The sequence below is a fragment of the Sorex fumeus genome, unplaced genomic scaffold, assembly GCF_029834395.1.
Source record: "Sorex fumeus unplaced genomic scaffold, SorFum_2.1 ptg000041l, whole genome shotgun sequence".
Classification (NCBI taxonomy): Eukaryota; Metazoa; Chordata; class Mammalia; order Eulipotyphla; family Soricidae; genus Sorex; species Sorex fumeus.
Window position 1 is genome coordinate 9,539,365 of NW_026606098.1, and position 119,192 is coordinate 9,658,556.

General features: G+C 58.9%; 6 protein-coding genes across 8 annotated transcripts; 4 read left to right on the forward strand and 2 right to left on the reverse strand.

Annotated features, from left to right (window-relative positions):
* The first annotated feature begins 9,659 nt into the window (after positions 1 to 9,659).
* On the forward strand, positions 9,660 to 51,482 carry DOCK6 (dedicator of cytokinesis 6). 3 transcript variants are annotated; one of them, XM_056119431.1, is made up of 50 exons: positions 9,660 to 9,768; positions 15,521 to 15,608; positions 16,550 to 16,725; positions 16,911 to 16,979; positions 17,065 to 17,194; positions 18,697 to 18,909; positions 19,249 to 19,334; positions 21,277 to 21,343; positions 21,453 to 21,602; positions 22,898 to 22,978; positions 23,068 to 23,221; positions 23,708 to 23,835; positions 23,924 to 24,017; positions 24,534 to 24,696; positions 28,260 to 28,377; positions 28,455 to 28,525; positions 28,611 to 28,749; positions 28,819 to 28,920; positions 29,638 to 29,724; positions 30,137 to 30,368; positions 30,595 to 30,756; positions 31,707 to 31,870; positions 32,363 to 32,467; positions 34,644 to 34,733; positions 34,979 to 35,074; positions 35,897 to 36,037; positions 38,517 to 38,630; positions 38,740 to 38,910; positions 39,450 to 39,589; positions 39,680 to 39,849; positions 40,819 to 40,979; positions 41,080 to 41,262; positions 42,296 to 42,422; positions 42,622 to 42,706; positions 42,804 to 42,900; positions 44,128 to 44,262; positions 44,482 to 44,634; positions 45,028 to 45,186; positions 45,285 to 45,385; positions 45,522 to 45,714; positions 45,805 to 45,948; positions 47,539 to 47,670; positions 47,783 to 47,797; positions 48,870 to 48,995; positions 49,114 to 49,203; positions 49,631 to 49,867; positions 50,104 to 50,247; positions 50,333 to 50,439; positions 50,809 to 50,970; positions 51,245 to 51,482. In XM_056119431.1, the coding sequence occupies exons 1-50, from the start codon at positions 9,725 to 9,727 to the stop codon at positions 51,285 to 51,287; spliced, it is 6,339 nt and encodes a 2,112-aa protein (XP_055975406.1). In that variant the 5' UTR covers positions 9,660 to 9,724; the 3' UTR covers positions 51,288 to 51,482. The 3 variants fall into 3 exon arrangements, with proteins under 3 accessions (XP_055975406.1, XP_055975407.1, XP_055975408.1); XM_056119432.1 differs by lacking the exon at positions 34,644 to 34,733 and having other exon boundaries at positions 17,065 to 17,209; XM_056119433.1 differs by lacking the exon at positions 34,644 to 34,733.
* ANGPTL8 (angiopoietin like 8) lies at positions 24,802 to 27,002 on the reverse strand. Its single transcript, XM_056119434.1, has 4 exons — positions 26,706 to 27,002; positions 26,372 to 26,533; positions 25,159 to 25,268; positions 24,802 to 25,073 (listed from the first exon to the last, which is right to left on the reverse strand). The coding sequence occupies exons 1-4, from the start codon at positions 26,994 to 26,996 to the stop codon at positions 25,046 to 25,048; spliced, it is 591 nt and encodes a 196-aa protein (XP_055975409.1). The 5' UTR covers positions 26,997 to 27,002; the 3' UTR covers positions 24,802 to 25,045.
* Positions 51,483 to 54,106: 2,624 nt separating the features above from the next.
* KANK2 (KN motif and ankyrin repeat domains 2) lies at positions 54,107 to 73,780 on the forward strand. The gene is made up of 12 exons (XM_056119378.1): positions 54,107 to 54,281; positions 55,226 to 55,339; positions 55,766 to 56,971; positions 64,092 to 64,211; positions 64,296 to 64,401; positions 65,398 to 65,625; positions 66,760 to 66,847; positions 66,928 to 67,147; positions 67,977 to 68,119; positions 70,322 to 70,522; positions 70,606 to 70,695; positions 72,070 to 73,780. Exons 2-12 carry the CDS (start codon positions 55,303 to 55,305, stop codon positions 72,127 to 72,129), a joined length of 2,499 nt encoding a protein of 832 aa, XP_055975353.1. The 5' UTR covers positions 54,107 to 54,281; positions 55,226 to 55,302; the 3' UTR covers positions 72,130 to 73,780.
* A 6,690-nt stretch (positions 73,781 to 80,470) lies between these two features.
* Positions 80,471 to 82,674, forward strand: SPC24 (SPC24 component of NDC80 kinetochore complex). The gene is made up of 5 exons (XM_056119590.1): positions 80,471 to 80,631; positions 81,260 to 81,404; positions 81,492 to 81,596; positions 81,684 to 81,760; positions 82,308 to 82,674. Exons 1-5 carry the CDS (start codon positions 80,472 to 80,474, stop codon positions 82,412 to 82,414), a joined length of 594 nt encoding a protein of 197 aa, XP_055975565.1. The 5' UTR covers position 80,471; the 3' UTR covers positions 82,415 to 82,674.
* LOC130028855 (low-density lipoprotein receptor-like) lies at positions 82,501 to 88,941 on the forward strand. Its single transcript, XM_056119697.1, has 4 exons — positions 82,501 to 82,507; positions 84,789 to 85,070; positions 87,673 to 87,830; positions 88,822 to 88,941. The coding sequence occupies exons 1-4, from the start codon at positions 82,501 to 82,503 to the stop codon at positions 88,855 to 88,857; spliced, it is 483 nt and encodes a 160-aa protein (XP_055975672.1). The 3' UTR covers positions 88,858 to 88,941.
* A 2,849-nt stretch (positions 88,942 to 91,790) lies between these two features.
* On the reverse strand, positions 91,791 to 118,482 carry LOC130028730 (low-density lipoprotein receptor-like). The gene is made up of 18 exons (XM_056119560.1): positions 118,304 to 118,482; positions 114,182 to 114,304; positions 112,680 to 112,802; positions 110,608 to 110,994; positions 108,499 to 108,621; positions 108,057 to 108,179; positions 107,424 to 107,543; positions 106,606 to 106,731; positions 104,696 to 104,867; positions 104,372 to 104,599; positions 101,713 to 101,831; positions 100,888 to 101,027; positions 99,250 to 99,391; positions 98,955 to 99,107; positions 97,160 to 97,288; positions 94,409 to 94,486; positions 93,877 to 94,034; positions 91,791 to 92,770 (listed from the first exon to the last, which is right to left on the reverse strand). The coding sequence occupies exons 1-18, from the start codon at positions 118,368 to 118,370 to the stop codon at positions 92,735 to 92,737; spliced, it is 2,547 nt and encodes an 848-aa protein (XP_055975535.1). The 5' UTR covers positions 118,371 to 118,482; the 3' UTR covers positions 91,791 to 92,734.
* Between the last annotated feature and the right edge of the window lie 710 nt (positions 118,483 to 119,192).

Consider the following 119,192-nt stretch of genomic DNA (forward strand, 5'->3'; position numbering starts at 1 on the left):
ACGACGGGTGACAGCGGCTTCTTGAGGGGAGAAGGTGGAGCGCGCCGGTCAGCCATGGCCGCGAGCAGGGGGCGCCCCGAGCGCTTATGTCAACATCTTCCAAACCTCTGGGCTCTTTTGCCCAGATGGTCAAGGTCACGTGCTCGGCCCCTCTGTCCCAACACCTGATTTTCTGCAGGGGAGGGGGCTGAGGGGCTGCCCCCCTGTCATAAGCTTTTGTCACATCACAATCTGGAGGCTGCAGCCAGGCGCAGTAAGTGAGGAGACTGACTGCGTGTTAGTTAGGGGAACCCAAACTGCCCCCTGCACCTCCAGTGAGGTCGCTCCACCCATCCGTAATACTCCCTTGTGCCACTAGGCGGCGCTCTAAGAAGCCTCCAAGGGGCTGGTTCTTTCATACTTTGGTTTCCTGCTGTGTTTCCAAAGCCCAGTAACGCAGTAGATGCTCAAGAAACCCGTGCGCAATGAATGAATTCCACAAAGCAGGTGTCCTGCTCTCGGAGCATCTGTTTCTCCCCCTTTAGATCATTTGGTTCTTCCCCTTGGAAGACTCAAAGAGGTCAAGGGAACTATCTGAGGTCACACAGCAAAGGGGGTCCAGGCTGAGTTTCGAAGCCCCAAGAGGGATGAGAGGGAACCAGGTGTCTCTTTCCAGCCCCCAGCCCCACCCCTAAAGAATTAGTCCTTTCAAGAGAGAGAACGAAAGGGAATGCCCTGCCACAGAGGCAGGGTGGGGTGGGGGGGATGGGGGGTGGGAGGGATACTGGGATCCGTGGTGGTGGGAAATGGGCACTGGTGGAGGGATGGGTATCATTGTATAATTGAAACCCAAGCACAAAAATTTGTAAGTCTACAACTGTACCTCATGGTGTCTCACTAATAAAAATAAAATTTAAAAAAAAGTGAAAACAACAACAACAAAAGAATTGGTCCTTTCAGACCCGAGCAATAGTACAGTGGGGAGGGCGTGTTTGCCTTGCACACAGCTGACCCGGGTTCCATCCCTGACATCCCTTAGGGCTGCCTGAGCACCACCAGGAGTAATTCCTGAATGAAGAGCCAGGAGTAACCCCTGAGCACCGTTGGGTGAGACCCAAAAAGAAAAAAAAAAGAACTAGTCCTTTCAAAGCTCTTGAGGCAATTTCACTTGGTGGGGGACACACCCCAAAACCAAAGATAAGTAAGTGTGTAAGTGGGCCCTGCAGAACGCCAGCAGTCATCACATTTATCTGTGCTCAGAGGCTAGTCCTGACTCAGTGTTCAGGGGTCATTCTTGACAGTGCTCAGAGGACCACGCGGTGTCAGATCAGACCTCATGCACTCAAGCCCTTTGACCCAGCTCCCTGGGTCCCACTTTTGAGGGAAGAAGTTTTGATTTATTTGACTTTTGGGAGGGTGAGTGGGAGGCCACACCCGCGATGCTCAGGGGTCACTCCTGGCTCTGCACTCAGGAATTTCTCCTGGCAGTGCTTAGGGGACCCTGTGGGATGCCAGCAAATGAACCTGGGTCAGCCGCATGCAAGGCAAATGCCCTACCCACTGAACTATTGCTCCAATTCTGATTTTTTATAGGAAATAAATACATTTATTCATTTGAAATCTGTCACTGTCACTGTCCTCACAGTATTCATCGATTTGCTCGAGCAGGCCCAGTAATGTCTCACAATGGTGAGACTTGTTACTGTGTCTGGCATATCGAATACACCACAGGGAGCTTGCCAGGCTTTGCTGTGCCAGTGAGATACTCTCGGTAGCTTGCTGGGCTCTCCGAGAGGGGTGGAGGAATCAAACTCGAGTCGGCCAGGCTGGCTGCATGCAAGGCAAATGCCCTACCGCTGTGCTATCGCTCCAGCCCTCTGATTTTTTAATATGAAATAAATACATTTATTTGAAATATCTCACTGTCACTGTCCTCCCGTGTTCATCGATTTGCTCAAGCGGGCCCAGTAACGTTTCCACTGTGACACTTGTTACTGTGTTTGGCATATCGAATACGTCATGCGGAGCTTGCCAGGCTTTGCCGTGCCAGCAAGATACTCTTGGTAGCTTGTGGGCTCTCCAAGAGGGGCGGAGAAATTGAACTCAGATCGGCCATGTTGGCCGCTTGCAAGGCAAAGGCCCTACCTGCTGTGCTATCGCTCCAGCGATATAAATAAACAATTTGAAATAAATGTATTTATTTGAAATAAATAGATATATTTATTTTAAATCAATTTATTTTAAATCAATACATTTATTTATTTGAAATATATGTATTTATCGCAAATAAATACATTTATTTGAAACACAGAAATTTATTTGAAATAAAGAAATTTATTTATTAAAGAGACAGCTGCCTGCTGTCTCTTCCAATACGCAGAAAGAACCCAGAGTCAGTTGCTTTCCTAAGGTAGTAAGCAGGCAGGGTGCTGGCCTTGTATGTGGCCGGCCCGGATTCAGTTCCTGGCGCCCTATAGCGTCCCCCAGTCCGGCTCACAGTCATCCTTGAGCATCGCTGCCGGGTGGCCTTCCCCATAGACAGTGAAAAGCCTCCAGGGGGCGCCTGAGAGCAGCAGCCGCGGGCCTTGGGACCGCCAGGATGTCTTCTTGGTTTCCTTGGGTTCTCCCTGCGGAGCACGGCCCGCGGGGAGCACCGGACGAGGAGTCCGGACGAGCGGTTCCGCCCCCAACCGTCCCAACCTCCTCGAAGGGAGGCGACTAGACGCCTGAGCTCTCTGACCAGCGGGGTTTGCGCCGAGGCCGGGCCAGCCGCCCCGCTGGGGATCAACTTTCCTCTGCGCCCGCCAGGAAACGGGCTTGCCTGGGGCTGAAGCCGCAAGGGGGGCCGCGGTGGTGGGCGCTCCCCGCCCACATCCTCCACACCTGACAACGTGTGTCTGGCTGGGTGCCCCCACTGCGACCGCGGCTTCTACCGCACCGAGGTCCATCTGCTGCGTCTTCCCTCTGATTCGTTCCTGGTAGCCTGAGGGTGGAGGTCCCTGAGCACCCCGGAAGGTGCTCGGGGAACCCTGTGGAGCTAGGGCTGAAGCCCAAGCGAAGTCTGCACCCAGGGCTCAGGAGCGAGCCTGAGCACCTGATCCGTGACTGCATTCCTGGATCTTTCTGCCTCTTGGCGTTGACTGGCTGGCCCTTTGTTCTCTGTGTGCCCATGGTCCCAGGTTGCCTCTGTCATCCGAGGACCCGAGAATTCCAGCCCATGCTATGAGCCAGAACCGGACCCTATGCTATTCTCCTGGACTCCACAACACCTATGTCAGGTGTCTGGGAAACCCCCAGGAAATGCGGAAATGGAGGAGTGGAGGGGCGGGCAGAAGGATGGAGTGATGGAGGGGGGGAGGAAGGGCGGGAAGGAAGAATGGAGGGATAGATGACCGGCAGGAAGGAGGAGTGGAGGGGGGAAGGAGGGGGGTGGGTGGGCTGCTCTCAGGTTAAGGGGCCTCCGGCCTCCCCAGGGCTTTGGGGGGCGATGTGGGAAAACCCCTTTTCTTTACAGGGCCACTTTTGGTTGCTGGGACCGAGAGGGAACGTGTGAATCTGGGGGCCGTGGGTAGCACAGCCGGGAGGGCGCTGGCCTCGCACGCAGCTGACCCAGGTTCCATCCCCAGCATCTCAGAGGGTCCCACCTGCACGGCCTGGGTAATCCCTGAGCACTGCCGGGTATGGCCCAAAAAAACAGAAAGAAGTTTGTATAGTGGCCAGTGGCCCCCGGCGCAGAGGCTGCTCACGGGCGCCTTGTCATCAGGACCCTGGGCAACCGCGGTTCCTCCTCTTTCTTCCTGGGGGCGTTTGGGGGCCACACCTGGTAGTGTCAGCACTTGCCCGCCAGCACCAGCCCCTCCCGCGTGCCCCCCCACCCCGCGCGTCCTATGGTCAGGTTGGAGCCTGAGTCCCTGAATCCTGCCCCCGGCGCCCCTGAGTCTGGGCCTCCAGGCCAAGATCACGCGAGTCCCTGGGTGTGGGCTGCCTCCATGGCTGTGCCATCCAGAGGGACTCCAGGGATGTCCAGGAACGGGGCAGAGCCCAAAGACAGCCGCATCCCCGGGCCGGCTGCTCAGAGGCCAACAGGAAAGCTGCACCAGCCTGGGGGTCAACGCCCCTGGCCTGTCGCGGCCACTCCTGGACGCTCGACGCTGCCTGCTGCTGCCACAGGTGGCCAAGCTGGAGCTGAACCCCATGCCCTGTCAGGTCTCCTGACCTCCTGGGCCCCCTGCCAGGCCCCCCAAAGTCCCAGCTCCTCACCTTCTGTTGGGATCGGGAGTTCCCTAGCCCTGGGAGGCGCGGAGAGACCAGATAGACACAATTCCTGCAGGAGTAAAAACGGGGTTTATTTAGACCAGCATGCTGGGGCTCCGCAGCATACCCCAAAATGGGCAGTGGCTGAGAGCCCCGAACTTCCTCAAAGGGGATCTTATATAGGCCTTCACTGGCCATTACAGCAAGGCCCGCACATTATACTTTCTTAACCAATCCATTTAAAAGTACCTCACTCCTTAGCCTATAGATTCAAAGATCAGCATTTACGTACATCGATTGTCAGCACAAGCAAGGTTATAGCCGGAATCATTAAGCCTTAGGTAATCTCCCTTGACCATCCACATTTTGAGTTACCCAAGTCTGCAGGGTGCTTTAGTGAGACAATACACTCCAGGAAAGGGCAATTTCCCCCAACCACCGGCATCCTGAGTTATCCTTTACCCAAATCTGCAGAGTGCTTTACTGAAACAATACTGAGCAAATACATTTCAGGAACAGTAAATACACCTGAATCCTGTCACACTTGGTTTAGAAAGAAGTTATGCCCTGTTCACTTTCCAAGTCCCCTCTCCCCCAGGTGCAAAGCAGCCAAGCAGTTTTACAGAAAGCAATGTTGCAAGTTAGCTGAAGTATACAAAAATTTGATGCCCTAATATGGATTCTTTCACTTCCAGCATGAGTTGAGGGGGAAACTGAGGCCTAGCATGACCTCCCGAACTTGGGGACCCTGTGTGGTGCCAGGGATTCACAGGCAGAGCGAGCACCTGGCTCTAGTGCTAGGTCTTCAGCCGATGCAACCGTTATTACATATTTATGGGTTGTTTGTTTGGGCTGGAGCGATAGCACAGCGGGTAGGGTGTTTGCCTTGCAAGTGGCCAACATGGCCAACCCGAGTTGGATTCCTCCGCCCCTCTCAGAGAGCCCGGCAAGCTACCGGGAGTATCTCACCTACACGACAAAGCCTGGCAAGCGCCCCGTGACGTATTCGATATGCCAATATCACAAACACAGTAACAAGTGTCACAATGGAGACATTACTGGGCCCGCTCAAGCAAATCGATGAACAACGGGAGGACAGTGACATGTGTTGTTTGGGGGGGGGTGCACACCCAGCAGTGCTCAGGGCTGACTCCTGGCTCCGGGCTCAGGGGTTGCTCCTGGAAGGGCTCAGGACACTCTGTGGGGTGTCAGGATGGAACCCGGGTCAGCCACGTGCAAGGCCGTCGTCCTCCCCGCTGGCCCATCTCTTGACCCTTCTGATTCACTCATTCATTCACTCATCATGTCACCCAGATAAGTGGCCAAGAGGCAGCAGAAGAGCCGAAGGGAAGGGCCAGAGGTGGGGTGTGAGAGCTGTGGGGACGGCCTCCCAGTAGCTGCTACCTGAGCTAGAATGTGCCCCTGCACCCCTGCACCCCTGCATGCCTGCGCTCAGGACTCCCTGGCCCTGAGCAGGTCGGTGGAGTTGGTGCAGTTCCCATGTCAGACACTAGGGGGCGGTGGGCACCAGCGTTCCCGCTGCCTGGTCAGCGCCACCGCCACCAGCACCGCTGCTTGGGGAGGAAGTGGCCTCCCCAGGCCCACGACTGTTGCTTCCTCTCTCCACGGGGATGGGGAGACGGTGGGCAGCCAGGCACAGGGTCCCGCGGGTCTGGGACCCCCAGGTCCCAGGCACTCAGACCGGCAGCCTCAAGGATCCCAGACACAGCAGTGGGGGGCACAGACACTCCTGGGGGGTCCAGCAGGAGCGGGGAGAGGGCGCCAGGGCCTGCATGGGGGCTAGAGGCAGGGAGATGCTCAGTCCAGATGCACCCAAGGGGCACAAGATCTGGGGAATGAACAGACATTGGCATGGGGTGGGCAGGAAACGGGGTCCCAGACACTGCAAGGGCCAGAGGAAGCTGTGTAGCCCCCAGATGCTCCACAGCCACATTCTGTTGGGCCTGGAGAAAGCGTGCACTGAGGTCTAGAGAAGTGGCCTTGGAAGCATCTGGTCAAGAGTCCAAGCCCCCAGGGTCTCACATGTGCCCTGATTCCCAGGGCTTTCCCTGGATTTTTACTCGGGGTTTAGGGGATCCCGTGAGTGCTAGAGGTCCATCCTGGGTCACTTGTGTGCAAGGTAAGCACTTTCCTCTCTGTACTATCTCTCTAGCGCAGTGGGGACTTTTTGAAAGAACAAACAAGATGGGGCTGGAGCGATAGTACAGCGGGGAGGGTGCTGGCCTTGCACGCTACTGACCCAGGTTTGGTCCCTGGCACCCTACGCAGTTCCCCAAGCCACCAGGAATGACTGCTGAGTGCAGAGGAAGGAGTAACCCAGAGCATCACGGGGTGTGGCCCCAAAAATAAACAAAGGAAGAATAAAGAAGATAGACAAACTTTGACTCCTGCAGGGGGAAGAAAGAGAGAGACACCCCCAAAGAAATCAGAGTGACTGGGCCGGAGTTTGCCTTGCAATCGTCTGACCCGGGTTCGATCCCCAGCATCCCATATGTCTCCAGAGCTAGGAGTAATTCCTGAGTATCACTAGGTGTGACCCAAAAAGCAAAAATAAAGAAATAAAACTGCCACTGTCACTCTCTCCTCCCGTTGTTCATCGATTTGCTCGAGCGGGCCCAGTAACGTCTCCATTGGAGACTTTGTTGTTACTGTGTTTGGCATATCGAATACGTCACGGGGAGCTTGCCAGGCCCTGCCGCGCGGGCGAGATACTCTCAGTAGCTAAAGAAATAAAACATAAAAAAAAAAAGAAATCAGAGTGGAGATGAGAGGGGAGAGAATACAGCCAGTACTTCACGCATAAAAGACCCTAAGGAAAACAAACAAACAAACAAACAAACACACCAACCCTAAGAGATCACTAGGAGCAATTCTGTCCCTCACCCAGATGCTCAGCTCATCCGCCCCGCCCTGCCCCATTCCCTGCCCCAGTTTCCCCTTCAACTTTTCCCACCACCTCTCTCGTCCTTGGTTCCATCCATCTCACCCTGCAGCCATCTCTAGCCAGCAGAAGAGACCAAAGTCCCACCAAGCTCAACCTTGTTTGAGCAGCTGTGGTGTTGGGGGGGGGGGGTTCCCCTCACACAGCTCCACCTTGCTGAGTCACGCCTCACCCATCAGGTCTGGCAAACCAGGCAGGCAGGATGGGCGGCCTCTGCAGCCAGCTGGGCCACGGTTACTCCTTGGAGGGAACCTGGAAGCAGCCCGGATTCATGGGCAGAGGTATGGGCAATCAGAGAGGTCAAGAGCTTTTCCCTGGGCCGCACAGCACATGGGATTTAACTGGTATGCAGAGACACCCACGTGAAGGTGGGGCGGGTCTTGTAATCCTTGGGGCAGTCTACCGGCACAGAGGTGCTGATGGACTGTGTGAAGAGGGGTGTCCCCACCTCTCTGGGCATCAGAAAAAGGGTGATGGGGCGGAAAGAGCTCAGTGCTTCGCATGCTGGGGATAAAAGCTTGCAGTTTGGGGGTGTTGGGTCACGCTCAGTGCTGGCCCTGTGCTTCGGGGTGCTCCTGGTGGTGCTCTGAGCACATGCCAGGCAAGTACCTCCGCCCTGTACTACCTCTCTGGCCCAAAGAGTTTGATCCCTGGAACCCCAAGGTCCCCCAAACACCACCTGGACTGACACCTGAGCACTGTCCCTGCGCACTGCCAGGCGTGGCCCCCAAAACAAACCTTTAAAAAAAAACGAGTGATAATACAGCGGGTAGGGCAATTCGCCTTGCTCACGGCTGACCTGGTTTCCACCCCAGCACCCCATATGGTCCCCTGAGCCTGCCATGAGTGATCCCTGAGTGCAGAGCCAAGAGCAACCCCCCAGCACTGCCAGTGGTGGCTCAAAAACAAACAAACAAAAAAACTAAAAAAAGGAGGATGGGGCCTGGAGGGCGTCTGCCTTGCACACGGCCAACCCGGGCTCAATCCCCGGCCCGCCAGAGGGTCCCCCAAGCCCCCTCAGGAATGATGACGGAGTGCAGAGTCCGGGGTGAGCCCTGAGCACTGCGGGGGTGGCCCCAAAACAAGCAGGAAAAAAGAGAGCAAGAAAGGGCCGGTCATGGAGGAGGTGCGGAGGCGGCTGAGCCGAGGGAGGGCGCGCGGCGCGAGGAGGGAACACGGGCACCAGGGCCAGCTGGGTGCGGTCAGGACTGGCTCTGCCGGGGTGGCCACCGGGAGGGCCGCAGAGGCCTCTGGGCCCTGAGCCCCTTTTCCGGCCCCGCCCGGATCCCCAGCGGCGGAGAAGCCAGGCAGGGACTTTAGCCCAGAAAGCTGCAGGTTGGGGTGCGGGCCAGCTGGGGTGGGGCACGCAGGAAGGGCAGGGCGGGGCCCCACCTGGCGTCTGCGGGGACCCAAGTGGCTGGACCACTCGGGCAGATGCGTGGGCGGCGGCCACACGTGCCCGGATCATATGCCCAGATCCCAGCCGCTCGCTGGCCCGGGAAGGGAAGGGGGCACAGAGAGCCAGTCCAGCGGCCCTGCCGCCCCAAGACTCCTAGAACCAGCTCTGACATTTATTTGCGCCTGCGCCCACCGCACTAGCTCCCGCTGTCTCCCCCATGAGCAAGGGATAAGGGTGGCCGGAGGTCGAGCGCGGCTTGGGGGTGTCCCTGAGGCTGTCGGTGAGGCTTGGGGAGCAAACGGGCGCTGACTGGGCCCCCAAACGGACCAGGATGCCCCACCCCCGCTCTGGACCCTCTCCCGCGGCCCGGGTCTGTCTCCTGGTGCGCGTGCGCATCGCGATCCCCAGGACCTCATGTCCCCCTGCTACCTGGACGCGGGGCGTGTCTTGCAGAGGCTTCAGACCCCCATGATGAGTCGGGCCCAGCGAACCCCCATGCGCGTCTGCTCCGTTTCCCGATCTAAACGCCACGCTCCGGACGCAGCCAATCTGGGGGCGAGGGGTCACCCCGACAGTGCTCAGGAATTGCTCCTACCTCGGGCTCAGGAGTGACCCCTGGCAAGGGCCGCAGACGTAGGCCAGCAGGGGCGGCATGCAGGCGCGGCCACGCCGGCTCGATCCCCCCGCGCCCCAAAGGGTCCCCCGAGCCCCGCCAGGACGGATCCCCGAGCACAGAGCCTGGAGTCAGCCCTGAGCACCGAGGCCCCAGATGAAATAAACAAAACCCCCACACGGACGGGGCCGGGCGCGGGGTCAGCCCCTGAGCTCCTAGACTCCAGTGGCCAGCGGCAGACCTGGGGGCGGGCAGGGGGCGTCGAAGGGGCAGCCCCCCGCGCCTCTGCGCCCCGGCCGCGAGGCACAGCCTCAGTTTCCCCCCAGCCCGACGGTCGCGGGACCCCGCGCCCGGCCGGCCTGCAGGGGCAGCACGGAGCGGCCCGGGCCACCCGGAAGGGCCCCGCCCCCGGCCCCGCCCCGGCCCGGCAGGGCTGCCCAGGGCGGGCGGCGGCGGCGGCGGCGGGGACGGCGCGCGCGGGGCCGGGGCGCGCGGGGACCGCACCGGGCGCGGGGCCATGGCGGCCGCCGAGCGTCGCGCCTTCGCGCACAAGATCAACAGGTAGCGCCGGGCGCGGGCCCCGCCTCCTGCGCGGGACCCCCGGGCCAGCCTCCCGCGCGGGGCGCCCCCAGACCCGCGGAGTCGCGCAGGGGCGCGGGAGGAGGCGGGCGGAGAGGCCGCGGGGGCCCCGGGCGCGGTGGCGTCGGACGCGTGGGGGCGTGCCGGGGGCCTGCCTGGAGGCGGCGGCGCGGGGGCGCGGGGGCCGGACGCCCTGCGGGTCCCCGAGCCTGAGGGTGGCCGAAGGGCCTGTGCGTCCTCCCCGCTGCGCCCGCCGTGGCGCGGGGATGGACGCTCCGGGTGTGCCAATTCGGGACCGGATGAATCCGCCCCAGAAGTTTCCTGAGCTCTTCCCTCCCGGTCCCCGCGCCGGGGTTCCCTGTCCAGCTGTCTGGCGGCGGGTGTGTGTGGCAGGGGACAGCTGTGGATGTCCAGCTTCAGGCTCTCCCAGCACCGGCTGGTCGCGGCTGAATGGACGCGGTGGGGGCTGGGGCCCAGCCAGCTGGTGGGCAGACAGGGAGGGGACAGGCGCCAGGCGCGGGGGACCCGTGTGCGCCGCCGCCGGGGGACAGGCTGAGAGCTTGTTGGGGTCAGCCTGGGCTCGGGGTTCAGGATCTGCTCAGGGCGCCCGTCCTGCCCACGCTGGGTGGCAGCGTGGGACAGTGACCACAGGGACAGCGCGGGACAGTGACCAGGGGGCAGCGTGGAACAGTGTGGGACAGTGACCACAGGGACAGCGCGGGGCAGTAGCCACAGGGGCAGCATGGGACAGTGGCCTCTGGGGCAGCGTGGGAAATAGTGACCACAGGGACAGCACGGGACAGTTACCAAGGGGCAGCTTGGAACAGTGTGGGACAGTGACCACAGGAGCAGCATGGGATGGTGGCCACAGGGGCAGCGTGGGGCGGTGGCCGCCCGCAAGGCAGTGCGGGACGGTGATGGCAGGGGCAGCAGCACAAACCCAGACAGCAGCTGGGCAGATTACAGGTTGGCTGCAGACACAGGCGGGCTGGCGGTGGGGGAAGGTGACACTTAGAGGTGGAGGGAGTGAGGGAGGGGTCCAGGGCCTCTGGGGCGAGGGGGCTGAGCCGGAGCAAGGCCCCAAGGCTGGGGCATCTGAATGCCCCCCCACACACACTCGGGAGGGCTGAAGCCCTGGACGTCTGAACAGAAGACGCTTGTCCTGGGTGTGTAGACGCTTGACTGAGATTGTCACGGCTCGGGCTCTGCAGGGACGTTCAGCAGCCCGGACCTTTGGTCTCCTGCAGCCTGGGGGCATTGTTGCCATTGCTTCCTGCTGTTCAGTTCCCCTCCCGGCCCTGCCCTCCCCACCCCTCCCCGCCCTCCTCTCCTCTCCCTTCTCTCCCCTTTCCTCCTCTCCCCTGCTTTCCTCTCTTCCCCTCCCTTTTCCAGCTTTCCTTTCAGTTTTGGGTCAGGCCCAGCGACACTCAGGGATCACTCCTGGCAGTGCTTAGGGGACCCTGTGCGGTCCCCGGAGTCGAGTCCCGGTCGGCCGGTGTGTGAAGCCGCGTCTCACCCGCTGTTCCATCACTCACTGTTGCTCCAAAGGTGCAGGCTGAGCCCCCTGGGGGGTGACCCTTGTCCCCGTGTCCCCGTGGCTGGGTGAAAGAGCTGTATCTAGGTTCCTGGTGGGAAGAAGCCGGTGCCCACCCCCCGCACACCCCCAGTCTCGGAAACAGTGCCTCTTCCTCCCCCGTCCACTGTTTGTTTGTTCCTCCCGGGGTCTGCCACTCAGCCCAGCCCACGCGGGGCTGTCTCCCAGCGCCCGAGTGCCCTGCTAAATAGTGGGGTCCAGAGAAAGTTCAGGATGTTCACCTTGAGGGTGCTCAGGGATCACTCCGGGCAGCGCTCTGGGGGACCCTATGTGGTGCTGGGGATCCAACCCCATTGGCTACAAGCAAGGTAAGTCCCTATCACCCCAGTCTATCTCCAACCACCAAAAGGTGCCGCACCTAAAGACCCCCACCCTGCTTGGCTTCAGGGTAGAGGCTGGTTCTGAGAAATATGTGCTCCAGCCATTTGGTCTTGTACGAGCATCCTTGAGAATGAGATAGGCATATGGGAGTCTTAGAGGGAACCCAGGATCCTATGGGCTGGGATGCCACGGATCCAGCCTTGTCCCCCAGCACAGTATCAGCATGGGGCATCTCTGTGGCCTCCTGTTCCTTTTTATTGCTGCATAGTACTCCCCTGCCATGTGCATTCTCCATTTCCCTACTGCCAGAAGTATTTCTCTTCAGGGCTGTCTTTGTCTCAACGTCCCGAAATAACTGTGTCCTGCCTGGCTGTTTCCTAAGTTCAGCCTCAGTGTGCAAGGACTGCTGGGTATAGCTGCTTGCTCTTTGCTTGAGAATCACTGAGGATTTTTCCAAAACTCTCTCCCAGGAGCCTGGGTGCAGGCTCCACACCCTACCTGGAAAATATTTTTCTTTTCTACGCTCTCCGGTCCTTGGGGAGCAGGGCTAGGGTGTGTGTACGGATTGGGGGGAGTGAAGGGGGAAGGGTTAGATTCGTCCTTTTCTCCTTCTGTTTTTGCAGCGGCAGGGATGGGCCCAGGGCATCACACAGGCAGGGCAAGTATGCCACTGATGAACCACCTCACCCCTGGATTTGGTGGGGGTTGTAGTTTTGGGACCATGCCCAGTGGGGCTTGGGAGACGCCTAGTACCAGAGACTGAATTCGGGCATTCTTTGTGCAGAGCAATCAGATTGTCCTTTTTTTATTATTATAATTTTTTGCTTTTTGGGTCATACCCAGCGATGCACAAGGGTTACTCCAGGCTTTGAACTCAGGAATTACCCCTGGTGGTGCTCGGGGTACCATATGGGATGCTGGGGATAGAACCAGGTCGACTGCGTGCAAGGCAAATGCCCTCCCCCCTGTACTCTGGTCCCAGATTATCTCTTGGGCTCTGAATTTGTGGTTTTTATGGACATTCATTTTCTAACCTCATTTTTTGGGGGGAAAGGGGAGCTACATCTAGTGGTGCTCAGGGCTCACTTCTGGCCCCGTGCTCAGAGATCACTCTGGGTGGTGTTGCGAGGACCATAACGTGGTGTTGGGTGGGATGGAAGTCGCCGCGTGCAAAGCGGAAAACTGACCCCCAGCACGTTCTCTCTGGCCCCAAAACTAGAATGAGTAAAAGTCATGATTCAGGGCTTGGAGTCAGCACAGTGCGGAGGGCTCTGCCTTGCATGCGACTGGCCCACTTTGATCCCCGGACCCCATAAGGTCCCCTGGGCCCTCCAGGAGTGATCCCTGGGTGCAGAACCAGGATTAAGGGGAGGCAGAGAGAATTCCGGGGGGTGCAGTGGCAACCCCAGAACCCCTCCAGGAGTGACCCCTGAGCATAGAGCCAAGGATAAGCCTTACACGCCCAACCCTCCCTTGACATCCCTCCAAAAAATCCCACAGAGTGGAAAGGGTTTGCTATGAACCAGGCTGTCAGTGTACAGCTCCCGGGGACACTAACCCCTCTTCCAGCTCCCGTAACTCCCTCATTGTCTCATGTGTGCGGGGAACCCCCCTTTCCTCACTCTTGGGAGGCTCCAAGGCCAGAGTCCTGCCTCCCCACCCCCAGGCGGCAGCTGTTGAACAGCTGGAGCTGAGCCCAAACAGGCCTCCACCGTCCTCCTCCAGACCCCCTCCAGACCGGGTGCACCCCAGCCATCCAGAGGAGGTGGGCCTAGTTTTTTTTCTCTTTTTGGGTCACATCTCGCTATGCTCAGGGGACCCTCTGGCACGCCGGGAATCGAACCTGGGTCGGCTGCGTGCAAGGCGGATGATAGTTGTGCTATTGCTCCAGCCGGAAACAGACCCAGTGTTGATGCCATTTGGGGACAATCCTTCATGTTGAGCGCTAGACTTCAGGCCCCGCGTGCCCCATATTTCCAGAAATAGCAAACAGGTGAGCCGGGGGCGGGGCTCCCTAGGCCAGATCAGGTCAGATCAGGTCAGAGTGTGTGTCCCCGGCTGTGTGGGGCTAGGGGCTGGGGTTGTGGCTCTGTGCAGAGGGTCAACTCACTGGGGCTCCCTCCAAAAGCAAAGGAAAAATACGAGTGTTCCCCAGGGGTGCCTGGCTGGGGACTCCACCACCCGCTTCTTTGCTGGCCACGGCATATGCAGGCTGAGGCCTATGGGGCCAGGATTCGTGCCTTTCTTTCTTTCCTTCTTTCTTTCCTTCTTTCTTTCTTTCTTTCTTTCTTTCTTTCTTTCTTTCTTTCTTTCTTTCTTTCTTTCCCTTCCTTCCTTCCTTCCTTCCTTCCTTCCTTCCCTCCCTCCCTCCCTCTCTCTCTCTCTCTCTCTCTCTCTCTCTTTCTTTCTTTGTCACACCCAGAGATGCTTAGTGGTCACTCCTGGCTCTGCACTCAGGAATCACTCCTGGTGGTGAGTGGGGGACCCTATGGGATGCCAGGGATTGAACCTGATTCGCCTGTGTGCAAGGCAAAACACCCTCCCCAATGTGCTATCGATCCGGCCCAGCTTATCTATTTTGTTCATTTCCAAGCATCAAGGGTGAGGGCTCACAGGCGGCCGACCCCCCGCACCATAGAGGGTCCCCGTGCAGAGTGGGGAGCGAGTCCTGAGCACTGAGCTCGGAGTAGCCCTCTGAGCATCTCCAGGTGGAGCTCTTTACCTCTCCCTAAAACAATATTCCAAACACATGGAAGAAAGGGGAGCACAGGGGGTGAGGCCTGAACCCCCAAACAGGTGCCGCCTTCTCTTGGAGGGCAGAGGTCTCTGACAAAGGCCCAGCGAAGGTGTAGCTCCGAGCCCGGCCGCCAGCCTGGGCGCCCCCACCTCGCTCTGGACTGGGCTGCCTTGTTGGAACGGGGTGGGGAGCGGTTGGGTTTTCTGAAGGGTTTCACCCATTCAGTCAAAAACGCCCCAGGGGTGGGAGGGGCTGGAGCCTTCGTACAGCGTAGGGCGTTTGCCTTGCACATAGCTGACCTAGGTTCGATCTCCAGCATCCCATATGGTCCCCCGAGCACCGCCAGGAGGAATTCCCGAGTGCATGAGCCAGGAGGAACCTCTGAGCATCGCGAGTGTGACCCAAAAAGAAAAGAAAAATACAAAAAACAAAAACAAAACAAAATCCCAACCTGGGGCCGAGAGCGACAGGACCGGGGCCAGTGAACTTGCCTTGCCTGCGGCCGGCATGGGTTCAGTCCCTGGAACCCCCCCCATGGGCCCTCGAGCCCACCAGGATTTTTCCCTGAGCGCAGAGCCTGAGCAGTGCTGGGTGTAGCCTCGCCCAAAAAATAAAGACAGATTTCATGGGCTGCTGAGGATCACACTGGGGGGTGGCAGGATAAAAGGCAACACACACACACACACACACTCTCTCTCTCTCTCTCTCTCTCTCTTCTCCCTCCCGGGCCCCAGACAGAAATGTAAGTGACTCAGGGATGGAGAAAGGGGGGTGGGGGCACAGAGAAGGGGAGGGGGCCCATCTCCCCGCTGTCCTACCACTCCGGCCCCAAGTGGGCCCAGTGCTGATGTCACTGGGGACAATCTGAATTCAGCTCTGTACTCCAGGCTCTGGGTGCACTTTATTTCCAGAAAGAAACAGAAAACTGGTGAGCTGTGACTCTATGGGCCTGCCCTGGCACCCGGAGTCACCTCCCCCGCGTCCCCGAAGCTCTTTTCCCCTTCTGAGAATTCACGGAGGCGCCCAGTGCCTGAGTTTTCTGGGGAGCGGGGACCCTTGCGATGTCGCCCCTGTCCCCGCAGGACCGTGGCTGCCGAGGTGCGGAAGCAAGTGTCCCGGGAACGCAGTGGCTCCCCACACTCCAGCCGGCGCAGTAGTGGCTCCCTGGGGGTGAGTGCGTTTGGGGGGGGCCGCACCCCCGGGGGCAGAGATGGGGGGTCTCTCCAGGCCTCTGCCCCTCTGCCACTCTGTGGGAAATCTGAGTCCACTTGAGCCCAAGGGACCTAGCAGCGGGGGATTAGGGGGTGCTGGCGCTGTCTTGGCAGCTGCTTCCTGAGGATGGGGGTGGGGGGTGTCCTGTGCATTGTCCAGGCTGTGATCGGACCCAGCCATCCTGCCTGCTGTCCCCGCCTTCGACCACCCAGAAGGGGACTCAGGGTGGGGGTGGGGAGCCTCCTGGTGGGGGCGGGGCCTTGGGAATCAGCCGGGCTGTTTCCTCCCAGCCTGAGTCTACAGGCCGGAGCAGGGCGTGATTTCCTGCCTGCTGGGGGGGGGGGGGGTTGCGCATCCTGGCTCCTGCACCCTCCCAAGCTCCGGGCGCCGCCTTCAGCCTCAGGTCCAAAGCCTGGGCGGGCTCCGGAGCTGGGACTGGCTGGGCCCGGCCTGGCTGGGCCTGCTTGCCCCGTTCCTGCAGACCCTATTCATGTCCTGGGCACTTAGGTGCTGGGAAATGTGCACTGGTGAAGGGACCGGTATTGGGGCATTGTATGACTGAAACCAATCATGAGCAACTTCGTGACTGTGTTTCTCAATTAAAAAATAAAATAAAATAAAATAGGGGGTGGAGGCGACAGGACAGTGGGGAGAGCGCTTGGCTTGCAGCGACCACCTGGCATCAAGGCATCCCATAGGGTCCCCCGAGCTCTGCTAGGAGTGCAGAGCCAGGAGTAAACACTGAGCATTGTCAGGTGTGACGCAGAGAACAAAAATAAAATAATAAAATAGAAATATATTGGCTGCATCGCTAGGGGGAGGCCCTGAGCACAGTGCCCAGAGCCGCCCATGAGCATCAGGGGATGTGGTCTCAGCCCATCTGCTCACCCCCACTGCAGGTCCCGCTCACTGAGGTCATCGAGCCCTTGGACTTCGAGGATGTGATTCTGAGCCGCCCCCCAGACGCCGAGCCGGGGCCGCTGCGTGACCTCGTAGAGTTCCCAGCAGATGACCTGGAACTGCTGTTGCAACCCCGAGAGTGTCGGACCACCGAACCAGGCATCCCGGAGGATGGGTGGGTTCTCTCCCTGCGTCCCCATGCACACAGCAGAATCCCAGCAGCTTCCTGGTAGGGATGTGTGACGCAGGACTAGGCGCTCTCCCTCTCTGGGCCGGGGACGTGTGTTGGCCGCCTTTTACACCGCCAGCGGGTGAGCCCCGACACCGGCCTCAGTTTACCTGGATTGTCTTTTGGCGCAGGAAGCTGGACGCCCAGGTGAGGGCAGCTGTGGAGGAGTATACCGAGCACTGGGTGATCGCCCACCGCAGGTGGGTCTGTGCGCCCCTGGACGTGCCCACCATGCCTGCCGGGGAGTCGTAGAACCACTGCCCACTGCGCTGCCCTTTTTCCTAGGTACCAGTGTCTGAGCGCTGCCTACAGCCCTGTCACCCCAGACAAGCAGCGGGAGCGGCAGAAGGGGCTCTCGCGCCAGGTCTACGAGCAGGACGCTTCTGGGGATGAGAGGTCCGGTCCTGAGGACTCGGTGAGGCACCCAGGGGTGCGTGTGTGCAAGCGCGCCCACAAGCCCCTGGGAAGGGAAGCTAACCAAAGCCCCAAATGGGATTACTCGGCTTCCCCAAGAATGAAGAAGATGGAGCGTTAGTACAGTGAGTGAGTAGGGTAATGGCTTTGCACGCAGCCTACCCAGATTCCACCCCAGGCACCGCTTATGAGCCCCCGAACCCGCCAGGAATGATCCTAGAGCTCAGAATCAGACCTAAGTCCTGAGCACCTCTGGGTAAATCCCAAATACCCACCACCACCAAAAAAAAAAAAAAAATCCAAGGGAGCGATAGTAGGGCAGGTAGAACGCGTTTGCCTTGCTCACGGCAGACCCAGTTTTAATCTTTGGCACCACATATGGATGGTCCTTGGGGCCTCTCCACGAGTGGTCTCTGACCGCAGTAAACCCTAAGCACGGTCAGGTGTACCCCCCAAAACACACACACACATATACAACTAGCACTGTAGCAGTGTAGCACTGTCCTTCCATTGTTCATCAACTTGCTCGAGCGGGCACCAGTAACATCTCACAACAAATCGTGAGACTTGGGGGCTGGAGCGATAGCACAGCGGGTAGGGTGTTTGCCTTGCACACAGCCAACATGACCGACACAGGTTCGATTCCCAGCACCTCATGTGGTCCCCTGAGTACCGCCAGGAGCAATTCCTGAGTGCATGAGCCAGGAGTAACCCCTGAGCATCGCCGGGTGTGACCCATAAAGAAAAAAAAAATTGTGAGACTTGTTGTTACTGTTTTTGGTATATTGAATATGTCACGGGGAGCTTGCCAGGCTTTGCTGTGCAGGCAAGATACTCTTGGTAGCTTGCCGGGGCTCTCCGAGAGGGGCGGAGGAATTGAACCAGGGTTGGCCATGTCAGACGCTTGCAAGGCAAACACCTTACCCACTGTGCTGTCGCTATATATAACTAGATGAAACAAAAACCAACCAAGAAAAACCCCAAAAGATAGAGCAGGCATGTGTCCAACACTGCTCATACACCACACCCTGATTCAGTCCTTCAGCTCACGGCCAGAATAACCCCTGAACACTGCTGGGTGTGACCCACCTTCCTCTGTCTTCCACCCTCTCTGCAAAAAAGAGAAAAGTCAAGGACTGATAATTATAAACCTTTTTTAAGTGTACTAAGTGCTTTGAGTTCATTTCTGACCCCGGTGCTGCACAGCAACTACACCCATTTTCAGAGAAACTGAGGCACTGAAAGACTAACTCTGGTCCAGCTAAGTCTGGGACTTCGGTCACTGACAGCCCCATTGAGGAAAAAAAAAAATCCCTCTCCCCAGGGATCAGTGGATAAACTTCCAGGGAAGATTCTCATTGGCCCAGCCTAGCCACGTTCTAATCTTGCAGCCAATCGTGGCAAGCCAGTGAGGTGTGGCGAGTTCTGATTGGCCCCTCTAGGCTCAGCCAAGGAAAAGTGCGTCCACCCGGCGCTCAATGCTTGCATGTTCTCCCTGGGCAGGACGACCCCCGGCATAGCTCAGGCTCCCCAGAGGACACCCCGCGAAGCAGTGGTGCCTCTGGCATCTTTGACCTGAGGAACTTGGCCGCCGATTCGCTGCTGCCCTGCTTGCTGGAGCGAGTGGCCCCCGAGGAAGTGGACCGGAGGAACGAGACCTTGCGGCGGCAGCAGCGGCCCCGCGCACTGCTCACCCTCTACCCAGCCCCCGATGAGGTGGGTGGGAGCCACGGTGGGCACAGCCCGGATGGGGTGACGCCGCAATGGGGTGTTTCTACGTGTGCCTTGCGCGGTCGTCTGGGTCTGGGAGTTAACCGGTGGATGTACCTGTCCAGGCCTTGCGGGGTGGGGTGGGGTGGGTGGGAGGATGGGCGCTCTACTGTAGCCTGTGCAGGGAGCAGGCCTGGGGCAAGCCCTGTGCAAGGGAGAGGGGCATTGCAGACAGGGGCACTGCCTGTGTGGAGCTCGGAGCCACGGCTGCCCACGGACTCAGGCTGGGAGTGGGGCGAGCTGCCCCTGGAATCCTGCCACGTCTCCCCTATCTGCTCTCCATAGGAAGAGGCTGTGGAGCGTTGCAGCCGGCCGGAACCGCCTCGCGAGCACTTTGGACAGAGGATCCTGGTCAAGTGTCTGTCGCTTAAGTGAGTGTGCGGACCCACCTATTCAAGCCCCTCCCAGGCCTCCTCAGGCCCCCTCTCCAGCCTCTTCCTAGTCTCTCCCCCAGCTCCTCCCCAGCCACTCCTTCAGCCCATCTCAGCCCTGCCTCTGGCCCCAAGTCCCTCCCTCAGCCCCTCCCCTAGACACGCCCCCAAACATTAAGCCCCGCCTCAGCCCTTCCTTAGCTTCCCGCCCAACCCCTTCAGCCCTCCCCCCAGCCCTCCTCAGCCCCTTTCTAGCCTCCCCCAACTCTTCTCAGTCCCACCTCTAGCCCACAGCTCCTCCCCCAACACGCTCAGCCACTCTGCCCTTTCCTCACCCCCTCAAGCCCCTTCCCCTCTCAGCTCCGCCTCCAGCCCCTACTTAGCCCCGCCTCAGCCCCACCAACCCTCTTAGCTCCGCCTCCAGACACTACGTAGCCCCACCCAGTCATTTTAGCCCCGCCTCAGCCCCGCCCAGTCCTTTTATCCCCTCTCCAACCCTTTCCTAGCCTCACCCAACTCTCTTAGCCCCGCCTCCAGACACTACTTAGTCCCTCCCCAGCCCCTATCAGCCCCGCCCCAGGCCCTCAGCTCCGCCTCCAGCCCTTACAGCCCCTCCCCAACCATCTAGGCCCTGCCTCTGGTCCCCTCCCAGCCTGCAGAAAACTCCCTGGGTAGCCCGTGTAGAGTCAGGAGTAAGCCCAGGTGTGTGGCCCCCAAACCCAACAACCAAAAAAAAACAAAAGCAATTTAGGGCTGGAGAGAGAATCCAGACATTTTGGCCTTGCATGTGGCCAACCCTAGCTTGATCCTCAGGAGCCATATCGGGTCCCCTGAACTCTGCCATAAGTGTTCCCTGAGCTCAGAGACAGGGTTAAGCCCTGAGCAGGGCTGGGTGTGGCCCCCAAGAAACAACAAAACAAAGCAACATAAACTGTGCCCTGAGAACACAGTGGAACACAGGCTGCCCCCGGGCTTCACCCCCCTCCCCCCCCATCTCAGTCCCTGCACTAGGGCGTTCTTATCTCTCGGTGCTCCTGCATAGGCATCCTAGCTGGTGTCACAAATGCTGGAGGCGCTCAGTGAGTGTTTGGGCCAGGACCGCAGGCAGGCAGTTCTGGGGCAGGAGGTGTCCCGGCATCAGGCCAGACCCGGCCTCCCCTTCTTACCCGCTTCCAGGAAGGAACTCTGAGTGGGGGAGGGGCAGGGCCCGACTAGGGTCCAAGGCCACATCCTGTTCATCTGTTCCCACGCACTGCAGGCTGCTCCCAGTGGAGGGGCCCTGGGAGGGGGGGGACTGGAGTCTGGCCTGGGGCCACCAGCATTTCGCTCCGACGCAGGTCCCAGCAGCCACGTGCGTCCCGGTCTCAGGGGTCCTGTGACTTCACCGCTGGGTGCCTTGGTTTCCTCCGTGTGCCCACTTCATGAGGAGGGGCTTACACTGGGAGATCCCAGCGCTATATGGTCCAGAGAGAGTCTTGAGCACAGAGATCACTCCTGGCAGGGCTCGGGAAACCCCTAAGGGGTGCTTGGGATCGAAATCAGGTCGACCATGTGAAAGACAAGCACCCTCCCGGCCATGCTATCGCTCCAGCCCGTAGACAGGCCTTCTGAGCACTGATTGACAGCTGGAACGGCGTCCTGGGAGCCAGGTCCCCCTTTCCCAGCTAGGTCCAAGCCAGGCTGGGCCTCTGGAGGGAGTTGGTAGAGGCCAGGTTAGACTTCATGACTGAAGTCCATAGACTGAACCTCATTCACCTGCAGGTTTGTTTGTTTTTTTCCTTTTGGGGTCACACCCAATGATGCTCAGGAGTTATTCCTGGCTCTGCACTCTGGAATTACTCCTGGTGTTGCTTGGGGGACCCTATGGAATGCCAGGGATCGAACCCGGGTCTGCCACATGTAAGGCAAACGCCCTCCTATCGCTCTGGTCCCTCACTTGCAGGTTTGAGATTGAGATTGAGCCAATCTTCGGCATTTTAGCGCTGTATGATGTGCGGGAGAAAAAGAAGGTAGGAGCCCCTGCTCCCCTCAGGCCTGGCTTCCCTTCTTGCCCTCCTCTTCCTCCCCCTCCTCCTTCTCCTCCTCAAGGCTCCGCTCAGCTTCTTTTTGTACCCCCAGATCTCAGAGAACTTCTACTTCGATCTGAACTCAGACTCCACCAAGGGGCTGCTGAGGGCACACGGCACCCACCCCGCCATCTCCACCCTGGCCCGTTCCGCCATCTTCTCAGTGACCTACCCTTCTCCTGACATCTTCTTGGTCATCAAGGTGCCTTTGTGTGTCCCTGTGTGGGGGGAGAGGGTGTTGTTGGACAAGGGCCGATCATACTGACAAAGGTGTGGTGGTGCCTGCACTCAGGGAAGAAGTAGGCATGTTACCTAGGAGAGCAGTCACAGGAAAGCCTGAGACCCTTAGCCCTCCCTGGTGGGGAGAAATCTCTGAGGGCTTCCATGCAGAGGTGACCGTTGAGCTGAGTTCCATGAATGGGCAGCCTCGGGAGCAATGGCTATACAGATGAGCCTTTTTTTTTTTTCTTTTTGCATCATACCCGGCAATGCACAGGGGTTACTCCTGGCTCTGCACTCAGGAATTACTCTTGGCGGTGTTCAGGGGACCATATGGGATGCTGGAAATCGAACCCGGGTCGGCTGCATGCAAGGCAGACACCCTACCCACGTGCTATCACTCCAGCCCCAGATGAGCATTTTTTTAAAAGTTGTTTTTCTTGTTTGTTTGTGTCTGAGTGTTTCAGCCTGTCAGGGGAAGAAAAACTAATTGGCTAATTGGCTCGTTGCCATGGCATTCTCTGTTTCCAGGCACAAACTCAAATTTCCATGCTTCGAATATTCAGTTAGGCTCTAGTGACTACGTTTATTGGCCACATCGGTCCCAGAGAGTGTAGCGCTTAAGGCACAAGTCTTACAGGCGACTGATCTGGGTTTGAGCCAAGCAGGATTCGGGATCACTCCTGAGCACACAGCCAGAAATAGCTCCTAAACAGAGAAATTGTAGTCCCTAAACCAGGTGTGGCCCCCAAACAGTCAAAGGGTGGGGGGAAGAAAAGCCCACCCGATGACCAGGCATCTCAAGAATTCACTTTTATTTGTTTGGTTTTGGGTCACATATGGTGGTACTCCTGGCTCTGTGCTCAAGGATCACTCCTGGTGGGCTCAGGGGACCCTCTGGGATGCCGGAAATCCAACTCAGGTCTGCCACGTGCAAGGCCCTATCTGCTGTACTATCTCTTTGGCCCCGGCATTCATATTTTTATTCTCAGGCTGGCCACAGCTACCATAAGACATATGGGGAAACTGAGGCACAGAAGTGGTAAGGGACTTGCACTAGTGAGGGCTGGAGTCCAGGCCTGGTAACTCAGCCTCAGAAAAATGGAGGCAGAATGAGGAGTTTGGGGTTTGGGGTTGGAGAGTTGACCAGTGCTGGATTCTGAGAACATCGGGGTGAGGAAGGCACCCCCTGGGAGAGGGTGAATACTGGCCCTAAGGGGTTCAGGAGGGAAGTTGGGCCGGGACAGCCTTCGCTGGACCTGTGTCCCCACCCCCCAGTTGGAGAAGGTGCTGCAGCAGGGGGACATCAGCGAGTGCTGTGAACCGTACATGGTGATGAAGGAGGTGGACACAGCCAAGGTGAGGCTGTGCGGATGGCGAGGTGGGAGCGCCCAGCGCTTTTGTGGGCTGCTAGCTCTAAGGCATTTGGAGGGGGTGTCTCTTTCCAGAATAAAGAGAAGCTGGAGAAGCTGCGCCTGGCGGCCGAGCAGTTTTGTACCCGTCTGGGCCGCTACCGCATGCCCTTCGCATGGACGGCAGTGCACTTGGCCAACATCGTGAGCAGCGCGGGTCAGCCCGACCGGGACTCCGACTCGGAGGGCGGTGAGGAGGCGGGGTTGGAGTCAAGGGGCGGGGCTGTGAGAGGAGCGGGCCTGGATAAGAGGCGGGGCTAAATGCAGAACCGGTGTGTTCATAGGCCTGGGTGGCTGGAAGGGGCGGGGCTTATAGTAGGGGCGGGGTTTGCGCCAAGGGGCGGGGCTGGATAAGAGGAGGGGTTATAAGCAGAGCTGGTGTGTTCATAGGCTGGGGCGTGAGGAGGGGCGGGGTTAAATGCAGAGCAGGGGTTGTTCATACGTCGGTGGAGGAACTGAGGGAGGCGGGGATTGTGGTAGGGGCAGAGCCTGGCGTGTTCTCAGGCTGGGGCTGGACCGACTAAAGGGGCGGGGCTTGTGGCAAGGGCGGGGTTACCGAAGAGGAAAAGAGCAGTGCCCTCTGCCTGCTGGCCTCGGTACCATCTCTGCATTCCCATGTCACTGCTCCTTGCAACCCCTGTCTCTGTCCCTGGTCATTGTCACTGCCTCCCCTTAGAGCGCCGGCCCACGTGGACTGACCGCCGCCGTCGGGGCCCCCAGGACCGGACAAGTAGCGGGGACGACACGTGTAGCTTCTCTGGCTTCCGCCCAGCCACGCTGACAGTCACCAACTTCTTTAAGCAGGTGCAGTGCCCGTGGCGAACAAAGGGGACTGTGTGGGGGGAGGCAGGGCGCCCCTTCCCCAGCCCACCGGATCCTCCCGCGCCTCCAGGAGGCCGAGCGGCTGAGTGACGAGGACCTCTTCAAGTTCCTGGCCGACATGAGGAGGCCGTCCTCCCTGCTCCGGCGCCTGCGGCCAGTGACTGGTACGCAGTGCTCCCCCCCCCCCCCACCTCCCCGCGCCCCCTAACCAAGACTGCGGTCACTCTTCCCTCTGCTTTGTGTCACGCCCGGGAGACCCAGTGGCAACTGGGATAGATAAAAATCCTGACTTCAGAAGTTGAGGCTTCTCATGGGGGTCATTTTTAGGTTCTCAAAATATAAGACAGATCTCCGTGGGGTTGCCAGGAGAACTTAGATCCCAAGGATAGGGGGCAAGAGATGGGGGGGACGCTGTAGACACAGGACAGCGGGCAGGATGATGGCTTTGCAGGTGGCCTACCAGGGTTCAATCCCTGTCACCATATACAGTCCCCTGAGCCCGCTAGGGTGGCCCAAAGACTTAAAGAGAAAGAGAGACAGAGAGGAGTTAGGGGCCACTTCTGGCCTTGGCACTGGAAGGCCAGGACCATCACAGGGCGTGGGGGAGCCCAGAGTCCAGAGAAGGGGGCAGACCAGCCAAAGCCTCCTCTCCAAGTGCAACTCCCCACCTCCTTCCTCAGCTCAACTCAAGATCGACATCTCCCCGGCACCCGAGAACCCCCACTTCTGCCTCTCCCCGGAGCTGCTGCATGTTAAGCCCTACCCAGACCCCCGGGGTCGACCCACCAAGGAAATTCTGGAGTTCCCGGCCCGTGAGGTCTACGCCCCCCACACCAGCTACAGGTACTGCGGAAGTGCCCTTGCATGGGTTGGGGGGGCCGGTAGTGGTCCCCCTTCCTCCTCGCATTCTAACGCGCGCACACACACACACACCAGCCAGGCTGAAATGCCACTGCTCTGCTTTAATAGGGGGGGCACATCGGTAAATGAAGGGGTGCACATCCTTCCTCCACCCCTCGCTGCCGGGCCACGTCCCCGGCCTGCATCACTCCGCCTGCTCGCGTCTGGGCTCCGTGGCCAGAAGCAGAAGCGGCCTGCCCCACGCCTCTAAGCACAGGCGCCCTGCAGGGGCGGGGGCGAGTCCCCAGGCCTCGATGGTGCTCGACTGTATCCTCAGTTGGGTCCAGTGGGCTCAAGCCGGGAGCGCCGCCGTGTGCAGCCTGGGAGGGAGAGGGGCTTCAGTCCCGCCCATGCTCCCCGCAACCCGTGCTGCCCCGCTCCGGGCGCCATCCCTGCCCCACTCACCGCTCCTGGATCTGTCGCAGGCGCTGTTGCTGCGCCTCCATCTCTTGCTTCTGTCGCTGCACGTGGCCCGTGAGGGCCCAAATGATGTGACTCTGCTCGTTGGTGTGCGCCTGAAGAGGCCAGACAGAAACCTTAGCCGGGGTTTCACCCTCGCCCTCCCCTTCTGAGATCCACTGCCTAGCCCTCCCCTTTGCACTCCCCGGCTGCCTTGACCTCAACTTTCCCCCCACTCTCCTGTGAAATGGGGAGAAAATTGAGTTTGCTTTTGCAAGGGCTGTTGAGAGCAACATTTGGGTTATCAAAAGGCAGAAAACAGTACTGAACACTTCTTAGGCGCTGCAGACTGGAATAATAAGCATTTTTTTTGCTTTTTTTTGGGGGGGGTCACACCTGGCGATGCTCAGGGGTTATTCCTGGCTCTGCACTCACTCTGTGCTCGGGGGACCATATGGAATGCTGAGGATTGAACTCAGGTCAGCCACGCGAAAGGAAAACGCCCTACCTGCTGTGCTATTGCTCTGGCCCCTGAAATAATAAGCATTTATTGTGGGCAGGGTTTTTTTCTGGTTTTGCTTTTGGTCCACACCTGGTGGTGTGCAGGGATGACTCCTGGCTCTGCACTAAGGGATCATTCCTGATGGGGCTCAGGGGAGCACATGAGATGCTAGAGATCGAACCCAGGTTGGCAGGGGGCAACAGTTCCTGGCTGTTCTTCTGTCGCTCTGGCCTCAGGGCTTAGCATTTTATTTGTGCTGAATCCCTCACACCTTAGGTGTTTTTCTTATTTGAAAATGGAGAAACTGAGGCCCAGCCCCTGACATAGGCCTACCGTGGGGGGTCTCCAGGGCACAGTTTGTGCCTGAACTCTGCCAGGGAGGGAAGCCCCCCTTTTTTAGGAGGGGAGACTTGGGGCCACACCAAGCAATGCACAGGGGCTTTTCGGGGCTCTGTGTTCCAGAGTCGTTTCCAACAACTCCTGCCTTCACCCATTCTCTCAGGCAGAAGTTCTCTTACCTTTTTATTTTTTTATTTTTTTTGCTTTTTGGGTCACACCCGGCAATGCACAGGGGTTACTCCTGGCTCATGCACTCAGGAATGACTCCTGGCGGTGCTCGGGGGACCCTATGGGATGCTGGGAATCGAACCCGGGTCGGCCGCATGCAAGGCAAACGCCCTACCCTCTGTTCTATTGCTCCAGCCCCAGGTCTCTTACCTTTAAGGCTTCAAATTCTTGGTGCGCGGGGCCCAGCCAGGCGCCCCTCAGCTGAGCCTCCAGGCGCTGCATGCTCTCCCTCAGCACCCGCTGCCCCTGTGCCACTTCTCCCAGGGCCTGGGCCGTGGCCTCCGCCTGAAGCTTCAGAATGTCTTCTTCCACCTGATACAGACATGGAACATCAGTGTCCCGCCCAAGTCACCTTTGTTCTCCCGACACTGCTTCGATTTTAACCTGGGAACTCCCTGAGTCCCCGACACACCCAGGCTCCTCAGCCTGACCACCAAACTGCACACTCCTACCCGCCCCACAACACCCCAACCGCCGTGCCCACCTGCATCTCCAGTAGGTCTGTGCGGAGCTCCTGGGCCGCATCCCGGCCGTGGCTCACCTCCTGCCCCAGCAGCCCAAGCGTCTGGCCGTAGAGCCCCAGGCTGTGACTGGCCTCCTTCAGCCGTGACTCGGTGGCCCTGTACACACCATTGAGCGCCTGACCCAGCTGCAGGGCGCCGTGGAAGAGCAGCGTGAGCTCCTCCTCCTGTGCCGGCTCCGAGTTGCCCACGGGGGCAGCTGGGGCGAGCGAGACCAACAGGGCGCAGAGCAGGCACCAGCTGAGCCTGGCCATGGCTGACGATGGTCTGGGAATGCAGCGGTGGCGCTGCCCTGCCGCCTCTTATGCCCCGGCGCCGTCCTTAACCCCCGGTCAATCGTTAACCCGCCGCCCTGGGGTCCCGGGTTGTGCAAGGGGCTGGCACGGCCGTCACGGTTGCATCAGGCCCTGTCTGGCCCGGACCACGCTGGGATCATGCTGGTTTGGGCCGGGAGCCAGGTGTGGGCTGGGGGGACCGGGGAGAGGACAGGGCTGAGTTTTCTGCAATGAGCAGGGAGCAGGGCAATCCGGAGGCTTCTCCGGAGTCCTGGGCATTGGGGCTCATCTGTGCATGCCCACCCCCTAAGCCTGTGCTGAGACCCCTGTCGCCTGACCCAGGGACTCACAGATGTGCCACTTTCCTCCGTGGCCGGCCGAGCACCCTGAGCCCGCACGATGTTGAGCTGGGGTCGCTGCCTTTTTTTTTTGGTGCAGTCACTGTCATTCTTGCTGTTTGCTCTCATCATGATGGTTACAGGGTCTGGCTGAAGGGCCCGCTGCCCCCCATTAAAGCAAGGGGGACTGCGGCCCAGAGGGGGGAGTGAGGCCAGCCCTACCTCTACCGGTAGGCCCTGCCTCAGTTTCCACTCTTATTTGCTTTCATTTGGGGTTCACACCCGGCAGTGCTCAGGACTGACTCCCGGCTCTGTGTTTAGGGATCACTCCTAGCAAGGCTCTGGTACCCTCTGGGGTGCCGGGGATCAAACCCAGGTCAGCCGTGTGCAAGGCCAGAGCCTTCCCCACTGCTGTTCTATCGCTCCAGCTCTGGTTCCCACTCTCGAAAGTTTGGCCGTGTCAGGGCCCAAGCAATAGGACAGCAGGGAGGACATCTGCTTGCCCGCGGTCGTCCTGGGTGGGTTTGATCCCCGGCAACCCGGAGGGTTCCCTGAGCACTGCCAGGAGTAATTCTTGAGCACAGAGCACCACCGAGTGTGGCCCCCAAATTTAAAAAAATAAAGTTCTGGGTCAGGAGCGATAGCACAGCGGATAGGGTGTTTGCCTTACACGCGGCCGACCAGGGTTCGATCCCCGGCATCCCATATGGTCCCCCGAACACCGCCAGGAGTAATTCCTGAGTGAAAAGCCAGGAGTAACCCCTGAGCATTGCTGGGTGTGACCCCAAAAGCAAAAAGAATAAATAAAAAAAGATCAAGTTCCATCCTAGCACTGTGGGCACCTCTGGGGGCCAGGGGCCCCCTCGGAGCCCAACCCCCCTCCAACCCCCACGTCTCCCCGCAGGAACCTGCTCTTCGTCTACCCGCACAGCCTCAACTTCAGCAGCCGCCAGGGCTCTGTGCGCAACCTGGCCGTGCGCCTGCAGTACATGGCGGGCGAGGACCCCAGCCAGGCCCTGCCGGTCAGTGCTGCGCGCCGGCGCCGCGGGGCAGCGGGGACCCCCGGCCGGGCCCCTCACGCGCGCCCGCCTCCCCCCAGGTTATCTTCGGCAAGTCCAGCTGCAGTGAGTTCACCCGCGAGGCCTTCACGCCGGTGGTCTACCATAACAAGTAGGGGGGCGCAGGAAGGGGCGGCAGGCGGAAGGGAGGCGGGGAGGGGGGACCCCGGGCCCACCCCACGGCCGCCCCCCGCCAGGTCCCCCGAGTTCTACGAGGAGTTCAAGCTGCGCCTGCCTGCCTGTGTCACCGAGAACCACCACCTGCTCTTCACCTTTTACCACATCAGCTGCCAGCCCCGGCCGGGCACAGCCCTGGAGACCCCCGTGGGGTTCACGGTGAGCTCCGCCCCAAGCCCCCCGCGGCCCCCCGCAGCCCGGCCCTGACCCCGCCTCCGCTCTCCGCAGTGGGTCCCGCTCTTGCAGCACGGCCGCCTCCGGACTGGCCCCTTCTGCCTGCCGGTGTCCGTGGACCAGCCGCCCCCCAGCTACTCGGTGCTCACCCCCGACGTAAGTGCCGCTACCCCACCCTCTGAGCCGCTCACTTCCGGTGCTTTTCCTTTTGTGTTTGGATGTCACCCAGCAGTGCTCCGGGCTGACTGACTCCTGACTTTGTGTTTAGCGATCGAACCCGGGCAGGGTCCCACACCTGCCTCTTCACCCCATCGTTGTCCCACTGTCTCCATAGCCTCTTTTTTTTTGCTTTTTGGGTCACACCCGGCGATGCTCAGGGATTACTCCTGGCTCATCTCATGCATTCAGGAATGACTCCTGGCTGTGCTCGGGGGACCATATGGGATGCTGGGAATCGATTGAACCCGGGTCGGGCCACGTGCAAGGCAAACGCCCTGCCCGCTGTGCTATCGCTCCAGCCCCCTCCATAGCCTCTCTTAGCTGCCCACTCCCTCCCCTGCCCACAGCCCTGCCTGCCTCCAGGGTCCTTGGGAACCACACTACTGGGGTGCTTCATGCCCCCCACCACCCGTGAGGGCTGCCCCATACCCTCTGGAGTCTTGTCTGAACCCTCAGCCTTGCCCCCACCTTGGCATTCAGTTCCATTCATTTCTTCCATTCTTTGTGTTTGGATGGCATCTAGCAGTGACTGACTCCTGGCTTTGTGCTCTACCCTGAACCCCCTTCCCCCACAGCCTCCCCTCTTCCCGGGAGGGGCTGCCACAGGGTGGGTGGGGGCGGGGCCGTGCCCACCTGCACCCCTCGCTCCCGCAGGTGGCGCTGCCGGGCATGCGCTGGGTGGACGGCCACAAGGGCGTGTTCAGCGTGGAGCTCACGGCCGTGTCCTCTGCACACCCCCAGGTAGGGGGAGGGGGGAGGCCTGGGGGGGGACCAGGAGGCCGGAGGCGGCAGCATTGGGAAACATGGCCAGCGGCCAGCGAGCGGCCTGGCCGGCCTGGGATGCGAACGGGGACGTGACTTTGGTCATTTGGGCGGGTTCCCGGGGCAGCTGCTGACTCAGGTGGGGGCGGCTGCCTCCCTGCACGGGCTCGTGTCCCCCTTTTCATTTGAAGTGGGGGGGCTTGTGATGGGGCTCAGGGGAGCAGGCGGTGCTGAGCATCGAACCTGTGCGCCTCCCCGCCCACCTCGTCCTTCTTCCTTCCTCTGTCAAGTGTCTGCTGGGTCCGTCCCTAGCACCCCCCGTAGCATTGCCCCCTCTTCCCCAGCCCCACGTGGCTCACCCCTGGTGCCCTCCCCCGCCTGCCTCCACCAGGACCCCCACCTGGATAAGTTCTTCACCCTGGTGCACGTCTTGGAGGAGGGGGCCTTCCCGTTCCGCCTCAAGGACGCGGTACTGAGCGAGGCCACGGTAGAGCAGGAGCTGCGTGCCAGCATGGCCGCCCTGCACCTGGCCAGCCCCGAGCCCCTCGTGGCCTTCTCCCACCACGTCCTGGACAAGCTCGTGCGCCTGGTCGTGCGGCCCCCGATCATCTGCGGCCAGATCGGTGAGCGGGCTCCTGCCTCAGTTTCCCCTTCAGTCAGAGGAGCCCCCACCCCGGTGCCTGGGAGCTCACTGAGCCCTCTGGCCTCAGTTTCCCCATCGGAAAATGGCCCACGCCCTGTGTGCAGAGCAGGGACCCTCTGACGTCCTCCTGGGCCCTTGCGCCCTCCGCCTTCCTGGGGGAGATGGCCAGCCCAGGGCTGGGACTTGACCCGTGTCCTGCCTGGCAGTGAACCTGGGCCGAGGAGCCTTTGAAGCAATGGCTCATGTGGTCAGCATCGTCCACCGCAGCCTGGAGGCCGCCCAGGACAGCCGCGGTCACTGCCCACTGCTGGCTGCCTACGTCTACTATGCCTTCCGCCTGCCTGGCACGGAGCTCAGTCTGTCTGGTGGTGAGTGTTAGTGGAGCCCCTGCCCCGGGGTAGGTGGGCGCCAGGAACTATCTGGAAGGAAAGCATCCTGGGCAGGAGGAGCTGCAGGTGCCAAGGTCCGGAGGTCACTAGGCCTTTTTTGCAAAGGCACCTTTTGGCCCCGCCCCCAGGGATGGGTCTCTGGAGTGGCAGGCAATTTAGTCAGTCAGCAAGTATCCTGGCTTGCCTGTGGGGGTCTCCCAGTGGGCACTGGGTGAAGTTTGGATCCCAGCTCTGATGCCCTCAAGCTCTATGGTGCCGTCCCAGTGACTGCACTTGTCTGGGCCTGTTTCCTGTTTATATAAATGGCGATCAAGAGGCCATTCCCCCTCAACCCCCCCCCCGCAGTGATTTTCCATGCCAAATGCAACCAGCCCATTAAAGTGGGATTATTTTGTTTTTGTCATCTGCTAAGTGATTAATCAAAACCACTAACCCTCTGGGCACTGGCTGGGACTGGGCATTGCTCTCAGTATTTTGTTTTGTTGTTTTGGTGTTTTTTTTGACCACACCCACCCCTATTCATGGAGCCTCTGGGTTCGGGTACTTAGGGCTCGCTCAGGGGGACCCTCTCGTGCTGGGGGTCAGACCCGGGCCTCCCGCCTGCGTTGCCTGCACTCAGCCCATCGAGTTCTCTCTGTTTTTGTTTTGTTTTGTTTAGTTTTGGTTTTTAGTATTTTGGGTCACACTGGGCCATGTTTCGGGGCTACTCCTGGCTCTGGACTCAGGAATTACTCCTGGCATGCTTGGGGGATCCTATGGGATGCCGGGGATCAAACCCGGGTCGCCCCCATGCAAGGTAAGCAGCTTCCTCAATGTCCTATTGCTCCGGCTCCGAAATTCAATTTCTGGCTGAGGAAGTGGCTTTGCTGAGGGAGTAGGGGATCTTGGGCAGACAGGAACCAGGCCGACCACTTGCCCTCCATCCTCAGGGGCCCCCGCAGTCACTGTGCAGCCCGCCACGCTGTCCCGGGGCTCCAGCCGCCCCGCGAGCCTCTACTTGGCCCGATCAAAAAGCATCAGCAGCAGCAACCCCGACCTGGCAGTGGCCCTGGGCTCCGTGGATGACGAGGTCTCCCGCATCCTGGCCAGCAAGGTAGGGCGAGGGCCCAGGCACGTCGGCCTCAGTGACCCTGCCACCCAGTGTGTGGGTGAAGGATCTCACCACGGACAGAGGACCGGGGAACCCACCGCGCCGCCATGGCCAAGTGGGCAATAGGAACGGGAGAGGGGTTGGTGCCAGGCTTTGCACTGGGCATCGCCACCCAAGGCTCCCTGAGAGGTAGCGCCGCGGGGAGGACACTGGCCTTGCACACCGCTGACCCGGGTTCGATCCCCAGCGCCCCATAGGGTCCCCCCCCAGCTGGTGCCAGGAGTGATCCCTGAGCACAGAGCCAGGAGTAACCCCTGAGCTTTGGTGTGACCTCAAACAAACAGAACGAATAAAACGGGGTCAGCCGGGATCGGCTGCCGCGTTCGTGGGCGGGACGCTGGCAGGTAGGCTAGTCAGTGCGTCCGATTGTCCATCCTCCCGGGCGCACCGGATGCTGCGTGCCCGTGTCTCGCCTACTTACCTGTGTGTCTCTAGGGTGTGGACCGCTCGCACTCCTGGGTGAATTCTGCTTATGCTCCGGGAGGCAGCAAGGCGGTGCTGCGGCGGGCGCCACCCTATTGTGGGGTTGAGCCCAGACAGGTGCCCTCCCTTCCCGCCCTGTTGCACGTGTGTGTGCCCCCCCCCCCGCATGAACTCATGCCACTCTTCCTGGCGAGGGCTGACTAACCCGGGGGGACTGCCTGAAGGAGGCAGCCAGCCACTCCTGCCCCAGTGTGGGGCCCTGGAGCCGGTGTCAGAGGGTTAGACTTCACGGGATCACCTCCATCCCCTCCCCCTGCAGGGTCACAAGGGCACAGACAAATAACATGCAAATGATATGCAAGCCACACCCCAATCCAGCCGCTCTAATCTCACTGCCTGGCCTGGCCCCGCCCTCTCCCTTTTAGGGTCACCTATGGGGGCTCTGCCTGTGCCCTTGGCGTAGTAGCCTCAGTGGTGCCAGGGGAGCAGAATCGAAGCTCTCTGGGCTCCCCTGACCCCTTTCAGTCAGGGCTCCTCTGGGGTAGCTACCCTAGTGCTGGGACAGATCTGCCTTCAGACACGAGTTTGAATCCTGTCTCTGCTCTGGGCTCTACCCAGAGGTGCTGAGGCGGGAAAGACTCAAAACAAAGTGCTCAGCTCAGCAGACCGAGTTCTCAGGGCAGGGAAGGAGTGAGAGCATCACAGGTGGACTTTGAGTAGAAGGTCTGATCCTTGGCCTCACCTCCCCCCTGAGTTCCTGGCCTCCTGTCAAACCAGTGCATGAGTTTGGCCGACGTGAGCAGAAGCAGGCCACCGGGAGTACAGCTGGGAGGGCGCCTGCCTTGCATGCCGCTGAGCCGGGTTCCATCCTCGGCATCCCATAGGCTCCCCCGAGCACCGCCAGGAGTGATTCCTGAGTGCAGAGCCAGGAGTAACCCCTGAGCATCGCAAAAAAGTAAAGAAAAGAAACAGACCAGTTCCCATCGTCTCCGGGAGACGATGTTTTTTGCAGGGACCTGAGGGGTGAGAACAATAGCCAGGAAGTCCGAGCGTGGCAGGTTGTCAGGGAAAGTATGTGCGGAGGTGGGGACCAAGCTATGCACCCGCAAGGCACAGCGAGAGTCGGAATTGGGGGGGGGGGGGCACTTCCTTTTCTGCACCTGGTGGTACTGGCCCGTTCCAGCTTGGTGCCCACTGCCTCACATGGCAGGCCACGTGGTCAGCTGCATGATCAGGCTCGTTTTGCTCTTGCATTGCTGGGAATCGGGGCTTATGGGAGCTGGACCAGCTCCCCTGGAACTTTTAACTCTTACTTGCCCCAGCCTCCGCCCCTTGACTTCGAAATGAGGGTGTGGAGAGTGAGGCAGGTTGGGGCGCTGAGCCTGGGCTTGGCCATGTTGGTCCACATGGTGCCAAGAAGGAGCCAGGCGGGACTTGGGGGCTTGGGAGGGGGGGTCTAAAGGCAGGTCTCAGAGTGGGGCTGGTCTGACCCCATCCCTGGACCTCCTCTCCATGCCAGTTGTCTCAGTTCCTGCCTGTGGAGGAGGAAGGAAGGGAGAGTGGAACTTGAGCCTCCCTGGACCCATCTCACAGATGGGCACACTGAGGCCCCAAGCAAGGCTGGTGTCTCGGCTGCTCCTGTGACTTCCCATCGACATCCCTCTCCTCTGCCCTACTCTCTCGTCTTCTTTTTGTGCCTTTGGCCCCACCTCCCACACCTGGTGCCTTTCTCCTGCTGTGTGCTATCCCTCACCCCCAGATTCTCTCTCCTCCCTGATTCACACTCGCCCCCCTGTCACCCACTCCCCAGCTCTCTGCCCTCCTCCGCACCCCCCCCCCTTGCTCCAGTTGCCACTCCTCCCTCTTCCCTCTGTCCTCGCCACTTCCTGTTCCGCCACAAGCCAGCCTCTGTGTCTGGCCGCTGGGCGTCACCCCCCAACTCCTTCTTGGACTCATTCTCTTCTTGCTTTTCTCCTCACTGGCCTGAGGCTTCCTTTTGCGTCCCTGCCTGCCTTCATCTCCACGAACGCGCATCTCCATCCATCCACACATCGCTCCCTGTGCCTGCACTAACCGTCCTTCGTCATCTTCGCCATCCCATCCGTCATCCCATCTCCCCATGGCTCCATCCCACCATCCCATCATCATTGTCCCATCCGCCCTCCCGCTCCCCTCCCCATCATCCCAATCCTGAGTCCCATCCCGCCCTCCCATCGCATTATCCATCCCCTCCGGCCCTCCTGTCCTGGTCATCCCATCCTGCCATCCCATCCTCATCGTCCATCCATCCTAGGCCATCGACCGCAACCCTAACCGCACCTCCTCCTACCTTGAGGGCTCCTCAGCCCCGCCAGCCACCCAGCCGAGACCCACTGTGCCAAAGGTAGTGGGGGAGGCAGCGGGGGGTGGTGGGGTGACATCGCCCCTTCCACCCAGCCAGGGGATCCAGAGCAACCCCCACCCAGCCTGCCCGCAGAGCCCAGGGAGAGGGCACGGCTACTCCTGCTGCCCACTTCTGCTTGGCCTCCTGCTGTGCTAACCCTGCCATCCCGCTGCACCCTGAACCCTCCAGACCTGGGAACGGGGAGGGGGCGCCTTGGCCCGCTCTGACGCCTGCCCTGTCCGCAGCTGCTGCACGAGGAACTGGCCCTGCAGTGGGTGGTGAGCGGCAGTGCCGTGCGGGAGACCGTCCTGCAGCACGCCTGGTTCTTCTTCCAGCTAATGGTGAGAATCCTGGGGTGCCCCTCTCCCGAGATGGCATCTGACGACGCCCTGAGAGGCCCAGAGGCCCCGAAGCGGGGGAGGGTGGGGGAGAGAGAGAACTTTAGGCGAGGGGCGCTGAAACTTTTCTGAACCCTTGATGACGAGGAGAACCCTTGAACGATTCCTAAGCAGAAAAGAGACACTCCCCCAGGGCCCTAAGAGATCGCTAGAGAAAGGGAATCCTTTGTGATCCTAGAAAGAACCCCCACCACCGCATTGAGAGGGGCTTTGCGGAACCCCTCCAGCCTGGTGAGCCTGCTCTGGCCCCGCAGCAAACATCCCTCGGGCTGCAGTCCTCCTCTCGCAGCACTCTAGCCCGAGTTGGTGTGTGCCTCACCCTTAGCCCAATCAAGAACCGCCCAAAGCCAGGCCCCAGCCCACAGCCCAATCACCAGCTGCCCACGAGCCTCATCCGCAAACTTGCCCCGCCCACGACCCAATCAAGAGCTACCTGCAGTCAGGCCCCGCCCACAACACCTGCAGTCAGGCCCCGCCCCCTACTTGAACTCCTGGGCTCTAGCCCTCCAGACCTGGATGCCCCAATGGCCGGTGCCCACCCGGCCACTTTTAGCTAGGCTAAAACAATGTTTCTCAACTTTGATCAGGCCATGGTCCCCTTCCCACCTTGTTTCCTTCCTGTGGCCCCTTTGTCCTGTGAAGTGACCTCCATTTTTGTGATTCTTTTTTTCACCTGTGCCTCCTTGGAATACACGGGTGCCCCTTGCCCCCCTGTGACCCAAGGATGGGGAGCACTGCTAAAGCCCCGCTCTCTCCCCACCCCAGGTGAAAAGCATGGCGCTACATTTGCTACTGGGCCAGAAGCTCGACACGCCCCGCAAACTTCGCTTTCCTGGGCGCTTCCTGGATGACATTACCGCGCTGGCCAGCTCGCTGGGCCTGGAAGTCATCACCCGAGCCCATAAGGTGAGTGGTCAGCCACCAGCCCGCCCAGCCCTGCTCTGTGCTCCTGGTTGCAAGGTCCTTAGTCTTATTTATTAGAGGGTGTGCTCATTCTGCATCCTCCATCTTTCTTTTTGTTTAGTATGTTTGGAAGTGGGGGACATACTTGGCGGTGGTCAGGGCTTTCTCCTGGCTCTGCACTCCTGCTGGGGCTCGGGGGACCATATGCGGTCCAGGGATTAAATCAGATTGTGTACAAGGCAATCGCCCTCCCCACTGTACTGTCCACACTCCCAGAGAGGGATTTGAACCCTAACCCACCAGCTCCAGAAAACACCCCCTGGGGCTTCCAGGCGAGGACTCATTCACTGTGGCCAAGGATGCCTGGTTTGCAAAGATAAATGGGATTTCTGGATTTGATGGGAACGTTTCAGATCCTTTAAATACCGGTCAGGGCCACGCTGACCCTTTTTGCAATCCCCATGGGACTTTGGGACTGGTCTCAAAGGTCTCAACCCTGGTTCACTGGCACCTCCCCAAGCGGCTGATGTTCCCAGGGGCCAGTGGAGATAGTGAGGAAACCGTCCCCGAAGGGTAGTACATGGCCCTGACGAAGCAGCCGCGTCATGGCGGGACACTGGTCCCAGGCCCCGCGGCGTCATTCCTCCTCTTGCGTTAGGAACCATGAGTAGAAGGCTCCTTACACAAGGCACCGTTGGAGCTGGTCCCTGTGGACTCAGGGCCCGGGAGATTTTGTGTTTCCTTCCTTTGCTTGCACTCTGCTCTAGCACAGCGGGCTGGGGGCAGGGCCGCCCCCTCCCCCCCACTCTGTGCTTTGCACTTAACTCTTCCCTCTCCTTGAAGGGTCTTTTCTCCCCGTCACTCTTTTTTTTTTTTTTTTGGCATTTTGGGTCACACCCGGAGGTTCTCAGGGGTTACTCCTGACTCTGCATTCAGGAATTATTCCTGGCAGTGCTCAAGGGACCCTATGGGATGCTGGGGATCGAACCCGGGTCGCTCTCATACAAGGCAAGTGCTCTCCCGGCTGTACTATCGTTCCAGCACCTCCCTGTTAGTCTTTATCATGGCCTGGTTTTCTCTGCACAGAACACTCTGCCCTGTTGTGATTTTGGGGGCGCACACCCGGCAATGCTCAGGACTTACTCCTGGCTTTATGTTCGAGGATTACTCCAGATGGTGCTCACTGCACAATATAGAGTGCCGGTGGATCCAACCTAATTCTGCCTCATACGAGGCAAGCACCTTACCGCTCTCTGCTATTTCTCTGGACCCCATTTATTCTGTTGTCTCTATAATACACAGAACTCTCTGGAATCCTTTTTTAAAAATTGTTTCAATTTTTTTTTCCAAAACCTTCATTATAAGTTCTATTTTTTCTTTCAATTTTATTGAACCACCGTGAGATATACTTACAAAGTTTTCATGTTTGAGATTCAGCCATACAATGATTGAACACCCATCCTCCACCAGTGCTCATTTTCCACCACCAATGTCCCCAGTGTCCCCTCCCCCCCCAGCCCAATCTTCACCCTGCCTCTATGGCAGACAATTTCCTCAATACTCTCTCTCTACTTTTGGGCATTATGTTTTGCCCGAATTTTCCCACCACCATTCAGCCTGCCTACCAGGGGCAGACGCTAGATAATTTGTTTTCCATTTCTCATTTTGAATATCATGAGAGTTTGCACTGCCGCTTTGCAGCCACGAACTTCTGGGATCGTAGATTGTAGGGCACTAGTCCATTTTTGGGTTCAATTGGGAGTCTCTGGACCAGGGTTGTTGGTTTGCCAAGATGGCACCCGGCCGAAGCTTGTGGACATGACAGCTAGGCTGCCGAGCAGGTGGAGAGCCAGGGTGGGACCCCCAGTGCCTCTGCAGCCAGCAGCCTGGAGATTTAGTCCTGGTCCCTGAAAACCTGGGCCTTGCTTGTGGGAGCTCTTGGGTGCCGGGATTCCATCTGGAGTAGGCGTCTGGAATCCTTCTAAGTATGGTTTGCCACCACCCCACGTTCCCCAACACTGTAGGATGTGCATGCAGCAGGTATTCACAAGGTGTGGCACATAGCAGATACCTCCAGGGAAGATGTTAATTTGAATAAGCACAGCTGGGTTGTTTCCTAGTATATTGAGTTGCGAAGCGGGGTGGGGAGCCAGGGCTCCAGAGTGTGGACCTGGCCATAGAAGTTCATTATGGCACTGGACCACCTTAGCCTAGTTTGCAAGCAGTAGGCTGGGGAGGGCTCGCCACACCCCTTCCGTTTAAGTGACTCCTCCCCTTCAAATCATTGGCAGGATTTGGTCATATGACTAGACTCTGCTGCAAGGCATGCTGGGAAATGTAGTCTACAAAGCTCAGCTCCCAAACCGGCTATAAACCCAGAGAGAGGGTGATCTTGGTGGCAGCCAGTCTTATGCCCTTATGGGGAGACGGATGCTCGATGGGGGGATATGGACATGGGCTGACCAGGCCCCTGTGTCCCCAGGATGCGGAGCTGGCCGAGCGCCTCAATGCTAGCCTGGCCTTCTTCCTCAGCGACCTGCTGTCTCTGGTTGACCGCGGCTTCGTCTTCAGCCTGATCCGCGGCCACTATAAGCAGGTAGAGGTGGATGCTTGCTAGAGCGCGGCGGGCCGGTGGACGGCACGGTGGGCGGAGCGATGCCTGCCGCGTTCCGGGGGGGCCCGGACTCACCGCCCCCTACACGCAGGTGGCCACGAGGCTCCAGTCCGCCCCCAACCCGGCGGCGCTGCTCAACCTGCGCATGGACTTCACGCGCATCCTCTGCAGCCACGAGCACTACGTGACCCTCAACCTCCCCTGCTGCCCGCTGTCGCCGCCAGCCTCGCCCTCACCCTCCGTGTCGTCCACTACCTCTCAGGTGGGCGGGCCTCACTTCTGGCTCCTCCCCTGACCTCTGACCTCTAGCTGGCCCTGCATCCTCTGTGAGTGCCTCCTTGCTCTCCGGGTGCCATAGACATCACATCTGCCTAGAGAGACCCACCAAGATCTTGCCTTTGACCCTTCACCCTGGACGTAGGGGACCTGCTTCTCTCATTTTTCCTCCCTAAATCTAAATTCTTAGACCTTGGAAGGTTTTTTTTGGGGGGGGGTCGTGGCCATACCTGGCGATCCCTGGCGATGCTCAGGAGTGACTCCTGGCTCTGCATTCTGGCGGTGCTCTGGGTACCCTAGGGATGCCAGAGATCAAACCCTTGCCAGCTGCGTGCTAGACAAATGCCCTCCCCACTGCATTATCTCTCCAACCCCCTGACCTCTGACTTTTGACCCCTGTTATGCCACCCAGGATGAGCGGCCTCCAGTCTCACCTCTCCAACCTCCAGCCCCTGTGCCCAAGTCGGTTTAAGATGAGTTCCCCCTAGCCTCTCCCCTCTGACCTTTGACCTCCATCTGCTGCAGAGCTCCACCTTCTCCAGCCAGGCCCCTGACCCTAAGGTGGCCAGCATGTTCGAGTTGAGCGGGCCCTTTCGGCAGCAGCACTTCCTGGCCGGGCTCCTGCTGACCGAGCTGGCGCTGGCCCTGGAACCCGAAGCCGAGGGGTGAGTCCAGCCTCTGCCCGCGCACCCCACCCCCGTGATGGGGAGCCAGGTGGGCTCCGTCCTGAGCGCCTGACTCCTCCGGCCCCACAGGGCATCCCTGCTACACAAGAAGGCCATCAGCGGTGTGCATAGCCTGCTGTGTGGACATGACGTGGACCCCCGCTACACTGACCCCATTGTCAAGGCCCGCGTGGCCGAACTGTACCTGCCGCTGCTGCCACTTGCCCGGGACACACTGCCACGTCTGCACGACTTTGCTGGTCAGCGGACCGGGGCTATCCCACCATGGAGGGGCGTCGACGGGCATGGAGGGCTCAGGTCTCGGGGAACACAGTCAGGACCCCGGGTGGTACCCGCCCTGAGCCCAGCTTTGGTCTAAGGGCAGGCGGCCAGAGGCAGAGTACAGGGGTTCAAGCGTCCCGCCTTGTTTGGGGCTGATCCAGACTCCATCCCTGGCATTACAGGGTCCCCCAAGTACTGTTCAAGCCCCCCACAACCACAGAGCTGGCGTAGCCCCTGAGCACTGCTGGCTATGGCTCAGACTGCCCTCTCAAAATTGAGACCAGGGGTAGCAGCAACTGTTTCTGGGGGGTTATGTGAATGTTGGGGGTCTCTTAGGGGGGCTGCTGGCCAGGTGCCTGGGGAGTTATTTTATTTCATTTATTTTTGGCTTTTTGGGTCACACCAGTGATGCATGGGGGTTGCTCCTGGTTTTGCACTCAGGAATTACTCCTGGCAGTGCTTGGGGGACCCTATGGGATGCCGGGGATTGAACCCGGGTCAGCTGCATGCAAAGCACACGCCCTCCCCACTGTACCATCACCCTGGATCCAGGGGAGTTATTTTAAATTGCAGAAGAGGAGGGACTAGAGTGTTAGTCCAAGGGGGAGGGCATTTGCTTTGCACGCGGCTGACCGGGGTTCGATGCACAGCATCCCATAGGGTCACCCTGAGCAGTACCAGGAGAAATTCCTGAGTGCAGAGCCAGATGTGACCCAAAAGAGGAAGAAAAAAAAGAACAACAATAAATCTCCGAAGGGGAGACGTGGGAGTGCGGGTGTGTCCGTTCACGTTCACTGATCTGGGTGTGCCAGTGGGGGCAGTGGGCAGAGCACAGGCTGGGGACTAGAGGCTGATGCCTGGCCGCATTGGGGACTGTTCTAGTTCGCTGGTCCCTTCAGAGGTGGTGGTCTTCGGCACAACACAGCCCCACTGTTTCCTCTCCCCAGATGGCCCTGGCCAGCGGTCCAGACTCGCCTCCATACTGGACTCAGACACGGAAGGGGATGAGGACTTTGGAAGCACCATCAACCCCTCCGTGGCCATGGCCATTGCGGGGGGGCCCCTGTCACCTGGATCCCGGGGGAGCATTTCCCAGGGCCCAGGGACGGTGAGCAGGGAAGCGGGGGGTGCTTTTCCTGGACACCCACTGGCCCGTTCCCCACTGTCACTGGGAGAGAAGGTGACTATGGCCTCCCTCTCTGTCGCAGGCCACCCGCTCAGGCTGCCCGCTCTCCGCCGAGTCCAGCCGCACACTCCTGGTGTGTGTCCTCTGGGTCCTGAAGAACGCCGAGCCAGCCCTCCTGCAGCGCTGGGCCGCTGACCTGGCGCTGCCGCAGCTCGGCCGCCTCCTGGACCTGCTATATCTCTGCCTGGCTGCCTTCGAGTATAAGGTGTGGACGCCTTGGGGGTGGCCTGGGGCAGGCAGGCTGCAGGCCTCGGGGTGAGGGGCTGTGGGTGTGACTCTTGATATTCTGAAATGTTAAAGGGGTGGGTGTCTGGTAAGGGAGGTAGCACCCCGAGACACCTCTTTTTTCTTGGCAAGGGCTCACACCTGGTGATGCTCAGGGCTGACTCCTGGCTCTGCACTCAGGTATCACTCCTGGCAGTGCCCAGGGGACCCTATGGGATGCCGGGGATCAAACCCAGGTGAGTCATGTGCAAGGCAAGTACCTTACCTGCTGTAGGTACCCTACCAGGTCTGGAGAGAGTTCTTGCCTTGCATCAGTGAAGCCCAGGGTTCAATCCCCAGTGCCACCTGTAAGAATAGAGGGGGAGGGGCCAGAGCAATAGTACAGCAGGTAGGGCGTTTGCGGCTGACCAGGGTTCAATCCCCGGCATCCCATAGGGTCCCCCAAGCACCGCCAGGAGTAATTCCTCAGTGCAGAGCCAGGAGTAACCCCTGTGCATCGCTGGGTGTGACCCAGAGGGGGAAAAAAAAAAAGAATGGAGGGGGAATTCTTGCTAGTGTCTTATTAGGTGGGTGAGGAAAGTTTGAGCCACACCCAGCCGTGCTCAGGGACTATTCCCGGCACTGTGCTCAGGAGTGCCTCCTGGTGGTGCTTGGGGGACCCGAGGTGATGCCAAGATCAAAGCTTAGTCAGCGGCAGGTCAGCAAGGGCCCTCCTTTCTGGCCACCAGTTCCCTGCAGTCCTTCTTGCAGAGCTCAGGCCAGGGAGGTAAAGGCAACGTCGGTTCAATCCCCAACACCACAAGGTCCCCTGAGCTCCCTTCACCAGGAATGATCCCTGAGTAGAGAGTGAGCCCTGAGCCCCCCCACCCAGTGTGGCTCCAAACAGAAAAAAACATGCCAGGAAAAAAAAAATACATATCAGGAGAAAAAACAAAAAACAAAACATGGCAGGAGCGCTGCCAGGAGGAAGGGGAACGACGGGCTCCCCTGAAGCGGCTTCTCGGCCCTCCCAGGGGAAGAAGGCCTTCGAGCGGATCAACAGCCTCACCTTCAAGAAGTCGCTGGACATGAAGGCGCGGCTGGAGGAGGCCATCCTGGGCACCATCGGGGCGCGGCAGGAGATGGTGCGCCGGAGCCGCGGTGAGACCAGGCCCCTCTGCACCTGCGCCTGCGGGGACCTCCGTGGTGGGGTCCTGCCCTGCCTCTCCGTGGGGGTCCAGGCCCCGCCTCTGCCATGCAGCCCCTTTATGCCCACCTCCCGGCTCCCCCACTCGGGGCCTCTCGGTGTGGGTCTCACCGTGCCACTCTCCTTCCGTTCGGGCACATGTGTGGCCCCCAGAGAGGAACCCGTTCGGGCCCCAGGAGAATGTCCGCTGGCGGAAGAGCGTCACGCACTGGAGGCAAACCTCGGATCGCGTGGACAAGTGGGTGTGGGGGCCTGGCTGTTCCCTGGGGGTCAGGCCTGGTTTTGGAGAATCAGCTGGAGTCTGATGTCCCTCATGCCTCACCTGTGCTGTCCAGGACCAAGGAGGAAATGGAGCATGAGGCCTTGGTGGACGGGAACCTGGCGACCGAGGCCAGCCTGGTGGTTCTGGACACTCTCGAGATCATTGTGCAGGTAACGCTTCCTCCAGTTCCTTCCCTGATCCCTGACCCCCACCCCAGCACTTTTTTCTTTCTTTTTTTATTTTTTATTTTTTTTATTTTTTATTTTTTATTTTTGGCTTGGTCACACTCAGTGATGCTTAGGGGTTACTCCTGGCTCTGCACTCAGGAATTATTCCTGGCAGTGCTCGAGGGACCATATGGGATGCCAGGGATCAAACCAGGTTGCTCGTGTACAAGGCAAATGCCTTCCCACTGTACTATCGCTCCGGCCCCCCAGCACTTTTTTCTTTCTTCATTTTTTATTTATTTATTTATTTTGCTTTTTGGGTCACACCCATCCGATGCTCAGGGGTTACTCCTGGCTCTGCACTCAGGAATCACTCCTGGCAGTGCTTGGGGGACCATATGGGATGCTGGGAATCAAACCCGGGTCGGCCGTGTGCAAGGCAAACGCCCCACCCGCTGTGTTATTACTCCAGCCCCCCTTCATTTTTTTTTGAGGCTTGTTTTTTGGGGGGGTGTGGGGCCAAACCTAGAAATACTCAGGAGCTACTCACTGTGAGTGTCCATCGGTCACTCTGGTGATGCTCGGGGAACCATTTGGCCCTGGGGATCAAATCCTTCCATATGGAAAACTTGCCCTCAAGAGGCCGGAGTGATAACAACACAGCAGGTAGGGCACTTGCCTTGCACATGTCTGACCCAGGTTCAATCCCCAGCATGCCATGTGGTCCCCCAAGCAATGCCAGGAATAATTCCTGAGCACAGAGTCAGGAGTAACCCCTGAGCACCACCAGGTGTGGCCCCCAAATACAAAAATCAAAAAGAACCTGCCTGGCATCCAGTCCATGGAGCCATCTCCCCTCTCTCCAGCTCTTTTTTTGGTTTAAGATCCAGTTCGGTTTCTTTCTTTTTCTATTCTTTTGGCAGGGAGGGGGAATTCTTATTCTTTTTCTCACACTTGGCTGTGCTCAGGGCTTACTCTTGGCTCTGTGCTCAGGGATCACCCCTGGTGGACCATGTATGGTACCGGGGGTCAAACCTGGGTTAGCCCCATACTCAGGGGTGACTCCTGAGGACTATATGTGGTACCAGGTATCAGACCTGGGTTAGCCCGTTGCCAGACAAGGCTATACTATCACTGTAAGTGCCAGAGATTGAACCGGGGGTGGCCACATACAAGGCAAGCAGCTTAAGCACAGTGCTGGGTCTAACAGCAGTATCTCCCACCCCGCAGACGGTGATGTTGTCGGAGGCCCGGGAGAGCATTTTGGGGGCAGTCCTGAAGGTGGTGCTTTACAGCCTAGGCAGTGCTCAGAGCGCCCTCTTCCTGCAACACGGGCTGGCCACGCAACGAGCGCTGGTGTCCAAGGTGCGAACCATCCCCTGGGGTCTCCTCCGGGGCTCAGAGGTCAGTGTGGCAGCGCCACACAGCGGGGGCGTCAAAACGGGTCTGCAGATCCGTCTCCGTTCTGCTAAAGAGGGAGAATCCCAGACACAGACCCCCGCGCGCGTCCTGCCGGGACACGGAACCTGGTCCCACTGGGCATCCTCCTGACCACTATCTGTCTTGGCCTGGGGGGCGGGGCAGTTCCCGGAGCTGCTGTTCGAGGAAGACACGGAACTGTGCGCTGACCTCTGCCTGCGACTCCTGCGACACTGCGGTAGCCGCATCAGTGCCATCCGCACGCATGCCAGCGCCTCCCTCTACCTCCTCATGCGCCAGAATTTCGAGATCGGCAATGTAAGGGGGCCGGTGGGCCACTCAAGGCTGGGGGTGCTTCAAGGGCCATGCCTCCTGTGATGTTCCAAGGATGGGTGTGAACGTGAACGTAGCCTGGGGATGGTGGGTCCGTGTGGGCGTGGCCTGTGACGTCAGGGCGTGGTCCTAGATGTGGGCGTGGCCTTATAGTGCCCAAGTAAGGCCCTGGAGCATGAGTGGGCGTGGCCTGCGTGCCTTTGGGCGTGGTCTTGGCTTTCGGCTGGCTGGACATGGGTGGGCGTGGTCTTGTAGTGGGGTGGGGGTGTCTGTGGGTAGGCGTGGCCTGCGCATGTTGGGTGGACAAGTCAAGTCAGGCCCTGGGGTGAGCTGCCTGGACCTGGACACGAATCTCCTCTCCCGTCCCTGCACCCACAGAACTTCGCGCGTGTGAAGATGCAGGTGACCATGTCACTTTCGTCCCTTGTGGGGACCACCCAGAACTTCAGTGAAGACCATTTGCGGCGATCTCTGAAGACCATCCTCACATACGCGGAGGAGGACGTGGGCCTGCGGGACAGTGCCTTTGCCGAGCAGGTGTCCTGCCACCACCCCTCACCCACAGCCCGTGCTCCCCCTTGCGCGCTGCCCACCGTGTTCACACCCGACCCCGGCCCTCGCCCCTCCCGCTGCAGGTCCAGGACTTGATGTTCAACCTGCACATGATTCTGACAGACACGGTGAAGATGAAGGAGCATCAGGAGGACCCCGAGATGCTCATTGACCTCATGTACAGGTGAGGGGTGGGTGGAGATAAACGCGTGCACAAGAGCACTTGTGGGCATGTGCGGAGTCCACTGCACAGCCCTGCTGGTGGATGGGGCCGGTGGCTGGGATCCCCGCGCTCCTCACTGGCCCTTCCGTCGCCCCAGGATTGCTCGGGGCTACCAGGGCTCCCCAGACCTGCGGCTGACGTGGCTGCAGAACATGGCCAGCAAGCATGCGGAGCTGGGCAACCACGCCGAGGCCGCCCAGTGCATGGTGCACGCGGCCGCCCTGGTGGCCGAGTACCTGGCGCTGCTGGAGGACAGCCGCCACCTTCCCATAGGCTGCGTCTCCTTCCAGGTAAGTGGGCCAGACTGGGGGCGCATCAGAGCGGTGGGGGCCAGGCTGGGATCCCGACCGAGTCTGATGCCGCTGCCTCCCGCCCCGCAGAACATCTCGTCCAACGTGCTGGAGGAGTCAGCCATCTCCGATGACATCCTGTCGCCCGATGAGGAGGGCTTCTGTTCCGGGAAGCACTTCACGGAGCTGGGCTTGGTGGCACTGCTGGAGCAGGCGGCCGCCTACTTCACCCTGGTGAGCACTGAGCCCTCTGCAGCGCTGGGGCCCGTCGGCAGGGGGCAGTGGAGAGCAACGCCTCCTGCCCAGACCCGCGGGAGATGGCAAAGACACAGCACGGGATGGGGGGTGGACCTGCCTGCAGCCCACCTCAGACCAGGGCGATGGTGGAGGAGTTCATTCCAGACACGCCCCAAACCCTCTGCTCCAACCAGGCCATGGATGGGTGTTTGGTTGGGTTTTGAGCCACACCTGACAGTGCTCAGGACTTACTCCTGACAGTGCTCAGGGCTTACTCCTGGCAGGGCTGGGAGAAAGGGGCGGGGACATTTTCTATGCCATGCCGGGGTTCAAACGCTGTGTGCAAAGCAAGTAGCCCCCTTCCCTCCACCCTGCTGGACTATCTCAAATCCTGGTTTTGTGATTTTTGTTGGGTTGGTTTTTTTGTTTTTTTGGGGTTTTTTTTTTTAGCTATTTTTCCACTGGGTGCTAGCATAGGGGGGTACCCTGCAGTGCCTGGGTTTGGACCTAGGGATCATGCAGGGCAGAGCCCTCTCCCCAGCCCTATGAGCCTGCTCCTAAACCCTGCATTTTATTTATTTATTTGGCTTTTTGGGTGACACACAGCAGTGATTAGGCTCCTGACTCTGCATGCTCAGGAATTACTCCTGGTGGTGCTCGGGGGACCATATGGGATGCTGGGGATCAAACCCAGGTCAGCCACATGCAATCAAGCACCTTTCCTGTTGCGCTATCGCTCCAGTCCCTGACAAAGACCTTCTAACACCATCTAATCTCATCTGACCCACTTCACTGGAGATTTCCAATCCCTCTAATCCTGTTAACTGTGAGCTGCCCCTGTGAGCTCCCGGGTTATCTGCAGCAGGACTGCCAGAGCCAATCCAGGCTCCTTTGAAAGCCCACAACTGGCTGGGACAAATCACTTCAATCCATTCACATCAGAGGGAAAAAAGTCAGGCCTGGGAGGTACCTCGGATCCCAACAAGCTCTTCCAAGAGAGCCTGGCACCCCTTTCTGAAGAAACACCCAATTCTCAGGACGCAGGTTACCCCCCACCCCCCACGCGTCCTTCTGCCTTTGTCGGTCCCTCCACCCCAGCTTTTTCACAATAGGCTTTTTTGTGTGTTTCCTGCACCAGGCAGGGGAGGTGGGGGCAGGGGGATTTTATTTTCCGCTGTCCTGAAGGGCTTTCTCCTGGCACACATTCAGCGAGAATGTTTGTCCACATTCCGAGAGGCTTTGCTGGCCCTCACCAGGTTTTGACCTGCTGCTCATGTTTCTGGGGGCCAGAAGTTTCAGGGATCAGCTTCCCAGCAAGATTTCCTTTCCACGAGGGAGGCCAGGTCCTCTCCGTGTTGTTTCCATTATTGGCGATATCTATACCACACTCCGTGGTGAGGGGACAAAGCCAGCGGGCGCAGGAAGGCGGGGATCCCACACGGGGAGGGCATGGGGGAGGCCTCCTGGAAGAGGTGTCAGTGGCTGGCTCCTTTGGGGGGTGCATACCAGGGAGACAGGGTGCTTGCAAGCAAAAGACCAGGCAGGAGGGCTGTGGAATCCTGAACTCTCCCCTGCCTGCTCCATCAGGGTGGGCTCTACGAGGCGGTGAACGAGGTATACAAGAACCTCATTCCCATCCTGGAAGCCCACCGGGACTACAAGAAGCTGGCAGCCGTGCACGGCAAGCTACAGGAGGCTTTTACCAAGATAATGCACCAGGTGAGCCCAGGCCAGTCACCCCTGCCTCCGGCGCCTCCCCTCCCCTGGCATCTGCCCTGTGGTCCAGCGCCCGGGGCCTGATCGGATGTCCACCTTTCTCTGTCTCCCGCAGAGCTCCGGCTGGGAGGTGAGCTGGCCACCGCGGCCGCTAATGCTCAGAGACCACCAGGGGGCGCTGTGGGTGCACGGTGACCGTCGCCCCCTACACCTTTCCCCCCCTCTCCCCTGGAGCCTTCCTCCTCTCTCCCAGACCTCGAGGGCAACTTGTGACTCATGCAGCTGGGAACCGTCCAGGGACACCCCTCCCTCGGGCAGGGCCACCCGGTCACTGGCGGGGTGGCGGTGGGGCCTCTCATTCCCTCTGTCTTGTTTTCCTTTGTCTAGGCCGCTTCATGTCTCTTGAACTCTTTGCCCACATCTCTCCCATCTCTGTCTCTCTTCCCGTCTGGGTCGCACTCACTGTCTCTCAGCCTGCCTCGGCAGCCCCCCACCAGGGCCCCACCCAGGACCCCGGTTTCTGCTCCCCTTCACCCGCCTCCCCTCAGCCCAGTCTATTTTTAAGTGCCTCCTGGTTGGGGAGAATTTTCTAGCCAAAGATGGCAGGAGCCCAGAGCCCGGGCTGGGGAAGGTTGAGGGGCTGGGGTGGAGCAGGCACACCCCGCCCCCGTCTCTGAGCCCCCCAACTAAGGAAGGGCTCCCAGTGTGCAGCTTCACCAGAACCCATTAACCTTCCCCATGCCTTTCTCTTTGCTCCCCCTGCCCACCATCTCCGTGCCTGCCCACCTCACCGGAACTGCCTGAGTGAGTGAACCTGCTCCCCCACCCCGCCTTTCCAGTACCGGGTGTTGTGCAGGGGGGCGGGGGCTGGGGAGCGAGATACCCTAGAACCAGGGAGATAAGATTCCTCTGAGACTTTTGTCCCAGAGCAAAAGATGATCACGCCCTCTCTGGGCCACGTGAGACACTTCTTGGCCCTTTGCGGCAACTCCCTGGCCCTAGAGCAATTATTAAGCACCTGCTGTATGCGGAGCTGGCGCCTCCTTGAGGATCCCAGACCTGTTTTTATACGAATACGAGATCATCTGAGGACATGTCCAACACCCAAACACGAGCTGTGTTTAGTTGGGGGCGAGGGACTCCTCTTGGCAGAATTTGGCGATTTCAGGGTCCCTGACGGCCCCACCCTCCCCCAGCTTCAGCGTGTCTTCGGGACCTACTTCCGGGTGGGTTTCTACGGCTCCCGCTTCGGGGACCTGGACGAGCAGGAGTTTGTGTACAAGGAACCGTCCATCACCAAATTGGCTGAGATCTCACACCGGCTGGAGGCACGACAGGGAGTGATGGCGCAGGGACGGGTTGCGGGGGTAGGGAGGTGTCACTGAGCCGCCAGGGGTGCTGTGGGGAGCCTGCGCTGGGTGGCGCCATCAGCCCTCTGTCCCTTAGGAGTTCTACACGGAGAGGTTCGGGGAGGATGTGGTGGAGATCGTCAAGGATTCCAACCCGGTGGACAAGGGCAAGCTCGACCCCCGGAAGGTGTGCGCCCCAGATGTCCTGGAGGGGGACCCCCAAGATGCTATTCTGGGAGAGATGCCATGGGATTATCTCCTGATCGCCCTCAAATCCTTATCTCGGGGCAAGAGCGACAGTCCAGCAATCATAGCGCTTGCCTTGGGTGCCGCCGGCCCAGGTTCCTTCCCTGGCACCTCTGAACACCGCCAGAAGTGATCCCTGAGTGCAGAGCCAGTATGGCCAAACAAAACAAAACGAAAAACGTACCTCCCTTGGGGTTATAAAACACTATCCCACAGGGGATTCCCAAACATCTAGGTGGGGGGAGATCTGGGCCCCCTAGCTCTGGAGAAGCCCAAATCTCCTTTCATCAGAGTGGGGAACCCCTTGGCGGAAATGTCACGGGGAGGGGGGGCGGGGCCAGCCGACACGCCTGAATCCCTGGTCCCAGGCCTACATCCAGATCACCTATGTGGAGCCCCACTTTGACGCCTATGAGCTCAAAGACCGCGTGACCTACTTTGACCGCAACTACGGGCTGCGCACCTTCCTCTTCTGCACACCCTTCACGCCCGACGGCCGCGCGCACGGCGAGCTGCCGCAGCAGTACAAACGCAAGACCCTGCTCAGCACCGACCACGCCTTCCCGTACATCAAGACGCGCATCCGTGTGTGTCACCGGGAGGAGGTGAGTGGGGACCCCCGCGGCCTGCATCTGGGGAGCCCCAAAGACAGTGGAGCCGGGATCCCCCCAACCTGCGAGACCCAAACTAGGTGCAGATGGCAGGCCCTAAGCCCCGCCCTCAACTCGCCTCCTCCTCGGATACTGCCCCGCCCCTTAGATGCTGGCCCCGCCCCCTGACACTGGTCCCGCCCCTTCGATACTGGCCCCGCCCTATGCAATCTCTTCTCCCCTCCCGCCAGACGGTGCTGACCCCAGTGGAAGTGGCCATCGAGGACATGCAGAAGAAGACCCGTGAGCTGGCCTTCGCCACCGAGCAGGACCCGCCCGATGCTAAGATGTTACAGATGGTGTTGCAGGGCTCAGTGGGGCCCACAGTGAACCAGGCATGGCCGGCGGGGGAGCATTTGGCTGGAAGACCACCCTCCCCTGCCAGGCAGAAACCCTCAGGAGCCCCTGTCGCCCCCGCAGGGTCCCCTGGAGGTCGCTCAGGTGTTTCTGGCCGAGATCCCTGAAGACCCCAAGCTCTTCAGGCACCACAACAAGCTCCGACTCTGTTTCAAGGACTTCTGCAAGAAGTAGGTCCCCACCATAGTTCCCGAGCCCCCAAATCCTGGACAGCCTCTTGTGGGGGGATGGAGGGGCGGATTATAGGCCACTCCTGGCTGTGCTCGGGGGACCGAGGCAGGGATGGGGCTCAGGGCTCGCATCCGCAAAGCCTGCAGCCCAGCCCTGTCAGGCATCTCCCACCCCCAAGTCTGACCTCTACCCATCTCACCCCATTGTTCCAGCCTCTCTGGCTCTCTCCTCTCTGCTTCCCACTAAAAACCCCTTTACTTGGAGCTGACCACATCCCCAGGACCCCTTCAGTGCCCCTGAGCCCAGCTCACCTCCCCACCCCGCGGGGGTTAGGCCCTCCCGCTGAGTGACCTGCCCACCACCCTTAGGTGTGAGGATGCTCTGCGGAAGAACAAGGCACTGATCGGGCCGGACCAGAAGGAGTACCATCGTGAGCTGGAGCGGAACTACGCGCGCCTGCGCGAAGCCCTGCAGCCCCTACTCGCCCAGCGTCCGCCCCAGCTGTTAGCGCACCCCACCTCCAACCTCAGGTGCCCAGGCCAACGCACCCCCAACCACTCACCCAGCCCCAGCTTGGCACAAATGCAGGTGGTGGGCGGCCAGATCCATCCTCAGACCCACGGCATCATCTTTCTGAATTCTGGTGTCTACATCTGTGAAATGGGTGTGGTTCAGGGTGCTGGTGATGGATCCCAGGAGAGATCCCAGAGAAGGAAGCATCCTTGGTGGAGGAGGAGAGTTTGGAGCCCTTTGGAATTGGGGGTTGGTCTCAGTGTCAGTTTGACCCCCTTCTTCCTCTGGCAGGAACTCCATGAACAGAGCAAGTTTCCGGAAGGTGGACCTCTGAGCCTGCCCACCGCTGGGCTAAAGCCACGCCCCCAGGACACCCCCAGCACCCCCGCATACCTCCTAGGAGAATCGCTCCCAGAGTCCTCCTGGCTGTGGGCAACCTGTACACGGGGGTGCTGAGCCCTTGTTCTTATGTCCATCAGTTCCCTTCTCTGTACACTGAAGCTTATCTTTTTTTAATTAAAAATGTTTTTTCTAAGCAGCCAGTGTGGTGCAGTGACTGGGGGTGGGGTGGGATTGTGCCCCTCCACTCAGACCAGACAGGAGGAGGAGGAGACTGGGCGTCAGGGCCACTCCACAGGGCCAAGGATGCAGATTTCTGCTCTTCCAGGACTGACATTCTAGCAGGAAGGGTTGCGCACGTGCTCTGCTCCAGGAAGACAATCCCAAGAAGGCCCCCCCAGCCCCCCCCCCCCCCCCCCCCCCGGCCTTGGGGACTTCATGTTTGCCTCCTGATGACAAACAGTTCCTTTTTTATGAGGGTGGGGGGAGGTGGTGACCACACCCAGCAGTGCTCAGGGACTGCTTCTGTGCCCAGGAGTGACCGCTGGCAGTGGTGCGGGGTTGGCTGCGTGCAAGTCAAGCGCCTCCTGTCCTGAACTCGTTCTCCGCCCCTTACTTTTGCAGGGGCCACACCTGTTGGTGCTCAGGCACTATTTCCGGCTGCACGCTTGGGGTTTGCTCCTGGTGGTGCTCAGGGCCCTCACGCGAAGATCCTGCTTCAGCCTGCTGAGCAGCTATCTCGGCGGCCCTGTTTGACTGTTTTCTGTTGGGAGCTACTCGCAGCTCAGTACTGGGGTGATGAAGGAGAAACGAAGAAGTAGGGAATGAGCAGAGGGTGGAACCCCGGGCTACCGGGTGGGCGAAGCATGAGCTGCAGCCCCTTGGCTTATCTCGCTCCCCACAAGCAGTTTCCTTAAGCCTGATTTACACGGAGAAACGGAGGCAACCCTAGGAGACGGGCTGGGGCTGCAGCTGAGGCCCTGCCCCGCGTGACTGTCACCAACCAACGCCACAGGCACCATGGAGCACCAGGCGGGGGGAGGGGGGCTGGAGGGGGTGCAATTGCAGCCCTGGGCTGGCAGGGGGAGGGGTGACCTCCCGCGGTGGCCGCCGCCATGACTGCAGCCGCCACCGGGCCCGCCCTCCTCGCCCTCCCGGAGCTGGGCCCCGGCCAGACCCGCCCCGGCCGCCCCCCGCAGCGGCCCAGCTGCAGAGGGCTGGATTGAGGGGGACAACAGTGAGAGGGACCTCCTGTTGCGGGGACTAGAGGGGACGGGATGCGAGGCAGGACAATTCCGCGGGCCCGGGTGCACTCATGCACTCGGGGACACCTGCCGTCGAGGTGCGACCAGATGCCTGGGCCGCCTCTAGCTGGGTCCCCTCCAGCACTGCTGGAACGGCAGCGCGGGGGGCGGGGCCTTTAGGGGGCGGGGCCTCTGGTGGGCGGGGCCTCTCAGGGGCGGGGCTCCAGAGGGCCGGGCGGCCGGGCGGCGGCGCGCGGAGGACGCACGGGCGGCGGGACGCAGGGACGGCAGCGGCCGGAGCGCGCGAGGCGAGTGGGACCCTGGGGTTGGGTCGGGGTTCGAGCGCACTTCGGGGGACCGGCGTGGCCCCCACCCCCACCCCCGGGGCGTGACCTCCCCGGGGCTCTCCCAGCTGTTGCTGCCGCCAGCTCCAACATCTGTGCGCAAACTTTCCCGGCTGCACCAGGCACGGTCCCCGCCCGCGCCCGTCGCCGCCCGCCCGGCTCGGACACCCGGTCCGCATTCCTTGGCACCCCTCTGCCCCGCCACTGCCCCCTCTCGGCCCCTCTTCCCCATCTCGATCCCCCTCTCTGACTGTCCCCGCCCTCCGGCTGTCCCCCCATCTCCCCCGGGGCTCCTCTCCATGGCCAGGCGGAGCCAGGCCCGAGGCGGCGGGAAGGCGCCCCGGCGTCGTACGGGCTGGGCCTTAGCCTGCCGCTGGGCGGGCGTGGGGAGATGCAGCTGTTTGCTATTAGCCAGGGACCCCCCTACCCCCGCCCGCCCCGCGGCCCCGCCCCCTGCCCGGAGCGGGGTCCTCTCCGCCGTGGTCCTTGGGGGTGGGGGGCTGAAGAAAGCCGGGCTTAGGAATGAGAAGACCCCCAGATATTTGCAGGCGGGTCAGGGAAAAGGGCATTCCTGGCACCCCTTCCCTGAGTTCCCCATCTGCGCCCTCCTGGAGCCCCCCAGCTGTGGCTCTCACACCATCCGAACCCAGCCTGGCCCCCAACCTCCAGGGGCTCTCTGCAGAGTGGGGGCTGCTGCTCCCAGGACACCTCCTTTCCCACTGCTCCTGTCTTGATCTGGAGCCACCAGCTCGGTCGGACCCCCACTACACCCTCAGTGTTTCTCTCTGAGGAATGGGCAGAGTTTGTGTGAAAAGGGGGAATGCCCTGCCCTGGTTTTGCAGGAGGAGGAACACGAGGGGGGAGGACCTGTCTGACTCAGGTTCAAATCCAGACAGGCCACTTCCTCTAGAGACCCTCGGGATGAGAGGGGGGAGACCGGCCCCCCCGACTGACCCCTATGTCAAACTCAGGGATCACAACCCACCCGGTGGGGGTGGTCGGCAAGCACGTGATGCCCTGGCACGTTGGTTCCAGTTGTCCCCACCATGGCCCGCCCGCCCCGCCTCCTGCGTCACATTCCAAACCTGAGCCTGCCCTTCCAGGCCCCTCTAGAGCTGGGATGGGCGGTGGGCAGGGCCTGAGCAGCCCCGTGAACACACTGACCTACTGTGTGCTCTAGGCACCTCAAGAAGGACGGGACAGACACGTGCAGAGACAGAGAGAGACAAGTGCAGAGAGACCAGAGGCAGACGCGGACGGCAAGAGAGAGACAGAGAGATTCGTGGAGAGAGGCTCGGAGCACAGAACCCGGGACCAGGGACCCTGGGTCAGCGCGACCACGGCCAGGAGCCCTGCCCCGCCTTTATGCCTGTCAGGTGCCCGGCCTGGCCCATCCTCCAGGTACACTCGGCCCCGGCACCCCGGGGGCCGGAAAGGGGCGTTGGGCCCTGCCTTTGCGTCTGGGCAGCTGGAGGTCAGATGCAGTGAGAGTCCAGCCCCACCCCCCCGTGGTGCGCCTCCTGCATGGGGGGGCTGCTGAATGAGGGACCCTGATTGTGTCTCCCTTGGCAGCCTCCAGGCACCCCCTTCTTCCTTCCTCCCTTCCTCCCTGTCCCCATGACTTCCCGGGCCTCGCCCCAGCCTCCTCTCCTGCGCCCCAGAGCCGGACGCGTCCTGGGGAGATGGGGGGGGCAGGAAGTCCTCACTGAGCCTGAGCAGTGAAACTGTTTATTTTTAGAGAAAATTGTTTCCAAAAAGGGGAAAGGCTTTGCTCCTCACCGCCTCCCCTCACAACTTTCCCTAACTCCCGGGTCCCCTCCAGACCCACTGCTGCTTGGGGGGGGGGGGGCCAGCCCCCCACTGCTCTCTCGCTGTGCCCACATGTCTTCCTCCCTGGAGTCTGGTGGGCAGGCCACCCCCTGTCACGCGTGACCCCTGGTCCCCCCGCTCCTCCTGTGCCTAGTGGCTGCTTGGGCCAGGAGCAGCTGGAGCTTGTCTGGGGCCGACAGATGTGCTGGGGTGCTGGGTTCTGCTGCTTTGTCCCAGACTCGGGAGGGGGGTCCCCATATGCCCCCTTTTATTTTGCTTTTGGGGGGGGTCAAACCCGGCAATGCACAGGGGTTACTCCTGGCTCTGCACTCAGGAATCATCCTGGCGGTGCTTGGGTACCATATGGGATGCTAGGAATCGAACCCGGGTTGCCTCGTGCAAGGCAAACACTCTCCCTGCTGTGCTATCATTCCAGCCCCCCATACGCCCCTTTTTATCCAGGCGGGCTGGCTGATGCTCTGGAGAGGGTCTCACACGATGTCCCCCCTTCAATTGTTAACCCCTCTCGCGCCCAGGTGAGCTTCCAGCTGTGCCACCCAGTGTCTGAGTGACAGCCCCCCCAAGTTTGCCGAGGACAGCCACAGTGCTGAGGATGGCCCAGGTCCTGCACGTTCCGGCCCCCTTCCCAGGTCGGGATCTGGGGGGGCAGGGTAAGGGAGGGACACAGGCCTACAGGGAGGGGCCCGAGGGGGTATGGCCCAGGCCCAGTTGGCTGACAATGTAGCTTTGTCCCAAGGGACTAAGGGAGGAGGCAGAGCTGAGCCCTCAGTCTGAGGGGGGAGGCAAGGGGGGTTTGTCTGAATGGGACCCTGTGGCACTGGTGTAAACTTGAGGGCTAGAGCAGGAGTGCAGGGGTCATGGCAGACGGTTTGCATGTGGCCACCCCAGATTTGGTCCCCCGTGTCACTTAGGGCCCCCCGAACCCCAGGCCTGGTACTGCCCAAACTGCCACCCGGAAACGGTTCCCTTGGGCAATGAACTCAGATGCCCCTGTGGCGGGGAGGGGGGGTTAGGGACACCCCCAACGTGGTTCGCCAACATCCCCTCCCGCCCAGGGACCCCCGGCCCGGCCTCGCCCCCTGCCTTCCCGCCCAAGGAGCCCGACCCTCCGTACTCGGTGGAGACGCCCTACGGCTACCGGCTGGACCTGGACTTCCTCAAGTACGTGGATGACATCGAGAAGGGCCACACGCTGCGCCGGGTGTCGGTCCAGCGGCGCCCGCGCCTGGGCTCGCTGCCCCGCGGGCCCGGCTCCTGGTGGACGTCCACCGAGTCGCTGTGCTCCAACGCCAGCGGGGACAGCCGCCACTCGGCCTACTCGTACTGCGGCCGCGGCTTCTACCCGCAGTACGGCGCCCTGGAGGCGCGGGCGGGCGCCTTCAACCCGCGCGTGGAGCGCACGCTGCTGGACGCGCGCCGGCGGCTGGAGGAGCAGGCGGGCGCCGGGGGCCCCGGCCTGGGCTCCCTCGCCCCCAGCGCCGCGGGCTCCACCAGCTCGTTGGTGGGCGTGGGGCTGCCGCCGCCCACGCCGCGGGGCTCGGGCCTGTCCACGCCGGTGGCCCCCAACGCCGGCCACCTGACCCACGTGCGGGAGCAGATGGCGGGCGCGCTGCGGAAGCTGAGGCAGCTGGAGGAGCAGGTGAAGCTGATCCCCGTGCTCCAGGTGAAGCTGTCGGTGCTCCAGGAGGAGAAGCGGCAGCTCATGGTGCAGCTCAAGAGCCAGAAGTTCCTGGGCCACCCCGCGGGCGGCCGGGCCCGCGGCGAGCTGTGCCTGGACCTGCCCGAGCCTCCGAGCGAGCCGGGGCCGCCGGAGACCCGGAGCGTGGGCACCTGGGTGCGCGACCGGGACCTGGGGCTGCCCGACGGGGAGGCCGCGCTGGCCGCCAAGGTGGCCGTGCTGGAGACGCAGCTGCAGAAGGCGCTGCGGGAGCTGCAGGCGGCTCAGGCGCGCCAGCCCCAGGCCTGGCCGCCGCCGCCGGACAGCCCCATCCGGGCAGACACCCTGAGAGTGGTGGAGGGGCCGCGCGAGGTGGAGGTGGCGGCCAGCACCGCGGCCGGGGCCCCCGCGCAGCGTGCCCACAGCCTGGAGCCCTACGGGGCCGGGCTGCGCGCCCTGGCCACTGCCGCCCCCGCCGAGGGCCCCGCGCTGTTCCGCAGCCACGAGGTGCTGGAGACCCTGCCCGCGTCCCCCTCGACCCCCGGCAACGTGCACGTGGTGAAGAAGATCAGCATCTCGGAGCGGCACTGCCAGGGGGCAGCAGGTGAGCCTCGTCTGGCCGAGGGCTGCAGGGCGTCTCCAGGTCCAGGCCTGGGGTTTCGGGAGTTAGTTTTTAATTTGGGGCTATACCCCGCGATGCTCAGGGGTTACTCCTGCCTCAAGGGGCCATACGGGATGTCGGGAGTCAACCCCAGGTTGGCTGCGCGCAGTCTGGACTGCTGCTCCTGAACCCCGGCCCCACCTCTGGCCTTGCACCCTGCCAGCCAGTGTCTCCACCTCTTCCAGTGGCCAAAACGGGACCATGGCACCGCCAGCTCGGACCCCGCGGAAGCATCGGGTGTCTGTTCAGGGGGTGCCCACGTGTGCAGCCTCCTGTATGCGTGCTGGCATTTGCAGGCGGGTGCTGAAGGCTGTTGGTTTTGCCGGGCAAGTCCCCCGGCTCTCTTGATTCCATTAGTGGCAGGAGCCAGTCCCAGCGTAGGTGACGTAATGGGAAGGAAAAGTGGGATTTGCACTACTTGGGGGCAGCTTCAGGCATGGCTGGATCCAGCCGCACCTCTCAAACCTTTCTTGTCTCAGTCTCTCCACCCCATCTGGATCGGGGGCCTGGGGGGGGCAGGTGTTTCTTTCACGGGCAGGTGAAGGTCAGCCCCTTCGCCCTGGGCATCTGTACCTGCAGTTCTATGCAAACTGCCAAGGAGAATCCCGGGCCGACCTGTGCAGCCGGCTTGGCTCTCTCGCTCATCATGGGGGCAGCTGCGACCGCGTCTCTCCCCCACCAGCTATGGATGGGGGCGGGCTGGGCCCCGGGAGGCAGCCCCACTTGGGTCCTGTGACCCTGGGGGGAGGGAGGGGGCGCCCCCGCAGGAAGTGCTGCATCCTCGTGCCTGGAAAGGGGATGTGGGGTGCCCAGCTGCCCCTCCTCCCCCGCCGCCCACAGGCTCAGGAGAAGCCAGCAGAGTGATTCATAAGCATCCTGTCGCGGGGACAGCTGCTCGGGATCTGAGCAGCAGCCCAGGCCAGGAGCGACACCCAGGGGTGTCGGCGTGCCACGGGGGTCCTGGCACGGGCCCCACTTGCCGTGTCCCCGGCACTGCCATCAGTGCCACCTCTTTGAGCCTCTGTGTCTAGACCCGTGAGGGGGCACGGGGGTTCCTCTCGTGAGTGGCATCTGTGCGGGTACGTCAGGCGTCGTCTGCCCATCACTCCGGGGGGTGGGGTCAGCCTCCCGCTTCCCCTTGGGGGTCAGGCGGCCGGAGGAGCCAGCGGCGGGCGCGGTCCCAGCTGTGTTTTCTTCCTTCCCCGGGGTGGTGTTCCCAGCCAGCACTGGGCACCCAGCCTCTGTTCTGCGTCCATCCCAAACACCCAGCCCCGGGGCCCTGGCGCCGTGCCCGGGGCGCACCCGGCCCGGCCTGAGGGACCGTGCAGAGGCGACCTCCATTCCACACATGCTTCCCGGGCAGCTGCTGGCCGCACTGGCCGAGAAAAGGCCTGTCCAGCTGCCTCGCCCCCATCTCACCCTGGTGGTAGATATCGGGCTTGTTTCCTGTTTTTTTTTTTTTTTTGGTGGTGGGCTACTCGGGGATCACTCCTGCCTCAGTGCTCAAGGATTGCTTCTGGTGGGATCCCACTGAGAGCAAGGCCAGCGCCCTACTGGCTGCACCCTGGCCCGGCTAGTCAGTTGGAGGGCTTGTAAGTTTCAGCAGGAATAAGCTGGTTGTAGGCAGATGGTCTGACTGCAGATGGACCCAGTGCCCCCTTCCCTCTGCTGACTGGCCATGTGCTGGCACTTAGAGGGGCACAGGGGGCTCAGAGTAAACCCTCCTCTCCCAAGAACAAGGAGAAGCACCAAGAAATGAGGGAAGGATATCACTTTATTTTTTGTGTATTTTTTTTGGCTTTGGGGGACAGAGGCGGTGCTCAGGGTTGACTCCTGGCTCTGTACTCAGGGATCACTCCTGGTGGGGCTGGGGGAGGTGCTTGGGGGACCCTGCGGGGTGTAGGAGATTCTGAAAAAGCCTTGTGCACGTGCCTTTCCAGCTGCGCTATCTTACCCCTTCTGGGACCCTGGCTTGCAGCCGAGAGCAAAGGGTTGGGTGCTTGCACTGAGTCTCACTGAGTTTGCAAGGGGCTGGGGTGTGGGGGGGCCCTGATCCCCTAGGCTGCTCGCTCACAGTGGCCTAAACAGATGCCCCAGGGCGACCTGCTGGCTCGCCCAACCAAGCTGCCAAAGACAAGAAGTGGCCAGGTGGCAAAGAGGGGGACCCCCGGGAGGGGCCCCGGCAGAGGAACTCGTTCTGAGGAGGAGGGGCCTGGAGTGGGAGCCCCACCTTTGCCTCGCAGCACTTCAGGGTCTCCAGAGTACCACCAGGACCAACCCCCAAGCACTGTTCAGTGACCCAAAAACTGAAAAACAAGCCCTGGGTAGACAAACACAGGGGGGCTGGGGATAGGAGGTCTCAACCTCGGAGGTGCCCCATGGGAAGCGAAATGCACCCCTCTGAGGAGTGGGCAAGTATTAAGGCCATTGATGCCTTAAACTGGCATTGATGGTCCGGCCCGTGGAGGGTAGGTCAGGGAGGGCTCCCTGGAGAAGGAGGCAGGGCGCCCACTCAGTCTCTCTGTCATCTGGAATTCGCTCCCTCCTGCCAAAGGGTGGGGTGGGGTGGGGGCTGGCTGCCTTTCCCTCAGACTGAGATATGTAGGTGGGGCCAGTGGAGACCTGGACATCCCCCCTCCCCCCAGAAAGGCCTTGGTACACCCCAGCCCTGAGCTCAGGCCTCTATGAGATGTCACCGGTAGATTTTTTTTCTCCCATACTGAAAAATGTTCCTCTGTTCCTGTTCCATCTGTCCTGAGTGGGGGTGGGGAGGCAGCTTGCATGCAGGATGATGCCCTTTTCTCTGTGGAAGGTTTGCAAACGAGCCGCAAATTCTACACCAAACCCAAAAAGCACCCCATCCGGACACGCTATCAGAACTTCCAAAGAATCTGTATTGGGGGGCTAGAGCAATAGTCCCGCGGGTGCGGTGTTTGCTTGCATAGCACCTAACCCTGTTCAGTCTCTCGCACCCCATATCAACCCCCGTGAGCTCTACCAGGAGTGGCCCCTGAGCATTGCTATCTGACCTAGAAATTTCACATGAAAAAACGGTCCTATTTGGGGTTGGAGCAATAGGGGAGCAGGGAGGGCGTTTGCCTTGCACACGGCCGGCCTGGGTTCGATTCCCAGCATCCCATATGGTCCCCTGAGCACCACCAGGAGTAGTTCCTGAGTGCAGAGCCAGGGGTAACCCCTGTGCATCGCCGGGTGTGACCCAGAAAGCAAAAAAACAGCCCTATTTGGGGCTGTAGCAATAGGGCGGCAGGGAGGGCGTTTCCTTGCAGTGGCCAGCCAGGGTTCAATCCCTGATATCCCATTGGCTCCCCAAGCCCTGCCAGGAGTCATTCCTGAGGGCAGGGCCAGGAGGAAGCCCTGAGCATCCCTGGGTGTGACCCCAAAGAAAAACAAACAGAATCATTCAGTCCCTGGTTTCTTGCCTGGTGAGACAGACCACGCAGGGGTGATGCGTGAGGCCCTGCGTGAGGCTCGTCCCAATTCTGTCCCCAGCGCGGCAGGCCTGCTGGTGACAGCAGCTCCGCGTCCCGAGCTTGTCGACCCAACGCGGTGACTTCAATTTTGTGTCATTTTCTCCTTGCCCAGGCATTTAAAACTGTAACCGCCACAGCCTCGGCGTGCCAAGCCCCCGCCCGCCCGCCCCGGCACACCCCACCCCTGGAACATCATTCTCTCCTCGAGATCCACCTTCCAGAAGCTTATTTAGATATTTGGGTGTCCTTGAAAAATATGCCCTGGGAGTGTTTAATTTCCTAAAATGGAATTGTGCTTGAGGAAAACAAAACTCTCCCTTCGGCCTGACGTCGGCTCCGCTGAGCGCTATTTTTGAACTCTTCGTGCGCTGGGATGTTTAGAAGTTGGTTTTGTAACTTTGAAAGTTTGGTTTTTGTTGTTGCTGTGTTTTAAATTCCTGGGAAGGGGGGGGTGGTCTCATTATGGGGTGGGGCTTGCTCACGGGGGTGGGGGTGGGGCTGAAGGGGGCTGTGGAGAACCCGGAATCCGTTTCAGGGGCTCGTGCGCGCCCTGTGTCTGTTCTGGCCCCTGTTATTTTATTTATTTACATTTTTTGCTTTTTGGGTCACACCCAGAAATGCTCAGGGCTTACTCCTGGCTCTATAATCAGGAATCACTACTAGCAGTGCTTAGGGGACCCTATGGGATGCTGGGAATCGAACCCCGGGTCAGCCGCGTGCAAAGCAAATGCCCTACCCGCTGTGCCATTGCTCCAGTCCCTGCTGCATGTCCTTTAACAGCTGCGGTTTCTGCCCGACTTATAGGAGACACTTTTCTTTTTCTTTTTGGGGTGGGAGCCTCACAGGCTTGGTGCTCAGGGACCCGGCACCCCTGAGCTGGGAGGCAAGACCCAGACCTCAGTACATCTCCTTGTCCCCTAATTCTTCAATATTTTATTATTGGGGGGGGGGCTGGAGCAATAGAACAGCGAGTATGGCATTTGCCTTGCAGGTGGCTGACCCGGGTTCGATTCCTCCACCCCTCTCGGAGAGCCCGGCAAGCTACCGAGAGTATCCTGCCCGCACGGCAAAGCGTGGCAAGCTCCCCGTGGCGTATTCGATATGCCAAAGACGGTAACAACAAGTCTCACAATTTGTTGATACGTTACTGGTGCCTGCTCGAGCAAATCGATGAACAACGGGAGGACAGTGCAGTGTGCTGCTATTTTGGGGGGGGAGGGAGGTGGGGAGGCACACGCAGCAAATGCTCAGGACTTACTCCTGGCTCTGCACTTCTGGGGGTGCTCGGGGGCCCTGTGGGGTGTCATGGGTGGACCCTAGATTGGGTCCGCACAAGGCAAGAGCCTTCCCCCTACCCAGATGTATAATCGCTCCAGGCCCTAAATAATTTTGGGTTTGGGTTTCTGTTGCATTTGTCTTTGTATTTATTTATTTATTTATTTTGAGGTCTTTTCCAACAGTGCTCTGGCCCGTAGCTGAAAAGATTATCCAGACCTTTACAGAAAAGTTTGTTGGCTCCCTCTTGGGAAGATAACCTCTCTTGGTAGCGCTGGGACTGCCCGCCCACCCCGGAGTCTTCTGTGGATGCACTTTGTCCAGGGGGTGTTCTCTTTGAGGAGGGAGGAGGTGCTCAGGGCTGACTCCTAGCTCTGTGCTCAGGGATCTGCCCTGGTGGGGTTTGGGGGACCTTCAGCAGTGCCAGGGATTGGACCCGGGTGGGCCAGGTGCATGGCATGAGACCCGCTCACTAGATGCTTTCTGGGGTCCGCAGAGTTGTTTTAATTTTTGGTTTGGGGCCACACCCGGTGATGCTCGGGGCTGACTCCTGACTTTGCTCTCAGAGATCCCTCCTGGGAACCCAGGTTGGTCACATACAAGGCAAGTGCGCTACCCACTGGGCTTTCTCTCGGGCCATTGGATCTGTTTTTGAACATGCAGTTCAGCAGCCCCGTGACTGGGCGAGGTTGAGCTGGTGCCTCCCTGACCAGGGCTGCTGCTCGCAGGCCACAGGTCAAGCATCTGGCTGTTCCTTCAGGCCCTTCGCTGGTCACATACACCCTGTTGTTTCTTTTGTTTTGGAGCCACACCCGGCGGTGCTCAGGGCTGACTCCTGGCTCTGCACTCAGGGATCCCTGCTGGAAAGGTTCAGGGCACCCTATGGGATACCGGGAATCGAACCCGGGTCTGCTGCATACAAGGCAAGCGCCCTCCCCGCTGTCCTGTCTCTCTGGGTCCCCATTTCATTGTTCTGTTTGGGGGCCACACCCGGCGATGCTCAGGGCTGACTCCTGGCTCTGCTCAGGCATCACTCCTGGTGTGACACGAGGATCCAACTTCTGTGGCGTTCTGGGGATCCAACAGCGTTGGCGGTGTCCAAGACCCGTGCTTCCCCGCTGTCCTGTCTCTGCACCCCAGTATAGCTGGTTCTGCTCTGCAGGAGCCTGGGTCCCCACAGATGTGAGAGGCTGCCTCGCCCACGACAGAGTTTGGGGGTCAGGGAGGTGCTTGATGGGCATGTGGCTGCCGGGCCTTCGTCCGCTCCTGGCGCCGCCAAAAAAAGAAAAAAAAATACACACGGTAGTTCAGGAGGGGCCACAAACAATCGAGGGGCAGCGTTGTGGCCAGTGACAGGAAGGGGACATCCGGGGAAGTGGGGGCGCAGGAACCACGCGTGGCCAGGGCGGGCTGAGCACGTTCCCAGATGTGGCCTTGGTGTGCGGCCACGGGCAGGAATCAGGTGATGGGGGCTGGGCCCGCTGCCCGCCCCAGACCGCACAGCCAGGGGCACCCTTGGGTAGCCACAGCTGCAAGTGACGGTTGTCCTCAGGCCACCATCCTGGATGGGTGTTGTTTTTGGGGTTTTGGTGAGTTTTTTTTTTAATTTTGCAGTTGTGGCAAAATACATGTAACATCAATATGACCATCTCGCTGGGGAGAGACTCAATGGGCAGGACACACACTAGGCATGTGGGACCCCCAAGCTCAACCCCTCACCCCCCAGCACTGCAGGACCCTTAAAGCCCACCTGGAGCCCCACTGAGCACCAGGATGGGAGTGGCGCTGATTGCCATCAGGTGTGCTTCAAAGCAGGAACAAATGAACAGTTTCACGTTTGTGGGGCTGGAGCCATAGCACAGTGGGTAGGGTGTTTGCCTTGCACGTGGCCGACCTGGGTTCGATTCCCAGCATCCCATATGGTCCCCTGAGCACCGCCAGGAGTAACCCCTGAGCATCGCCAGGTGTGACCCAAAAAGAAAAATAATGTCGCGTTTGTTAGGAAAAAGTGAAACGGGGCCATAGAACAGCGAGGAGGGCATTTGGCATGTACACCACCAACCTGGATTTGATCTCCGGCATCCCCTCGGGTTCCCTGAGTGATCACTGAGCGAGCACAGAGCCAGGAGTAAGTCCTGAGCACCACTGGTGAGGCCCCAAACCACACGCCCCACCAAATAAAGGAGCAGAGAGCCGTGGGAGCATTGTGGGCTGAGAACGAGCCCTTGCCGGTGACTGTCAGGACTGTGGGCTTGTCACTGTCACCCTCCACGAGCCTCTTTCCCTGTCCCCCCCAGCTCCCCCCGAGGCCCCTGCAGAATCCTCCTCATCCTTTCCGGGGTCTGTGACTCTGCCCAGCAGCACCGGCAACGCTGCCTCCAGGGAGCCCGGCATGTTGGAGGCGACCAGGGGTGCAGGTCAGTGGCGGAGGCCCCCTCGGGGTCGGGGCGCAGAGGGTCTGACTCGGGAGACTCAGTGCTGCCCTCCCTGCGTCCCAGCAGCTGAGCCCCAGGCCCCGGCCGTGAGATCCATCATGAAGCGGAAGGAGGACCCGGCAGATGCCCCCGCCCGCCGGAGGAGCCTGCAGTTTGTGGGCGTCAATGGCGGGTGAGTGGGGACCCCCGCTTGCACCCCCACCTCCTTTCATCCCTCTGTCCCTTCGAGACCAGAAGCTCACCAAGGATCCTGCCCAGGCCCCGTGTTCTGACTCCTTAAGTCACAGCTCAGTGTGAAGCCAGGGAAACTGAGGCACAGAAGTGTTGGCTGGAGCTCACGAGGGAGCTGGGACTGGAGGGCTCTGACGCCGGAGCCAGCACCCCACAGCCCCTCATACCTCACTGCCCGCCTGCAGGGAGCCTCTGGCCTTTGGGGGTACGAGAGGTGGTCCGAATACAGTGCAGGGAGAGGAGGCTGGGGGCGCTTGGGTCGGGGGTGGGCTCCGAGGGAAGGTGCCTTGGCCCCAGGGACCACTGAATGTGGGAGGGACGAGCGAGATGGGACTCGGGGTTCCCCTGAGCATCCCTGGGGGATCCCTGAGCAATCTGGGGCTCAAAAACAACACAGCATGGGGCTGGAGCGATAGCACAGCAGGTAGGGCGTTTGCCTTGCATGCAGCGAACCTGGGTTCGATTCCCAGCCTCCCATATGGTCCCCTGAGTACCGCTAGAAGTGATTCCTGAGTGCAGAGCCAGGAATAGGAATAACCCCTGTGCATCGCCCAGTCTGACCCCAAAAGCAAAATAAAAAGTAAAAAATAAATTAAAAAACAAGAAAATAACAGTGTAGGGGGCTGGGTGTTTGCTGGTGCACGGCCGGCCTGGGATGCTTCCTGAGCGAACAGTACCCTCAGGGCACTGCCAGGTGGCCCCTAAACAAACAAAAACCTCAGGAAAGTGCCAAGGGGGCACCCCCGTCCGCAGCAGGGAGAGGGCCCATGAGTAATGGGGACACTGGGCCGGGGTGCAGGAGCCCCGCAGTGTGCGAACAGAACTAGCCTTCGTGACGTGCTCTTGTGTGCACTGTGCCACAGCCCTGCCCATGTCCCATCACGCCCGTCATGACCCCTCAGAGCCCCGCGCCCCTCCCCACGTCTTCCGCCCTCAGGTACGAGTCGTCCTCCGAGGACTCGAGCACGGCAGAGAACTTCTCTGACAACGAGAGCACAGAGAACGAGGCTGCCGCCGAGCCAGGCGAGAAGAGGGTCCTGGCGCCGGCCGAAGCCCCTGAACTCAGACCCTCAACCCCGGCGACGGCAGCGGCGGGAATCCGGGAGTGTCGGCGCCTGACCCCGGCGGAGGACACCTCAGCGTCCCACACAGAGGAGGAGATAAGGTGAGTTATTTTTAGTTTAGTTGCTGTTTTTTTTTGTGTGTGTGTGTTTTCTTTGGGGGGGGCAGGGGTTCAGGAATTCAGGCAGGTGGCATGAACCTCTTCCCCCCGCAAGCCCCCAAAATTGCTATCAGTCATGCACACGTTAGTATGAACTGGCAAACGCTCTGGTTCCCGGGACACCTCCAGGCCTCTCGTCAGGCAGCTGCGTTGATTTTTTCTTTTTTCTTTTTCTTTGTGGGTCACACCCAGCACTGCTCAAGGGTTACTCCTGGCTCTGCACTCCCAGCTGGGGGATCATATGGGATGCTGGGGGTGGAACCCGGGCTGGCCGTGGGCAAGGCAAATGCCCTCCCCGCTGGACTGTACCATCACTCTGGCCCCTAGTTCGGCAGTTTGTGCTGTGGGGGTTTGGGTTTCGGAAGTGAGGGGGCAGCTGGTGTTTTTTTTTTTTTCTTCAGCCGTCTCGTGGCTCACCCTCCACCCCACTTACTTCCCTCTCCCCTCCCCGAGGAAAAGTCGTCTCTTGAGAGAGGCTGTCCCTGCGCCCCGGGGGCCGCCTGCTCGTCCAGGCTCTTGGGGGGGCTCTGAGGTCCCCGGGTCCCCGTGAAATGTATGGTAAACATGAAATCTTTTTATTGTTTTTTGAGCCACACCCAGCAGTGCTCATGGGCTGGCTCCTGGTTCTACGTCCAGGGATCACTCCTGGCAGGACTTGGGAGACCCGACGGGGTGCCGGGGCCCGAACCCGGGGTCGGTGCCCCGCAAGGCAGTGCTCTTCCCGCTGTCCTGTCACGCTCGCTCCAAAGATGCCTTCTTGAGGCAGGTGCGGTGGCCCCGGGGCTGGGGCACTGGCCTTGCATGCAGTCCATCCGGTTTGAACCCTGGCACCCCACAGCATCCTGAGCCCCACGGGAGTGACCCCTGAGCAGAGAACCAGAGTAAGCCCCGAGCAACACCGGGTGTGGCCCCCCCAAACCCTCCTAAAGTCCATGAAAATCAGTAAAGATGTGTTCTGGGTAGAGAGGGGCGGTCTGGGTGCAGCGCACGGATGCCGCGGAGTGGGGGAGCGCCCTGCCGGGTGTGGCAAGCGGGGGGCTTCCCGGGTGCACCCCTACATGTGTCTGTCCCCGGCAGGATGGAGCTGAGCCCCGAACTCATCTCGGCCTGCCTCGCCTTGGAGAAGTACCTGGACAACCCCAGCGCTCTAAGTGAGCGCGAGCTGGTACGACCGGGGCGGTGGGGGGAGGGGGGGCTCACCCAGGGCTCAACCCCCCTCACGCCCTGCCCCCTGCCTGCACCCAGAAAGTGGCCCACACCACGGTCCTGCAGGAGTGGCTGCGTCTGGCCTGCCACAGCGACGCCCACCCCGAGCTGCTGCGCCGCCACCTGGTCACCTTCAGGGCCATGTCCGCGCGGCTGCTGCACTACGTGGTCAACATCGCCGACGGCAACGGCAACACCGCGCTGCACTACTCAGTGTCCCACGCCAACTTCCCTGTGGTGCGGCAGCTGCTGGACAGCGGTGAGCATGTTGCAGGGTACTGCAAGACAGTCTGAGGGGGGAGGCACTACCTGACAGTCGGAGGGGGGAGGCACTGCCCGACAATTGGAGGGGGGAGACACTGCCCCAACAGTCTGAGGGGGAGGCACTGCCTGACAGTCTGCGGTGGGGAGGCACTGCCTGACAGTCGGAGGGGGGAAGCTGTGCCCGATAGTCTGAGGGGGAGGCACTGCCCCAGTAGGCCGGGTGTGGAGGTACTACCCGGCAGTCCGAGTGGGGAGGCAGAGCCCTCCCATCTCTGGGGGTGATTGGAGTCTAGAGAAAAGTTGGGAACTTTTCAGAATTCTGAAAAAAAAAAAAAGCCATCATGAGCCCAGGGGAAGTGACATTTCCGCCGTTCCAAGGACCCCTGGATAATGGGGGTGACAGCCCTGAGCCCCTGTGTGAGGACAGGGTGCGGCCTCCAGCCTGGGGCTGAGAGGCAGCCAGGAGTGGTCCCTGGTGAGCAGGAAGGAAGGACCCTTCCCTAGTCTGACGGGGGTGACAGACCAGCCTGATTAGATGTCCAGATGGAAGGGGAGACCCCTCCCTGATTCCCCGCCCTCACTGCCATGCGCATGCCAGGGGGACCCAGTCTAAAGGAGGAGGCAGTCTCCATCTCTAGGACCCTCCTGTCCAAGGGGTGGAACGGTGGGGCCCCGTGCTGGAATGGGGCCCCCGATCCTGAGTAAGGGAGAGGAATCAGGTCACCCTCTGATGGCAGAGACGCCAGGCCCAGCGCTCTCTGCGGTCTGAGGGCGGAGATGTTGGGGGGAGCCTCCCCGGGGTCTGAGGTCCGGCTCTGCCCCAGGTGTGTGCCAGGTGGACAAGCAGAACCGCGCCGGCTACAGCCCACTGATGCTCACAGCACTGGCCCCCCTGAAGACGCAGGACGACATTGACACAGTCCTGCAGCTCTTCCGGCTGGGGGACGTCAATGCCAAGGCCAGCCAGGTGAGCTGATGGCACGAGGGGCCCGGGTGCAGGTCTGGGGATCACTCCCGCTGTGGGGGGAGGGCATGCAGTGCTGGGGGTCAAACCGGGCCATCCTCACCCATGAAGAGAACCCTTTTCTGTTTTGGTTTGGGGCCACATCCCACAGTGCTCAGGGGCTCCTCCTGGCTCTGCACTCAGGAATCAGACCTGGCAGGGCCCCGGGCAGCCCTAGGGGATGGCTGGAATTGAACCTGGGTCGGCAGCGTGCAAGGCAAAGCCCTCCCCGCTGTGATGTCCTGTCCCCAAGGCGGTTACCTTTATTTTTATTTTTTTATCATTTCTTTGGGTCCCACTCGGCGATGCACAGGGGTTACTCCTGGCTTTGCACTCAGGAATTACTCCTGGCGGTGCTCAGGGATGCTGCGAATCGAGCCCGGGTCGGCCGTGTGCAAGGCCAACATTCTTCTCGCTGTGCTATCGCTGCAGCCCCAACGCGGTCACCTTTACCCTGGGCACTTTGTTGTTTGGGGCCAGACCTGGCGGTGCTCAGGGTGTCCCTGGACCTGCACTCTGGGATCACTCCTGGCAGCTCTTGGAACCAAAGAGGGGGTGTTTGGGATCGAACCCGGTCTGCCACATCAAGGCAGGTGCTCTCGGCCAGGTGTGCTATGGTTCTGGCCCGAAGCCCAGTTTTTTTTTTTTTTAAAGGAAATGGGGTGGGGTGGGAGGAGTCTTTGGCCTTGCGTGCACCATCCTATGCTGCCAAAAGCGACCCCAGAGCACGCCTGGTGTGACCCAACCTGCCACCCCCACCCCTTAAACAAAAAACTCGCAGAAGCTTCTGGTTTAATTTGGGGGGCTGGGTCGAAGCGTGTATTGGAAGGCCACGTCAGAGCAGCAGCCGCGCTCAAGCAGGGAGCTGGGGCCGGGGGCAAGCACCCTGCAAAGCACGGCCGCAGGGGCCCTAAAGTGCAATCCACTGGCACTTAAGGGCATTCTTGGGGTTGAGCAATCATCACCTCTCCATCCAGAACATTCCATCTCCCCAAAAGGTAACCTTAGCCCACTCGCAGCTGCCCTGGCCGCCGGCCTGTCCCTGCACTCCCTGTGTCTGGACCCCTCGTGTAAACAGTCTGTGTTTAGCGGGCAGCGGAGATAACCCCGCTCTGAGCACTGGGCGGGCGGTCCTGTGCCCGAGGGCGCCGTGGCCTTCCACGCAGACACGTGCAGGGACACAGCCGCCGTCTCCGGGTGCTAAACAGCCCCCAGCTCTCCGGGGTGGGTGTTCTTGGGGGTCGGGCTGTGCCCTGAGCTCTCGGCTTCCATTTTTATTCGGTGGGGCAAGGGCTTGGAGCCCCCAGGCAGCGCTCGGGCTATTCCTGGCTCTACTCAGGAGTGACCCCTGCCAGTGCTCAAGAGGGCCATATGCAATCCCCAGGATTCGTCTGGGGCCAGCTGGCAAGGGCTGTAACCCTTGCACTATTTTTTTTTGATGGGGGGAGGGTTTGGCCACTCCGGCGGTGTTCAGGGCTGACTCCTGGCTCTGCGCTCAGGGATCACTCCAGGCAGTGCTGGGGGGACACAGAGAATGACGGAGACCAAACCCAGGTTGGCTGCATGGCCAGGCAAGCGCCTTCCCCACCGTCCTATCACTTCGTCCCCTCATTGCTTCCATTCCTGCTTCTGTTGATGCTTGTGAGGGACCAGCTGGGGGGGGGCGGTTTGGGGGACTAGGTGAGCGTCCTCGGGAAGAACCAGGACAGCCTCCCAGGAATGGGGTTGTGGGATCGAAGAACAGTTGGCAGCATCAGATAACCAGCAAGACAGTGCATTGGGGCTGGAGCAACAGCACGAGGGTAGGGCGTTTGCCTTGCACGCGGCTGACCCGGGTTCGATTCCCAGCATCCCATCTGGTCGCCCGCGCACCGCCAGGAGTGATTCCCGAGTGCAGAGCCAGGAGTAACCCCTGAGCATCTCCGGGTGTGACCCCAAAAGCAAAAAAAAGCAAAAAAAAAAAAAAAAGACGGTGCTTGCAGGGGCAGTGATAGTACAGTGAGGAGGGCGCTGCCTTGTGGGCAGCTGACCCAGTTTCCATCCCCAGTCCCGCCCAGAGTCAGCCCTGAGCCTTGCTGGCTGTGCACCCCGCCCCCTCCAAAGAAGAGGGTGTTTTTCGAGAAGGTTCTGGAACCGGGGTGCCATCCCAGTGCTTGCCCCTCGCAGGCCGGGCAGACGGCGCTCATGCTGGCAGTGAGCCACGGGCGCGGGGACGTGGTACGGGCACTGCTGGCCTGCTCGGCCGACGTCAACGTGCAGGACAGCGACGGTTCCACGGCCCTCATGTGCGCCTGCGAGCACGGCCACCAGGACATCGCTGCACAGCTGCTGGCCGTCCCCGCCTGCGACATCTCCCTCACGGACCGTGTGAGTCCCCTGCAGGCACACCCTGGCCGGCGGGAGTGGGGGTCCCCGCGGGGGCACGGTCACAGCGCCCAATGCTTCTGCAGGACGGGAGCACCGCGCTCATGGTGGCCCTGGACGCGGGGCAGAGCGAAGTCGCGTCCCTGCTGTACGCCCGCATGAACGTCAAGTGCTCGGTGAGGTGCCACGGGGCCCGAGGGGCTCACGGGATCCCAAATCCTCACAGAAGGTGGGGGTGATGGGTGGCAGCACAGCGGCCTGCAGTACTGCTGCGCCCCTACTCCTTCCCTCCACCCAGAACTGAGGTTAGACAGTGCAGCCAGCCTGCAGCCCCAGGTTCAGTTCCAGCCCCGACCAGACAGATGATCTGAGCCGGTGTGCCCTAACACAGCCCCCCCACCAAAAACAAATTTATATATATATATTTACTTATTTATGGGCTGGAGCGATAGCACAGCTGTAGGGCGTTTGCCTTGTGTGCAGCCAGCCTGGCCGATCCGGGTTCAATTCCTCCGGCCCTCTCGGAGAGCCCGGCAAGCTACGGAGAGTATCTCGCCCGCACGACAAAGCCTGGCAAGCTACCCATGACGTATTCGGTATGCCAAACACAGTAACAACAAGTCTCAAAATGGAGACGTTACTGGGCCCGCTCGAGCAAATTGATGAACAACGGGAGGATAGTGACAGTGACGGTGACTTACTTATATTTGGGTCACAACCAGTGATGCTCGGGAGTTATTCCTGGCTGTGCACTCAGGAATTACTCCTGGTAGCGCTGGGGGACGTGATAGGATGCTAATCTCTGTACTCTCACTCCACCCGCCAAATATTTTAAGGAAGATGGGGGGCGGGAAAGATTGCAGTGGGTAAGGCTTGCCTTGTGTCCAGCCAATCCCAGTTTGCTCCCTGTGCTGACAGTGCACGCCATCACCGCTGGGGGGCACTCCTGAGCACAGAGCCAGGACGAGCCCGAGTGCGGGATACTGCCCTAAAATAGAACTCAAGACAGAGAGACCTGCTGGGGGGCAGAGCAAGGCCAACAGGGAGGGCGCATGCCTTAGCGGCCAGCCATGCCCTGACCAGCCATGTGTTCCCTCGAGCACTGCCACATCAGCCGGGAGGGCACTTGTCTAGCATGCAGCAGACCTGGGTTCAATCCCCAGCACCGTGAAAGTCACCTGGGCGCACCAGCAGTGACTCCTGGGTGCCGGGTTAAGCCCTGAGCACAGCCCATGTGGCCCTAAAGCAGAAACAAAAGGCAGGGGCCAGAGGGATATGACAGCAGGGAGGGCGCTTGCCTGACATGGGGCTGACTGGGGTTTGCTCTCCAGCACCCCGCAGGGACCCCCCAAGCGCATCGTGGGTGATCCCCGAGCACTGCAGGGTGTGGCCCCAAAACAAACCAAAAAACTCCAGTGTTCCTCCCAGCCCAGCCCCTCCCCCACCCCGCCTGGGTAACGCCCCCAGGACTAGGACCCCAGCTCCCAGCGAGGCAGAGCCGAGAGCGCTGGCCAGGAACCCCCAACCAAAGAAATTTCTCTTGTTTGCAGTTTGCCCCGATGTCCGATGATGACCGTGCAAATGTGGCCTCATCATCTGCAGAGGAGTAGCGGAAGGGGCATCGTCCTGGTCCTCCTCTTCCTGCTGGGGGTGGGGCAATCTCACCCCGCCCCCACCCATGCCTTCCCGCGGCTCCACCCCTCCACCCAGCCAGGAAAGCCTCCAGGCCCCCCGTGGGTGGGTTTTCTGTCTTGCCAGAGGTAGGGAGCCCCCCCTGAAGCCCCCGCAGCCAGCCCGGTGCACCCCGTTTCCAAGCTAGACCCGCGGCCGGATTCTCACCACCCCGCCAGTGGCCAGTTCAGTGCGTGGGTTTCCAGAACAATCAACTGGCGGTTCTGGGCGGAGGGCCCCTCACTCCCTGGGGGAGGGGAAAATCCTGGCGTTTTGAATCATTGTTGGACGGCGGAGTCGGCCAGTTTACGGCCAGACCTCGGAACCAGCCGTTTCCCTCTGAATCCTGAGGGTTGATATTAACACGGATCCACCCCCGGCGGGTCAGGCCCCCCTAGAGCCTTGCACCCCACTTCATCGACATGCCTCCCCTCTTTTCTGCTTCACAGGGTGGGAAACAGCCTTTTTCTGCCACATCCTCCTTGGTCAGCGTTGCCCCCCCCATTAATACCCCCCCACTGCCAAGGATGGCCCTGAGCCCTGCCAGGGGGGTTGAGGGTCCCTCAGCCCACCCCCATCCATCCTCCTCTGCCTCAAAGGCAAGGAAGCTGGGCGTGGGCTGGGGGGCCAAAGACAGGCCAGGCGCCCCAAACCCCATGTGTGAGCGATTAAAAGTTGGCTGCCCCCCAGCATCCCGGGCGCAAATTTAAAGAGACAGCGCTTCCCCCAGCAGCTGCCTGCAGCCCCCCCACGGCTGGAAGGGGGCGCCCAGTCTGTGTGCGAGCAGTGTCGTGCAGTGTCCCCCCGTTTGGTTGCCCTGAGCATCTCCGTGCCCCTGGCTTGCCCCGCTTTCGGTGCACAGAAGAAGGGAATGTTTCCCTAAGTGCCTGGGAAGGAGGGGTCACCCCCCACACACACACACACCCCAAGGCACAAGGCCAGGGCACTCTCCAGTTCCCATAAGCCACAGGCTGGCCTTTGCCCTGGGAAAGTCAGTCGCTTGGCATGTTGGAATCTGGCTGACTGGTTTGGATCCTCCTCCTGCTGGAGAACCAAAGAACTCCAGGGGTTTGGGCCAGAGAGAGCGACCGCACGGCCAACCCGGGCTTAATTCCCGGGGACACCGCCAGGAGTGATCCCTGGGCAGAGAACCAGGAATAAGCCCTGAGCACCCCGGAGGTGTGCAGAACACAAGACCATGGAACCCCTGCTACGCGGGTGTGTGTGTGTGTGTGTGTGTGTGTGTGTGTGTGAGAATTGACAGAAGGTTACGAAGCGCAGCCCGTTGGGAACAGCTTGGAGAAGCAGGTGGGAGTGTCCAAGCCCCAGGAACAGGATAGATTTATTTTCAGGGTTCTGAAAGCAGTTCATGAGCTCCCCCAAATGCACCTGGACTGAATCCCTTTCCTACTGGGCCCCGCCCTGCCCTTCACGTGTATTCCCGCCCTGTTCACTTCCCTACCTGGCCATGGTACGCCCATCGTGACAGTATTACATGTCAATGAAGTATTCCTCTTTTATAATCCATTGTAGAAGGTAAAGGGATTGAATAAAGCTATCTTAATGAGACTGCCCAGGCACCTGGGCCCATCTTCCTCCCTTCTCTTCCTCTTTGAACATCAAAATAGATCATGGGTAAGGGCTGGTCGCAGGGGAGGGACACGGTGAACTCCCCCATCCCAGGGGGAAGTCTTTGTCCCAACACACTGGTCCCTCAAGCACTGAGCTAGAAATTCCGGAGCATCATGGGTGTGGCGCCCGAACAAGAATCAATACTAGGGGCTGGACTGATAGCACAGCACGGAAGGCATTTGCCTTGTACACGACCAGCCCTGGTTCGATTCCCAATATCCCATATGGCCCCCCGGGCACCGCCTGGAGTAATTTCTAAGTAGAGCCAGAAGTAAGCCCTGTGCATCGCTGGGTGTGACCCAAAGAGAAAAACAATTCCTAAAAGTAGCCCCTGAGCATCATCAGATAGGGCCTCAGAATTTGTTTTTTGGGGGGAGGTGGGTGCACACTGGCTCAGTGCTCAGGGATTACTCCTGGCGGGGCTTGGAGTCCATAGGCTGTGTCTGGGATCAGACCCTCTTGCAAGGTGAGCGCACCAACAGTGGTATCATCCCGCTGGCTCAGAGGCCCCAAATGTTTTTTTGGGGTGCCACATCTCACAGTGCTGGGGGCTTGCTTCTGCTCAAGGATCATGGGTTTACTGGGGATTGAACCCAGGTTGGTGCATATAAGGCAGGTTAAGTGCCCTACCCACTATGCTAGTGTTAGGCTACTAAGCCCCCAATTTTTTTTTTGGAGGGTGACACATTGGCGATGCTCAGCAGGGGATACTCCTGGCTCTGCACTCAGGAATTATTTCTGGCAGAGGCCGGAAGACCATGTGAGAGATGGGAGATGGAAATTGGGTCTGCCCACAGTATGAGCGCACCAGCACCCCAAGAGCCTAAAACCTGATTCAGGCCACATCCAGTGATGCTAGGGCTTCTGCTCTGTACTCAGGAATTATTCCTGGCCGTGCTCACAGGACCACATGGGACGTCACGCAAGGCAGACACCCTACCTGCTATGCTAATGCTCTGGCCGCAGGGCCCAAAACATTTTTATTTTTGGGTCATACCTGGCTCTGCACTCAGGAATTATTCCCAGAAGTGCTTGGGGGATCCTAGAGGATGTCAGGGATTGAACCCGGGTCAGTCACTTGCAAGGAAAACATCCTAGCTCTGGCCCCTTTTTTGGTTTTTTTTTTTTTTTTTTGGTTTTTTGGATCTCACCTCATACTTGGGGCTGTATGGGATGCTGGGGATTGAACCCGGGTCAGCTGTTTGCAAGGCAAATGCCCTCCCTTGCTGTACTATCCCTTCCACCCCCAAAAACTTTTAAAAACCAAAAAAAAAAAGTGATTTCCAGGAGCTGGAGCATTTTACATCAGGGAAAGTGTTGGCCTTGCACATGAGCGACCCGGGTTCAATCCCCGGCATCCCACAGGGTCCCCTAGCAAGGCCAGGAGTAATTCCTGAGTGAAGAGCAGGAATAACCCCTGAGCAAAAAGCCCCCCCAAAACAGTAAGTGGTGTCCAGGCTAGCCAGGTGTGTGAGCACTACTAATGGCAAGGCGTAGGGGCCGGAGTGACGGTACAGGGGGTAGGGCATTTGCCTTGCATGTGACTGATCCGGGTTCGATTCCTAGCATCCCATAGGGTCCCCGAGCACTGCCAGGAATGATTCCTGAGTTCAGAGCCAGGAGTAACCCCTGTGCATCGCAGGGTGTGACCCAAAAGGCAAAAAAAAAAAATGCAAGGCTTGGGGGACCTCAGCCAGAAGCAGGGCTCCCCTCTTTCCCTCTCCCCACTACCCCTCCCCAGCCAGGAGATGGGACCCTCAGGGGCCGCAGCCGGACACCCAGCACCCAAGCTAATAACAGTTACAACCCCCTGGGCCAGGGACATTAACACCCTGAAGAACATAGCAAGAGCAACTTGTTTTGAATTTTTTTTTTTCTTTTTGGGTCACACCCCGGGATGCACAGGGATTACTCCTGGCTCTGCACTCAGGAATTACTCCTGGCGGTGCTCAGGGGGGGACCAACATGGGATGCTGGGAATGGAACCCAGGTTGGCCACGTGGAAGGCAAATGCCCTACCGACTGTGGTATCACTCCAGCCCCAGAACAACTTGTTTCGAGCTTATGACATAGATTGCTCGAGCGGGCCCAGTAACGTCTCCATTGGAGAGTTTGTTGTTACTGTGTCTGGCATATCGAATACTCTCGGTAGCTTGCCGGGCTCTCCGAGAGGGGATGACATAGATACATTGGTGAATGTTCTGCAAAAAAAGGGTTGCCGGGAGGGGGGGGAGGGGGGGCTTGGTTTTGGACCACACCTGGCATTCCTCTGGGTCTGGGGTCACTCATGGCCTGCACTGGGACTATATCAGGCGCCTAGAAAAAGATCTTGGAGACTGATGGGCCCCTTATCAGGAGCAGCAGCACAGGAAGTGGGGTGTCATTGGTGCCCGCCCCAAGCCCCATGATGAGGGATCAGCTATCACCAAACGAACTTCGCTTCCTCTGAGCTGCAGTTTATGGGGGAGACTGTTTTTCCCAGGTTTCAGTGACTGGAAAACCTTCCACAAACTTGCGAACTTTACAAAGGTTGGAAATTTACAATGGTGAAATTTACAAGGTGATTTCTCCTCAGTGACCTTCAGTTGGTCAAGAGCCCAGTTCAGTGGGGTTACAGGCAGCTGCGGTTGTGAAATCAGCGCCTCCAGGTTTTTTGCTTCCCAGCGCCTGGGGCGACTTCGGCCCAGGCTTGAGCGCCCCTTCCCATGTTGGTCCCCTGGAGTAATTCCTGAGTGCAGAGCCCGGAGGAACCCCTGAGCATCGCTGGGTGCGGCCCAAAAAAAACAATGAAAAAGGAAAGAAAAATATAATTTTCCAATGTGCCCAGGAAATATAAAAAACGGGCCAGGTCCCAACCTTTCAAAAGTCAGCATGTGCCTCCTCCAGAGGAACTCAGGGCCTGTCCCCCTGCTCCAGAAGGTCCTGAATTCAGTCCCCAAGGACTAACAGTCCCTAGAACGACCCCGCCCCCCACCCATGTTGTGTTCATCCACTTCCTCAGCTGGCCTGACTGCCAGCCTCTTAGCTAATCTAAGTAATGCCTTTTCTGCAATGATCTTTCCAAGCCTGGGGTTTCAATTGTGGACTAAATACCTGGAAATGAAGCCCTCCCAGTCATAGGGTCATTCTACTTCGTGTTTTTTTTGGGATCACACCCAGTAGGGCCGTACTGGGGGGGGCCGGGGCGGGGTCCCTGGGCTAGAAGCCTGGCCTGTTGCACGCAGGCCTTCTCTACTGCCACCTTTCCAGCCCCGTCATTACATTTTTATTTCACTTTGCGGGTGACCACAATCCCTGGCGATGCTCAGAGATCACTCCTGGCAGTGCTTGTGGGGCCCTAGTGGAGTGCCAGGGATCAAACCTGGGTCTGGACAAGCACTGGACCGCTGGACCATAGCTGTGCTGGCCCCTGCATTTGTCTCAGTTTTTGTCTCTGTTTTTTTGTTTTATTTTTTTTTTCTTTTTGAGTCACACCCGGCAATGCACAGGGGTTCCTCCTGGCTCTGCACTCAGAAGTTACTCCTGGCGGTGCACAGGGGACCATATGGGATGCTGGGAATTGAACCTGGATTGGCCGGGTGCAATCTCTCCAGCCCCTTGTCTCTGTTTTTAAGGTAACAGCCCTAACCTCAGCCCCGAGTTGGGTCACCTGAGCTTCCTTTGTGGAGGGAGTTAAACCCGGGAGCATTTGGTGACACCCCCTGGTGACACCCTCTTGCTCCCTGCCAGGTTGCCATGAGGTAACCTGGCACCAGGGCCACCTGCCAGGCCGATAAGAGGGAGCTGTGATTAGAAAGGCGCTGTGCCCCAGCCCCCTGACCTGCGCTGACTGTGGAAGCCCCGTTCTTTTTATTTTTGTGGGGGTGGAGCCCTGGCCCCGGCACCAGGAAGGCCGCTCCCCAAGCTGCCGCTTTTGCAAGAAGAGATTCAGATCTGTCAGCGGCCCCCTTCCCTCCCAGCTGTGCTTTTGTTTTGCCTTTAAGCCGCAGACTGTGGGGCGCCCCTCCCCCACTCCCAGACACAAAAGCAATCAGACCCCCTGCAAGGCGGCCAAAATAAAATCGCACGCGCAGTTCCGGCCGAGAGTACGCGGCGATCTCCAGGGAAGGTACGGGCCCAGCTGTTTCCTGGAGGGGGCACTCTCCTCTGCCTCCCTCCTCTCCCAACGTTGGGGTGGGGGGCAGGTGTTGGGCATACACTACAATACTGGGGTTTATCCCCGCCTCTGAGATGGCATCTGGTGGTGCTCAGGGGACCCTGTGCAGGGCTGGGATCAAATGGATGGAAAAGAAGCATGTCAGTTCTTTAAAGAGATGCTGGAGGGACTGGAGTCAGCAGGTAGGGTGTTTGCCTTGCACATGCCGGGCCTGGTTCGATTCCCAGCATCCCATATGGTCCCCTGCGCACCGCCAGGAGTAATTCCTGAGTGCAGAGCCAGGAGTAACCCCTGTGCTGGGTGTGACCCCCGAAACCAAAATAAATAAATAAAAATAAGTAAAGAGATGCTGGAGAGATCATAGGGTGCTTCCCTTGCTGGGGACCATCCCGGGTTCGATGTCCTACAGCCCATATGGTCGCCCAGCAAGTGCCAGGGATGGAACTGGGATTGGCCACCTGCAGTCTCAGTGGTGGGGCCACCCTACTGTCCTGTTGGGGCTGATTTGTACCAGGACCTCACTCAGCTCAGATGGTTTGCCTGGGCCAGGCTTATCATGTGGCGGGGTAGCAGAAAGTGGAACAGATGGACCCAGATAAAAGGTCGCTGCGAGGCCACGGATAGCGTGGAAACGTGTGCTTCTGCCTCCCAAAGGGCTTGGGCTGGACCCCCAGGGGCATACGCCAAGACAGACATTGGGACAAGGCTGAAGGCTCTTGGCTTGCACGCTGCCACCCTGAGTTCACCCGAAACACCACAGGGCATCTCCTGAGCATCATCAGGAGTGATCCCTGAGCACCACCCAAAATGGCTCCAGAAGAGCAGTAGGGGTCTGAGCAAATAGTACAGCGGGGAGGGCATTTGCTTGCATGTGGCCCAGCCGGGTTCCATCCCTGGCTTCCCACAGGGCCCTTGAGCACCACCAGGAGTTAATTCCTGAGTGCACAGCCAGGAGTTACCTCTGAGCATCACAAAATATGGCTCCAAAACCCAAAAAGAAGGGTAATGTCGAGGCTGCCACTATTTCTGTAGCCAATTTTTCCAAATATAAAATGCAGCATGCCACACCCCGTATACCAAGGCAGTTTTATTTAGCCTTTCCAAAAACAATACTTAACTTTCCATGCACTACTGGTTAACTCCTTTTCCATTGTTACTTCATAGAAAGCGGGGATCATGACCCCGTCACCCCAGATTGTGGAATAGGTCACAAATATGTCCTGTGTTTTGGCAGAAATACCACCTGAGCAGGCAGCTCGCTCACTGGAAACCCACCTAATCTTTAGTGTTTTTTTGCTGCTGCTGTTTTAGTTGTCGGACCACACCCTGTGATGCTCAGGGGTTACTCCTGGTTTTTGCACTCAGGCATCATTCCTGGCAGTGCTCAGGAACCTTATGGGGTGCCCTAGCACTTTACAATCTCTCTGGCTCTAATTTTGGTTCTTTTTTGGGGCCATATCAAGCAGTTTTCAAGGCTTACTCCTGACTCTGCGCTCCTGGATCGCTCACAGTATAGCCCAGGGGAACTGGATATGTTACCAGGAAGTGAACCCAGGTTGGCTGTGTGCGAGGCAACTATTACCTTACCCACTGGACTGTCTCACCTACCGTCTGCCTAATTTTATTGTTGGAGGTAGGAGGGTTTGGGCCATACCAAGCAATGCTTGGGCTACTCCTGGTCCTGTGCTCAGAAAAACAACTGTGTGTTGATGGAACCAGGATCGCATGCTGCAGCTAGAGACAGCTCTGGAAGACTAATCCTTAACTACCTCGAACCCGAACCCCGTCCCCTCCTAATGTTCCACGTGAAAACGCTTGCTGGGTCCAAGCCCATCCTGGTTTAAAATCTTGATCCCCACCCAGCCTTTTAACTGACCCTCGAGAAATCAAGGCATAAAGAGCTTACTTAAATAATTGCCCAGCGAGGCAAACTGGGATTCGAACCCCAAAAACCTATTCTCACACTCCATGGTGTTTTTTTTTTTTTTTGGAGGGGGGGTAGGACACCCGGAGACGCTAAGGTTACTGCCTCTCCCTGCTTCTGTACTCAGAGATCACTCCTGGTGGTGCTCCTGGACCCTGTGGGACGCCGGAAATCTAACCTGGGTTGGCCACGTGCATGGCAACCGACCCGGCCCCCGACTCCATGCTTGCTTTCTCCAAGTACTTTTTGGTCGTTTATTGTGAGCACCACTCCCCTAAGAAAAAAAGGAAAAAGATATATTCTGACCACCCCCCCGCCCTCTGCAGAGAAAAACCGCCCGGGGCAAACGGCGCGTTACAGCCCGCGCAGGCGCATCCCCCGCACGCCCCTTCCAAGCGCCAATTGGTTCTCGCCGAGGAGTGACGGACAACGCGGGCAATGGCCGGAGGCCCTCGTCGGAGCCCCGCCCCCTGCTCGCGGACTGAACCAATAAGAAGCGGGCCTCCCCGGCTGCCGCAGCCAATCAGTCCGTCGCGGGCGGCGGTTGGATTTGAACGCGACGGGCGGCCATGGCGGCGTTTCGGGACATGGAGGACGTGAGCCAGGGGCTGATGAGCCTCCTGGCCGCCAACCGCGCCGAGGCGCAGCAGCGGCAGCTGCTCGAGCGCCAGGAGAAGGTGGTGGAGCGGCTGACGCGGGCCCAGGACGAGGCGGAGCGGCGCCTGCAGGGTGAGCGCGCTCCGCGGGGGTCGCAGCTGGGCCCGCGGTGCCCGGGATCGAACCTGCGGCGGCGGCCACGCCCGTCCCGACTCGGGGCGCCTCGTCTCTGCAGCCCGGAGACGACCCCGGCCTCCGCGTGCAGCGCCGGCCGCTGCAGTTGACCCGGCGATTTGTTCAGGGTCAGTCTCTTCGTTCTGCGGCGCAGCCGGCGGTGCCAAGCCGGGACTGGGCGCTGCGCTCAGCGTCCCTCGGGAGCCCCGGGACGCCCCTGTGCGGCCCCAGGGCTCGAACCCGGCTCGGCTGGGTGCCAGCGACACGCCCGGCCCGCTGCGCAGCCGTTCCACCTGTCCCCCTCTGACCTGAGTTTTCCTTGCGCTGACCCTGAAATTCACCTTACGAGATGAAATTCGTGCACTTAAGTTTCGGGCACAGCTGGCGATGCTCGGCATCAGCCCTGGCGGAGCACAGGGCACCGTGTCGGGTGCCGGGGATCGAGCTCCCGTCGCCCCTGTGCCAGCCAGACGCCCCCGCCCCCGGCGCGGTCCTGGGGACCGGGCCCGTCTCGGGAGGGAAGGTGGGCTTCACGGGACCTGGATACGAGCGCACCCCCCCCCCCGCCACGTCTCCCACCCCGCAGAGATCACAGCGGCGGAGGAGGAGGTGGCTAAGAACCTGCTGCAGGCGCAGGCGCAGGCCCAGGCGGGCCGCGAGGAGCTGCAGCGGCTGCAGGAGGAGATGCAGAAGGTCGAGGAGGAGGACACACGCGTCCAGGCACAGCTGATATATCCTGGCGCGAGTGGGTGGGGGGTAGGGGTAAGGGGCGTGGGGGGGGTGCCCACGGACCAGCCAGGCTCCTTAACTCCCGGCACCCAGGTGCTGCATGATCTCAATGAGATCAAGGATGAAGAAGCTGATCTGGACAAAAGCGAGAAGAAAGTGGACGAAGACAGCACCGTGACCATCCCGAGCGCGGTGTATGTGCGGGCCTCGTGCACACGTGCTTGCCTTCCCGCGTGTGCATGGAGACGACGAGGTCTTTATCCCTCTTCTCTCTCTTGCAGATACGTGGCCCAACTCTACAATCGCATCAGTAAAATCGAGTGGGATTACGAGACCGAGAAGGATGTAATCAGAGGCAGTATCCTTTTAAGGGCCCGGGTGTTGGGAATGGGGGAGGTTCTGTGCCCACCACCATCTCAGGAACATAATCTGGGGGCTGGAGCGATGGCACAGCAGGTAGGACATTTGCCTTGAACGTGGCCAACCTGGATTTGATTCCCAGCATCCCATATAGTCTCCTGAGCACTGCCAGGAGTATAATGAGTGCAGAGCCAGGAATAACCCCTGTGCGTGGCCAGTGTGACCTCCCCCCACCCCCCCAAAAAAATTTCCCAATCAAGAACATGTTCCAGGGTTCCGCTCAGCACACTTGTGGCCGTGGTGGGAGCCTTGCCTTGCCTGAGGCTGCCTTCCATTGGCACCCCGGCACTCAAAATGCTCCCCTAAGTACTACCAGGGGTGTGACTCACAGGATGCCTGGGGGGTTCAGCCCCTTTCAGCCTCAGTATTGCCCAGTGCTGGGGACATGCAGGAGAAATTCGGGGTGGAAAAGTACATGCTCCCAGGTCTGCAGAGCCCCCTACCCTGTATCTCCCTGTGTGTGTGGTTTCCTCAGCATTCGCCAGTTCACCATGGCCCCAGCGTGGCCCAGCCCATCAACCTAGACGCCTCTCAGCACTCCAAGAAGTTCATCAGCGACTTTCTGTGGAGCCTGCTTGACACCCAGTGGTGACCTGCCAGGCTCAGCCCCGTGTGACCCATCTCCACTCGGCCATATTCTGTCGCCTGCTCTAAGCTCAGTGCCCAGGAGTAGGCCAGATGCGGAGTTGGCTGCATTGCTGCTGTTTTGGGGGATCCACAGCCCCCTGATCCCTGTGGGCATAAGGGGCCACCCCTGCCTCTTCCGTGTGCAATTCCCCCCACCACTTGGCTTCCCGGTTACAGCACTTTTTCTAGGCCTTCCCTTTTCGGTTATGTTTACTTAGGTTTGAAATAAAGGTGGCAAGAGTTCTTGATTCTGCGTGGCTGTTCGATTAGGGGTTACTCCTGGCTCAGTGCCGGTAAGGCCTGGGGTTGCCGGTTTGTGTGGGGAGGGGAGCACAGTGGGAGGGGAGGGATGGAACCTGGGTTCGCTCCATGAAGGCTGTTGCTCCTGCCCTGGAGGCTGTTTCCTGGTCTGAAATGTGGCAGGAGTCTCAGCACTGTAGGACCAGACCAGAATCCCTGAGGGTGAGAAGGGGCCTCTGCCCTTGCTGGTTGCAAGTCAGGCCACACTGCCCACTGAGTGTACCCTGTCATCGTCCATCCACTGGGCACCACTGCCCTGAAGGAGATGAGGGTCCATCCACAGGGGTGGCTGTGTAGGGCTTGGCCTGGGAGAAGAAAATGCCCTAAACGGGGCGGGGCTTGAGGCCAGGATTCCCTTATCCCCCAGCTTAACTAGGTCTCCGGGTGACCTGACCCATCAACCAACTGCCCCTAAGAAAGCCAGAGGCCTCTGCTAGCCTGTGCAACCCAATCTCGACCTTAGAGGCCTTGTGTCCAGAATCCACCCCCACCTCCCCCCAGGACAGGCTGGGCAAGGGGGGAGAAAGGTGGTGGGGTGGGAGGGCGCAGGGAGGCCCCGGTCTCCCGCATGCCTGTCCTCTGACTCTGCTGTTGGCTGGACGCCCAGGCTGGCCTGTGGGCTGGGCCCGCAGCCTCTGGTCCCCACTTTCTCCTGGTGAGGATTGGCCTGTATTTGAGACTGGCTGGACACTGAGGTCCCCCCCTGCACCTCACCATGTTCTTGCTTGGCCCCCACCAACCCTGCTGAGCAGCTGGGGAGCAGCTCGGGTTACTCGAGGGTCCCCAGGTAGAAACCAGGAAGGGGGCGCCCTGAGGCCACACCTGCACTGCACTGGCCTTGCTTGTCCGGTGTGTCAGTTGGGGAAGGGCACCACATCGCCACCCCCTTACCTGAACCTCCTACCAGCTGTGGGGATGGTGAGGTGCTGGGGACCCCCTGAGATACTCTCCCTTGGTCTTCCCCTGCCCTGCCCCCAAACAAAACCAGATTGGTAGCCAACAGCACCTCAGGAGCCGGAGCAATAGCACACCAGGGAGGGCATTTGCCTTGCATGCAGCTGACCCTGGTTCGTTCCCTGCACCCATATTTCCTGAGCCCACCAGGAGTGATGCCTGAGTGCAGAGCCAGGAGGAAGCCCTGAGCACTGCCGGGTATGGCCAAAAAATTACCACCTCAGTGATGGGGTGTGTGTGTGCGGGGTGGGGGGGTCAGAGTGTCTGATGCTGGATTCAGCCCGCGTCCAGGAAAAGGGTGCCAGGAAGCAGGGTTCAGAGGGGCCAGGCTCTGAGCAGCCTGAGAATGAATGGCAGAAGAAACTCGTCCACCAGCAGGGTCCTCCCAGCTCTCGGGGGTCAGCTGGGCCGCCAGCAGTGAGCTGGGGGAGCCAGACCACGAGGGACCTGCAGTCCGGCGCCGCAGGCACTGGCCACATTGCGCCCCAAGCAGGGTCAGCCTCCTCGGGAAGCCCCAGGCTCTCCGAGCCAAGCCCTGGCAGCTGGGCCGGGGAGGGTGGGCTCTGGGGTGGGGGAGCCCCTCTAGTCCGCCTGGAAGGGCCGGAAGAACACACTGAAATCGGAGCTGCCCAGGGCAGCGGCTGGGCAGGGCTGGCTCTCGGAGCACAGCGGGGCTCACTCAGCCGCCACCAGTGGCATTCCAGCACCCCTGAGCCCGCTGGGCTGGGCCTGTGCCGCCTCCCTCGGCCACATCTGGGCTCGGTCCCGGGCTCCAGCCTGACTCACCGCAGCAGCTGTGGTTTGGGCGGGGGGGTGGGGGGGTGGAGGCGCCGAGGACAGAGTCTGGGGGAGCAGCGTCCTCCCCACCCCTGGCCTGACCACAGTCCACAGCCGGGGGAAAAGCAGAGCCTAGAGCGCCCCACCCCCCAGGCGCGTCTGGGCCAGGGTGACATCCACACTTTGACCAGGGGAGGGCGCTGGAGGGGTGCATGAGTCACCCTAGCAGTTGGGGAGCCGAGCCCCGCTGGCCCAGGACCCTAACACGCCCCCGACACACAAGCGCAAATCAGCGTTTTCCCTTTAAGAGCCCCGTGGCCCTCATTCCCGGGGGCTGCGCGAACTCCCGCCCCTTCCGTGCGCCCCTCGGGTATCCCTTTCCGGCCCACGGTTCTCTGCGCCCCCCGGGACGTGCACGGAACCGGTCAATCAACCAATTATCGACCCAGGCCCGCGGCTTCCGGCGAGGCGCGGCAGCCTGCGCCTCCTAAGGCCTTCTGGAACCTTCCCAAGGCAGCGTCCGCACGGCGGGACGCGCGTGCCCCCCAGCGGACGCCGGTGGGATCGGCGCGCGAGGCGCGAGGGCTCAGGTCGGGAAACTGAGGCTGGGCGAGGCCTCCCCACACGGCCGCGTCCATGCTCTTGCCCCCGGCCTGCACACCCCTGCCCTTCCTGGATCTGTATATCGGGGAACCCCGCTGCCCAGGTGGAAGGGCACTGGGAGAGAGAGGGGAGATGCAGAGGGGTTTAAAGGGTGAGGGGGTGCCGACCATTCCAGCAGACTCGGGAATTCGGGTGCTGGGGTGGACGGACGCTGCAGCAGGCCTGAGAAGATTCGCGGATTCTTCATTGGATTCTTTTGTTTTTGTTTGGGGCCCATGCCCGGGGATGGCTCTGCGCCCAGGTGTTGGGGGAGTTGATGGGGTGCCCAGGATCAAACCCAGGTCAGCCAAGTGCCAGACAACCGCCCCACCTACCCATTGTACTGTTGCTCAGGTTCCCTTAATGTGATCTCTTTTTCTTTTTCTTCTTTTGCTTTTTTGGGCCACACCCGGTGATGTTCAGGGATCATTCCTGACAGCATCCAGGAATTACTCCTGCCGATGCTGGGGCACCATATGGGGTGCCTGCTGCGTGCCAGGCAAACATCCGACCTGCCGTGCTATTGCTCCAACCCTAAATTAAGTCTCTTGGGACCTAAGTGATGATAGTGCAGTGGGGAGGACGTCTGCCTTGCACTAAGCCAACAGAGGTTTGATCCCCAGCATCCCATAGGGTCCCCCGATCCCACCAGGAGTGATTTCTGAGTCCAGAGTTAGGAGCAAGGCCTGAGCACTGCTGGATGTGACCCCAAAACAAAACAAAATAGTAACTGAAGTGCCTTTCAGAGCTATTATTTTTTGGTTTGTTGGTTGGTTTTGGATTTGGGGTCACACCTGGACATGCCAAGGGGTTATTCCTGGCTCTGTACAGGGATCATTTCGGGTGAGGCTCATGGAGTACCAGGGATCGAACCCAGGTAGGCCGTGGGCAGGCGAGTGCCAGACCAACATACTATCTTGCTGGCCCCTCAGAGCTTTTGCTTGTGCATTGATGAAGTCAAGTGTGTTTGTGGGTGTCTTGATCCAATTTTTTTAAAAGGGGAGCTTGAAAGATAGTACAGCAGGTAGGGCACTTGCCTTGTACATGGCCAACCTGGGTTTTACCCCCAGTATCCCATCTGGTCCCCAGACCATACCAGAAGTGATCCCTGAGCAGAGAGCCAGGAGTAAGCTCTCAGCATCGCTACGTGTGGCCCTCCCCCAACAATTAAAAAAAATTCCCCTTCCCTTCCCACCTCTTGCGGTCCAGCTGCCTGGGAGTTGTGCATTTTTCTGTGCTCCTGAGATGACACTTGATCGTGTTGGGGTCCCACTTGGTAGCTCCATCAGGATTTCACTTGGCATGAAGGGCAGTACCGGGGATCGAACTCTTGCCCTGTCTTTTTTTTTTTGGGGGGGGGTCACACCCGGCGATGCACAGGGGTTACTCCTGGCTCTGGCTCTGCACTCAGGAGTTACTCCTGGCGGTGCTCGGGGGACCATATGGGATGCTAGGATTTGAACCCGGGTCGACCGCATGCAAGGTAAATGCCCTACCTGCTGTGCTATTGCTCCAGCCCCTGGACCTCAGTCTTACAAGGCGGGTGCTCTATCACAGAGCAGTGCCTGGGCCACCAACTCCTCTTTCTTCCCCCTCGGAGACTGAGCTCAGGTGTCTCAGAAATTCTCTCCCAGGGCTTCAGTGACAGTACAATGGGGAAGGCACTTGGCTTGCATGTGATGACACTGTTAGGCACCCCATTAGGTCCCCCGAGTTTAACAGGAGTTATCCCTGAGCACCAAGCAGGAGTAATCTCTGAGCAGACCTGGAAATGACCCCCCAAAAGAAAGAAAAAAAACCTCTCCCAAAATAAAGGAGGTTCCTCCTACCAGTTAAACTTCCAGCTCATTCCTGTGCAGAATATTCCAGAACATTCTTGCATACACGAGGCATCTATTTTGCCTTCAGAAATGACAACTGAGGGGCTGGAGCGATAGTACAGCAGGTAGGGCGTTTGTGCAGTCGACCCGGGTTTGATTCCCAGCATCCCATAGGGTCCCCGAGCACCACCAGGAGTGATTCCTGAGTGCAGAGCCAGGAGTAACCCCTGTGCATCACTGGGTGTGACAAAAAAAGCAAAAAAAAAAAAAAAAGATAACTGAAAGCTGACAGGGCGCTTATGTGCTTATGCACTACAGGGCCCAGCCTGTAGGGCAGCCCACGGGCCCTCTACATCGTCCTGACCATCAGTGCTGCCCAGCGCCCCCTGCGTGCTGCCGCTCGCACCGGCCCTCCTTCTGTGGAGCTGAGCCTGATTCGACCCCTGCCTTCCCATGTCTCCCCTTTAGGCACTGGCCTCCCTGGCCTGGGGACCCCCATCTTCATTCCCGGCAAGAATCGCATTAGGTTCGGGACCCGGGACTTGGCGGCAGTGGGGGAGCACTGGTTTTCGGGAGTCCCGCCAGGCAGCGCCCTGAGCACCCCCCAGCACCACTGGGTCTGACCCCCCGTCCCCCAAATGCAGCCGAACTGAAGTGAACCCAGGGGAGCGCGAGGTGGGGGAAGGCGGGGCAGCGACCCGGCTCTGGGGTGACGGCGCCTCTCCCCCAGCGCTGATCATCCTGCTGGCCCTCGGCACTTTCCTCATCTGGAGGAACTGGCGGCTGAAGAGCGTCAACAGCATCAACTTCGACAACCCGGTGTACCAGAAGACCACGGAGGACGAGGTTTGCATCTGCAGCGCCCAGGACGGCTACAGCTACCCCTCGGTGAGCTCAGCCTCCACCTGGGACCCTCAGGACCTGCTGGGCGGGGCTTCGGCGCCACGGGGCGGGGCTTCACTCGTGTGTGGGCGGGGCTTCACTCGTGTGTGGGCGGGGCTTCACTACAGGGGCGGGGTTTATATTATGGGCGGGGCTTCACAATCCGGGAGAGGAGCTTCAGGGGAGGGGTGGGGCTTTCAGCCACCTGGAGACCAGATGCCAGAAAGACCCCAGGCGTTTGTGGCCTGGGAAGGGAAGGGTGACGTTTTGTTTATTTTAATTTTATGTCATGGAGTCATTTGTGGCGCTGCTTGGGGTCCCTTGGCAGCTGGGGATCGACCCTCAGGCCTTCCATCTCCAAGGCAATCACACTACCTTGGGAGTCGCATTTCCTATCCCATTTTCTGGGGTTAGGGGTGGGTCGCCTGTTTCTGGGGTGTGTGGGATCACACCTCAGGCAGGTGAGCCCCATCCTGTATCTCTGAGGCCAGTCAGGGTCCCTAGAGCATGGGGAACAGCCACCAAGCACTCACAGCACGTACCCCTCCAGCACTGTCAGAGGTAACCCCCAAATGTGAAAACTACAATCAGTGAAGCTAGATAGTAGGACCCAGGCTGGTTCTGCATGACAGACTGGACAGCGGCCACTCATGCAAAGGCCCTGGGGCCAGCACATGCTCAGCCTGAGCAGCTCAGAGCAGCTGGTGCTGTCAAACTGGCGCCCAGGTGGGGCCGCGGGGGGCTGGGGACAGGACCAGGACTCTGGACATAGCAGGCCGGAGAACGGCTTTAGGGTTTGCTCTGTGGAGAGGCGGGAGCCAGGGATGGTTCTAGTCCTGCCTTGGCCTCTGGCTTCCCTGATGGGGCAGAGGGGCAGCGGTCAGGAGCCTGGAGACCCGGTGGGCAGTCACGAGGAGGTGAGGTGCGCTGCCCCCCACCCTTCATCTTTCTCCAGCACCAATCTGATTGTTTCTGCTGTTTGTGCCTTTGTGGACAGAGACAGATGGTCAGTCTGGAAGAGGACACGCCCTGAGCCACTGTGTCCGGCCTCCTAGGTGAGGAAGAGGAGGAGGAAGTTTTCCCCAGTGATCCCTGGACCCTCGCTCCTTGCTTCCTATTCCACACCCCAGGAGTGCCTGGGATTGAACCTAGTCGGCCAAGAGCAAGACCAGGTTCTTCCGATTGAGCCAATGCACCATCACCCCCCATTTCTTTCTTCTTTTTTTTTTTTAATGAATCACCATAAGATACAGGTACAAAGCTTTCATGTTTCAGCTTCAGCCACACAGTAATCAAACACCCATCCCTACACCGTTGCACTTTTTTCACCACCAATGTACCCAGTACTTCTCCCCATCCCAGTCCTCACCCTGCCTCTATGGCAATTTTTCCCATACTCTCTCAACTTTTGCACTCCACATTTCTTTTTTTGCTTGTTGGGTCAGACCTGGAGATGCTCAGGGGTTACTCCTGGCTCTGCACTCTGCACTCAGGAATTACTCCTGGCAGTGCTCAGGGGACCATCTGGGATGCTGGGAATCAAACCCGTGTCGGCCGCGTACGAGGCAAATGTCCTACCCGCTGTGCTATCGCTCCAGCCCCATGCACCCCACATTTCTGAGGGTGCCCCAACACTCTTCTACAAGGAGGAGGGCATGAAAGGAAGAAAAAACTCAGAACCCCCCAAGCTGGAGTGAGGGAATCCTCCATCAAGGGACCGAGGCTGCTTTTTTCCTCTCTTTTTTTGTTTGTTTATGGTTTGGGGGCCACACCCAGTGATGTTCAGGGGGTACTCCTGGCTCTGTACTCTGAAATCACTCTCTGGCCCTACTAGGGGACCATATGGGGAGCCTACAAAGGAACCAGGGTCCTACGAATGCAAGACAACAGCCCTACCAGCTCTGCTCCCGCTGCAGCGGCCAGAGCTGTGTGCTTGATCCTTAATGACCCCATACCTAACACTGAAGCCAAGAAAAGGGCTGGAAATCTCAAGCGTGGGAAAGTCGGGCCGCGGCAGTTTCGCCAAAAAGCCACCAGAAGGCGCTGTGGGGTTTCCGTCCTTCTCCAGGCCCGTTTCTCTCAGAATTTTCCACCCTTGGGTACGCTGTAATGTTAGGTATGGGGTCATTAAGGATCAACCACGCAGCTTCGACAGGTGCAATGGTAGGAGAATTGTGTGGGTGCTTGTCTTTCATGCGGGCAACTTGGATTCGATTCCCGCCATACAGACTTTTAGGGGAGTACGTAACTGAATCTTCATGGAAGCAAACCGAAGGGTGGAAATTTCTTTTTTTTTATTAAATAAATAGATTTTATTTGGAGGTTTTGGAGAGGAAGAGAGTGAGAGAGTAACGTACTCAAGAGAGAACACAGACTTCTCCAAGGGCAGAGAGAGAGCCCCTACACACATCCTAGCATTAGACAGAAAAGCATGAAAGTACACATCTCAAGAGGGGAGATGCTGACGACACATGTGCTCAGCCCACATGTGCTCGGCCACGTGGGCGCAAGCAGCACAAGGGCTCTGGCAGCATATGCGCCAAGGGTGGAAATTTCTTAAGAGAAACGGGCCTGGGAGGGAAGGAAACGCCCACAGCGCCGTCTCGTGGCGTTTCCGCGGAACTGCCGCGGCCCGACTTTCCCACGCTTAAGATTTCCAGCCCTTTTCTTGGCTTCAATGTTAAGTATGGGGTCATTAAGGATCAGGCACACAGCCTAGGGCCATGGATCAAATACTGAGCCAGGAGGGCAAATGCTGCGCTATCCGGCCCCTGTATTTTACATCCACGCTCGTCGGGACTCCTTGGCTGGCTGTTGGCTCAGGGAATCATCCTTGGTACTTTGGAGACTATACGGGGTGCCAGAAACCGAGCACTGTGTGCAGGGCAAGCACCCTACTTGCTATACTCTCTCTGTCCCCCTTCTCTTAGCCTTTCATCAGTATTTTTTCAGTAGTTTGGTTTTGGGACTACACCTAGCGGTGCTCGGTTTTTTTTTTTTTTTTAGCGGTGCTCAGTTCTGACTGCCGCTTTGTGCTCAGGGATCACACCCAGCAGTTTTTGGACATTGTGGGGTGCAGGGGATAGAACCTGGGTCATGTGCATGTGTGGCAAGCGCCTTCCCTTCTGTACTATAGCTCTGGCCTGTCACCCCCAAGTTTAAATAGAAACAAACTTTCCATGAATTCCCCTTCCCTCCTGTGGACCAGCTGCCTGGGAGTTGTGCATTTATCTGTGCTCCTGAAATGACACTTGACCATCGTGTTGGTGTCCCACTTGGTAGCTCCATCAGGATGTCACCAGGCATAGAGGGCGGTACAGGGGATCGAACTCTGGACCTCATGCTTGCAAGGTGGGTGCTCTATCAGAGCTGTGCCTGGGCCCCCAACTCCTTGGAGACTCAGCTCAAGTGTCTTGGAAAACCTCTCCCAAATAAAGGAGCCTTCTCCCACGGCTGCCTCTCTGGTCATTCCTTGGCAGAATGTTCTAGACCATTCTTGCACACACATGACTTCTATTTCCTCTTCTGGCATGACAGTTTACAGCATGCGGGGTATTCCGGCATAAGGGAGGAGAGGGCCTGGAGAGCAGTGGATGATGTGGGAGGAATAAACGGAGGGAGATTTAGCAACCCCCCCAGTTCAGGGTGCCCCAGACACACCCTCCTGCCCATGCCCAGGAGGAGGTCCCCCCATACCCCGGAGAAGATGAACAGTGGAGAAGAAAAGCGCATCAGATTTGGGCAAATGGTTCATTTTGGAAGCACCGTGCAAGCTTGGGTGACAAAACTCTCAGGGGTTCAGCAGAGCACCCGCTCCCGAGTTTCCCAGATGGGCACTCTGGAAACAGGCTTCCCAGCGACACTGCCATGCTGTGCAGCCTGCAATGAGGTCGGAGCCCTCAGGCAGTACAGAGCAACTGGGGCCCCCTCCAGCCCGGGGCACCCCCAGACACACACAGTCAGTAGGTTTGGCAAAAATAAATAGATCTTCTTTTCTTAGACGTGAGAATCGTTCCAGCAAATATACAAAGTGCAAACGACAAGGGTGTATGTACAAGGCTTCAGGGGAACGCGGCATCCTCGGCCCGACCCTGGGCGGGGACAGGGTGCAGGGACCTGGTGACACCAAGCCCTCTCCACGCTGTTCCCACGGCTCCTTCCCTTGGAAACGTCTTCGGGCTAGTTGGAACCGTGGGGGCACGAGACCAATCCTCCGTGCAGGGCACCAACCCCGCTCCTGCCCCCAGGTGCTCCGGATACCCTAAAATTCAGCCCGGCATGTGGGCAATCCTGAACTGGAACAGGGCAGGGGAGGGGGAGCGGGGCCATACCGGCCTGCAGGCCAAGGCCAGTGCCACGTCTCAGGCACTTTCAACATGGGGCGCCGGGGCCCCCCTTTCCCTGGGTCAGTGGGGGTTTTGGTGACTGAACCAAGCTCCTGGTCTCAGTTCCCTTCATCCCGACACCTCCAATACAGCCTGAGTGTGGGGGCCCGGTGCGACTCCTCCAAGGTCAGGGGAATCGCCAAGGCAAAGCCTAAAGGCTGAGGTAGAGGCGGGGGGCTCCTGAGTGTGGGGTTCACCAGAGTGGGGGGCCCAGGCAGCATCTGGGATCCCATGGGTGGCAGCGCCGGCCCATGGCCACAAAGATACCCCAGCTTTATACCCTCTTTCCCTCCATGTGGAGAGAAAGAAATTGAACCTTCCCCCCTCACCTGCACCCCACATCCGCAGGGCCTCTAGCTCTGCCTCAGATGAATAAATAAAGCAAACAAAGCCTGGCGGGCAGGCCCTGAGTGGTGACCGCGGAGGGGGGCGTCTCAGGAAGTGAGGGGCGGGGGTCCAGGGATCACTGGGGAATTCTTCTTCTTCATCTTTCTCTTCCTCGCCCAGGAGGCCGGACACAGTGGCTCAGGGCGTGTCCTCTTCCAGACTGACCATCTGTCTCTGTCCACAAAGGCACAAACAGCAGAAACAATCAGACTGGTGCTGGGGAAAGATGAAGGGTGGGGGGGCAGCGCACCTCACCTCCTCCGGGCCGCCCACCGGGTCTCCAGGCTCCTGACCGCTGCCCCTCTGCCCCACCAGGGAAGCCAGAGACCAAGGCAGGACTAGAACCATCCCTGGTTCCCGTCTCTCCACAGAGCAAACCCTAAAGCCGTTCTCCGGCCTGCCATGTCCAGAGCCCTGGTCCTGTCCCCGGCCCCCCGCGGCCCCACCTGGGCGCCAGTTTGACAGCACCAGCTGCTCTGAGCTGCTCAGGCTGAGCATGTGCTGGCCCCAGGGCCTTTGCATGAGTGGCTGCTGTCCAGTCTGTCATGCTATCTAGCTTCACTGATTGTAGTTTACACATTTGGGGGTCACCTCTGACGGTGCTGGAGGGGTACGTGCTGTGAGTGCTTGGTGGCTGTTCCCCATGCTCTAGGGACCCTGACTGGCCTCAGGAATACAGGACGAGCTTGCCTGCCTGAGGGGTGACCCCGCACACCCCAGAAACAGCCGACCCACCCCAAACCCCAGAAAACGGAACAGGGAATGTGGTTCCGGAGGTAGTGTAATTGCCTCTGAAGGCCTGGGGATCCCCAGCTCCCAAGGGACCCCAAGCAGCGCTACAAATCACTCCATGACATAAAATTAAAATAATTAAAATGTCATCCTTGGGGGCTGTAGTGATAGCACAGCGGGTGCGGAGTTTGCTTTGCACGCTGCCGACCTGGGTTTGATTCCCAGCATCCCATATGGTTTCCTGAGCACCACCAGGAGTAACTCCTGAGGGCAGAGCCAGGAGTAAACCCTGTGCATCGCAGGGTGTGACCCAAAAAGAAAAAAAAATGTCATCCTTTCCTTCCCAGGCCACAAACCCTTGGGGGTCCTTCTGGCATCTGTTCTCCAAGTGGCTGAAAACCCCACCCCGGCCTAAAGCCCGTCCCCTGAGCCTGAAGCCCCACCCATAGGACCGACTGAAGCCCCACCCACAAGACTGAAGCCCCGCCCCGTGGCGCCGAAGCCCCGCCCAGCAGGTCCTGAGGGTCCCAGGTGGAGGCTGAGCTCACCGAGGGGTAGCTGTAGCCGTCCTGGGCGCTGCAGATGCAAACCTCGTCCTCCGTGGTCTTCTGGTACACCGGGTTGTCGAAGTTGATGCTGTTGACGCTCTTCAGCCGCCAGTTCCTCCAGATGAGGAAAGTGCCGAGGGCCAGCAGGATGATCAGCGCTGGGGGAGAGGCGCCGTCACCCCAGAGCCGGGTCGCTGCCCCGCCTTCCCCCACCTCGCGCTCCCCTGGGTTCACTTCAGTTCGGCTGCATTTGGGGGACGGGGGGTCAGACCCAGTGGTGCTGGGGGGTGTTCAGGGCGCTGCCTGGCGGGACTCCCGAAAACCAGTGCTCCCCCACTGCCGCCAAGTCCCGGGTCCCGAACCTAACGCGATTCTCGCCGGGAAACTAGAGGCCACAGCTTGGGAATGACGATGGGGGTCCCAGGCCGGGGAAGCCAGTGCCCAGAGGGGAGACACGGGCAGGGTCCGGGTCGGGCTCAGCTCCGCTGAATGGGGGTGGGGCGGGGGAGGGGCGCGGGGTAGCCTGGCTCACCGATGGGCAGGATGATGTAGAGGGCCCGCGAGCCGGCCCGCTGCTCCTGGTGCTCTGTGCCAGCTCCGGCGCCCTGGACTGTGCGAAGAGGGACAAAGTGAGGCTGATGGCAAAAGGGGAGCCACCCGTCACCCCACATTGTCTGCAGAATGGCAGACGCCAGGATTCCTTCACCCCAAACTTGCAGGGTAGTGAGATGTATAATAACTTTCACTCTCCTCGTCCAGATAAAGCATGGAAGGGGGCACCCTCAGAACTGTAGGGTGATGGGGCTGAAGCGATAGCCAGTGGTAGGGCGTTTGCCTTGCAATCGGCCAACATGGCCAACCCGAGTTTGATTCCTCCGCCCTTCTCGGAGAGCCCGGCAAGCTACCGAGAGTATCTCGCCCGCTCGGCAAAGCCTGGCAAGCTCCCGGAGACGTATTCGATATGCCAAACACAGTAACAATTGCCACAATGGAGACATTACTGGGCCCGCTCGAGCAGATCGATGAACAATGGGAGGACAGTGACAGTGACAGTGGGTTTGGGAATGCCCAGGACAGAAATTCCTTGGAACATGGTTCTCTGCAATAGAGATAGTTCTGTGGCAAAGGCACTTCCCTTGCCTATGGTCAACATAGTACGGACCCCTGCACCATATAAGGTCCTGTGAATCCCACAAGACTTTTTTTGTTTCTTTTTTTGGGTCACACCTGGCGTTGCACAGGGGTTACTCCTGGCTCTGCACTCAGGAGTTACTCCTGGAGGTGCTTAGGGGACCCTATGGGATGCTGGGAACTGAACCCAGGTGGCTGCGTGCAAGGCAAATGCCCTACCCGCTGTGTCATCACTCCAGCCCTGCCCCCAAGAATTTCCGCTATGGGCCTGCAGCCATAGTACAGTGGGAAGGGCATTTGCATTGCATGTGGCCAACCTGGGTTTGATCCCCAGCATCCCAGAGTCCCCTGAGAACCACCAGGAGTAATTACCCTTGAGCATCGTAGGGTGTGGCTCAAAAAAGAAAAAAAAGAATTTCTGCTATGGCCACCCCCTCCCCTCCAAATCAACACTCCACAGAGCCATTCTGTGGCTCCTTGGTGGAAAGATGTATTTTGTATTTACCTGAAGGAGACTGCCCTGTCCGATGGTGGACAGTGTTGCTTTTTTTTGGTGTTACACCCATTGATGCTCAGGGCTGACTCTTGGCTCTGCGCTCAGGAATTACTCCTGGCAGTGCCCAGGGGACCCTATGGGATGCTGGGGCTTGAACCTGGGTTCGCCATGTGAAGGCAAATGCCCCCTCCTGCTGTGCTATCACTTCGGTCCCAAAGGGTCATTCATAACTATGTGAATTAACGATCTTCCCAAGCACCCCCAGTTCCTTTAGATGGCAGTTCCCTCACCCCAATGTTTGGGGGGGTACCAAGCTGAATCTTGCCTCCGTCCCCCTTCTCTACAGAAAACAGGGAAGCACAGATCTTGGGACTTCACTAATGCATGGGAACCCCAGAAATTCTAGTAGCCAGGGAGAAATAGGGTACCCTCAGAAATGTGAACTGGAGTGATAGGACAGCACGTAGGGCAATTGCCTTGCCTGTAGCCCACCCAGGTTTGATCTCTGGCACCCCATAGGGTTCCTTGAGCCCTGCCAGGAGTGACCCCTGAGCACAGAACCAGGAGTCAGCCCTGAGCACTACCAGGTTTGTCCTGGGCATCCCCAAACCCAAAAACCAAAAAAAAAAAAAAGGGAAAACAAAAAAGAGTAAGAAGTAGATCTGTCCTTTTTCAGGAGAAATCAGGACCGTGCCCACTGTCCAGGTATCTGGGATTGAGCCAGACTTGGCCATGAGCAAGGCAAGCAGCTTCCCCAGTGGACATTTTATTTATTTATTTAATTTTATTTTATTTTTGCTTTTTGGGTCACACCCGGCGATGCTCAGGGATTACTCCTGGCTCTGCACTCAGGAATCACTCCTGGCAGTGCTGGGGGACCATATGGGATGCTGGGAATCGAACCTGGGTCAGCCGCATGCAAGGCAAACGCCCTCCCCGCTGTGCTATTGCTCCAGCCCCTTCAGTGGACATTTTAAAAAATTTTTTGGGCTGCACCTGGTGTCCCTACTCCCGGCTCCACTTAGTGATCACTCCTGGCATGGTTTGGGGGGACCCTACTTAGCCTCAGGGCCAAAAACAGGGTCCCCTAGGCAAGCGCCCACCCCACTATCCTATCTTTGTGGCCCATTGTTGCTGATACTTGGCCCCTGGGTCTGATGGGCTCTGGGGTAATTAACCAGCACATTTTCAGGAGTCTACAGTTTCCAGAAGTAGGCTGGGGAGGCCCGTCAGCACCACCTGATAAACGAAAACCCTAGGGACACACACACCAAGTAGGCAAGAGTCCTCAAAGGCCCCTGGACTAAATATGTGCATTTTTTTGGTTTTCGGGGTCTCCCAAGTGGTGGGGTGATGACAGCTCCCCACTGTGATATTCCAGCATGATCTTCCATACCACTAGGTCCATGCAAGTGTCCAAGGAATGCTCCAACCACCCTGACACTCCAAGAGTCTCCCTGTGGGGCTCAGGAGACAATCAATGCAGTGCTAAGAATCAAACCCTGATAAGGTGTGTGCTAGGCAGGAGCCCTAACCACTGGGAAACCTCTCTGGCCCCTAGGCTCTCTCTCGTTGCCAAGACAATTCAGGTCCAAAATGGACCCACTTGGTGCTCGTCTCTATGACGCAGACCAGGGCAGACCAGTCATTAATTACCTGGGTGGGACAAGGTCACCGTCTCCACTGTGGTAAGCTCTGGGAAGAATCGGGGTCGTGGGCTGGCCGTGTGCTCTGATGTCCTCTCTGTTGCGCTGGTCGCAGGGGATCCCGATGTTGTCACAGGTTCTGCAAACAAGAGACATCCTGAGCTGGGGCTCCCCTGAACCTCCTCCCAGGCGGGCGACCAGCCACCAAGAAATCACTGAGGTCAGGGGCTGGAGTGACAGTCCAGCAGGGAAGGCATTTGCCTTGCATGCGGCTGACCCAGGTTCGATCCCCGGCATCCCATGGTCCCCCAAGCACCGCCAGGAGTCATTCCTGAGTGAGAGCCAGGAGGAATCCCTGAGCATCACCAGGTGTGGCTCAAAAAGTCAAAAAAAAGGGAAAAAAAAAGAAAAGAAATCACTGAGGTCCAATGCAGGAACATCTGCCACACGGACATCGCACCTGTCATTCTACACAAAGTGTCATGGTGGGAAGGCGTGAAAGGTTCCAGAGTGTGGGTTTGTTCGGAGTTTGGGCACATCACCTGACAGTGCTTAGGCCCAATTCCTGGTTCTGTGCTCAGGAATCACTTCTGGCGGGGCTCGAACCCTGTTTGGCTATGGACAAGGCAACAGCTTTTACCTCTTAGGTGCCAGGACTGTTATTATTTTGTTTTGTTTTGCTTTGGGGCCATACCTGGTGGTGCCCAGGACTTAGTCCAGACTCTGAGCTCAGGGAATCACTCCTGGCAGGGCACGGGGGACCCCATGGGATGCTGGGATTGAACCTAGGTTGTCACATGCAAGGTCAGCACCCTCCCAGCCGCCATATCCCTCCGAACTCCAGGACCATTTTCAGTGGCTAGAGAGAACTGACTCCTCGCGTGGTCTCACCTACAACCTCAGGCCCAGATCCTCAGAGCCTGAGAGTTTCCTCAGTACTGAAGCCCCTCGAAGGGTCTCAGGGGAGGGCATGCAGTGAGTTCGGGGGGGGAACCAACAGGGAAACGTCTCTGGGCTTGGGGCTGGAGCGATAAGAGCAAGGAAGGCTCTTGCCTTGCATGTGGCCACTGGGATTCCACCCCCAGCATCGCAGTGTCCCCTAGCACACGAGTGATTCTTGAGTGCAGAGTTGGGAGTCAGCCGTGAGAATCACCAGATGTGGCCCCCACGCAAAGCAAAGCAAAAATTTAAAAAAAAAAAAAAGAGGGATTTAGGAAACTTCAGTCGTGCACCCCTCCCCCCAAACTCTGGGGGAGTGAAGTGGACTTTGAGGATTTGAACCAGTGTCCTAGGGCAGTGAGTTCATCGGTCATGTCTAAGGAAATCTCCAGAATTTTTTTTGGGGGGTCACATCCAGCAATGCTCAGCGGTTGCTCCTGGCTCTGAACTCAGGAACTACCCCTGGTGGTATTTGGGGGACCATATGGGTTGCTGCGAATTGAACTTGGGTTGGCCGCATCCAAGGCAAATGCCCTACCGGCTGTGCTATTGCTCCAGCCTCGAAATCTCCAGAATTTTTAAAAAAGAGGAAAACAAGGAGGTGGGGCCGGAGCCACAGCACAGTGAGGAGGGCACTTGCCTTGCACGCAGCTGACCCGGGTTCCATCCTCAGCACCCCATGGGGTACCCCACTATCTGAGCGCAGAGTCAGGAGTAAGTTCTACCCCCTATTATGGCTCTAGCCTGGCACCCAGAGAAGAGGTGCGGGTGTCACTCTGGGCCTAAGGAGGGGATGTGGAACCCTCAGGTCTCACGGGGCTCAGGGTGCAGGGACCAGCCCCAGGGCCCAGGGGCTGACATTTCACCTGGCTGGCAGCTCCTTCTGTCAGTGCCCAGCACCAGGCCGTCAGGACAGGCGCAGGTGAACTTGGGGGAGTGGATGTTGATTTGTGGGGCTGGGAGACACAGGTACTGGCAGCCACCATTCTGGAGAGCCGTCTTCTCGCACCAGTTCACCCCTGCGGTGGAAGAGTGTGTGGGTGAGAGGGGGAAACAGGGTAAGGACAAAGTTGGAAAGTTCTAGAAAATTCTAGAAATTTCCAGAAATGTCTAGGGCAACCCAGGAAAGGGGGGTGGGCTTTGCAGCCACGCCATCTTTACCCATGGGCTGGGTCAAGTTGTGGAAAAGGACAATGTCCTCTGGGGACAGCAGGTTTTTGGCCACCAAATGGATGTCGGCACCCGTGAGGCGGTTGGCACTGAAAATGGCTTCATTGATGATGTCTGTCCAGAACACTTTATCCTGCGGGACACGAGGAAGAGAAGACAGCAGCTCGGTTTGGGAGTCACAGTCCAAGGTGAAAGCATTGTTTCTTTGGTTAAAAGAGAAAAGTTTTGGGGGCTGGAGTGATAGCACAGCAGTAGAGCGTTTGCCTTGCACGCGGCTGACCCGGGTTCAATTCCCAGCATTCCATATGGTCCCCCCGAGCACCACCAGGGGCAATTCCTGAGTCCATGAGCCAAGAGTAACCCCTGTGCATCGCCGGGTGTGACCCAAAAAGCAAAAAAAAAAAAAAGAGAAAAGTTTTTCGGGGGCTTCACAGCCGGTTTCACGGACTGTGCACGCCTGGTCCCCCGGGAAATGCCTCGAGCAGCCTCCATGCCCAGCCACGGGTAACTGAAAAATCCCTCATGGCCCAAAGGGAAAGCAGGCCCAGTGCGGTAGGGCGGCAGGGAGGGCGCTGGCCTTGCACGCGACTGACCAGGGTTCGACCCCCAGCTCCCTGCAGGGTCCTCTGAGCACCACCAGGATTCATCCCTGAGTGCAGAGCCAGGAGTAATGTGCTCCGCTGGGGGTTACCCCCCCAATCCCTACCCAAAAAAGGGGAAAACAACCAGGCCACGCATTCTGCCTTTGCATCTGGAGTCCCAGGGCGATCCCTGCCACCACCACTGGGAGACGCTGGCTTCCAGGCAAACTCCACACCCGCACCAAAGCCTGCTTTTGGGTTTTCGGACACATTGGCTGGTGCTCAGGCGGCGGGGCCTGAACCCAGAAGGACTCCAGCGTCCTATCAACCACTAACCTCACCCCGGCAGAGAAGTGCTCCCTGGGGCTCACTCCCCACCTCATAACCACCTGCGAGTTGCAGTTAAAAATCTGTGGGGGCCAGAGAGATGGAACTGCAGGGAAACTGCTAAGGCCCTTCACCCCGGCCCAGGTTCGGTCCCGGCAGCCCATAGCAAGAGGGTCCTGAAGAAAGTAATTCCTGAAAAGAGAGAGAGGGAGAGGGAGAGAGAGACAGGGAAGAGAGAGGGATAGAGGGAGACAGAGAGAGATAGGACAGAGAGATGGAGGAAGACAGGGAGAGAGGAGGGAGAGGAGGGAGAGAGAGAAGAAAAGTGACTGCCACAGAGGTAGGTGGGAGTGGGGGAAGCGGGAGAGAAACTGGGGACAGTGGTGGTGGGAGACGTACACTAGTGAAGGGACGCGTGTTGGAACATTATATGGCTGAAACCTGATCAGGAACAGCCTTGTAACTGTGTCTCACTCTGATTCAATTTAAAAAAATTTTTAAAAATTAAAAAAAAAGAGTAATTCATGAGCATTGTGGGGTGTGACCCCAAGACAAAAAATGTTTCATCATTGGGCAACCCTAATTGAGACCGCCCCACCCCTCAAAAACTTTTTCGACATCCCCAAATGTGCAAAGCTCGGAGCAAGAACCCCTGGGTCCGACCTCATCTGTTTGGGGAGAAGCCCCGGGGGTGGGCCCTCTGTTGGCCCTCACAGCCCACCTCATAGATGGCCAGCGAGAACGGGTGCGCCAGCTTGGCCTTGTCCTCCAGCACGGTCTTCCGGTTCCCTCCGTTGACATCGATACTGGAGATGGAGTGCAGCTTGGAATCCACCCAGTACAGGCGGCCGCTGGAAAGATCTAGAACCCACATGGAACAATGAAACGTCAGGGATGGAGGGTGGGGGGCTTTGGGTGCTTGGCTTTGCACCCAGTTCAATCCCCAGCACCCCACAGGATCCCTCAAGCACTGCCAGGAGAAATTTCTGAGCACAGAGCAAGGAGTCAGCCCCTAGTGTCAACCAGGCGTGGTCCCCTGAGGAAAAAAATAAACAAAGCCCAGACATCATTTGTTTTTGTTTTGGGCCACACCTGGCAGTTACTTTGGGGTTACTTCCAATTCTGCACTCAAGGATCACTCTTGGTGGGGTGCCAGGGATTGAACCGCGGTCAGTCGAATGTTTGCAAGGCAAACGCCCTACACTATGCAATCACTCCAACCCCTATACCACATATCATTTAAATTAAAAATAGTAAATGAAAACCCCCACGGCCGGAGTGATAGCCCAGTGGGGAGGCAGTTTGCTTTGCACACGGCTGACCCAGGTTTGATCCCGACACCCCAAAGGGACCCCTGAGCACCACCAGGAGTAATTCCTGAGTAGAGTCAGGAGTCACCCTGACCATCGCCGGGTGTGACCCCCGCCGCCCCAAAATAGAACAACAACAACAAAAAAACCCCGGGGGGTTGTGTGTGGTCCATTGGGGGGTGCACTTGCTTCTCCCCTTCTCTTCCATGCCACCCTGTCACAGTCCAGGCACTTACCCAGGGTGATGCCGTTGGGCCACTGAATGTTGTCCGTCACCAGCGAGTAAATGTCCACTCCGTTCAGACCCCCCTTCTTAATCTTGGCCGGGGTCCCCCAGTCAGTCCAGTACATGAAGCTGGTGGGGGGCGGGCACACAGAGAAGGGGTGAGTGCCACAGTGTTGTCGTGGGGGCAGCTGGGAAACTCTGCTGCAGCAGATGCTTTCGTTTTCACAACAATGTCGGGGCTGGAACCAGGATTCCCAGGGGCCCTAAGGACCTTTGCAGTCTCTGATTTGTTTTGGGGAACAGCCCCAGTGGTGCTCAGGGCTGACTCCTGGCTCTGTGCTCAGGGATCACTCTAGGCGGTGCTCAGGGAACCCTATGGGGTGCCAGAGATTGAACTGGGTCGGCAAACGCCCTCCCCGCTGGACTATGGCTCTGGCTCCACTTCACATCTTCCTGACATTGAGGAATCTTGAGAATTCAAAGGATGCTCGGGCCAGGCCTTGAGTCCACCTGCCTCGCATGGCTGAGGCGAGTTCAAACCCAACACCTCACAGGGGCCGGAGTGATGGGATGGCGGGGAGGGCGCTGACCTTGCACACAACCGACCTGGGTTCAACCCCTGGCACCTCATAGGGTCCCCAAGCACTGCCAGGAGTAATTTCTGAGTGCAGAGCCAGGAGTCACCCCTGAGCACCGCTGGGTGTGACCCCAAACAACAAACAAAAGAAGGGACTGGAGAGATAGCACAGTAGGTAGGGCGTTTGCCTTGCACACAGCGGACTAGGTTCGATTCCCAGCATCCCATATGGTCCCCCAAGCACCACCAGGGGTGATTCCTGAGGGCAGAGCCAGGAGGAACCCCTGTGCATTGCCAGGAGTGACCCCCCCAAAAAAAAACACCCAAAAGAAAAAAAACATACCTCCTGGGCCCGAACCCTGCTGGGAGCAGCACCTGAGCACAGAGCTGGGAGGGGCTTGAACAGCCCGGAAGGGCCTGAAAAACCTCTACTACCCCACCCCGCCCCCAGCAAAAAGAACAACAGGAAGCGCTTGAGAGTCAAAGGAAGCTCGGCAGGGGCCAGGCCCAGAGTTTGACTCCCTGGCTCTGCACTCTGGATCACTCCTGGTGGGGCTCCTGGGACCCTGCAGGGTGCAGGGGATCAAACCCAGGTCGGTTGTATGCAAGGCAAACACCCTATGCACTCTACAATCGCTCCAGCCCCTATACCAAATATCATTTAAATTAAAAATAATAAATGGAAACCCCTGGGGCCCGATAGGACAGTGGGGAGGACGCTTGCCTTGTACACACCTGACCCGGGTTCGATGACTGGCACCCCATAGGGTCCTCCAAGCACCGCCAGGAGTGATCCCTGAGTGCAGAGCCCGGCACCCACAGGAGAGGGGACACCCCAACACTGGCACTGGAGAGGCTGAGTCTGGGATTGTCTCTGTCCTCTACAATGTCCCACGATGAGAACATCTGGAGGGTGTCAGGTCCTGAACTCAGCTTTGGGGGCAGGAGCGCTGGGGTCCACCCTCAGCACTGCGGGGTCCCCAATATCCCCCTGGACCAATGGACTGGGGGTAGACCCTGAGCCCCAAACACCATCTTGCATGGAGTCCTGCGGCCCCAGATCTGCCCCTTGGAGCCTTGGCCCCCACGTCAAGAACCCAGTGCCCTCTCGGCACCAGCGGGCCCCCCCACGCCCCGGGTTATGAAATCCCACACGTGGCAGGCCAGGTGGGGGCTGACAGGTACAGAGTCCACCGAGCCACCTGCCAGGGGACACAGTCGGTCCCCGCAGACCCCGGGGCTGCTGAGTAAGCAGTGATGGGGGCAAGCAGACATCCACGAGGACAGGAGGTGATTGCGCCCAGGGCCAGTGACCTTGCAGCCACCACAGTGGCCTAACGTTGACCGGGCAGCCCAGTGTCCTCCTGGCCTGGTTCGCGTGGCCATCAAACCTCCAAATCCCAAAGTGTGATTCTCGCTCCCATGTGGTTCTGGGCCACGGGTTTCTATTATTTTTTTTAATGCATTTCCTTTCTTCATTATCTATTTATTTAGCTTTTTTGGGTCACACCCAGTGATGCTCAGGGGTTTCTCCTGGCTCTGTACTCAGGAATTACTCCTGGCCGGTGCTCAGGGGACCTTATGGGATGCCGGGGATTGGAACTGGGTCAGCTACGTGCAAGGCAAACACCCTCCCTGCTGTACTATCGCTCCAATCCCAAGAGCCACAGGGTTTCTGGGGTGAGCAGGAATAGATTTCAGGTTTCAGGGGTGCTGGCGGGTTACTCCCAGCTTTGTGCTCAGAGCTCACGCCCCAAGGGACCGGGCTTCAAACCAGGATCAGCTGCATACAAGCTGTCTTGGAAGACCATCTCTCCGGGCCCCCAGGGACTGATTCTATGTCAAGGACCCAGCAGAGAGGGAGTTCACCCAGCACATGGCCGACTAGGGTTCGACCTCCAGCACCCCTAAGTTCCCCTGGCATAGCCAGGAGTGATTCCTGAGCACAGAGCCAGGAGTCAGCCCTGAGCAACACTGGGTATGACCCCCAAACCAAGCGGGCTCTACCCTGCAGTCCCCCAGGGTCTTGCGCCCCCGCCCCTCTGTCTGATGTACAGCCTTGAACCCCTTCCCACCTGGGGCCAGGACCCACCCGTGGACGGGATCCACCACGATGGCGCGCGGGCGGGAGCCTTTCTCAGCGAACAGCGTCTTCCTCTTGGCGCCGCTGGTGTCGGCCACGGACACGGTGCCGGGCCCGGAGTCAGTCCAGTAGAGGTTCCCGTGGATCCAGTCCACCGCCAGCCCATCGGGTGCCTGCAGGTTGTCGCCAATGACCGTGAGGTGCGGGGAGGAGCCGGGGGCGCCGCTGATCTGGGTGCTGGGAGGAGAATGAAGGGGGTGCAACGTTAGGCCTGGGGACCCCTGCCCCCAGCCCCTCACCACCCCCCACGCCTCGCCTCCCGCCGGGCCCCACCTGTAGATCTTCTTCTGTGACAGATCGGACCAGTAGACGCGGTTGGCGGCCACGTCAGCGTCCAGCGCCACCACGTTCTTCAGGTTGGGAATGAGGCTCGAGTACTCCTGCCGGTCCACAGCCATCTTCCGCACCTCGTGGCGGTTGGTGAAAAAGAGGTAGGCGATGGCACCTGGGGGAGCAGGAGGGAGTTGGGAGGGGCAAGGAGCCCCCACAGAGCCAGGGTGACCCCCAGGCCTGGGCTGTGACATTCTTTTTTTTTGTTTTGAGGCTGTACCCGCCAGTGCTCAGGGCTTCCTCCTGGCTCTTCGCTCAAGGATCACTCCTGGTGGTGCTCAGGGATGTTGGGGATTGAACTCAGATTGGCCGTGCTCATGGAAGAAGCCCTCCCCACTGTCCTATCGTTCTGGCACTCCTGTTACTATTCTCATTCGGGGTGCAGGGATTGACCCCGGTGCCTCTAGCCCCAAATATCACATTTCAATTGCTGTTTCACCTCTTCTTTTTTTAAATTTAATTATTTTTTAAATTTTTGGATCGCTCCAGCATAGCACAGCGGTAGGGCGTTTGCCTTACAAGCGGCCAGGTGAACATGGCCGACCCGAGTTCGATTCCTCCACCCCTCTCGGAGAGCCCGGCAAGCTACCAAGAGTATCTCGCCACACTGCAGAGCCTGGCAAGCTATCCCTGACGTATTCAATATGCCAAACACAGTAACAACAAGTCTCACGATGGAGACGTTACTGGGCCCGCATCGAGCAAATCGATGAACAACGGGAAGACCGTGACATTTTTTTATTGTTGGATCACACCTGACGATGCACAGGGGTTTCTCCTGGCTCGTGCACTCAGGAATCACTCCTGGAGGTGCTTGGGGGACCACATGGGATGCTGGGAATTGAACCACGTGCAAGGCAAATGTCCATCTGCTGTGCTATCGCTCCAGCCCCTTGATTTTATTCTTCATAGAATTGTTCACAGTCACTGATTACTTTCAATATTTGCTGGCTCACCTTCTAAGTGAGATGCAGTCATCTATATTTTGTTTTGTTTCAAGCACCAAAGTACTGAGGTCTGTTCCTGGCTCTGTGCATGGGGGTTCAACTGCGGTGGTAGTCGGGGTGGCACAGATGAAACCAGATGCCTCAATCCCTGTACCACGTCTCAGAACCCAACCTGTCCAACACCTGCCTTGTCCGCCTCAGCCCGGGAGTGGGCAGGAAGGTTTAGCGACAGGTGAGAAGGCAGATCATCCACTTTGCTTTTCCAACAAAGTTTTCTCAAATGAGTTCTCTCTGGCCATCACGGTCCCCAAGAGACAGGGGCTGTGATCAGCCCCCTGCCTTGGCCAGGGTGACTATGGCTCAGAGAGAGTGCATGGCTTGCCTGAGGTCACACAGCAGGCTGAACTGGGAATGGAAGCCAAGTCACCAACTCTGGAGGCTGTCAGGAGAGCAACACCCCATCCAGAATGTGACGCCTCTTTGACTGACTGGGTTCTCAACATCAGAACCGGGCTGAGGCAGGAGAAGACGTCCTTCCCCCCTTGATTAATCAGCAGCTGGACCCAGCAGGGCAGCCCAATTCTCAGTTGACACAATTATCTGGGGCCAGAGCGACAGTCCAGCACGGGGGGAGAAGGGAGGAACGACTGGCCTCGAACATAGTTGATCCAGGTGTTAAATTCCTAGCATCATCCCATAGGGTCCCCTTGAGCAATGCCAGGAGTAATTCCTGAGTGCAAAGCCAGAAGCAACCCTTGAGCATCGCTTGGTATGACTCAAAAAGCCAAAAAAAAAAAAATTGTCTGTCCCTAGGTCATTTCAGCAGAAGTGAGGTTCCGATGACAAAAACCCCAAGGCTGTGTCCCTGGAACGCCGGCCCCTCCCGCGTGCCCTTGCCCCACTCACTGGTGGCCTTGCAGGTGCCAGTGAGAGGGTCCAGCCGGAAGCCGTCCATGCACTCGCACTTGAAGCTGCCCTCCAGGTTCACGCATAACTGGCTGCAGATATTCTCCTCCTGACACTCGTCGATATCTGCCAATGGGGGCCACATAGAGAGCTCAGCGGTTAGAGCACAGCTTTGCACCTGGCCAACCTGGGATGGGTCCCCAGTAGTGCCTAGAGTCCCTGGAGCCCTGTCAGGAGTAATCCCTGAGCTCAGAGCCTTCAGTACACCTGGGTGTGGCCCCCCACATAATACATGGCTGCCAGTGGATTCCGGGGAAGGAGCCAGGCTGTCTGCCAAACTGTCTCAAATGCTAAACTCTCAAACTCTCCCTGCCAAACTGTCTCAAATCTCTAGATGGTTCATAACATGATTTTTATTTGGTGGGATCTCAGCACAGTGCTCAGGGAGCCCTGCAGGGCTGAAGGTTAGACCCAGGGCTTGCCCATGCAGAACCTGCACCCAGTCCTTTGATTTTGGGGGAATTTTTTTTTTGCCACACCCGGTGGTGCTCAGGGCTGACTCCCGGTGGGCTTGGGTAAGGGGCATCATATGGGCTGCTGAGAATCTAGCCTGGGTGGGCTGTGTGCAAGGCAAGTGCCTTTCCTCCCTGCCTTTCCTCTGGCCCATGCGCCCAGCCCTTTGATCCATCTCTCCAGACCCCCCTATTCTGAATCGTGCACCCCCAAACGAAGCATGGACACCTCATTCTCTCCTCCAACTGCAGGACCGAGCAGAACGGAGGTGGGCTGTGGTGTGGGGAGCGACACTCTGGACTCACCTTCACACCTGTGCTGGTCTGCCAGCCGGAAGCCGGGGGGACATAGACACTCGAAGCCGATCTTGAGGTCTTGGCAGATGTGGGAGCAGCCGCCGTTGTTGTCGGCACACTCGTTGGTCTCTGGGGGTGAGGGTGGGGGTAATGGGTCTCACTCGGGCCTCCTGGCCCCCTTCTCTGCACCCCTGGAGCCCCCAGTTCTATCGCCAGCACTGCTGGGAGTGAGCCCCAAGCAGGGCTCAAAAAACTAGCCAAAAGGAATCAGTTAAGAAAACGCCAGGGTGGGGCTGGAGCGATAGCACAGCAGACACGGCATTTGCCTTGCACACGGCCAACCCGGTTTGATTCCCAGCCTCCCAATATGGTCCCCTGAGCACTGCCAGGAGTAATTCCTGAGTGCATTGCTGGGTGTGACCCAAAAAGAAAAAAAGAAAGAAAGAAAGAAAGAAAGAAAGAAAGAAAGAAAGAAAGGGTAGGGGCCAGATGCAGTGCCAGTGTATGGACCAGAACATCTGAGCCCCAGAGCCCCGAGGCAGAGTAGCTGCACAGTCACGAGTCCAAGATCTGGGCACTCCACATGCGATTTGACCATCTCACCTACCCCCACCCGCCCCTGCCCAGCCCCTGGGAACTCACTGCATTCCTTGAGGGGTTCGTCCGACCAATCCTGGCAGTTCCTGACCGTATCGCATACTTTGTCCATGGAGATGCACTCGCCGCTGTGGCACTGGAATTTGTGCGGTCCCTCACAGAGGGTCACTGGGAGCAGGAGGGGAAGGTCAGTGTCCCGAGGTCACCAGCCTGCATGGGCGCAGAAGCCTCGCCAGATGTGCTGGGGGCCTCAGAGCCCCGTGGTGCTAGGCTCAAACCCCGGGCCCGCACACTCAGGATCAGTTACATTGGGCTGGAGCAATAGCACGGCAGGGAGGGCGCTGGCCTTGCACATGGCCAAGCCGGGTCTATGCCTGGAGCCCCACATGGTCCCCTAAGCCCAGCCAGGACTGAGTCCTGAGCACTGTTGGTAGTGACCCTCCCTCCCCGCGGCGACTAGGGCCCCGGAGCCCCAACACACACTGACCGTTGATGCAGCCACGCTCGTCACTGCCGTCATTACAGTCCACTTCCCCATTGCACTGGCCGCTGCCGTGAATGCAGCTGCCATCCGAGCACTGGAACTCGTCCGGGCGACACGTGGTGATGGCTGCGGGGGGTGGCAGCAGACAGATCCCATCAGGGAGTGGCGAGAGTGGGAGAACCCCCAGTTTTCTGGTTTGGGCTCTGAGCCTCACAGGCGGCATCAGGATCAAACCTGGGGCTTCCGTGAGTGAGCAAGGCCTGAGCTCGGCCCTTCAGAACCTTCTCGGGTCTCGACGTCCCCCTTCGTGTCAGTAACCCAAGAGGCAAAGGAAGGCGAGGGCCAGGGGGTGGGTGTTTGGGGATAGCGGGAGCTGGGGATAGCAGCGTAGATGCTGAGGGGCCTGGTTGCAGTGTCGTGGATGGCACGAGGTCATCCGCCTGCAGGGCAAATGTCCTGAGCCCCGGATTCTGTCTCAGTCCCCTTATATAAAAAATTTTGGGGGGCTGGAGCGATAGCACAGTGGGTAGGGTGTTTGCCTTGCACACGGCCGACCCGAGTTCTATTCCCAGCATCCCGTTGGGTCCCCTGAGCACCGCCAGGAGTGATTGCTGAGTGCAGAGCCAGGAGTAACCCCTGAGCATCGCAGGGTATGAACCAAAAAGCAAAAAAAAAAAAAAAAAAAAGTTAATTTGGGGGCACACCCAGCAGTTCTGAGGGTTTACTCTTGGTTCTGCATCCATTCCTAGTGGGCTTAGGATACCCGTTGATGTGCCAAGAACCAACCTGGGCCAGCTGTGTGCAAGACCAGTGCCTTACCTGCTGTACTATTGTTCTAGCTCAAAGAGCGATTTTTTTTTGTGTGTGCTTTTTGGGTCACACCCAGCAATGCTCAAGGGTTACTCCTGGCTCTACACTCAGGAATTACTCCTGGTGGTGCTCGGGGAACTATATGGGATGCTGGGAATCAAACCCGGGTCGGCGCATGCAAGGCAAATGCCTTACCCGCTGTGCTATCACACAAAGAGCGATTTAAAAAAATTTTTTTTGTTTTGGTTTGGTTTTGGACCCCACCCAACAGTGCTCAGGGTTGACCCTTGACTCTGTGCTGAGAAATGACTCCTGGCGGGCTCAGTCAGGGACCATCTGGGATGTTCGGGATTAAACCTGGGTCAGCTGAAAGCACCCTACCCTCTGTACTATCATTCTGGCCTCATTGTTTTTTCTTTTTTAATTTTTAAAAGATTTACTGATGTCATAGAGCAAAATGAAAAGAAGTTGGGGTTCAGGGCCCAGGATGGCACTCAGAGGGCTGGTGGCAGGCTCTGCACACAGGACTCCCAAGAGGGACCCCCAGAACCACATGGTCTCCCCAAGCACTGAGCACCACCGAGTAGGGGCTGCCTGAGTCATCCTGCCCCCACAGAAAACAAAATATGGGGCTGGAGCGATAGCACAGCGGGTATTAGCCTTGCCCACGTCCGACCCACGTTCGATTCCCAGCATCCCATATGGTCCCCTGAGCATCGCAGGGAGTAATTCCTGAGTGCGTGAGCCAGGAGTAACCCCTGTGCATTGCCGGGTGTGACCCCCCCAAAAAATAGGAAAAAAAAAAAGAAAACAAATAGGATCTGGGGTCTACTAACACAAACACAAATGTTACATTTCTCTCAACTTTTCCGCACCTTTCACTCATGTATTATTTTATTATTTTTTCAATCGATTTGTTTTTTTAATTGATTTGTTTTGCCAGAAAGATAACGCAGTGGATAGAAAACTAGCCTCGAAGGCTCCTGACCCTGGTTTAATTGTTGGCACCCCAGTAGCTTCGCCTGAGAACCGTCGGGAATAATTCTTGAGCACAGAGCCAAGGAGTAAGCCCTGAGCACCGCCGGGTGTGGCGCAAAAATCTGAAGAAGAAACAAGAAAAATTAATGGTTTTGGGGACGGAAATATAGTACAGCCAGAAGGGCACTTGCACTGCACACGGGTTGGATCTCTGACATCCCACAGGGTTCGGGAGCACCTCCAGGACTCATCCCTGAGCACCGTGGGGTTCCCCCCACAAAAATAAAAAGCCCAAGCAAACCAAGTACCCCCGGGGCCCCTCACCGCAGTCGTCCTCGTCGGACTTGTCCTTGCAGTCGGCGCTGCGGTCACAGCGCCAGCTGGCGTGGATGCACTCGCCGCTGCGGCAGTGGAACTCGTGTGTAGAGCAGTGGCGCTGGGCGCGGCGCTCGGCCAGGGGGTCGCGGCCCCCGCAGCGCTGCGGCCACTCGTCCGACTCGTCGTCACAGTCCGGGTCGCCGTCGCACGCCCACAGCTGCGGGATGCATGAGCCGCTGCTGCAGCGGAAGTGACCCGGCTCGCACGTGATCACCGGGCAGCCCACCTCGTCCGAGCCGTCCTGGCAGTCGGTGTCCGAGTCGCAGACGAACTCTGGGGCCACGCACTGGCCGTCTCCGCAGCGGAACTCCTGCGGCGAGCACGTCTTGGGGGCTAGCAGGCAAGTGGGAGAGAGCAGGGGACCCCAGCGTCAGACCCCTCCGCAGAGCTGGACAGCGGAGGCCCCCACGTGGGGTCCACTGCGGTTTGCTCATCCGGCTCTGCTGGGCCCAGCCCGCACACCGTCGAAGGGGATAGATTTTATTATTGGGATATATTTCATTATTACTATTTTTCCATAGAGCCCAAGACAGGGCAGATAAGAAGGTGCTGGAAGGTTCCTGGGGTTCACTTCTGAAGCCCACAGAGTCCCCAACCTTGCCAGGAGTGATCCCAGGTGTGGTCCAAAAAACAAACAGAAAACTTTTTAATTTGGGTGTTTTTTGGGGGGAGGAAGGGTGGGTGCCACCCCCAGAGATGCTCAGGGGTTGCCCCTGGCTCTGGGCTGAGGAATCACTCTTGGTGGTGCTCCACAGACCTTATGGGAGGTAGTTATCGAACCCGGGTCAACTGCATGCCAGGCAAGTGCCCTCCCGCTATACTATCGCTCTGGCCCCAGCAAAATTATTAGGAGCCCAGCCTGGGCCAGAGATGAGACAGCGGGGAGGGTGTTTGCCTTGCATTTTTATTTTATTTTTGGTTTCTGGCAAAATCTGACAAAAATTTTGGTGATCCAGCCGTGCTCAGGGGACCGTATGGGCAGCTGAGGATGGAACCTGGATCAGCCGCGTGCAAGGCAAATGCACGCCATAAGAAAACGCCAGGGTGGGGCTGGAGCGATAGCACAGCAGACACGGCATTTGCCTTGCACACGGCCAACCCGGTTTGATTCCCAGCATCCCATTTGTTTCCCTGAGCACCGCCAGGGGTAATTCCTGAGTGTAAAGCCAGGAGTAACCCCTGTGCATCGCCAGGTGTGACACAAAAAGCAAAAAAAAAAAAGAAATTGATCAGGGAGCTGGAGCAATAGCACAGTGGGTAGGGCATTTGCCTTGCACGCAGCTGACCTAGGTTCGATTCCCAGCATCCCATATGGTCCCCTGAACACCGCCAGGAGTGCAGGAACCCCCGAACACTGTTCCTGAGTGCATGAACCGGGAGTAACTCCTGTGTATCACCGGGTGTGACCCAAAAAGCAAAAAAAGAAAATAAAAAAGAAATTGATCAGTGACACTGTATATCACTATGTAGTGTTATTGATCGATTTCTTCCTGTTCATCAATTTGCTTGAGCAGGCACCAGTAACGTCTCCATTGTGAGACTTGTTGTTACTGTTTTTGGCATATCGAATACGTCACATGGGGAGCTTGCCAGGCTCTGCCATGCGGGCGGGATACTCTCGGCAGCTTGCTGGGCTCTCCGAGAGGGACGGAGGAATCGAACCCGGGTCAACTGCGTGTAAGGCAAACGCTCTACCTACTGTGCTATCGCTCCAGCCCAATAATAATAATAATAATAATAATAATGAAAGGCTGTCCCCGGCTAACAGAGAACTCAGCCTTTAATGAGGTGACCACAGCAGTGGACAGGAGGGAAGGGGAATCTGAGGGGCAGCACTTTTGTTACCCAGTCAACGTGGAACTTAAGGCAGGGCTGGGGAGGGTCACAAGACCATCTGCAGTGCGGCCCCCCCAAGAGATGAAGGCCGGGCAGAGCAGCTGGTCACCCCACGGTAGAAACTCGATGCCGGTGGGGGTCCCCGGGCAACCCGGCATGAGGCCAGCAGGATGCTCACTCACCGCAGTCATCCTCGTCCGAGCCGTTCTTGCAGTCCTGCTGCCCGTCACACCTCCAGGACTGCGGGATGCAACGGTTGACCTGCCCGCCGCAGCTGAAGTCCCCAGCGCTGCAGGTGATGGACACTGCCGGAGAGAGAGTCTGAGTCCCCGCCCCTCCCCTGCCCACTAAGGAAAGCATTGGCAGCACATGCGCACTGATGACTCCCTCTCCGTCAGTTCAAAATGCCAAGACTGGGGCTGGAGCGAGAGCACAGCGGGTAGGGCGTTTGCCTTGCACGCAGGCGACCCGGGTTCGATTCCCAGCATCCCATATGGTCCCTTGAGCACCGCCAGGAGTAATTCCTGAGTGCAGAGCCAGGAGGAACCCCTGTGCATCTGTGCATCGCCGGGTGTGACCCAAAAAGAAAAAAAAAAAAAAAAAAAAAAGCCAAGACTGGGGGGTCGAGAGAAAGGGCAGGGGAAGGTGTTCACCTGCCAAACAACTGAGCGGGTGCCATCCCTGGCACCCTCACAGGGTCCCCTGAGCCCCGTCAGCAGTGATCCCTGAGCTGAGTGCAGAGCCAGGAGTCAGCCCTGAGCACCATGGGGCGTGGTCCCCAAAACAAATCCAAAGAAAGACGGAAATGGCAACACAGCAGGTGGGGAGCTTGCCTTGCATGCAGCTGACTCGAGTTTGAACCCCAGCACAGCACAGGGGCAGCCCTGATCATTGCTGGGTATGGCCTCAAACAAACAAAAGCAAAATATAGAAAAATAGGACAGGGGCCAGGGCAATGATACAGTAGGGAGGGCGTTTGTCTTGCATGATGCCGGTTTGATCACTGGCATCCCATAGGGTCCCCCGAGCACTGCCAGAAATAATTCCTGAGTGCAGAGCCAGGAGCAACCCCTGAGCATCACCGGGTATGGCCCCTGCCCCAGAAAAGTAAGTACAGGGGGTAGAATGTTTGTCCTGCATGTGACCAACCTGAGTTCGTTCCCTGGCACCCTATAGGGTCCCCAGAGCAATGTAAGGAGTGATCCCTGAGCACCTCAAGGAGTGATCCCTGGGTGCAGAGCCAGGAGTCAGCCCTGAGCTTTGCCAGGTGTGACCCCCTGGGCCCCCAAAAGAGGAATGGGTGGGAGGAGATGAAAATCAAAGACTCCCAGGGGTTGGAGTGATTGTGCAGCAGGTAGGCCATTTGCGGCCGACCCTGGTTTGATCCCTGGCATCTCATATGGTCCCCCGAGCACCGTCAGAAGTAATTCCTGAGTGCAGAGCCAGGAGTAACCCTTGAGCATCCCTGGGTGTGACCCAAAAGGCAGAAAGAAAGAAAGAAAGAAAGAAAAAGAGAAAATCAAAGACCCCATAAAAAAGCCACTGGAGGGCACTGTCGGTGACATTCTTTCTCCCATTCTCCTGGTTCCAGAGTCACCACGTCTGTCATCCTTAGGCCAGCTCCACCCCCCCCCCCCCGGCCCCCGTCCGTGTCACCCGCTGTCCCCAGGGGAAGGACACTCACGGCAGGTGTCTGGGGACTCGTCGGAACCGTCCGGGCACTCAGGACTGCCATCGCAAACCCACTTATAGGAGATGCATTTTCCGTCTCGGCACTGAAATTCCTTCCTATCACACTTGCCTTTGGCTGAGAAAAGGAGAAGAAAAAGGAAGATCAGGTCCAGGACAAAGCAGCTCCCGGCACTCGCTCCTGGCACCTGAGTCATCGACACTGTCCTCAAGGCAGCTTAGACTGGGTCCTAGTCCCAGGAAACTGACTCACACAAAGCTCTGAGGAGACCAGCACAGCAGAACCGGAGAAGGTGCAAAGGTTACAGGCCTCACCTATAGTGTGCAGTGGGGACCGGGGCCCAGGTTCGAATCCCCCCATCACACAGGGGGCTGGGGAAATGTCAGCGGTAATCCCTGAGCACAGAACCTGGAGTGTCCCCAAATTTCCTTTGTTTGGGGGTCACCAGGGCCACACTTGGTGACGTTCTGGTTCTGCCCCTAGGAATGACTCCTAGTGGAGCTCCAGGAACCCATGGGATGCCAGGGATCAAACAAGGTCAGGCACGTGTAAGGCAAACACTCTTCCTGCTGTGTCATCGCTCAGATCCTGGGCCCAAAAATTAACCTACAGGCCGTTCGTTGAGTTCAAAGGACGTGTGAAGATGAGCTGAGTGCAAGCTTTGCATGCAGGAGGCCAATTCCACCTCTGTCACTGCAGGATGTCCCCCAAAACAAACAAGGGTCAGAGAGATCTGACAGCAGGCAAAGCACTGGTTGACCCAGGTTTGATCCCTGACACCTCATTAAGGTCTCCAAAGCCCCACCAGGAGTGAGTGATCCCTTAGCCCAGAGCTGGGAATAAACCCTGAGCACTGCTGGATCTGCCTCCCAAGCAAAACAAAACAAAACATAACAAAAACACACCAAACCACGGCCACCACCAATAAAAAGCAGTCTCTAGGGGCTGGGGCGATAGCACAGTGGGCAGGGCGTTTGCCTTGCACGTGGTCGACCCAGGTTCAATTCCCAGCATCCCATATGGTCCCCTGAGCACTGCCAGGAGTGATTCCTGAGTGCAAAGCCAGGAGTAACCCCTGAGCATCGCCGGGTGTGATCCCTACCCCAAAAAAAGTAAGTAGAGAGGGTAGGATGTTTGCCTTGCATGTGACCAACCTGGGTTCATTCCCTGGCACTCTATAGGGTCCCCAGAGCACTGCCAGGAGTGATCCCTGAGCCTTGCCAGGTGTGACCGCCCCTAGACCCCAAGAGGGATGGGTGGGAGGAGATGAAAATCAAAGACCCCCAAAAAGAGCCACTGGAGGGTTCCAGAGTAAAACCAAAAAGAAAAAAGAAAAAGAAAAGGAAGAGAAACGGGCTTATGAAAATCTCTGGAACCAGAGATTAAGAACCAAGAACCAGAGAGGAAGCCGGATGGGAGCCAATCTGAGGATGGCGACAGTTAGGAAGAAATGTAAGAACCAACAGAACACGCCCCGGGTGAGGCCCTGGGCAGTGACAAGGAAGTGACCCCCAAGGGACCCACAGGGCCTAGCTGGGCAGGTGAGGGGCCCCCTGGGGCGGGGCGGGAGTAGGGGGTTGAGCTTTGGAATCTGCTGCAGGCACGCACCCCACCGATAATCTACATTGCCCAATGGAGGCTGGGATCAGGTCGTGTCCCTTTGGCTGAGCCCCAAACACGTCTGGCTCTGACTCACTCAGAAAGGGGGGAGCCAGGGGAGCTGAGCTCCAAAAGGAGGAAGTGAGTCACCAGCCCCAACCGCTGCGAGCCCGGGCAGAATGCAAGTGGAATGCCACAGCACTCAGGAAAAGAAAGGTTTGGGCCAGGGACGGTTTGAGATAATGACACTGCTGAGGGGGAACGTCTGCCAGCATCCCCCCCCATAAAAACAAAACAAAACAAAATCCAGAGATGCCAGGTTGGGGTGCTAGGATCCTCTGCTTTCTCTCAGCCTTTGTACAAGGATCTATGTTGTAAATGAAAGGTGCCCCTGAAATTGGAGATACTAATTACAGCTTAAAGCCCTTTAAAGAGGAACAAGGAGTGTCCAGAACGATGATTCAAGAGCTCAGACTTTGCATTCAGGAGGCCCAGTTTTGCTCCCCACAGAAAGTTCCCCACAGCACCACTTGGAGTGACACCCTGAGCACAGAGCCAGGAGTAAGCCCTGAGCACGAGTGGGTGTGGGCTTAACCCTCAACCCCCAATTCTGACAAAAGCAAACCAACAAAAATTCTGGGGAGATGAAAAAAAAAAGAAGTTCTAGATGAAGTCATTTCCTGAAAGAAAAAAGCACGGCCTGGAAATAGAGAGAGAGTTCCAAGGGCTGATCCCAGGGTTCACTCATAGGACACCTGGGTTCTACCACCCAGTAATGCTTGGACCCCAAAACACTGCTGGTAATGACCCCCCTGAGCACAAAGCCAGGAATAGTTGCGAAGCATAGCTGGGTGTGGCGTGCGCGCGCGCACGCGCGCACACACACACACACACACACACACACACTCTGCAGTCCTCTGGGTTCAGGATCCCTGAGAACACTGGGAATCAGAGAGAAGCTGGAGGAGAATCTCAACTCCCCAGGGGCATTAATGCCATTTCAGGAAGGAATCCATTCAGCCACCAGCCATCATCCACCCATCCATCTCTCCTATCTCCATCCATGGGTCCATCCTCTTTCTGGGGTGGGGGGGGGGGGGAAGCTCAGTCAAGGGAAGCTCAGTCAAGTGCCCCTGGACCAAACCCTCCATCTCTCTCCGACAGCAATAGCAACCCTCTCCCAGGGGCTCCTGTGGATTCCAACGTTCCCAAGTTCTCTGCTCCAAGCCCCCCAACCCTGAAAATGTTCTTGGAGCTTGTTCTGGGACTTTCCCAGGTCGCTGAAGGGCAGAGCTAGTCCTAAGTAGGAAAAGGATCATTTACTTATTCGCCGGGGTGTGGTCAAATGCACAAGAAACTCCTTTAAACTATCTGGGTGGGAGACACAGAGATGGGAGGCGTTTAAGGCACTTTCCCCGCATGCAGCTGACCCAGGTTCCATCCCCAGCGCCCCATCGGGTGCCCAGAGCTCTGCCAGGGTGAAATCCTGTTTCGTTTTATGTCGTTCGGGGCCACACCCAGCTCTGCACTCAGGAGTCGCGGAGGTGAGGCGGCACCCTCTGGGGAGCTGGTGGGGGTGCCCGGATCGAACCTGGGTCAGTCTCCTCCCCGCTGGACTACCTCTCCGTCCCCGATTAAACCAATGTTCATCAACAAATAAAACCACCACGAAAACTAGTCTCTAAACCAAACACAAACGGAGAACATCCCCCACCCCAGTCAAGACTGCGGTGAGCGCCAGGTGCTCAGAAAAGTTTGCGTCTCACAGAGCGGGGGCGGGAGGAGAGTGAAGGTCACGCACAGCAGCCTGGGAAGAGCGGGAGCGGGAGCGGGGGTCCCGGGACCCCCGGCCCTGAGGTCGCCTTTGTAACCCACCGCCGCGCTCCTCCATCCTCAGGGCCGCGCGCGTCCCGGCGACAGGCCCCGCCCCGAGCCCGCTAGCCACGCCCAGAGCCCGCGGGCCTCCGCGAACGCCGCCTGCCATTGGCCAAGGGGAGTGGCTCGAGGCTCGCCTGTTTGAGCCGTGGCCAATGGGAGAGGCGAGGGCGGGCCTCGGGACTGTAGGCGGGGTTGGAGGCGGTGGCCCGGGAGAGACGCGCGCCCGGGGCTGGGCTCTTCCCGGCCGTGGCGCTTTCAGGGTGCACAAAGGCCACTTCGGGGCTGGGGTCGCCAGTACATGCTCGGGAGAGGCGTGTGTGGGGCAGGCACCCTCTAGTAGCCCCTCTGCATCCTCGCCTGGCTCGCCCTCACCCCTAGGATGACCGCGCGGGTTGCACGCGCCCTCCTGCCCTGAAGTTGTGTTGGGGTTCCCCGCTCTGCTGAGCAGTTCCCGGATTTCCTCTCCATCCAGCTTGGAAGAACTTGGTCCCAACAAGGATGAAAAGTGATGTTTTCCACTTCTACCCACCACTCCCTCGCCCCCACGTACAAAATTAACTCTAAAGGGGCGTCCCCACGTCCTGGGGCCAAGGAAGGGGGTTCCCCCCTAAACGCGCGGCGCCTCCGATTCAGCCTTACCTGCAGCCCCCGCCGCGGCGAGGAGCAGGGCGACGACCCAGCGCAGTAACCAGCTCGCAGATCTCATGTCCCCAGCGTCACCCCGGCTGTCCCGTGTGTCCGCCGCGCTGCACTGCCCGGCACGCGGGTCCCGTCTTTTGCAGTCTTTCAATGCGGCCTTTCTCGCGGGGGCGGAGTCTGCAGTGGGGTGATTTTCAAATAATGTCCATCCACACCGGCGCGGGAAGGAGGAGTTTCGCAGGCCCGGGGCACATGGAGTCCTTAACCCTTGATGCCCGGGCTGCCAGTTGGGGAGCTACAGCTACGCCTGGAAGTCTCCCTGAACGACGCTTCCCTCAACCCACGTCACTGTGGAGGGGTCCGGACTGTCCTTTCAAAACCATTTCACCGTCTAAGGAAGCCCCCTCCCCAGGCCAGATAGCACTAGGGGTGAAGTCTCGTTTGCTTTGCATGTGACAGACCCATTAGGTCTCTGATACCCAGGCCCTGAGTCCAAAGTCAGGATAAGCCCTGAGCACAGTCCAAGTGGTCCCCAAACCAAAATAAAGACGGATCCCACCTGCCATTTAAAGAGAAAATAACTTCTTGGAAACCCCACCCTATCCCACCCCAATTCCTTACTTTCCTTTGCCTTTTCCGATCTAGGAATTGTATAGATTTTAAACCAAATGCACCCATCTACCGTTTTGGAAAATGCGCTGCCAAATCGCTGTATAGATAGGAAATCAATGTGGCATTTAAATACAATGTGCAGGGTGAATTCCAGCTCCACGCTACTTATCGTTCCAGGCTCCTGGGTGAATTGGAAGCCAAAAGCATCTCTAAAGCCATTGACCTTTCAGGACCCAGGGCCTGGACAGAGATATCGATTTCTCCTTTCAGGAGTTCA

Coding starts and splice junctions, on each gene's coding strand:
- DOCK6 (XM_056119431.1), top strand. CDS start 9,725: ATGGCGGCCGCCGAGCGTCGCGCCTTCGCGCACAAGATCAACAG. Junction 34,734..34,978: donor CGAGACCCACTGTGCCAAAG/GTAGTGGGGGAG, acceptor CCCTGTCCGCAG/CTGCTGCACGAGGAACTGGC. Junction 44,635..45,027: donor AGAATTTCGAGATCGGCAAT/GTAAGGGGGCCG, acceptor CTGCACCCACAG/AACTTCGCGCGTGTGAAGAT.
- ANGPTL8 (XM_056119434.1), bottom strand. CDS start 26,996: ATGGCCAGGCTCAGCTGGTGCCTGCTCTGCGCCCTGTTGGTCTCGCTC. Junction 26,534..26,705: donor CAGACCTACTGGAGATGCAG/GTGGGCACGGCG, acceptor TGTCTGTATCAG/GTGGAAGAAGACATTCTGAA. Junction 25,074..25,158: donor CTGCGACAGATCCAGGAGCG/GTGAGTGGGGCA, acceptor TCTCCCTCCCAG/GCTGCACACGGCGGCGCTCC.
- KANK2 (XM_056119378.1), top strand. CDS start 55,303: ATGGCCCAGGTCCTGCACGTTCCGGCCCCCTTCCCAG. Junction 64,212..64,295: donor GGAGGCGACCAGGGGTGCAG/GTCAGTGGCGGA, acceptor GCGTCCCAGCAG/CTGAGCCCCAGGCCCCGGCC. Junction 70,523..70,605: donor ACATCTCCCTCACGGACCGT/GTGAGTCCCCTG, acceptor ATGCTTCTGCAG/GACGGGAGCACCGCGCTCAT.
- SPC24 (XM_056119590.1), top strand. CDS start 80,472: ATGGCGGCGTTTCGGGACATGGAGGACGTGAGCCAGGGGCTGATGAGC. Junction 81,405..81,491: donor CGCGTCCAGGCACAGCTGAT/ATATCCTGGCGC, acceptor AACTCCCGGCAC/CCAGGTGCTGCATGATCTCA. Junction 81,761..82,307: donor GAAGGATGTAATCAGAGGCA/GTATCCTTTTAA, acceptor AGCATTCGCCAG/TTCACCATGGCCCCAGCGTG.
- LOC130028855 (XM_056119697.1), top strand. Junction 85,071..87,672: donor CGCGAGGCGCGAGGGCTCAG/GTCGGGAAACTG, acceptor CCTCTCCCCCAG/CGCTGATCATCCTGCTGGCC. Junction 87,831..88,821: donor ACGGCTACAGCTACCCCTCG/GTGAGCTCAGCC, acceptor CTTTGTGGACAG/AGACAGATGGTCAGTCTGGA.
- LOC130028730 (XM_056119560.1), bottom strand. CDS start 118,370: ATGAGATCTGCGAGCTGGTTACTGCGCTGGGTCGTCGCCCTGCTCCTC. Junction 99,392..100,887: donor TCTCGCTGGCCATCTATGAG/GTGGGCTGTGAG, acceptor CGTGTCCCGCAG/GATAAAGTGTTCTGGACAGA. Junction 97,289..98,954: donor CAGAAGGAGCTGCCAGCCAG/GTGAAATGTCAG, acceptor TCTTGTTTGCAG/AACCTGTGACAACATCGGGA.